This window comes from Chenopodium album, chromosome 22 (assembly GCF_948465745.1).
Source record: "Chenopodium album chromosome 22, dcCheAlbu1.1, whole genome shotgun sequence".
NCBI lineage: Eukaryota > Viridiplantae > Streptophyta > Magnoliopsida > Caryophyllales > Amaranthaceae > Chenopodium > Chenopodium album.
Window position 1 is genome coordinate 37,310,875 of NC_137855.1, and position 142,604 is coordinate 37,453,478.

General features: G+C 37.2%; 13 protein-coding genes, 1 long non-coding RNA gene and 2 pseudogenes across 21 annotated transcripts; 8 read left to right on the forward strand and 8 right to left on the reverse strand.

Moving 5' to 3' along the window:
* Positions 1–6,759: 6,759 nt before the first annotated feature.
* On the forward strand, positions 6,760–10,518 carry LOC145604334 (F-box/LRR-repeat protein At3g26922-like). The gene is made up of 3 exons (XM_081660253.1): positions 6,760–7,824; positions 7,911–8,153; positions 10,315–10,518. The coding sequence occupies exons 1-3, from the start codon at positions 6,760–6,762 to the stop codon at positions 10,516–10,518; spliced, it is 1,512 nt and encodes a 503-aa protein (XP_081516379.1).
* Positions 10,519–10,544: 26 nt separating this feature from the next.
* On the forward strand, positions 10,545–12,817 carry LOC145604335 (putative F-box/LRR-repeat protein At4g15060). Its single transcript, XM_081660254.1, has 4 exons — positions 10,545–11,468; positions 11,773–11,904; positions 12,056–12,381; positions 12,676–12,817. Exons 1-4 carry the CDS (start codon positions 10,545–10,547, stop codon positions 12,815–12,817), a joined length of 1,524 nt encoding a protein of 507 aa, XP_081516380.1.
* A 13,426-nt stretch (positions 12,818–26,243) lies between these two features.
* On the forward strand, positions 26,244–27,970 carry LOC145604336 (F-box/LRR-repeat protein At4g14096-like). Its single transcript, XM_081660255.1, has 5 exons — positions 26,244–26,479; positions 26,658–27,132; positions 27,234–27,365; positions 27,483–27,793; positions 27,901–27,970. The coding sequence occupies exons 1-5, from the start codon at positions 26,244–26,246 to the stop codon at positions 27,968–27,970; spliced, it is 1,224 nt and encodes a 407-aa protein (XP_081516381.1).
* Positions 27,971–32,098: 4,128 nt separating this feature from the next.
* On the reverse strand, positions 32,099–33,563 carry LOC145604338 (F-box/LRR-repeat protein At3g59210-like). The gene is made up of 3 exons (XM_081660256.1): positions 32,730–33,563; positions 32,568–32,640; positions 32,099–32,397 (listed from the first exon to the last, which is right to left on the reverse strand). Exons 1-3 carry the CDS (start codon positions 33,561–33,563, stop codon positions 32,099–32,101), a joined length of 1,206 nt encoding a protein of 401 aa, XP_081516382.1.
* A 1,979-nt stretch (positions 33,564–35,542) lies between these two features.
* LOC145605588 (GPI-anchored protein LLG2-like) lies at positions 35,543–36,935 on the forward strand. The gene is made up of 3 exons (XM_081661658.1): positions 35,543–35,690; positions 35,857–35,913; positions 36,307–36,935. The coding sequence occupies exons 1-3, from the start codon at positions 35,543–35,545 to the stop codon at positions 36,636–36,638; spliced, it is 537 nt and encodes a 178-aa protein (XP_081517784.1). The 3' UTR covers positions 36,639–36,935.
* Positions 35,684–44,531, reverse strand: LOC145605587 (uncharacterized). Of its 2 annotated transcripts, none has more exons than XM_081661656.1 (10): positions 44,422–44,531; positions 42,134–42,354; positions 41,914–42,043; positions 41,770–41,813; positions 41,532–41,648; positions 41,250–41,342; positions 41,013–41,116; positions 40,762–40,928; positions 39,727–39,848; positions 35,684–35,904 (listed from the first exon to the last, which is right to left on the reverse strand). In XM_081661656.1, exons 2-8 carry the CDS (start codon positions 42,253–42,255, stop codon positions 40,786–40,788), a joined length of 753 nt encoding a protein of 250 aa, XP_081517782.1. In that variant the 5' UTR covers positions 42,256–42,354; positions 44,422–44,531; the 3' UTR covers positions 35,684–35,904; positions 39,727–39,848; positions 40,762–40,785. The 2 variants fall into 2 exon arrangements, with proteins under 2 accessions (XP_081517782.1, XP_081517783.1); XM_081661657.1 differs by lacking the exon at positions 35,684–35,904 and adding an exon at positions 36,469–36,585.
* A 2,449-nt stretch (positions 44,532–46,980) lies between these two features.
* On the reverse strand, positions 46,981–49,769 carry LOC145606235 (uncharacterized). Its single transcript, XR_014105228.1, has 3 exons — positions 49,534–49,769; positions 48,148–48,286; positions 46,981–47,733 (listed from the first exon to the last, which is right to left on the reverse strand). It is a non-coding gene; the product is annotated as an uncharacterized LOC145606235 (long non-coding RNA).
* A 1,707-nt stretch (positions 49,770–51,476) lies between these two features.
* On the reverse strand, positions 51,477–63,008 carry LOC145604339 (B3 domain-containing protein At5g18000-like). The gene is made up of 4 exons (XM_081660257.1): positions 62,898–63,008; positions 62,371–62,744; positions 51,912–52,026; positions 51,477–51,812 (listed from the first exon to the last, which is right to left on the reverse strand). Exons 1-4 carry the CDS (start codon positions 63,006–63,008, stop codon positions 51,477–51,479), a joined length of 936 nt encoding a protein of 311 aa, XP_081516383.1.
* A 1,203-nt stretch (positions 63,009–64,211) lies between these two features.
* Positions 64,212–65,369, reverse strand: LOC145604340 (F-box only protein 8-like). Its single transcript, XM_081660258.1, has one exon. It carries the CDS (start codon positions 65,367–65,369, stop codon positions 64,212–64,214), a length of 1,158 nt encoding a protein of 385 aa, XP_081516384.1.
* Positions 65,370–70,536: 5,167 nt separating this feature from the next.
* Positions 70,537–79,946, reverse strand: LOC145604704 (glutamyl-tRNA(Gln) amidotransferase subunit B, chloroplastic/mitochondrial-like). Of its 4 annotated transcripts, none has more exons than XM_081660626.1 (10): positions 79,718–79,946; positions 76,626–77,305; positions 75,670–75,879; positions 74,284–74,424; positions 73,975–74,178; positions 73,075–73,272; positions 72,199–72,267; positions 71,229–71,345; positions 70,997–71,092; positions 70,537–70,862 (listed from the first exon to the last, which is right to left on the reverse strand). In XM_081660626.1, the coding sequence occupies exons 2-9, from the start codon at positions 77,253–77,255 to the stop codon at positions 71,012–71,014; spliced, it is 1,650 nt and encodes a 549-aa protein (XP_081516752.1). In that variant the 5' UTR covers positions 77,256–77,305; positions 79,718–79,946; the 3' UTR covers positions 70,537–70,862; positions 70,997–71,011. The 4 variants fall into 4 exon arrangements, with proteins under 4 accessions (XP_081516752.1, XP_081516753.1, XP_081516750.1 ...); XM_081660627.1 differs by having other exon boundaries at positions 70,537–70,906; XM_081660624.1 differs by having other exon boundaries at positions 70,537–70,868; positions 79,718–79,945.
* A 1,181-nt stretch (positions 79,947–81,127) lies between these two features.
* On the reverse strand, positions 81,128–85,079 carry LOC145605027 (uncharacterized; annotated as a pseudogene). 2 transcript variants are annotated; one of them, XR_014104997.1, is made up of 2 exons: positions 84,921–85,079; positions 81,128–82,420 (listed from the first exon to the last, which is right to left on the reverse strand). The product of XR_014104997.1 is annotated as an uncharacterized LOC145605027, transcript variant X2 (transcript). The 2 variants fall into 2 exon arrangements; XR_014104996.1 differs by having other exon boundaries at positions 81,128–82,425.
* Positions 85,080–87,756: 2,677 nt separating this feature from the next.
* Positions 87,757–91,113, forward strand: LOC145604341 (uncharacterized). Its single transcript, XM_081660259.1, has 3 exons — positions 87,757–89,717; positions 89,835–90,173; positions 90,318–91,113. Exons 1-3 carry the CDS (start codon positions 87,757–87,759, stop codon positions 91,111–91,113), a joined length of 3,096 nt encoding a protein of 1,031 aa, XP_081516385.1.
* An 11,721-nt stretch (positions 91,114–102,834) lies between these two features.
* Positions 102,835–104,498, forward strand: LOC145604343 (F-box/LRR-repeat protein At4g14103-like). The gene is made up of 3 exons (XM_081660260.1): positions 102,835–103,860; positions 103,947–104,094; positions 104,227–104,498. The coding sequence occupies exons 1-3, from the start codon at positions 102,835–102,837 to the stop codon at positions 104,496–104,498; spliced, it is 1,446 nt and encodes a 481-aa protein (XP_081516386.1).
* A 14,576-nt stretch (positions 104,499–119,074) lies between these two features.
* Positions 119,075–120,682, forward strand: LOC145604344 (F-box/LRR-repeat protein At4g14103-like). Its single transcript, XM_081660261.1, has 3 exons — positions 119,075–120,082; positions 120,159–120,306; positions 120,411–120,682. Exons 1-3 carry the CDS (start codon positions 119,075–119,077, stop codon positions 120,680–120,682), a joined length of 1,428 nt encoding a protein of 475 aa, XP_081516387.1.
* A 2,868-nt stretch (positions 120,683–123,550) lies between these two features.
* Positions 123,551–126,994, reverse strand: LOC145606123 (uncharacterized). The gene is made up of 3 exons (XM_081662177.1): positions 126,059–126,994; positions 123,986–124,326; positions 123,551–123,842 (listed from the first exon to the last, which is right to left on the reverse strand). Exons 1-3 carry the CDS (start codon positions 126,891–126,893, stop codon positions 123,795–123,797), a joined length of 1,224 nt encoding a protein of 407 aa, XP_081518303.1. The 5' UTR covers positions 126,894–126,994; the 3' UTR covers positions 123,551–123,794.
* A 3,012-nt stretch (positions 126,995–130,006) lies between these two features.
* Positions 130,007–131,608, forward strand: LOC145604345 (uncharacterized protein At4g26485 pseudogene; annotated as a pseudogene). The gene is made up of 3 exons (XR_014104932.1): positions 130,007–130,581; positions 130,704–130,896; positions 131,335–131,608. The product of XR_014104932.1 is annotated as an uncharacterized protein At4g26485 pseudogene (transcript).
* The last annotated feature ends 10,996 nt before the right edge of the window (positions 131,609–142,604 follow it).

Genomic DNA, 142,604 nt, shown 5'->3' on the forward strand with positions numbered 1-142,604 from the left:
TAGCAAAGTCCTTTAATTCCTTCCATAAATCCTTGCGCCGAGTCGGGTCTGGGCTAACATAAACTGCCGTAAAGAACCAAGGTTGGCCACCAACTCTCCTAATGTCCATTGTAATATATTGATTATGTTTGTAAATTGGTTCTACAGAGACCAATTCCGGTTTCCAATATATCCAAATACCACCACTAAATCCTTGGGCATCGACACGAGTATGACCCCTGTAATTCAGAATATTTGCAATTTTCTGAGCTTGAGTTCCTCCCATATGGGTCTCAACTAAGGCTAAAACATTCGGCTGGTTGATACGAATAATTTCTTTCAGCCCTGCAGTAAAGGAACGACTACCCGCTCCTTGGACGTTCCACACCGTACAGGAAATAGGAGAACTAATTGGATCTAAATTCATAATATTGTCAAACAAAGGGGCTTTAGCATGAGGATACATAGTTATGAAGATTGGTTGATTAATTGCAAGAGGCGGAAAACTTCATTGGGCAGTTTCATCGTTATCACCAGTTCTGGCGGCTCCGGAGTTGGCTCGAAGTGAGTCACCATATTGACCTCCAATACATGGGTCAGGGGGATCGCTTTCACCAAGTATGGTGTCTCCATAGGTTGTCCTACACATAGGATCTTGTCCGTTGGAACAATCAAAGGGTTCACATTCAAAGGTTGGTGAAACATGGTCGACTGAAGGAGTAAGTCCATCCTCTGATTGCTTCTGGAGAACTTGGTTCAAAGGCTGCAGGATTGGAGTAGCATCAACGCTTAAAGTGATGGAATTGAAATTCTCTTTACCCTGAAAAGGGACGGCTTGCACTGGCTTGACAATGGGCTTAACAATTGGGCTGTTTTTCTCCTTAAGTACTTGCTTCGGTCCAATACCAGTACCTTTCTTATTGCTAAGCTGCTTTGGGTTAGAGATTTTTTGCGTGTATAGCCTAAGTGGTTGCTTGCCTAAATTAAATTCATTAGGGTGGTCCAAAATCTCGGCTCTTACTTGAGAATCTTCATTCAAATTGATAGTATCAAAATTACCGGATTCAGTTTCCATATTATCCTCAATTGGCGAGATTTGATCCCTTGAGAAGTGCTGATTGTTATCTTGGGGAACAGGATTTGCCAATATTTCGGGAGCAATATCTTCTAGAACCGAAAATCTGGAATTAATTCCGATATTCTCGTTGTTAGTTTGGTTGACCTTTGACTTATGAAGATTGACCCCTTGATCCTTGGATGAGACTTGACCACCAGCAGCAGTGGTGCTAGCTGGCTGAGGTGGTTTATCTGATCTAGGAGGTCTTCTCCTAGAAGGTTTTTTAACTAACATCCATGAACCAAAGGCTTCATGTTCCTCAGGTTTTGCAGGAGCAGCAACAATCCTTGGAATTTGAGGATTTGGAACATCCTCTGCCATTTCTTCCTGATCAGCAATAGTAGAGACACAAGAATCTTCCGAGTGACCCATCTTTCCACACCGATAGCAGATCATCCTAATTCCTTCATACTGAATTCTCCAAATCCTACCCTTAAGCCAAAACTTAGACAACAGGGGTTTGGAAAGATCAATTTCCACACTTAGTCTAGTAAATTGACCTCTCTCTGCCATAGCAGTGGTCTTATCAACTCTTAAGACCTTCCCAATTTTTGAGCCTACTTTTTGCAGAAAAGAGGAGTCGAAGTACTCAACTAATAGATTAGGAATCCTAATCCATGCTGTAAGGACTTTGATAGGGGCTTCATCTGGGATGAAATTAGGTATCCACTTCCTAATTGTGAGGTAATTGTCATCAATCATCCAGGGACCTTGTGTGAGGACAAAATTATAATCTGCAGCATTACTGAAACGGGCAATGAAGAACTTGCAACCAATGTCAGTCAAGGTTAGTTCTCCTTTTAGATTCCACTTTTTCTTCAGTTTCCGCATAAGACCCATGTACCCAATACTCCCACTGAACATCTTGATGATAAGGGCATATTTCCAAGGTTTTCTCATCCTTCTCTTTTCTTCTTTAGTCAACAAGATAGCAGGGCAGCGGGGATCATTCAGAATCTCTTCCGGAGCAGTGTCATCATCTGAGACATCATCGTCTTCATCATCACTAAGGAGGACATTTTCTACCGCAGCTTTGGAAGATTGTCCTTGCATGATGTCTCGAAAAGACCATTGGAGGGGAGGTTGGTGTCCATTTGGAAGCCCCTGGGGTAAAGGATTAGCCTTTGGAGCAGGAACACCAACAGCAGCCATTTCAGAATCATGAATGTCATTAGCATTTGAACCAAAAATTATGTTATTGATTTTGCGTTTGTGCTTTTTATTTGATCTAGTCAAGAGATCCTGCTCTTCATTCGAAGCAGGGGGGGGATGGACGCAGGTTTTTCATTGAGAGAGAGCATTGTAATTTTTACTACTAATCACACTAATGCGTTTTTTATATGATTTGTTGGATTTCTATAATTAATTTCACTCTAATATTTGGTTATAATAATACGCAAAAATTTAATTACTTGATTGCAATTTTTTAAATTTCATAGGAATTGTTGCATGTCTTGTTATATACAAAATACAAGTATATTTTTCCATTAACTAGCTAAGTCATTAATTAATTTTCTTTGTTACTTACAGTAGCATTAATCATTTAATTGTTGGTAAATAGATACAAAGTACAAGATTTGTTTCTATCTGTCACTTTGAATTTGCAATTTAGATCATACAACTTTAAAACCGACTCGTGAGTATGTTGTTATGATTGTATAATTTAACAATTCTTATTTTTGTTTTTAGGGTAGATCATAGAGAAGTGACAGTAAAGGCGTAGATCGATGAACGTTTAGATAGGATATGATTAGTAATTTACCGGATACACTTCTATCCTTGATCTTTTACTTAATTCTATCTTTTATGCATTCCCAATAGACGAGGTTTGTAATTAGATAAATTTTAGATATTTGTAGAAAGTTATTGATAAAACAATACTCCGTATTTTGTTTGAAGTGAGGAAATCTTTCTGATAGTTTTTTTTTTTTTTTTTTTGAGGGAATTCTGATAGTATATATATACTTGTAAAGTTGTAATTCTGCTTTCTGATTTCCATAGTAATTCTTTTCTCTACACGCATAGAATCGACAATGGCCGAGGTTGAACAGGTAGACAGGATTAGCAGTTTGCCGGATGCCCTCCTCTGTGAAATCTTATCATTTTTGTCGACCAAAGAAGCTGTGGCTACTAGCATATTGTCTAAAAGATGGAAATTTGTTTGGACCGAAGTCCCTGTGATAAACTTTTGGGTGTATGGTTGTCATAATCCTGATTCCGTCAACAGTTTCAACGCGTTTATGGATAGATACTTGGTCCTTAATGATACACAATCATTAAGGCTGTTTCAGCTTAAATGCACAAACACCTCATGGAGAACTGTCAATACCCTCCAATATCATTCATGGATTAGTAATATAATGCGACGGGATGTTGTTGAGATAGATCTTAAGTTAGATTGGGGAAAACTACCATCAGGGACTTTTTCTAATGAGAAACTTATGGTACTAAAGTTGACAGATATCGATTCCCCTCTTCGGAATCCAATTCATCTACCAATTTTGTTAACCCTACACTTCACAAGAATCAATTTTTCATTTGATTTTTCTTTCACTGATTTCTTGATGAGGTTGCCTCGACTCGAAGAATTAATTATTCAGGATTGCATTGGATTAATCCTATGTATTCGTTCTTCTTCTCTAAAGAGATTGAATCTCGTTGACCAAGTATTTCAAGAAGATGGAATAAATACAATACAACCATTAGTAGCTGCTCCAAGTCTTGAATATCTTTGTATCAACGATTTTTTATTATCAGACTTCAAGTTTGACAACATGCCCTCTTTAGCTGAAGCTAGACTTCACATCCAAGTCCGTGATTATTTTTGTGAACAAGTGTTTAGATTCCTTCAACAAGTTTCTAACTTGATGACTTTGGAATTACAAGTTAGTACAAAAGAGGTATGAGCTAATATCACTACTTCTTATGGGGATGCCCTAGTTTCTCATACATTTTCAATTCATAAATAAACCGGAGCCCATAATAATGAAAAAAATTGTTAATTTATTAACGAAAATATCTCATGAGAAACAAATTTCGTTTCTCAATATAAGCTACATGGAATTTCCTTATTTTTTTATTTTTTATTTTTATATTTTTTTTTTTTTTTTTTTTTTTTTGTTGTTGTTGTTGTTGATATCTAATGACATTTCTATCTTTAACTTTAGGCATCTCTTGGAGGTGATGAGCATGATCAAATGCCGTTGTTTCCACACTTGAAACATTTGGTTGTAAGTGGTAAAAACTGTTTAATCAAATGCTCAAACTTTTCATGGCGGTATCTTGTGTTACGGATTATGCAGCGTGCCCCTAATCTCATCTCCCTTGATTGCTCGGTACGACGTGGTTATTATTTTAATGTATGCAGTTGTCCACTGCCTCGAGTACTTCCAACTTGTTTGCCCAAATGTCCAATGCCAACACTTGAAGTTGTCAACATCAGCTTGTTTGAATTGGGAAAGGCTGATAAGAGACTGCTAGAATATCTGTTAAACAATGCCGTAAAATTGAAGGTGTTGACAATCAATTTGAAGGGTAGGGCTAGAGGAAAAACAATTGCTGCTATTACAAGGCTATTCAATGTTCCAAGGGCCTCATCTGTATGTAAACTAGTAATTTCTCATCAGAGATAATGTCTTACTTTAGGAGTGGAAATGGTTTGGAGTTAAAACAGGGAAATATAGGTTTTTTTTTTTATTTTTTTTCAAAGTTATTCTAAACTTAGGCAAATTGTTACCTCATTTAATACTTGGTGTCCAAATTTTGGACTACCCAAAATACCTACATAAAATGTTACGAGGCATACATAATTTCTTAAAATTTCCTTTATTAATTTATTATTATTATAATTACGTATTGGCTCTTTTGTAATCCCAATTATAGCCATTGTATGTGATATACGATCTAATGTATTTGCTCTCACCAATTCAGCATCACTACCTGTAAAAGTTATTCAATATAAATGAAAGTTATCTTTGTTTTATTGGTAAAGATAGGGCATGTTCACTTCAAGATATAATAGAAGTTAAAATAATTAAAGTTTATTCAAAATGATTTTAGTTTATTTAAAATTATTGTCTTTCAACAAAAAAATGGGTGAAATGAACGTAGCGTTACCTAAGTTAAAATCAACCATAACAATATTATATATATATATATATATATATATATATATATATATATATATATATATATTTGATATTTCTTATAAGACACTTGCATAATCTTTTACTCATAGCCATTGATTCATTAAAATTGGAATTGATCTTAGTTTAAGATTTTAAGTTGCAATCAACTGGAGTATCATTCAATCTAATAACAGTTTATATCAAATACCATTAATATGAATGTAATGCTTGTTTTCCGTACCAAAAAATTATAAATGTTTATATCAATATTGTTATTCTACGTCAAAAGGGATATACACTTCTTACATAACACCGTTTGTATATATTTTAAAATTTATCATATTTAATAATACAAAAAAATTTATCTTAAAATTCAATAAACAAAGGAACATTATCAAGGCATCAAAACTAGTTAAAGGAAAGTAAAACAACAAAGATTTTTTTTCAACAAAAAAAAAATAATAAAACAACGGCAATTGTTTTTTTGATTAAATTTATGTGTTTTGTTAGGAATATTCAAAATTAGTAAGTTATTTTTTAGGCAAGTTTAAAAAAAAAAAAAAAAGGTACTCTGTATTGTACTGTACATGTTAAATTCTGTATAAAATTTCCTCTCCCTTAACACCGCACTACGAGCACTAATAGTCTATATATTTTTTTTGAGCTTTCTGTTCAGTGTCCACCATTGAAAAGGCTTCTGAGGTAACATATTGCAATTTTATCATCGAATATCAATTTCACATAATTGTTAATTTTATTGACAATTTAGGGTTTTTAAAATTGGTTATGATTAGATACGGTTGTTAAAATATTGTAATTCAGATTTTTGATGATTTGGTCATATAGCTTTTTAATTTTATTGACAGTATTAATTAAGTGCTCATGTTGCTATTTATATTTTTGATAGTTTGGTTTACATAACCCTTTAATTTGATAATCTGGCCAATTGAGAGGTTTTATAATTTGTTTTAATCTATTGAATATAGATTTCACAATCTAGTGTTGATCGATTAATTTAGTCAAATTTCACAATGTAGTGATAATCTGGCCAATTGAGAGGTTTTATAATTTGTTTTTTTTTTTTTTTTTTTTTTTTTGTTCAAAGACAGGTTTTTTATCTGCAATTTTATCATCTTCGTACTACTCGTAATTCGGTAATTGCTGATTCCTCTATCTAATGCTGGAGCTTTGATAATAATTTGCAGGTACGTATTTTATGTAATATACCCTATTATTTTGATTCTTTGATTACGTTTTTTTCCGTTGAATTTCTGTAATTTCACTCTAACATTCGGTTTATAAAAAAATATTGCTAACTTGTTACTTAGCGTTAATCGTTGGTAAATAGATAAAAAGTATATGCTTCAATCCAGCATTTGAACTCACAATTTAGATCATACACCTTAAAATCGAACAAACTCGTTGTCTCATCATGAAATTACATATTACACAACATACTCATCATGTTGTTATGATTGTATAATTTAACAATTTTTTTTTTTTTTTGTTTTTAGGGTAAATCATAGAGAAGTAACAATGGCGAAGATTGATGAACATTTAGATAGGATTAGTAATTTACCGGATCCACTTCTATCCTTAATCTTATCGTTTTTGCCAACCAAACAAGCTGTTACTACTATCGCGTTGTCTAAAAGATGGCAAGGTATATGGATTGAAGTCCCAGCACTAAACTTGGATGTCATTAATCAGAGCAACAAATCCAATTCGATGTTTGTTGATAGAGTCTTGATTCTTAATGTTGCACCTTTTTTACACCGGTTTAAACTTGGTTGCTGCGTAACCAAGAAGATCAAAGAGTTCCATATTTATTCATGGATTGTGAATGCAATGAGACGGGATATATTTGAGATGGATCTATCGTTTGATATAGCTCATAGTGGGAGGAGTATGCTACTACCGGCAGTCATTTTGGTGTGTGAAAAGCTTAAGGTTTTAAAGCTGAAATCTTGGACCCTTCCTTTTAGACCTTCAGTTCACCTACCAAATCTTGTAACACTCCACTTTGACCATATAAGCTTTATAGATGAGTCATCGTTGGAGTATCTCTTGTCACGGTTACCTTGTCTTGAAGAATTTGTGATTAAGTATAGTACAATAATGCCAACTTTACGTGTATGTTCTTCTTCTCTAAAGAGTTTGAGTATTATCAAAGTCGTACACTACCAATTTATAGATGGCATCAAAAGGAAGATCATCTTAGCTACTCCAAGTCTTAAATATCTTTGTATAAATGATGCTATTTCGGACTTTGAATTTGACTCCATGCGGCCCTCTTTAGTTGAAGCAAGAATTGACCTCGAACACTCTTTTATTCTATACAACGTGAGTGTGTCTAAAGTGATTAGCTTTCTTTCGCAAATTTCCATCGTAAAGAGACTGAATATAGCTACTACAACGACAAAGGAGTACTCAACAAGATCTTTCAACTTTTTTGACTTTGATCCGCCCCTGTTTTTTCCAAACTTGACTCATTTAATCGTGAGCCGGGGTTTTAAGTTCACGAACCACTCAAACTTTTGGTGGTATCTAGTGTTATGGATTCTGCAGCATGCTCCAAATGTCACCTCTTTTGATTATTGGGTAAGTACTAAGTACCCTGTCTTATGAAAGGTTATGTTGCTGATAGTATAATTTATGACTTACATGTTATTTTTCTTGAATTTCAGTGTAGAGATTGTATCGACGAGGAGAATGACAAACACCTACCTGTAATTCCAACTTCTGTGAACAAGAATGATCTGATACCAACCCTGAAAGTTGTTACCATTCACTTGTTTGATGGAGCGAAATCTGATACTTTACTGATTGAATATCTGTTAAAAAACGCAACTCTCTTGCAGGCGCCCAGAATCACTTTGAGAAGTCCTGTTAGTGCACGAGCAACTGATGCTATTAATAGGCTAGCCAAAGTTTCCAGGGCCTAAACTTGCTTACTGTGTCAAATGTAGACAACCAAATTTTTTGCTATCCCAAATTGTTACTGCAGATTGTACGTTCCAAGATCATAATTAAAAAACTGAAAGATAAGTTTACTGTCAAATGTTGGCAACAAGCTTTTGTACTAGCTACTGAAATGCTTAATATTTTATGCTACACTGGTAAATGATCCAAAAAGAGGTTTCAGGATTTTCTTTAGCTGTTATTCTTCATTTCTTTTCCCCCTCGAACTCGTGTCTATAACTAATACGGAGTAGTTTGTGCTACAAATCTTTCATCATTGAACGAATGAACTCTGACCATGTATTCATGTAAAACTACGATGTTTTTGCTCGACGACTCTTCAGTTTGCTTGCACTAAGTTGGAATCTTTGTACTGTTGTGTATGTAAGCTGTGTAAGCTTCTGGTTTTGATTGAATGATCAAGCCTAAGCATATTAAATGAAAGAATAAATTGCTACTGGTAATAAGTTTTTACATGTTTGTTTCATTTTAAAATAATTGCAATGAACAGAGGAAGTAACTTTTGACTAAGCAATTTAAGGAGTAGATTAAAGAAAGTAATCAGAGCTAGATTCCTATTTAATCAAACAAACTTAAGCGTTTGTGTAATCATACAAACGTAAACACTGGAATCTTGCTACAAGCGGTTCAATTATTTGGTTTTTACATGTTTGGTTATCATGGTTTGAGAAATTTTCAGTCTATAGTATCTTGAGTTTTTATATGCACTCTAATCCTCTAAGGCTCTATTCCATTCATCTTATTATGTTTGGATTTATTATAATAGAACATATTTTATATTATTTAAACATGTTTTATTCGAACGGAAATATGCGTTCTTTTTTATCTTCCCATTTACTCCTACTAGGATACACTTATAAAATTTTGACCGTATTTCGTGATAAACATTATTTGTTTTTTGAATTTATTTTTGAAACAAGATTAGCTAGATATTGTTAGATGTATTACAATTTAATTTGTATTGCTGATTAAAGTTATACATTAAAGATCACACAAGACACAAATATGAATAAACAATTGGTTTTTAGAAAGGAAGGATTTTTTTTTTTTTTTGAAAGAAGTCTAGCACCGCTTTTTATTAACAATTGGACTAATTGTCTACGAGAAAATTACAAAAGAATAAAAATTCTCCAACACTCGTTCAACACGAGAGATTGTTATATACACCCGGGTGTACCATACGCCCATGAGTATTTGTTCTTATTTTGATGATTGTTTTTCATTTAATCAACAAATGAAAAGTAAAAACTAACTTTGACTTAGTTGGGTGTACGGTGTTACCGAATGTATATATCAAATTCTAATTCAACAATTATTTACACCATACGTTCGGCAATGTTCAAGGAAGGAGTATTTTATCTATTGTTTTTTAATTTACCGGTGGACATGCTATATTCTCATTTTTGAATATTCAGCTTGTACATAATATTGCTATGGCCCAAAAGCTAAGAAATTGGACCTTCTCTTTTCCATGTGAAGGATTATAAATAAGTTAAAACAAATTTTTTGGTGGGAAATCATTAATTAATTTTTAAATTTCAAATGAAATTATAATACTAGTATCAAACTCTCCATCCTTATCTCTCGGTTTCTTAAAGCGCCATTATCATTTGTCAGTCTCAAAGTTCTTCCAATTCGTCAGTTCGTCGTCTACTACTGCACAATTTAAGGTACTGCAATTCAAATTTTTATTAACAGTTCTGCTTTTTAATTTCGATTTCAATTGCAATTAACTTTCTCATTTATTGATTTGGAATGCGAAAAACCTAGGTTACTTCTGATTCAATAATTCATACTGCTGCGAATTACATGCTTTAGAATCTCGTAATTTATGCATTGCACTATAAATCGGCAGTTGATCGATGATCAATGTTTATCTAAGGGATCATCTATGCCCAAATTTACAATTTTCATTGAATTTGCTGCATATTACATAGTTAATCTCATACTTAAATTGTTACTTAGGTTTTCATGTATGTTATTTATCTTAAGTGTTTAATTTAGTTTCAATTTATCTACCACTTCAGACCAGAAAGTTGTGAACAACGGATTGTGAATTGTACTTTTTATTTTTTATTTTTTTTATTTTATGTTTACTGGCTTATGTAGTTATGTAGTGATCGAGTTAATTTTGGAGTGTTCGTCATACTCCATAACTTTTCGTGTATTGATGGAAGTAAAAATGAATCAGTAAGGATGAATGATACTCGAATTGTGCCTGTTGATGCACGAAAAGAAAACGAGCAATTACGTGTTGCAAACTTGCAGTTTTGCGTTACTGTTCTGTTTTGGACATCGAATAGCTCGTTGTAGTCACAATTTCATGTTTATGCAGAGACATGATTCAGTCTAAGCATCAGTCACCTACGAAGCTAGATGCAGTTGTCGACTCTGAATCTTTAGATCGGATCAGTGGATTACCTGACAAACTCCTGTGTCATATCTTGGCATTTCTGCCAACAAGAAGTGCTGTAGCTACTACTGTATTATCCAAGAGATGGAATCTTGTTTGGATAAATATTCCAGTCCTCGATTTCACTGAGCTGCCATCTTCAATGATAAACTCAGACAAGACAGACATTGTCTTCAACAAAGAGCAGTATGTTAGTTTTAAAAATTATGTGAACAGGATTTTACTCCTTAATGGTGCACCGTGTATAAAACGTGTCCACTTTGAGATCTTTAAAGGGTCTGCAGGTTCACATTTCAAGGAATGGATGTTAGTTTTAGCTAGGCGCTGTGTTCAGGAGCTTTGTCTTACTTCTAAGCATTATTTCATGGTCAAGTTACCTTCATCCTTTTTACTTGCTAAAGAGAAGCTTGTTGTCTTAAATCTAGAAGGCTACTTTGAGCTCTCCTTGCCGTCTTCATTCCATCTTCCCTGCCTTCAGTACCTTTCTCTTATGCACGTCATGTTTCTAGATGAGCATGATCCTTTGACTAGCCTCTTATCTGGTTGTCCTGTCCTTGAAAAGCTGAATATTGATTTCTGTACAGGACTTGAAAAGTTTTCAGTGTCATCTTCTTCGGTCAAAATACTAAGAATTTTATCAGTGAATAACAAGAAAGAAGCAATTCTCATCAAAACACCAAACGTGGAAGTCCTTTACCTATCAATTGGGATCAAGCAATCTGTGGTTGATGATCTATCCTCACTGGTTGAAACAAGACTTGACATATGGACTTCAAGTGTCAGATGGATTAAGCTTCTACGGAGAATCTGTTACACAAAGACTTTGGTTCTACATCGGATCATTCTAGATGTAAGTGCTTTTGATCAAGTGTATTGTTTTGTATGACCATTCGTGTGCAGTGTAATTCCAGGAGTCCTAGCTCCTAGGTAATTTCTGCCTGCATGCTATGTTCAGGATTAGTGTCCGACTCTTTTGATTATTGAATAAAGATTGTTAGTTGCTAGTCTTGCTACAGAAATAAGGCCAATAACATAATATTCTCTACTTTTATGTATTTGCAGTTTTTGCCTCTAATTCTCATTTCATAACATGCCCTGAAACTTTTTTTTTTTTTTTTGGAGAAACTTCTAATGTTATAGGCTTGTGTTTGCAGGGATCTAGTGCTCTTATCAAGATGCCGACTTTCCAAAATATGACACGCTTGGAAGTAGGACTTACTGCTTGGTCGGTTGTGCTTCAAATTCTTAGACATGCTCCTAATCTTGCATCTTTCATTATACACAAGGTATATTAGCTGACCTGATACAAATCCTCTGCATTGCATGCTTATGATTTCTTTGCTGAACTAGTAATTTCTGATGATATATCTTCATTTTCTAAATTGATTATTCTTGATAGTTGAATCTTCGACTTGGCTGTTGTGTTGTTGTTCACAGTTGATGTTCGATTGGCCTGATATCAAGCCAGAAAAAAAGGGGCTACGCCTTGAATTAATTGAATACCATGGCTTTGGTGTGGATGAAGGTTTTAAAGTGGTAACATATTTCTTACGCAGCAGCATGCTACTCAAGGAGTTCAAAATCTATACAAGGAAATCACTAGATTCAGTGACAGAGAATGACATTCTGAAAATGCTTTTGAAGGTCCCTAGGGCCTCAAATCAATGTGAAATCACTGTTCTCAATGAAGATTATAACTGTCAGTCTGAGGACAGTGACATTGAATTTGAGTCAGACAGCGAATCAGAGTATGCAGACTCAAGGTAAAGGATTTACAGATTTAATTGACTCCTTTCTTTCCCTCTACTTTGATCTTCATAAATTTATCGTTCTGTACTACCATATGACAATGCCATTTAATGTCTTGAAATTACAGTTCTGATGATTAAGTTGGCCAATGAGGATTCATACATTTGACAATTTATGCATTGTCACAACTCACAAGGCTATAAAACTTTAGCCGACCGATGAAAGCTGCTGAATTTGCAAATTTTAATCAGTATTTGAAGACATTCCTTTCTAGAAGTTCATTCGTTGTTCATCTAATTATCAATCAGCAAGGGTTTCCTTTCTGCAAATTCGGGATTCTGCCTTCCTGTTGCATTGGAGCTGAAGATCACTGGTAGTGTCCGTCAAAACATTAGTAATAATGTAACATGGTTTTACTCTTGTCTGGTGTTTTCTTCTTCTCTGTCCTAGAAGGCTAGAACTTATAATACTCCGTACTACTACATGTCAGATCAGAGTTTATTGATAATTGGTAATAAATATCTCAAATGGCGTCACAACATGATTAAGATACTTTTTTGACACCTTATAAGACACTTGCATAACTTTTTACTCGTAGCCATTGATTTATTAAAAATTTAAAATTGATCTTAATTTAACTTGCAATCAACCAGAGTATCATTCAATCTGATAACAGTTTAAATATCAAATACCATTAAAATGAATATAATGTTTATTTTCCGTACCTTTAAAAATCGAATTCATTACACCGTATTGTTAATCATTCACCGGAATAGCAAAGGGTGTCACTCAATAATATCCCCTCAGCCTATACATTAATTATTACTTCGTAATACATATACACCACAACACTAGTGAAAGTCAGAATGCACCAATATTAAGCTTTTGATATGTCTGCAAGTTCAATGAACTTAACCTCAGAAGTCCTATAAAATAATCTCTTCAAATGGTTCAAAGTACTACGATTTCCAATGCTCTCATTTACCAAGAACGATGAATCCAGTTACATAATTGCACTACAAATTGTCGTCATTGACAAGTCTGGGTTAGTTTATATGGAAACAGTGACAAATAACTCGAATGATAATTTGAAATAGTCTGCCTATTCTCCATGTAATAGTGGAGCTAAAATATCAACCACCATACTAATAGAGGTGTTTCTGTCTGATCCTGATTTCCCCAAGAATTCGGACCTGAGATCCTGATACTCCTATCGGCAAGCTGAGAACCTACACAATGAGAAGAAGTTAGCTAACCCCGGGGTGGTCCGGGGATAACCACTCCGATGATAAAGTCAGAAGGTGTTTAAGAGAGAAGAAGATAAGTAAGAGAGAGAAAGTAGAGAGAGAGAAAGTGTAATTAATGTCCTCATTAATGAGGTCTTATCTACTATTTATAATAGTTTACCTTGACAGGTGGCTCTCATTCATGCAAAGCCTTTTGTGCCAAGTGTCGAGCTTCTGTTGCCACGTGTTGAATTCCGGCAAGCCGACATGTCTTCTTTCTGGAACATATTAGCATCCTCTTATAATTATTGGAACCTGGTCACGTGCTTTCACAAGATATCGGTCATACTCAGATATCATCCCATACAATTAGCCCCCCAAGTGAGGACGCATGATCATTCGTCATCGTTCTCAGTTAACATGGGCAACAAGCTGAACCTAACTAAACAAACTTTGGGTTCCACATCTCACTCTTCAGATTTTTCCTTGTGTTGGAAATTTTATTGTGACAACGTTTCTTGTACTCTGTCAAGCATTGTTTATTAACAAAACCTTATTACTGACCTTGCCGTTGTAGCAATTCGTTTCACTTGCTTGGCTTGTATTCAGACAGATTTGCTTCGATACGTCTATATATTTTTAAGCTCTATATTCTTTTGCTGAGAAGTTAGCAAGAGGACAGTTTTTATACCATAATCGCGTACTGTATCCATTTGCTTTTAGGTTTCAACCGTTCTCCTCCCCAAGTGACCTTGTAAGCCGATAGCTTACAAGGTCAACTTGTTATAAAATACCTGGGAGCGAAAAACTCCGTTTTCCTCCCCAAGTGACCTTGTAAGCCGATAGCTTACAAGGTCAACTTGTTATAAAATACCTGGGAGCGAAAAACTCCGTTTTCCTCCCCATGTGACCTTGTATGCCGATAGCGTACAAGGTCAACTTGTTATAAAATACCTGGGAGCGAAAAACTCCGTTCTCCTCCCCAAGTGACCTTGTATGCCGATAGCTTACAAGGTCAACTTGTTATAAAATACCTGGGAGCGAAAAACTCCGTTCTCCTCCCCAAGTGACCTTGTATGCCGATAGCTTACAAGGTCAACTTGTTATAAAATACCTGGGAGCGAAAAACTCCGTTCTCCTCCCCAAGTGACCTTGTATGCCGATAGCTTACAAGGTCAACTTGTTATAAAATACCTGGGAGCGAAAAACTCCGTTTTCCTCTCCAAGTGACCTTGTAAGTCGATAGCTTACAAGGTCAACTTGTTATAAAATACCTGGGAGCGAAAAACTCCGTTTTCCTCCCCAAGTGACCTTGTATGCCGATAGCGTACAAGGTCAACTTGTTATAAAATACCTGGGAGCGAAAAACTCCGTTTTCCTCCCCAAGTGACCTTGTATGCCGATAGCTTACAAGGTCAACTTGTTATAAAATACCTGGGAGCGAAAAACTCCGTTCTCCTCCCCGAGTGACCTTGTATGCCGATAGCTTACAAGGTCAACTTGTTATAAAATACCTGGGAGCGAAAAACTCCGTTCTCCTCCCCAAGTGACCTTATATGCCGATAACTTACAAGGTCAACCTGTTATAAAATACCTGGGAGCGAAAAACTCCGTTCTCCTCCCCAAGTGACTTTGTATGCCGATAGCTTACAAGGTCAACTTGTTATAAAATACCTGGGAGCGAAAAACTCCGTTTTCCTCCCCAAGTGACCTTGTAAGCCGATAGCTTACAAGGTCAACTTGTTTCAATGAGCACGTTATGGTAGTGTAACCGTTTTTTTTTTTTTTTTTTTTTTTTTTTTTTTTTTTTTTTTTTTAAAAAAAGCGGGAAAATTAATACACGTGTTGTAAATCCTACCGTCGTTTTTTGAAATTGATTGTCGATTCAGGGCCGTTGGATTTCTGAACCGCCTTTCACCTCAACTGACTTTTCAGTTTTTCCTTTTAGATCAAAAATTCCACCATTTTTCATTTCACTTTTCATCTTTCCAAAGCTTTTTCTCCGTCTCAATTGTTTTTTCAACAAAGAGTCTACTTTTCTGTCTCTTCCCGATTTCGGTCTACGTTTCTTAGTTTACTCGGAGTGCTTTTCTTCTTCATCACTTGTCAGTTTAAGTTCATCATATCAGCGACTTTTGTCGAAGGTATTGCTGTTCCTTAATCCCTTAATTTTGCATGTCTGTTTTATTTTCTCATTTTTGAACTAAATGTCTGAAGATAGTGTCGAAGAGAATTTCCCTAACCTTAGTACTGCTAGGCGTCGTTTAATTAGGCAATCCACAGGCAAAGAAACCGGTAGTAGCCAGGGTAATTCTTCTTCCCTTTCTGATAATATTGATTATCCATTTGAGACGTTATCTTCTAAAGAAGAGAAACGCGCTTTTATGATACATAGGACCATTGCTCACCGTGAAAGTGCTTTCCACCCTACTAATCCTGATATCCCTGCCGATACCGAAATTCTTAACGTTGAGCCTGTTAGTGTTCGTTATCACTTACGCAGCTTTGCTGGGAAACGCTATTTTAATCAATACGGCACTAACGTTGGCAATATAGGTATAAACACCATGCCAAGGGTAAAGAGAACCAGTTATCAGCCTCGTGCTGCTGCCCGTGAAGCTGCTGAGGCCGCCAAAGCAGCTAAGGCAGCTGAGGCCGCTAAGGCAGCAGAATCCAGCAAAAGACCTGGGCAAGGTCAGGTTGTAAGTTCTTCTGAAGAAGAACCAGTGGCTGATATCCCTGCGAACCCTCAGGAGGGTCCGTCATCCCCAGTTCATGATTCAGCCGTCAACTCAGTTTTAGGAGATGACGAGACTCAAGAAGACAGTATCAACAATGAGAGTAGGGATGACATTGTCGACTTGACGGCAGAGGTTATCCAGGAAGAGAATCTAGACGAGGGCTATAACTCCGAGACTGACGGAGCTGAATTCCGACAACCTATTACCCTTGCCAGAGATGGAAAAGTGGCCCAGGCGAAAATAAGTGATGATTTTAGGAAAACGGCAATTGAAAAAGATTACTGTCGTCGTGCTAAGAGATTCTTCAACTTACCTGACGGGTATGAGCTGTCAGTTCCCCCTTCTGGAGCCTCAGTATTAGATTGCCCAGCAGGTTCCGTGGCCGTTTATATGAAGCATTTAGACTTCGGCCTTCGCTTTCCCCTACACCCCTTTGTGGCAAATATCCTAAAAGCCTGGAATGTCTGTTTAGTTCAGGTTACTCCTCCTACCATACGGGCCGTTATTGCCACCATCTGGGTCATGCTATATCGAAACTATCCCCTAACCCTTAACGTTTTTAGACGACTGATTACTTTGAAGAGAGATGGTCAGTCAGATGGGTGGTGGTCCTTGTATACCCAACCTCGCAAATATACCGTCCACCCCAAATTGACAAGCTGTAAGGGCTGGCAAGTGAGGTTCTTTTTCATGTCGGTTCCTGAGGAATTTCCTCTAAGAAGAACCTTTTACCAGCCTCATCCTCGTTTTGATTCAATCCCCGAGAGGGATCTTGGTAAGCACGAAGAGAGAGCCGTCAATCATTTTGTCGTCTCAGAATTTGGTGAAGGTGACGGCAAGGTTCGTATAGTTCCTAATGTGTGGGTGCCGAATGTAAGTTACATTCTGGGCAACGCGCCGTTATCTCGTGTCGGTCTCTGTTGGACTGACAGTTATGGTACTGTTTATTTTATTGAATTTCTCTTCCTTCTTTTTCTTTCTTTCTCTTTTTTTTTTTAAAAAAAAATTATATGTACCTAATTGATTGTACTTACATTCCTTATTCTCAGGTATTGACAAGTTGGACAATAAGCAACTCGGCTTATCTTCCGACGGGAAAAGAGTTGTCAGACGTTGCCCTAAAGCTTCAAGCCCCTACGACACTCTTGCTACTGTTTGCGGCCGCGCTCCAACTATCAGTGCCAAGAGAAGAGCTGAGATCATGGCTGATGACAATACCAAAAAGAGAAAGACGACATCCTTGGCCAATCGGCGAGGTGGAATTGTGACCTCCAGCCCTAGACAACCTGAAGGGCGTGGTGGGAAGAAGAAGGACCAATCGGAGTCTGAGAAGACTCCACCCATCAACAAAGCTAAGAGCCCTGAGGCTATTGTGAAGAAGGTTATTCAGGGTGTTGAGATCGAAGATCTCACTTCTGCCGAATCCCCTCGTCAACCTCAGGCGACCACCACAATTGCTCCTACTACGGTTGGGTCAGATTCCAGCATTCCGGCTTTAACATACCGGTCCAACCAGTGGATAGAAAGAGTTTCCGACCGGTTTCCAGATGAAGTCCTGAAAGGCTTTGCTGTTCCTGCCGGCCATTCTGGGGACCGTTGGAAGCCTGACATGGATGTTGGCCGGAATGAATCAATGATTACCGACGATCCAACGCAGGGTGGGACCCTTGGTTACCGGCTTCTTAGTAACCTTACTCTTCCGATGGACAGACCTGCTGGTCCAATCGGTCCCCTCGCTGCTGCTCATATGCACAACATGATGAAGGTGTGTTTACTTTACTTCTTTGCCTTAACCTATTTCTTATATTACGTTATGGCTTACGCACTCTTATTGCTTGTTTCATGGTTTTTGTTAATTCTTATTCGGAAGTACTTTCCTGTTCACAGGCTGTTATGTCTGGTACGGAGCTGGTGGAGATGTACCGCTATTATCAAGAGAAGCACCATCAAGCCTCCTCCAGTCAAAGTGCCATGCAAGAAATCATTAACAACGCTGAGAAGGCCCTGGATGACCTGAGGAAGATAAAAGAAAAAGACGACAAGGAGATGTCGGAGTTGAAGGTTAAGGCTGGAAAGGTTGCTGGCTTGGAGTTGGAATTGCAGAGTCTGAAGACTCAGATTGCTGAAAAAGATAAAGCCATTGAGCGTCTTTCTTCAGTTGAGAAAGATCTCGGCGATGCCAGGGCTAAAGTAAAAAACCTCGAAGAGAAGGTTATGCGGATGGAAGCCGATAAGCCTGGGATTCGCCAGAGAGCCGTGGGCCGTTACTTGACTTCAAATGAGTTCTGCTCCAAGCTCCAGGACCGTTTCGATGGAGGTTGGACTGCTGCTCAGAGATGTGTTGCCCACGCCGCAGGTTGGAAAAAGGATGATTGGGTCAAGGTTGAGAAGGCTTTCGACGAGGAAGCCTACAAGATCCCTTCCGGCTTCGAGGCGCAGCAGTTCTCTGAAGAGGACTTGTACAATCTGGCGCCAAGTGCTGATGACGGCCCCAAAGACCCCAGCATCTTGGACTCCCCAGTGCCTGAGAATGCACAATCTTGAAGGGGCGGGCAGTCATCACCGACATCTTCTTGTGGGTCTTGTATTATTGGACCTTACCAGCTGTAACTCTCTTTTATTGTCCTTTGTATGCGTGAACATCTATTTTGGCAATGCTGTTTTATCGGCATATACCCCTTTTTTGTGGTGATGCCTGTCGATTGTCAATTTTATCTGTTATGCAAACTTATTTTTGTTTTCGTTGTCTGCTAACTGTCTGTTAATTTTTACACTTTATCGTAACTGTGTTGTTCTCTGCTTATCATTTCCTAATCTGCTTGTTTTTTACAACGTTATGATAACTATATTGCCCTGCCAATTTCAGCATATATAAAAGACAATTTGCAAAAAATAAGTTTACCTGATAGTTTATCTGAAATCCGACAACTTCCAATTGGAAACCTCTTAAAAAACGCCAGCTTTGAAGATATCAGACTTCAAAACCTCGGCTTTGGAAGATATCAGATTTTTACCTCACTTGAAAAATTGTAATTAATCTTGAAAAATTGCATTAAAAATTACCAGCGTACTATGGGTATCACAAATACCATGCATTAAAAATTACCAGCGTACTATGGATATCACAAATACCATATCACTCCTTACTCCCCCCAGTGTACATAGTTCGTGTTAGAGCTATGTATACTGAGCCGTAACTGGTCGTTGGTGGTTCAGATTATAACATTGGTCACCTACTGCTTTGTTGTTTCAGCCAGTTAGGTACCCTCTCGGCGATCACATTCTGAGCTATGCCTCATATCGGCGTATACTCGAATTGATTTGGCCGGTATTATATTTTGAACCAGCAACCTCGTGAGTTAACGTATACAACTGATCAGGTTGTATATCTATTAACTTCACGGAAGCGGTTTTGAGCTGTCCGTCCCATTTAACGATGTTCTGTTAAATGGAGGATGCCTATTCCAACACATGTTGTCTGAATGCTTCTTCATTCATCACTGATGTCTTTCTTAATATCAGCTTCACATAAAAATTGTTCATTACACATAGTATTTCTTCAATACAGCTGAGTTCCATACATTTTTTAGAGGTGTCCCATCCAAAGTTTCTAGGTAAAACGATCCTTGGATGACGACATCCCTAATCCGATAAGGCCCCTCCCAATTTGCAGTCAGCTTCCCATCTTCATTTCCCTTACCGGTCGCTTCTGTTCTTCGTAGTACAAGATCTCCTACACTTAACGGCCTATGGGATACTCTTTTGTTGTAGGTTCTTGACATTCTTTCTTTAAAGGCAGCTGACTTAACTGCTGCTTTTTCTCTCAGTTCTGGCAAAAAATCTAACTGTTGTCGTAGGAGTAAATCATTTTGGTCTTCACAGTAATGCTGAATCCGGAATGTCGGCAACCCGACTTCTGCTGGTATGACTGCCTCTGTTCCAAAAACTAGAGTATAAGGTGATTCATCCGTGGCTTCTCTTACTGTTGTCCTGTTTGCCCATAATATCTCTGGTATCAAATCTGCCCACAAACCCTTTGCATCTTCGATCTTCTTCTTAATTGCTGTTATGATCTGCTTATTTGCTGCTTCTGCCTGGCCGTTAGACTGTGGATGGCATACTGCTGCGTAAGCAAATTTCACCTTATACATCATTAAGAGATCTTTGACTGGCTTACAGTCAAATTGGGTTCCATGATCAAAAACCATCGCCATCGGCAACCCAAACCTTGTAAAGATGTTTTTCCATATAAACTTTTTCACTTCCGATGCCGTTATCTTCGTTATTGGCTCTGCTTCTATCCATTTTGTGAAGTAATCAATTCCCACTATGAGAAATTTTCTTCCACCCGTGGCCGATGGGAACGGGCCTACTATATCCATTCCCCACTGGGCAAAAGGGATTGGACTCAATATCAGAGTTAGATCATTTGGGGGTAAGTTGATAACTGGGGCAAACTTTTGACACTTCTCGCATTTTTTAATGTAAGCCACTACGTCTGCATTCATTGTCGGCCAGTAGTAACCTCTTCTCATTGCTTCTCTTGACAAGGCTCTTGCTCCGAGATGGTTACCACAGCTTCCCTCATGCAATTCTTCTATCAATCTTGCTGACTCAAAATCCGTTATGCACCTTTGCAATGGTAGTGAAAACCCCCTTTTGTATAACTGGCCTTGGTACATAACGAACCATACACTATCCTTCCGCAATCTTTTCAGCTGTCCTTTATCTGTTGGCCCTACACCATGAACGATGTATGCCAGTATTTTATCGTACCATTGATCCCCCACATCAACACATAATACCTCTGCCGACATCTCATCTATGCTTCTCTGCTTTAAAACCTCTACCATAACTGTCCTTTCTAAGTCATTCAAACTTGAACTTGCCAATCTTGCCAGCGCATCTGCTTGAGCATTTTTCAATCTCGGAACTAATTTGATCTCAAAGTACTGCAGCTGAGCTGCTAACTGCTTCATCTTCTCCAAATATTTCACCATTGCCGGCTCTCGAGTTTCATACTCCCCACTAAATTGACTTGATACCAGCTGAGAATCAGTTGTCAAAACTAGCCGTTTTGCTTCTGCTGCTATTGACAATTGCATTCCGGCCACCGCGGCTTCGTATTCGGCTTCATTATTTGTTGCCTTGAACTTAAACTTCATGGCATATTCAAACATTCTCCCATCTGGAGCCGTTATCACAATTCCTGCCCCTGCCCCCGTTGCCGTAGCCGATCCATCAACTGATACCTGCCATGTTCCCAATTCTTCCTCTTCATCGGTGTATGTGGTTTCAACAATAAAATCAGACAACGCTTGAGCCTTAATTGATGTTCTTGGCTTGTAGCCTATCTCATATTCCGACAACTCGACTGCCCATGCCAGTAATCTGCCAGATGTATCCATTTTACGCAACGATTTCTCTAAGGGATGATTAGTGAGCACCTTTATTGGATGTGCATCAAAGTAAGGCCTCAACTTCCTGGCTGCCACTATTACTACTAACGCCATTTTTTCTATCACTGGATATCTACGCTCTGCCGCATTCAAAACATGACTGACAAAGTATATCGGCTGTTGTTGTTTCTTCCTTTCTACTAACAAAACGGCTGCTACCGTTTTTTACGACGCCGAAATGTATAATTGCAACACTTCTCCCCTCTCGGGCCTGGCAATCGTGGGAAGAGACCTAAGATGATTCCTTACTACTTCTAGGGCATCACTTTGTTCTTTTCCCCACTCGAATGCCTTGTTCTTTCTTAGTACCATAAAGAACGGAAGTGCCTTATCAGCTGACTTGCTGATAAACCCGGTTAACCCTGCCATCCTGCCAGTCAACCTCTGTATATCACGAATGGTTTTTGGTTGTTTCATTTGAAGTACCGCATTCACCTTATCTGGATTCGCATCTATCCCCCGTTCACTGACCATGAAGCCTAGAAACTTCCCTGATCTAACTCCAAAAACACACTTCTCCGGATTTAACTTCATCTGATATTTCCTTAAAGTCTCAAATGTTTCTCTCAAATCTGCTATATGGTTTCCTTTTTCCTTGCTCTTCACTATCGTATCATCCACATACACCTCAACATTCCGTCCCTTCTGCTTCTCAAAAATCTTGTCTACCAATTTCTGGTAGGTTGCCCCTGCATTTTTCAACCCAAACGACATTGCCTTATAACAATATACACCAACATCTGTTATAAAAGCCGTTTTATTCCTGTCAGCCTTATGCATGCTGACTTGATGATATCCTGAAAATGCATCCAGAAAACTAAGCATGGCATGACCAGAGGTTGAGTCTACTAATCTGTCTATCCGGGGTAGTGGGTAGCAATCCTTAGGGCAAGCCTTATTCAGATCTGTGAAATCCACACACATTCGCCACTTCCCTGTTGGCTTTCTCACCATTACTACATTCGCCAGCCACTCTGGATATGTGCAAGGCTCAATGAACCCTGCTGCTAAGAGTTTATTTACTTCAGCCTGTATTGCTTCTATCTTCTCAGTTGAGAAATTGCGCTTCTTTTGCCTTACCGGCCTGAACTTTCTGTCAACGTTCAACTTATGCTCCATTACTTCTGGATGTATTCCCGGCATCTCACTGGCCGAGAACGCAAAGACGTCGGCATTTTCACGCAGCAAGCTTATCAGGTTACACCTAGTGTCCACATCCATATCAGCCCCAACCTTCACTGTCCTACTCGGGTCACCTAGTTGCAGTTCAACTTGGACGGTTTCTCCCCCCGGTAACGGCCTTGGTGTTTCCTCAGGTCTTGCATCAAAGTTTTTCATGGTTAAATCCTGAACTGTCGGCTCACCTTCCCTTATTGGGTTACATGGTATCGTAACACTACCAACTGGGTTCTTCAAAGCTGTAACATAACAGGATTTTGACATAACCTGACCCCCATACACCTTCTCCACAGCACCTAAATTCGACACATAGGCTATTGCTAGATGGTAAGTTGACACAACGGCCTGCATGTCGTGAATTATCGGTCTGCCGATAATTGCGTTGTAAGCCGACTTGACATCCACCACCAGAAACTCTGCCATCACATCTCTTGCCTGTGGTCCATCACCCATCCTTACGGGCAACACAATGCTCCCTTCTGGCCTTACAGTCGACCCATTAAACCCAATCACTGGATACGATACCGGCTTCAAATATTGCCTTCCTATATTCATCTCATTAAAAGCTTGCACAAACAACACATTTGCTGAACTACCCCCATCTACCAGTACTCTTTTGATGTCAGCCCCATTTATCTTGGTTATCAGGACTAACGGATCGTCATGCGGGAATACTACACCTCGTGCATCTTCCTCTGTAAACACAACTTGTGGTATTGACGCCGGCCGAGGACGGTTGTCTACGTCCAAAGCACAAACTAGATGTCGGTGTTCCGCCAAATGCTTCTTTGCCCCACTAATTGTCCCTCCATGAATCGGTCCTCCCGTTATTACATCTACTCTTCCAGTAGATAACGGTGGTACTCCTGCGTCCCCTTGTCGGACTATTCTTCCTTGAGTTTTTTCAGGTCTTACTTCCATCTGTTGCCTCTCAACAGCTTGTGCCGGTTGCTGATTTCTGCCGGCATTCAACCGGTATTGTGTTAAGTGCCCTTTCCTGATCAATTCCTCAATGTTGTCCTTCAATTGTGTACACTCCTCCGTATAATTCCCCACATCCCTATGGAACATACAATACTTCTTTACATCCCTTGGCCTTGCCTTCATGGGAATCGGCCTCGACCAATCTTCTCTGTTCTGGTTTACTGAGTAGATTGCCGCCCTTGGTGTATTCAAGGGAGTGTAGGTGCTATATCTCATTGGCAGCCTTGTCGGTCTGGAATCTTGCCGACTTCCTCCTCCCCTTCCTAGGGCAGGAGCTCTCGGCCTGCTTCCTCCAGACGAGGTCCCTTCATACTGACTTTGCCCCTTTCCGGCAGTGACATGTCTGCTACTTGTCTTCATTAATTCCTCACTCTTTATATAATCATGAGCTTTGCTGAATGCCGCTGCTAATGTTGGCAGGTTCTTCCTTGTAAGATACCTCTTAAAATCCGAATCAATCAATCCATTCATTAAAGCCATCACAGCTATTTCCTGTTGCAATTTCGGAATGGTGTTTGCCTCATTGTTAAATCGCCTGATATAATCCCTCAAAGATTCATCTGGTTTCTGCTCCACAGCCATCAATTCTCCAGAGGTTCTCTGCCTCACACTGTTACTGACATACTGACCTACAAACATCTCAGTCAATCTTTCAAAGCTATCTACTGACCCGACTTCAAGGTTGTTAAACCAATCGGCTGCAGCCCCAATCAAAGTTGTCGGAAAGACTTTACACCAGACTGCATCCGAGTTAGTGTATAGCATCATGTGTCCCTCATAGGACGTTATGAATCTTGCCGGATCCCCTCTTCCATCATACCGACAAGTCGGCATTTTCACCTTTTCCATTGGCTGATCCAAGATGTGCTGGGCAAATGGAGATGCCCTTAACTGCACTACTGTGCGCACTGCTTGACCCTCTACTTGTGAACTTCTCTGCTGCTGAGTTCCAGTACTCACAACGTGACTTGAGGATTGTTCAACCCGCCGTGATGTTGTATGCGATCTTATCGGCGACTCATGTCGGGGTCTCCTCGACGAGTTCTCCAACTGATTGTGTTGTTCCTCCTGGTGACGGTGCGATGTTCCTCTATCGGCCTGGGCGGCTTCTCTTTCAGCCCGTGCCGCCTCAGCCTCCTTTCTCTTCCTACTCATTGCACTCATCACCCTTGCGGCTGTTTCCAACTCATCTGGAGTGAATGCCGCCATAGGATCCTCTGCCTCCCCTCCTCCTGCAGGGGGAGTTATCGGCACATGGAATTGATTACCCTCTAGGGTATGGGTTTCATCTACTATTTCCACCTGGGGTTGTTCTACTGGTATTCCATTGTTTTCGGCCATGGTTATCGTTGTTATATGAATGTTTTTGTGTGAGGTTCTTAGGCGATAGAAGTGATCAACTGTCCCCTCCTTCTAGCGCCAAATTGTTTCTGTCTAATCCTGATTTCCCCAAGAATTCGGACCTGAGATCCTGATACTCCTATCGGCAAGCTGAGAACCTACACAATGAGAAGAAGTTAGCTAACCCCGGGGTGGTCCGGGGATAACCACTCCGATGATAAAGTCAGAAGGTGTTTAAGAGAGAAGAAGATAAGTAAGAGAGAGAAAGTAGAGAGAGAGAAAGTGTAATTAATGTCCTCATTAATGAGGTCTTACCTACTATTTATAATAGTTTACCTTGACAGGTGGCTCTCATCCATGCAGAGCCTTTTGTGCCAAGTGTCGAGCTTCTGTTGCCACGTGTTGAATTCCGGCAAGCCGACATGTCTTCTTTCTGGAACATATCAGCATCCTCTTATAATTATTGGAACCTGGTCACGTGCTTTCACAAGATATCGGTCATACTCAGATATCATCCCATACAAGAGGTACTTCATTTCTGTACAGTAGCCCCCCCCCCCCCCAATTTGTATGAATATGTTTTTCTTATATTAGTTAATCTGAATATTTCATTATCCGGGAATTTGGCTACTTATCATACCTCTTTATAGAAGTATATTCTTTGGTGTAATCTGTTCTTTTTTTTCTTATTACCCTGCTGTCTCATTATTATTTCGAAGATCTAGTGCATTATTGTAGATGTCATATGTATAATTTTTCATCATTTACAAAAATGATACTATCTCCGTTCTTTGTTATTTGCACTGTTTCTGAAATTTTCCTTTATTTCGTGAATTGTAGATGGGTTTTATCAGTGTTATATTAACGATTGTGATATAACTATATTGCTATTAATGTAAATACTTCACTGACCGTGAGTTCTTGCATCAAAGTGTTTAGTGCAGATATGGTGCTTGAGCCAAAGTGCAATAAACCATTGAACCCAGCAGCAGTAGATCGGATCAGTAATTTACCTAGAAAACTTCTCTGCCGAATTTTGGCATTTCTCCCAACAAGATGTGCTGTAGCTACTAGCATACTATCAAAGAAATGGAAATATGTTTGGACAAAGATTCCTGTCCTTGATTTCACTGATCTACCATCTTCTATGATTAGTACAAAGACTGTCTTCAACCAAGAGCAGTATGTTAGCTTCAGAAACTTTATAAACAAGACCCTTCTCCTTAATCGTATCCCATGTTTAGAACGCGTCCATTTAGAGTCCTATAAGGGGTTTTCCAGAGTTCATTTTGTTGAATGGATTTCAGTTATAACTAGGCTCTTTGTTCAAGAGCTTAGTCTTACTAATAAGCATTTCCAGATCACTATGTCCTTATCCTCTTACCTTGCCGACTTCACTCAATCTTGCCTGCCTTCAGCGCCTTTCTCTTACCAAAGTCACATTTCCAAAAGAGGATGACCCTTTAACTAGCCTCTTATCTAGTTGTCCTGTGCTCGATGAGCTGATTATTGAAAAATTTTCTTTGTGTTCCTCTTCAATCAAGATTCTGAGTATTTCTGCAGTGAATTATGAAAAGAAAGCAATCACTCTCAAAACACCGAATCTAGAAGTCCTTCACCTATCAATTGGGATCAAGCATTCTTTCGTGACTGATCTATCATCTCTAGTTGAAGTTATGCTAGATATTTGGACTTCAAGTGTTAGATGGATTAACCTTCTTCAGAAATTCTGTTACACACAGACCCTTGTCCTCTACCAGATTATATTAGATGTAAGTGTTGTCAGATGGATCAACATTTATTTAGACAATCTCTTTGGAGTATTCATTATGGTTGTAAGTTCTATAAACAAAGCAAAGAAGTTTGATAGTTCATTCTATGCTACATTTTATTTTCGCCTTTGTAATATGTATCTAACATTGCCTTTTATTTTCAGGGTTCAATTGCTCTGTATAAGATTCCAATTTTTGAGAATTTAACACACTTGGAAGTTGGATTTACTGCTTGGTCAACTGTACTGCAAATCCTAAGACGTGCTCCAAATCTTGCATCTTTTATCATACACAAGGTAATGAGGTATAATATGTAGCTTCTTGTTCTACACTTGTCATAGACAATTGCTTTTTTTTTTTCCATATTGATTCTTTAATGATTGTACTCTGACCTTGTTATATACGGTCTGCAGCTGATGTTTGATTGGCCTGATATTAAACTAGAAACAGAAGGATTGCCCCTTAAGGAAATCGAATATTATGGATTTGATGTAGATGAAGGTTTTGAAGTTATCAAATATTTCTTACTTAAGGAGCTTAAAATTTATACGCGCAGATCACAAGATTCAGTGACAGAGGTTGGCATTCTGAAAACGCTGTTAATGATCCCTAGGGCCTCAAATCAATGTGAAATAACTGTTATCACTGAAGATTATAACTGTAAGTCTGAGGATAGTGATACTGAAATGGTAGAGTTGGACAGTGTATCAGACGACGTGACAAGGTACAGGATGTACAGATTTATCTGACACTTGCTTTTTAAAATTTATCTTATTGATTTCACTTATCAAATTTATATGATAATAACACCCAATGTTGAAATTGCTGCAGTCTTGAAGATGAAAATTATGACTATTTGACTAGTCAGAATTCCAGAATTTATTGTTCTGTGAAGTGGTGATGATTTGAAGACTGAAGAAGATTATATTGCTGCAAGACTTTTATGTGGATTCAGTAATCTCTCAAATGGTTTTCCTCTTACTCGGGTTTTTTTGAACAATTAATGAAAGCATGAATAAATTAGGTGATTTATGTATGTTATTTCCATTTTGTAGTAGAGTACTCTGTAGTTGGGATCCTTTTAACAGATCCAAGAAAATACAACCGAAATTTGTAGTAGATTTGGTGATGACCTCAATTATCAGAAAATATCTCTATTTTCAGATGCTATTATACTCCATATATATGTAAGGATGAAATTTCTTCAATAAGAAATGCAGAGTATCAAATTATGTTTTGAATGCATTAGCAAGGCCCTTATTATGTAATCTGCATCTTGCATAGCTGAATGGATCTTCATCACCCTAAAGCTGCAGCAGTTCTCAAGATGTATTCCGCTATTTCACTTGCTCTTTACACCCACAAAACTCATAAGAGTTTGATAGCCTCCTTTGGTGTAGAACTTGGGAATGGATTCCTGGAACTCATGCTGCAATTAAGCAGATTAAAAATTTAAAAGAGGGCTAATACATAGCACTCAAAATATTCATCCTTGGTAGTTATTACATTCAAACACAAGAAAACATTATCGAGGCCAAAGACTAATTGGGTAGTTGTGTTTGTGCACCACCAAGCACCAACCATGCCAAGTTTGGAGTATGATACAGCATATGCAGAACAAGTTATTGAGTTCCTGACCAATTATGGAATACTAATTTCTAAGCCTTTGCGGTCCAATTACAGAAGCACAGAGCAAAGTTACACTTAATTGTAGAGAGGCCTATAATTCTTTCTGAAATAGTATTGGCTGATCATTTTTTCTGTTTCTCTAAATTAATTCGTGAGGGATGACCGGATGGCATCACTCTGATCTTAAGTTATCATGGTGTTGTTTGATTGAATTAACGATATTAAGCTCGAAGAAAAGAGCTGTCTCATGAGGGATGATCATTGTCAATAAGATAACTATGATTTTGATAATAGTGACAGCGAAATCAGAGGTTGCAAACAGATTTGACAGACTTAAGTACCCTGGCTAACGATTATTGTTCATTAGTATTCTAAAAAATGCATCATACTGAACATGATATTACAGAATTTGATTTCAGCTGTTTTCCTTATTTGTTGGCTGCCCTAGTATAGATTGGATAAGACATCAAATATTATACATACTGCCATACTCGTGAGTGCTTGATCCCGTGCTAAAGCAATATATGCTTTGTTTAAGGAGGGTTCAGAAATGTGAAAGCACCAAAATACAATAACTGTTAGATTATGTAAATAATCTTGTATATATTTAGTTTGTATTTTACTAATATAGCCTTAGCCCTAACCCTAGTATACTTTGTATATATAATCTTCTTTAATCAATGTTCGGTTGTCTATGCTACCCTCTTTTCCCTTCCTCTAAAATACACAAATTGAGCTCTCGGTCTACTCCTTGTGTGTTTCTTGGGTATCCATCCAACCATAGAGGGTATAAATGCTATGATATGTCTAGTCGGAAAATAATTATTTCTAAGCATGTGTGGTTTGATGAGTCGGTTTTCCCTTTCTCTAAGGTCCATACACCAAGTCCTCACGCATACGATTTTCTCGGTGATCTCTCTACCCCTCTTGATCATCCCATAGTGAGGCAACAACTTCTAGGCTCTCCAACTCTTCCTATAGCTACGGACCAGCCTAGTCCGCAACATGGTTGCGGTGAACATTCACCTGCCGCAGGCATGCTGCGGAGTGTCCTGCTCCCTCCTATTTCTCCCTCGAGTCAGCAGCACACTCTCCCCTTATCTCCCTCCTCACAGCCACAGCAGCAGGTAGCTAGCAGCCCTGCTTTGCAGCAGCAGGCAGCTAGCAGCCCTGTTGTGCAGCATGCTGCTGGCAGCCAAGCTACCTCTCACACTTCTCCTGCTGCCACACCCTTGCGGGGTGGTCTGCTCCAGCCCCTAAAGTACTACTACTCTCGCAGACAACATGCTCCTAGCAGCCCACCTCTGCCCCCTCCTCTTTCTCCTTCGAGTCAGCAGCACTCACCTAGCACCGATACCTCTGTTGGGCAGAATAGGTCCCCTGTGGACCGTGGGTCTGTTCAATCAGCCACGGCCCACTCGGGACCTACCCACACAGCAGACCGAGGTGTTCCTCTTGCCCCTACTACACATCCTCCTCCCTCTACTTCAGTCGGACCACCTCCTCGTCCCATGGCTACTCGTAGTAGTCATGGGATCATCAAGCCAAATCCAAAGTACCATGACGTGTCTCTTCATACTACTACCTCCATCTCACCTATTCCAAAAAACCCGGTCCATGCTCTTCGTGACCATAATTGGAAAATTACTATGTAGGAAGAATATGGTGCTCTTATTGATAATGGCACTTGGGAATTAGTTCCCCGACCGAATAATGTGAATATTATTCGCTCTCTGTGGATTTTTCGGCATAAAACGAAATCTGATGGCTCCTTTGAGAGACATAAAGCTCGTTTGGTTGGTGATGGTAAAACTCAGAGGGAGGACATTGATTGTGATGAAACTTTTAGTCCAGTGGTTAAACCGGCGACTATTCGGGTGGTTCTCAGCATTGCATTGTCTAAGTCATGGCCTATTCATCAACTAGATGTGAAGAATGCTTTCTTACATGGCAATCTCAATGAAACTGTGTACATGTATCAACCTTTGGGGTTTAAGGATCCTTCTCGACCTGATCATGTATGTCTTCTGCATAAGTTACTATATGGTTTGAAACAGGCTCCACGGGCTTGGTATCAGCGATTTGCAGATTTTCTGGCTACTATTGGTTTTGCTAACATACAGCAAATCCGACAACTCACTGTTCATATATCGCCATGGTAATGAATCTGCTTACATTCTCCTTTATGTTGATGATGTTGTCCTTACTGCTTCTTCGGAATCTCTTCGTTGTCATGTGATATCTCAACTTAGCTCTGAATTTGCAATGAAAGATCTGGGTAAATTGAGTTATTTTTTGGGAATTGCTGTCTCCCAAGGCAAAAGTTACTTATTTTTGTCTCAAAAGAAATATGCTAAAGAAATTATTCAGAAAGCAGGCATGGCTAACTGCAAACCATCCTCTACTCCGGTCGATTCCAAAGGCAAACTAAGTGCTGATTCTGGTGATCCTTATGATGATCCGACGACTTATCGTCGTCTATGTGGTGCTTTGCAGTACTTGACCTTTACTCGCCCAGATATATCCTATGCGGTGCAACAAGTTTGTTTGTTTATGCACGATCCTCGTGTAGAACACATGAATGCGTTAAAACGCATCCTTCGTTACATCCAAGGTACGACTGATTTTGGGTTGCATCTTTATAAGTCATCGGTTGCTTCTCTTCTCTCATTCACAGATGCCGATTGGGGTGGGTGTCCGGACACCCGTCGTTCTACATCAGGGTACTGTGTGTTTCTTGGTGATAATCTGATCTGTTGGTCTTCCAAACGCCAGCCTACTTTGTCTAAGTCTAGCGCTGAAGCAGAGTACAGAGGCGTTGCAAATGTTGTTTCTGAATCCTGTTGGGTTCGTAATCTCTTGCTTGAGCTCCGACTACCTATTTCTAAAGCAACATTAGTTTATTGCGGTAATGTCAATGCCATTTACCTCTCTAGTAATCCGGTACAGCATCAGCGCACTAAACATATTGAGATGGACATACACTTCGTTCGTGAAAAGGTACAACGGGGCGAAGTTCGTGTTCTCCATGTGCCTTCCCGTTACCAGATTGCAGACATTTTTACGAAAGGTCTGCCTAAGGTTTTATTTGATGATTTTCGGGACAGTCTCAGCGTCCGCGGTCCTCCCGTTTCGACTGCGGGAGTGTGTTAGATTATGTAAATAATCTTGTATATATTTAGTTTGTATTTTACTAATATAGCCTTAGCCCTAACCCTAGTATACTTTGTATATATAATCTTCTTTAATCAATGAGAAAGGCACGGGCATTCTCTCAATAACCATGCATAAATTGACCATTGTGTTATGTCTGGTTGAAAGTTTGAATCAAATCTGAAGCAATTAACCAGCTATTTAAAAGACTGCTGCCTAGTACAAACTTGAAATGCATAATAAAGACTTAAAACTGATTTTTCCCTGGGATGCATATAGTGAATTCACACATGCTCGAGACCCTGGGAACCTTGAATAGCCTTAGCAAGGCTCTCATTTCATCCTCTGCATCTCGATGAACTGTATGAATCTTCATCTCCCTCAACCTTCCCGCTGTTCTCAAGAAATATTCACCCATAGTCACTTGTCCTTGAGTCCCACAAAAGTCGTAAAGTTTGATAACCTTCAGAGTGCTCAATAGACACTTAGGTGTTGAATATGGGTATGGGTTCCAGTACACCGTCCAATCATCCTGCAAAATCCATACTACATTCAAGCAAATGGAAAATAGACAAATATCCTGACAGATGTGTTATAATTCAAATACATGGAAACTTTATGAGACGCGAAACTCACAGAGTAATTGTGCCTGTGCACGATCAAAGATGTTAGATTTGGAGTATGATTGAGTATATGTAGTACAAAGGACAATGTACCGTCTGCTAGCTCTAAACAGGTCAAGTTATGGAACACTGGCAACTGGTGAGGGTATACGTTTGCAAGGGCCTGCTGCAAAGTCGATAATAGATCATATCAGATATCTATCAATTCTAACAAAACATAACAAGTACACACAAGAATTGAACTCGACGACTTACATAAATTGTTGTTATAGACAATAGCAATGTCTTCAAGCCTGCAATATCCCAGAAAAGCTCAAGCATTCCACAATTTTGTTTGCAAACATTAATCTTAGCTTCAACCAATGAGGAAACATCCTTGATATCATAGAATGAAACGTTATCAGAAAGAGATGGGTATTCGAGATTAGGTGCTTCAATGACTATATCCTGTATACCTGTTGTTAGCTTGAAATACATGATTTTTAACACCCTCAAAGAAGCTGAATGAATGTTTAGGATCTTCATTCCTGACCAATTACGAAGTACAAGTTCTCTAAGACGAGGAAATACTGAATATATATCCAATAGACTATCCTCAAGTATGACCCCTGAAAGGTTGAGGATCTCAAGGTTTGGAAGCTTAAAATACAGAACACTAACATGAAGACTAAATTTTCCAGTCAACTTCAAAACCCTGAGTTTCTCACTCACAAACAGCCCTTCAGTGAGCTTAGTCTCTCTATCGATAGGACAAAGATCGACCTCCAACACATTGCGTCTCAACATAGACCAAATCCATAAATCAACATAAAATTCTTCGACTACACCAACATTACTCAAGCGAAAGAGTTTGAACTCAGGTGCATCATTGAGGACCAAAGCCTTGTACACAAAAGTTATGAAAGATGACTTGTTTGATGAATCAACAAGAGAGAAATCGAGGACAGGGACTTCAGTCCAAACATATCTCCATCTCTTGGACAACACACTGGTTCTAACAGATGCATCAGTCTGTAGAAAAGAGAGAATAATACAAAGAAGTGTATCTGAGAGTGCACTAATCCTATCTTTCACTTTAATCTGCACCATATTTTCTTAGATTTAGCCTCAATAGTGTTTCTTGAGACAATTATATATAGCCTAGTAACTGATGAATTGATCATTTAGAATACTCTTCATTTCCAATAATCCGATTGTTTGACTTCATGATGCAGTGCATCTATAGAGTATGCCTAGGAAATTATGTTATCTACTGAATTCTTGAAACCCCACCTCATTTATGGTTCTAAATCTGCTGCTATACCCAAAAAAGCGCTTAGTATTCCAAAAAAATAATATAGCCCTTACCAGTGGAGATTAGATGTGGCTACATAAGCCCGAGTCAATGATGAATGGTTTGATTATCTTTTGTGACTCCCGGGTTCACGGCCTGCTAGATACAAGTAGTAGTGATCTTTAGAACGACAGCTATTTGTTGCAAGTAAAGCACTAAAAGTTCATCTGGATGTGACTGTAATGTAACTGAGAATTGTCAAGATGTGGAGATGAACCATTTTGAGTGATGAACAATTATCTTTCGTTGGTATTTGTCGAGTAATGGTTTCGGTTTTATGGCTTAGCAAGGAAATGAACTTGGTTCAACATCAGATTAAGGGAGCAAATCAAGGAATCAAATTGAATGTCGGGAGAAAAGTAAGGTGTCAAATTGTCAACCAAGACGGTATTAATTTTTAATGATTAGGTACTCTCGCTAATATCAGCAAGTTCAATATTACAGTATGTATTTAATGAGAGAACAAAAGGAAGATCCTAAAAAAAGAACACAAACTCACCAAACAAGGCCTTAATCTATCTCTTCGAACTCACCACCCTCTTCTGCGACAACCCACCATGATCACCACTCTTACCCTTCCACACCCACCACCTAACTGACCCACCACCTACTGCCCCACTACCCGCGGCCCAAACCCCTCAACCTCATTTCCACCCCACAACTCCACCCCGAAACCCCACTTCGAATGATCTTTGTAACACAAAAGTTACAATTATCCACAACTTTTGTGAGTATACAACTAATGGGTAACAAATCTGGCAACTGTTGACACTTGACATCAGCAAATTACCAACTATCAGAATGAAAAAAAACACCACATAACAAGTAAATGAGTCTAATTTCCCAAAAAAAAAAAAAAAAAAAAAAAAAAGTCAATGAGTCAGTTTCAAAATATACTTCGGTACTACAGAGGATATCATAGGCATTCGAGTAGGAGCGTGCAGCTGAGATGTAGGAAACAAAGGATGTAACGGAGGGTAAGAACAAGATAACAACCACTTCGTCAATTAGTTAATATGATAGCCTGCTTAATGCCTCTAGCACTTGAATTCAATAAAGTGCACCGAACTAACCCATAATATACGGCATCAAGTTAACACTAAACCCATTTGTTATTGTATAAAAGATACGAATCCTTCATAAATATGAAATTTAATTACCTATTTGTCAAAAAAAAAATAAAAAAAAAAATAAAAAAAAAAATAATACCTAACTTGAATCCAACATAAAGCTATAGAAAGAAAGACAAGAACCTAACCAAACATGAATTCAAACAACCTAAAATCAACACAATTCTTTGCGTAAGTTTACACAGTAACATAAGAATTTAAAATAATATCCTATTCGTTTAAATAATTTTAAATGTCGTCATAAAAGTATACTGAAATTTGTAATATAAAAAATGAAACATTTAAGCGTGTTTAGCTCATGTACGTTTGAAATGTCTATATATGTACTTTGTACATGTGAAGTTTTCTAACCAGTTTTTCTAGTATCTGAAGTACGTTATACCGAACACACAGTTCGGTGGATAAACTACAAAATGGCAGGCTGGCAATGATACTAATTCCACGAACAACACTTTCAAAGTCTCAATCAATTGACTTAGTCAATATTGCCTCACTTCATCCAATTGTGTAGCTCATGATCATTATATAAACACTTCTTCTCTCTAACTTACTGAAAATCTGCGAACGACAAAGCTCAACTAAATTTCTGTGAAGTTTTTAAACTCATGTCGATGGCAAACGAGGAGAGTATAAGGAGCTCGCGGGACATGATCAAGTTCTTTCATTCTTCTACTACTGGAATTACAACGGCAACATCAGTCACATTCATGATTCTCTTGCTTTTACTACCTATAGCTGCAGCAAATCCCTCAGGTTAGAATCATCACAATCTTCTTCTATTCTAACAAACGAGTTTTGCACGGCAGGAACACCTATATGGCCATGCTGGTTTACATCCCTATCTAAGAATGTCTTGAGTGCATCCTATGCTAACATATACTCCGTACTGAATACTGCTGTCTCTATTACTTCTGAACAGATGAATTACAGCAGCCTCGATTTTCTGTAGGCCGACATCTTCTTCAAGCTACAAAAGGTAAACCTCATCAGCACACAAATGAACCTGTCTTTTTTGCTTGTTACTAGTACTGCATATTTGAAAGTAAAATACAGAGTAATTCAATCAAGACAAAGAAAACAGAACGGATTGAGTATTGATTAGGACTGGCTTCCAAATTCAGCAAAACCATCTTACTAGAAAAAGTCATAAGCGTACAAGAAGCATTACAAAATATTGACTTCATCTTTTGCGGCTATTGCCAGCTCTTGTCCAGTAAACCACTTGACTAAGAATCCTTCACTCTTCATCATAAACAGCTGGTTGACTTTAATTCATTTGTAAAAACTGTTGATAATTAATAAAGAAATACCTACAAACAATGCCAAAACTCAAAATGACGCTAAAAATTAACCTTGATATTTGTTGCAGATTGCCCACTAGATGTTCAGCACTGGAACTACACGGTCATAACAAGCAGATGCAAAGGACCCAAATATCCAGCCAACATATGTTGTGGGGCTTTCAAGGAATTGGCATGCCCTTACGCTCCGACCCTAAACGACGTTACCAACAATTGTGCAACCACCTTATTCAGTTACATCAATCTCTATGGCAAATACCCACCTGGGCTTTTTGCCAATGTTTGCCGTGGCAGTAAGCGTGGCCTCGAGTGCACTGATGCCCAGATGTCCAAGTCCTCTCGCAACACTGCCACAATAAGTATCTTCTTTCTTACAATTTTCTACTGGATGCTCCTATGATTTCTTGGTTCGTTTTTCTTTGACTTTGTAGTTAATTTTCTTCAAATCTATAACCTTGACATGTAATATTATGTATACTAAACAGTAACCAACTGGCAAAGACCAAAGTATCAATAGTACAAGTTATACCATGTGCCCTGTATGGTACAACCAAGCATATTCTTGCTTATTTACTCATTTGGAATTCTCCAAATTGAGCAATTGAGCCAAGAAATAGCAATTAATACTGTAGTACTTAACATTTATTGTACATGAACTACATGCACGCTAATAAAGCTACAAAATTCAATGTCTTGATCCTGACTGTTGCTCAAGTTGCTTAAACTAAAATTCAGGCGATTTTTGGAGCTTGGGTGGATTGTTAAGCAATACATGTGAGTATTAGCTACCACAAGCTCAACTCACAGAATTTCGGTGCATACAAAGTCTTGAATGAACGAAAATATAAGCCAGTCCAACATTTCAAGTTTTGAGCAAACACAAGTTCGCAGCAAATAAACTCATCATTAAAATCAACATATCTGAAGCTTTAGAAACTTCACACCTAAAAGAGTCCAAATAAGCACAAATGCAACAAACAATGAAAGCCTAATGATCTTTCAGTAGGGCTTTACATATATTTTATGAAATCTGAAGTGAAAGAATGCGCCAGCTTTGAGAAGGTGATCAGAAACAGCTTTGGTGCAGCCTTGACTCCTCAAAATCTCAAATGACTCCCATCAATATCTAATTTGACCTAGATAATCCCAAGCTGCTTAAGAAGTTAAATAGAATTTGCTTGCTGGGAAACATAGACGCAAAACAGCTATTACTTTTGACACACAAACTCCTGCGCAACTCACTTTAATTGCGCCATGCAGCCACACAAATCCATAGTTCAAAGATCACATCACCAGGTCCACCACTACCTCATTCCATTAAACACCTCAACTCTACTACTACCTAATATATTCGCTACTTTCGAAGTATGCCCTCAAGGAAGATTACTGTCCAAATTTTCGCTTAAAAGTCAAAACATTGCAAACCTAAACTGAATGTTCACTCCACATTGAAAAAACTATAAATCGCAAATTCACAAATGTTTTTGGAGGAAAATCTCCTAATGCGTGCCAGCAACAAAGTGTAGTAAGGTACCCCTCAAACCCGGAATTAGTACAACATTAATATTGAAATAGAAATAGTACTGAGCAATCAACCTAGATCCACAGAGCAACAAACTAGAATATCTAATGGGAGTTGGTAGTGTCATCTCCAACAATGAGATTGAAAGTTTGATTTCTACCAAAACTATAAGTTCAATGTGTTTAATTGTTTTGGGTTAGAGCTTCCTTGTAAGTCTATATCCACTTAAATTCCCTTTGACTCCTTACAAGCATTACAATCTCCATTCTAGATATGAGTATAGGAATATTCTATGGAGTACTCACATTCTGGAAGAGGAAACCACAATCTCTTCTTGCATATTATTCGACCACTTAACTAACTTTTTCATCTCACATAATTTTTCTTGTTATATGATCGATATATTATTATTTGTTCATTCAAAATATCAATGCACTATTACTTGTCAGTTTCGCCTTTCGAGTACCAATGCAATAACTAACTTTTTCCTAAAGTGCATTCATAACATTTAAAGACCTATGTAATACTTTCACATCAATTAAATCATAAAATATAATAATAAAAATTTCAAAAAAAAAATTAAAAAATTTTATATTTCAAATTGAAAATAGAGTTTGATGTAATAGCTATTTTGAAAATTTACTAAAGTAGACTTTGAAACTTTTTTGCGAAAGATAGGTGCAACTGTGCAAGACAACAAAAGTTAGGTCAAAGACAAATTTTCAGAACCTGTTAGTCGATGTATAAGTAATTAAAACTAACAAGTAAAAATACATTGATATTTTAAACAAATAAATGGTAATGTATCAATATTTTATATCACAAATGATTTGAAATGAGAAAAGTTAGTTAAGTGATCAAATAATATAAATAGAGCAAACAGGTGTACTTTTAGTTTCAAATTCTATGCTAATAGGAAGTTTAGCAAGACGTGTTTATTAGGTATTTGTTTGATTTGACTTAGGGGTGCTAATTGAATTGAGCAGCTCGCGAGCAACTCGACTCGAGATGTTAACGAGCACAAGTTGAATAGCCTCTAACTCAACTCGATAAACTTGTGAGCAACTCGATAATATATTTTATTAATATAGAATTTACAAACAAAGTTACCATGCTTATACAAATTTGACACTTAATAAGTTTATTTATATTATCAATAAAGAAAGAGTATATCTTTAATAATCAATATATTAAAAAGAAAATAATACATAAAGTGAATCAAAAAAATAAAAGCATTAATTATAGAAGGGATAAAACTTTAACAAGCCGATCATGAGCTACTCGACTCGACCCGAAACTTTAACGAGCACAAGTCGAGCATATTTTATTGGCTCGAAACTTTAGCGAGCACGAGTTTAGCACATGTAAAAAGTTTTGGAGTCGAGTTGAGCACCCCCCAGCTCATGATCGACTCCCTCATTAAGCACCCCTAATTTGACTAAAATAAAAGATTAGGAAAAAAAACAATTAGTAAAATTTCATTGGAAATGAGAGAATGCAAAGTTGTTTGGTTGGAGAAACATAGGAGATTCTACTTTCCATAAAAGAAAGTTATTGCTTAACTAGGTCTCCCTAGGTAAGTAAAACTTTCCATAGAAAATCTTTCTTCCAGTTATCAAACAAACAACAGATCATGCTTCCTATAAAATTAAAGTACATGGGAGATACAACTTCCAAAGCATCTTAGGAATTATATATTTTATATTAACCAAAGAGCTACTTAAACCCACCCTAGCAAGTGGGTATCACACTTACAATAGATGGCACAGCAACAAGAGGGATTGCATTTTGATTCAATTTGTAGTATTTGAGGTCAAGACCACACCCAATGGATTCAACAAGTTCATCATGTTATGATAATAGAATGAATAAAGAAATTGAATGGAGTATATTAACTAAGAAAAGAGTGGTAGAAAACAGGGTGCTAGAACAATAAACAAAAAAACTTAAATTAATAGAAGTTTACCATTGCGATCAACGTCAGCTAGTTTTGAAAATCACAGGCTAAAGGTAACCGCATGAACACGCACCAAAACCTTCATATCACATTATAATTGTTGGAGGAGTGATGGATTGATTCTCCAGAAGCTGACACAATAACCCAAGGACTGTTCAGTTAAATTGCCCATCATAAACAGAACTAAAAGCAAAACTTTCAAGTGCCACAATAATCGCAAAGTTGTCATCGTTAGTGTCACAATGCGTAAAAAACAGAAGTGGAGATGCAAAAAAGATAAGTAACAGCAATTGTAAGGGAAAATAGTGGAATCACTGAATCAGGGTTTTCAATTGGGTGAAAATATATAACTTCATCTCAAAATCATGTTAGCTATTCTAATTGGACAAAGATTTTAATATTTCTTAAAAACCAAATAATAATAGCACAGATGCCCAGTCGATGTTCAGAAATACTCAGATACTACACAATTATAAAAACAAATACAAACGACCCCATAACCTCTCAACCAATACGGCTATACAGAAATTGTGCAAACATCATGTTCAGCTACATCAACTTCTGCAGTAACTACTTCGCTGTCCTGTATGCCAACACTTGATGCGACATTTAGTGAGTTCTCTACACTTGGCATGCCAATGTAATCAAATTTTACTCTTAAATTTAACTATTATGACATGTAAAACCTAAGATGGGCACTCTTCTTTTTTTTTTTTTTTTTTCCTTCACAAAATCGACTCCGTTCATGTTGACAAAAGGTTCAACTTACTTGGTGATAAGAACAGTAAACATTCTTTTTTAAAGTAATATTTCTAGGAGTAACAGTTTGAAAGACCTGCTTTTATCATATATGAGCTGTACAAAGATCAACCAGTTGATATCCCACATGAAACACAGACGTAGCTATCTCTTAGGGGAAAAAAAAAAAAGCACATGCTAATCTCATATACTGGGGTAGAAATATTGCAAGTTCCCAACACCTAGAATTAGTTTGCATACACAAGTTTTCAAAAATGAGAAGCATTTAGATTAGATAAAACTAACCAAGTCACGTATTACATCACATATTCAAATCTGTGTGTCTTCCCTGACTCCCTCCAAAACCAGGTACTGAAGTGCTGTAGAGTATCTAGCACTCCTTTTTCCTATGCTCCTTCCTTGCACATGCACACTATGTTTAAGAAGAAATGAGCCAGATCCATCACCTTCACCTTTGACCAAAAACAAGAATTATTATATCAAACTCATTCGCTGCATCTCTCTCTCTCGGCCTAAAATTCAATGAACCCACATACCTTGGATTGTGAAAATAGACGAAATCCATCTTTTGTAGATGAATTGTCTAGGAAAGTCTCCATGATACGTATCAGAGAGCAAAAGCTGGCAAGCTGTTGTTTTACTGGAGACAGATTTTCAATAACAGAGGGAGTAATGTCACATAGGTGGTATATCAGTACTTGCAAAGGCAAGCAAAAGAAGCAAAGGAATTTGCAATTAAACTTATTTAGTTGTAAAAGGACTCTAAAACTCACCTGGCATGGATGATTGCACTATGACAAAGGGCTAAAACTCGAACCATGGCTAAGTCCCTTCCACGAGGATTATTATACTTCATTTGACACTTGCTTTATCCAGAATAAAGAAAAATTAGTAATTTAGTATTATGCAATTCATGATTAACATGTAATTCATCAGGCAGCCAAAGTTAAAGCGTCTTAAGGCCATTCTTTCCAAAATGTTTTATTAAATGAAAGATGCAAGCTCTGACTTTCAACAAGAGTAAACTAAGTTAGAGAAAGAGAGAGGGATTATACCTTTCACTAAAGAAGTCACCAAAATCATCAATAATGACAGCAAGGGGCAAAGGATGAAGAAGATGGAAGGCAGCAAAAAATTTCTTGATGCCTTCATCATCATAATCATCTACATACCTGGGAATAGGGAACCGCAAAAGCCACAGACATTAAAAATTAAAAAAGAAAATCATGGAAAAAGAAATGCAAGTCAACCAAAGCAAAACTATCATTAGTAATTGAAGCAGTAGTAACTAACTTGATATGAATTCGCTGAAAGATGTGTGAAGAAGCATCAACTCCCTGGAATTGGATAGACACTTTTACTACTCCGTAATCAATTATATAACTCAGCAAGACAGCATGTGTAGGAGAACAGGGGTTTGAGGGGAGGAGAAGAAACCTGAGAGAGGAAAGGAGGTTTGGTTTCAAAACGGCGACGATTGCAGATAAAGACAATGTATCCCTGTGACGTGGACTGACAGTGAGCTGCCATGTTCAAAGCGAACTGAAATAGAAGTGATGTCTTCCCACTGAAGAAAAAAAAAAAAAAAACATTGTACAGAAATTTCAAAGATACATACTTAGGAACTTGCATTACTTAAGACTGAGAGAATGAGTACCAGGATGGAGGGCCAGTGAGCAGCGTAATTGGATCAGATGTAAAGCAACAGCCTCCTTGAGGCTGTACAGCAACAGAGCTAACAGAGTTGGTGCTACCGCCATCAAAGAATCGCTCTACCATATTTCTTTCACAAAATCAACTTGCAGTAGCACACTCCACTTACTGGGGAATCTTCAAACTCTTTTTCTTGTCTATTGTCTTTAAGACTAAGACTGCATTCTACATTCGACCAAAAATCAGATTAATAGTAAGTTCAAGTCAGCCTATAAGCCAAATTATGAGAAAATGCACTATAGCCAAATTGATGCTAAACTTGATCATCACCTATATGTCCAAAAACATGACATAATACATTACAATCCATATATATTGCTAATCTTGGTCATCAACCAATGAGCCAACCAATAGTAAACATGCAGCACTGTTTAATTCATGCCATACACTAAAACACAAAAGTGATCAGAAATTTCAACGTCTGCCAAGAAAAGATAAAAGATCGTTCAAGTAATCATTAACTTCTATATATCTCTTTTATACTAATCAAATTTGATTCATGTTAGCCGACCCCACTTATGGGATTAAGGCTTTGGTTGATTTGTTGATTATTAATCAACAACAAAATAAGTAAATCCTATGCCAAAAGGCCTTGCTTCTAGTTTAAAGATACTAATCCCTCCGTCCCTTTATTACATGCCAGTATTCCTTTTTGGGGTGACCAAAATAAAGTGCCTATTTCCATTTATAGGTTGTACTTTTTGCCAATATTATTCTTGTTTTGATGATTTGTCATCAATTTTCTTTTTCTTTTTTGTACTTTACATCAATCCCAATACTTTCTCTCTCCTAAACTCAACCACTTTTTCTTTCTCTCTATCTCTCTCTAACCCCACATGCATATTTGTACTCCCAATTTTTAATTTTAAGGAATCTTTAACTTTCTTAATTCCCGTGGAAAATAAGAAATAGGCATGTAATAAAGGGACGATGGAGTATTAACAAATCACTTAAGATAACTCACTATTTTACCAATAAGTTCAAAGGAAATCAATAATCTATTGCATTCTCACTCCAAACTGACTCATTCTTGTAATTTCCTTAAAATTGAAAACATACACAAGTACATATTCACATCCAAAATGTAATTAAACTTTCAAATTAGTCTCAAGTCAAGGATTGTCCAAGATTTACTCCTAAATCCAATATATAAAACTTGAGGGGTATCAAGAGTTCTAGACCATTGATCATATACAATCATATAGAATATTTTTAAAAACAACATATGCATTCTTTTAGAAAAAGAATCAACTTTAGCAATCACACTATACAATTGAAAAAGAAGAGAAAAACAAAGCTCAAAACATATACAGCACTTCACCAAAATATATACAAAAGGGATATCTACAAGGGACTGGTAATAATGGATTTACAAAGTGACTAAGTAGACTTACACTAACCATTGATGATCTTATTAATAGACTAACCCACAGAACATTTAAAATAAGTTCAAATTTAACCAAACAAGTAAGCATATCACCAAGGATAACTTTACACACTGTCCACCAGTTCAAATTACTTCAATCTATTACTTCTCACCTCATTACTGTAGTAGGCTACTAGCTTAATTGGTTCCAAAAGCAACAGCTTCCCCTTTTTTCGTTATAAAAAATGCATACAAATACAATCCCATTTCCTAGCTTAACCACAAGTCCATAACTTTTAATGAGTATGGACGAAAACAGAACATATATTCTCAGTAAAGCATAGGTAATTACTTGTTGCTAAAATTAGTAGCACCATACATTAATGCTATAGAAGCGAATAATATCATTCTTGCTACTACCACTGTGATCTTCTTCTTCATGGTTTCACCAATGTCGATTATCGAAAACTCGTTCTTCTTTCTCTTCATTCTTCACTCACTATACTAGCACTTGCAACAGTGAAACTCCTATATTTGCTAAAATTTAAAAATTTGACAAGTAATTCAAAATCTATTCATCTCAATCTCCAAAACCCCTATTTTCCCATAATCCTCCCTTGCTCACAGCATTCAAATTAGGCTCAATCATCAAAATTAGGCTCCAAAAATCACATACGATTCTTCTCGCTTAAGAATATCAAGAAAATTGCTCGTTATAATCTTTCATTACATCAGTAATTACAATCAAAGTTCAAAAATCCACCTTAGATGAACCCTAAATTGACTATACTAACAATTAGATTAAGGATAAACCCTAAACTATGAAATTAATTGAAATTCGACGAAATAAAATAAAAACAACTTACCTCAGAAGCTGCTTCAATGGAGGAGAGAGAAAGCTCAGAAGACGCTTCAATGGAGCTTCAGAGTAAGCTTCAATGGAGGTGAGAGAGGGGAAGAGATACAGTCCCGTGCAGTGCAAAGTGAAAAAAAAAAGAGAAAAGGAAAAATTAAGGAGGAAAATAAATTACACGTGTATGTACAGGTGTCAAACATTGACGCGATCCGATAATTTTAGAATTGGTTTGACCGTAGATCCAAACCCTTCATTTAACCCACCATTTTAGAGTAATTGCAAGTTTGCAACACATACAGATTAGTTTAAGAAATATTTCGTACTTTGTAATTATGGTCATTTAAAAAATACTCCCTCCGTCACTTTTTGATAGTCCCTTATGGATATTTTTCACGGGAATTAATAAACACAAATAAGAATAGTTAAAGTACATTGAAAAATTAAATTGAAATTGGGTATGCAAAAAAGTAGAGAGAGAAAGTAATAAAAGTACATGGGAAAACAAAATTTATATGGAAAATATAACTTTGCACAAGTATTGTTGCAAATTAGATGGAATTATGGTAAAAAATTAATACTACCTCCGTTTCACATTATCTGCAACAATTTCCATTTAGGGAAGCTTCACATTATGTGCAACAAAAAAAAAGTTTCCTCTTTAGTAAATTTTTCTGTGTAAAATTACCACCATACCCTTACTAAATTGCACTTAACTTTAATAAACAACATATTAACTCTTTAACCTAAATTAATTTACCCATAATTAAAACCCTAACCCACATTCTCTCTCCTCCCTCACAACCATATCCACCACCACCATCACCATTTTTTCTCTCTCCTCCCTGTAAACCACCACCAGCACCAACCTTTATCTCTCTTCACTCTCTTTTCGCACAACCAACGCACCACCACCACCACCACCCAGATCCACCACACCACCGACCATTCCACCGCACCACCACCACACCATCTCTTCTCTCTGTTCTCTCTCTTCTATCTTCTCTCTTATCCACTGCACCACCGAATATTTCACCTTGCAAGTTCGCCGCCGCCGCCTCTTTTACCCTTATCAAAGCCGTCGCCGCCGCCTCTTTTCCCCTATTCAAAATTCGCCCCTTTTCAAAATCGAAATTGGATGGTGGTAAGTTGTGGTTTTAGATCTAAATTAGTAGTGGTCGGGTTGGTTGGTTTGGTGGGTTCATTGGCTGGTTGGGTTGGTTGGGTGGGTTTGTTGGGTTGTGGTGCGAGTTGATTGGTGGTTCGTCAGGTTGGTTGGGTGGTTTTGTTGGGTTGTGGTGCGACCGTGCGAGTTGATTGGTGGCTGGTTGGGTTGGTTGGGTGGATTTTGGGTGGTGGTGCGAGTTGATAGGTGGTGGTGCGATTGGTTGGGTGGGTTTTGGGTGGTGGTGTGAGCTAATTGGTGGTGGTGCGATTTGGTCAGGTGGGTTTTGGGTGGTGGTGTGGTGGGGTTTCAGATCTTAGTGGTGGTGAGAGGGTGGGTGCTGGTGGTGTTTACTTTCTCTCTCATCCAATTAATCACATGTTTTTATTTTACTAATCTTTGCTTAAGAAATTTTGTCTTGGGGAATGTGAAAGGGAGTTTGTTGCAGATTATGTGAAACGGAGGTAGTATTAATGGTTGTTTGAAAAGCAAATGGGGTGAACATTTTGGGACTAAAATTTGCCCATAAAGGACTATCAAAAGGGGACGGAGGTAGTATTAAATATGCAAATCGAGAAAATTCTTAGTACGCAAAAAGAGGCATTTACGTGTTTTTCCAAAATAGCCCCAAAATCTTTAATGGGACAATTTTTAACACGTAAATTGTTAAAAAAAAAAATTATTAAGTGGAGAGTAGAGAATGGGCCCCACAAACGAAATTTGTTAATAGCGGGATAACTGCAATGTTACCGCATAGAAACTAAATGTACTTTGGGGTTATAGTGTGGATTCTCAAAAAGGGGCACATCGTAGAAGACAGAAAGTTGGAGGGTTACAATATAGAAAAGCCCTTAAATCTTTACATAGTTTATTATACAGTTTAATTTATATTTCCTTTTTCTCTTTTAAATGCAACAATTTGACTATTATATACTCTGACTAGCTTTGTTGATTTATGATTAAGAAAAAATAATCATGTGTAACTTTTTTTTTTTTTTTTTTTTTTTTGAAAACATCATGTGCAACCTTGTTAAATCCACCTTACTTTATAGTTTATTAATTTCAAAATTTAAACTTTTTTTCATATTAGTAATAGAAGATACTCCGTACTATATTTATTATTGAAATAATAAACTAGTAAGCGTGAAATGAGAAATGTTTTATTTAAAAGATATCAAAAGATACTTTTGAATATTGCTTTGTTTAAACTTGTTTTAACCGATGACAAATTGATAAGAATGACCATTCTTAGCTTGTCTACTTAGCTATGAAAATTTGTACATAACTTATCTTATTTTATACTTCAACTGAAATGACTCATACATATACTACGTATATAATTAGCCTATGAGGGTTAATTGGTCAAATTGCTAAATATACAATAAAATATTTATCAGCAAATTACCTTGAGTAGTGCCCATTGCCACTAATTTGTTCAACACTTACCTAGAGAGCAGCTAACATCACTAGTATGCTTAAGTATATTTTACAACAGATACGGAGTAAAACAATGAGCTCCAAGCCTCCAACACAATAATCAACTAATTTTAATAATAACACTGCCTTGATTTGAAAAACCATAATCTCTACATAATCAAATATACATAACAGTACACCAACTCCATATTACAAATTTGCAATACTACACTACTACTATGTCACTTCGTGCCAAGCTAAGGTCATTGACTCGTAGCAAGCTCTATGTTACAGACCGGTGGTGCCAACGTGCTTTACCTCAATGAATTGGATGTTCCAATTCAGCCTATAATACAGTACATGAATACTTTCTTAAACAAAAGCCAAATCTTTCTAAGCTAAGAAATTTAAGACCCTAAAGAAGCTTGATCATAATCTTCACTCAACAACTATGGGGTTATCACTTGTACCGTCATTTTCTAGTAAAATAGAAGGAAAGTCACCTCGAAGAACTTGAACCTTGAGCTTCAAAGTCTCATCACTACATCTCATGAGTTCAAAAATACAAACATCCCCAATCTTGAGCTTGTTGTCAACAACAAATTCTTTCCACGAGTTTAAATCAAATCTTTTATGGGTTGGATGTCTGCCGTCATAAATTGTTTCCCAACTCTTTTTGCCACGAGTGAGGGTAACTCGGACTTTTTTATGGGGCAATATATGAGCACTTTCTGCAGGAATTGTCTGAAGTCATCAATCAATCAGAAATTATAGTCAGTGTGTCAACCTGGTAAGGCTTGCACACAATGTATGCAAGCTAACTTTGCCTACGTTGTTTAACAACAAGAGATTTCATTTGGACTCGAGAGAAAAAGCCCGCAAAGAAGAACTAATGAAGTAATTATAAGAGCTTTAACAATGTAAGTGTGACAAAAAGTGAGAGGTCAATAAGCATGTGTTGTAGCTACCTCACAAAGCCACAATGATAACAAAAAACATAAAAAGTTGATTTATGCACCAAATTTCTATGAGCAATCTGGTGGATGAATAAAACCACCATCATGAAGATAAGAATGAAACTATAAATCGCTATATTGTTCTTTAGAACCACAATTCCATACATTAATGAAACATAAGAGAGTAAGAAGAAAATCCTACCAATTGATATGGACTACTGACGTGTGATTTGTAAAGAGTTATATGAAACATGGAACCGCCCGAAAGTGGCTCAATTTCTTCATCCTCGTCGGTATCTATAGATACAGGATCAAGCTGCAGCTCCTCCTCGCTCATATTTCTTCATAATACAAAAATTTACATACATATCAAAAATCAAAACATTCAAATAAGAGATACCTACTACTCGTATATCAGAGCAATACTAAACATTAGCAGAGTAGCTGCTGGAATACTGAAGTAATAGGGATCAATTCTTACTCAAGGAAAGATTAACATAATAACATGAGTAAAGTTGCTTAAAGTCACTAGTTTGCACTTTGAACGAAGTATTGAAATTAAGCAAACTAATCACAAACCCCTCTTTCTTCCTACATGAAGTTTAAGACGCTCTAAAATCTAGACCTCTCTAGAGTCACGCTCCCTGTAATAAACAATCAATTGACCCATTCTGACAATCACAAATTAAATTGGGAAAATGATCATCAATTTAGTCAATTTGAGGTAATAGATTAACTAGAATAGAAATCAAGCAATCCTCCAAGGCTGGTTGTGACCAATTCAAGATTTAGAGCAAAGGGGTGCAAATAAGATAAAACGCGTACTCAAATCAGCAATTCAAACTACAACCCATTCTAGGGGGGCAGATTACTAATAATCTAGTATTCGTATAAGATTAAAACTATGCTTAACGTGAGTCCATAATTTAAAAGCATTTTAAATCATTATCATAACTAACTTGCAAGAAAAGATCATTCTCAAATCTCAATTGGAGCAACCAATTTATCATCCAATCGAGCATACTATATTACAACTTGCTCTTCACATAAACCATCACAAAATATGTCATTAACTTGCAAGAAAAGATCATTTTCAATTGGAGTAACCAGTTTATCATTCAATATTATTTGATTGCCCACTACTATTGCAACTTGTTCTTTCCACACTTGTAATAGCCAAAGAGAGGATCAAAGATCAATACTTAGTCTTTGAAATATTAATTTATCACAATTAGCAAAACCAAATTACGAATTACAACAAATTGATCTAACATCACTTTCAAAAAGGGAAATATTCTACATTATTAGTTTATTACCACTCTCAAACCCCTTTGAAGATTTCTTAAAAAAAAAAAAAAAAAAACCCTTTTAAGAATGATGGTTTTTTACTAGTGGTATAAAGAATTCTCATTTGTTTGTGCAATCAATCAAAAATCTCTTAAATTGAATTTTAAACAACAAGATTAATTAAAGAAGGTTGTACTTGTTAAAATCAAATTAAACAAAAACTGCATAAATGTAACAAAGATACAATTCAAATTTGATTGAGAATAAATTAATTAAAAAAGTAAAAGAAAATTGAACTAACCCTTGAAAAGGAGGAAGAAGAATCAAGTAGTGGGGTTGTATGCTAACGCCGACGGAAGACGGCCGGCGGTCGGAGGTTCAGTGGTTGAGTCCGGTGAGAAGAAGGGAGTGTTTTGAACTCCGTATGTGCTGAATTTTTTCGTGTCTAATAATGTGATATTATTGACGTCTAACGTTCGCACTACAGGTCTGCAACAAGTCAACAATTCAATGACTTTTATGTATTGTCAATTTTACTTCGTAATCCGCATTTTCTCCATTTTCTACGTGAATAACATTTCTCCCTTTAAAATCTCTCGCATTTGATAAGGTTTTTCCACACCTACACTTACGAAGAGAGAGGGACTTCAAAGTTAGGATCGAGATCCTACCTTAGATCGATGAGGGGGTGAGATCAAATTGATAGAATCCGATCTTAACGAATAACATTATATTATGGTATAAATTGACTTAAAAACATTTCTTCTAAGGGGTTTTAATGCTTAAAGAGATTGATTTGCTAATGAAGAAAGATCAATCTTCATATAGCTTTGGGCCTGTTCACATTTGCTGAACTGAACTGAACTGATTGGAGCTGAATTGAACTGATTGAGCTTAACTGAACTGAATTGAAATGAATATTTTATGAATGAGGGAAATTAAGTGCTGAATTAAACTGAACTGATTGGAGCTGAACTGAACTGAATTGAACTGAAATTAAGTAAATGTAAACATGCCCTTTGTCTGTATGATAGTTAGAAGATTAATAACACAAGTTTAAATTGATAAATTATGTGCAAATTTAATTTGTCAAGAATGAGACCTTAACTATTGACAATTGCAAGTTGTCAATTGATAAAATCATATTAATGTCTCGGATTCGCTAATTTATTAGCGATAATTATTGAATACATTAACTTTAGGTATATATTACCTAATGAGTAATAAAAAAAATGTCTAAATAAATTGAAGTCTCATACTATAGTGAAATGTTAGATCAGATTGTAGAATCGTAATAAAATCGTAGGATTATGTTAAGATCCTACCACTCATAATTAATATCGGAGGATCGTCTGAGATCCTACCACTCATGACCTTTGACCTCTCACGTTTTGTCAAACTTACATTGTTAGCATATATAAAGTACAGTATGAGCATGGGCAGACCATAGATATGAATCACATGATACAATCATACAACACATTACTTCGTGAGTTGGGACGTTAGCCACAATTTTTTTCAAAAAAAACACGAGAAGGCACAACATAACACTATCTAACGCCATAACGTGACTGAACAAGGTAAAAAGTAAATGAAGTTTGACTTAGCATACAAGTTGTAAACTTAGGATGTGTGCATGGGCTGCCCTTTTAGGGCCTGTTCACATTTACTTAATTTCAGTTCAGTTCAGCTCCAATCAGTTCAGTTCAGTTCAGCTTAGCTCTTAATTTCCCTCTCTCATAAAATATTCATTTCAGCTCAATTCAGTTCAGTTCAGTTCAGTTCTCAGCTCCAATTAGTTCAATTCAGTTCAGTACATGTGAACAGGGCCTTAGTCTTTTACATAACAACTTATTGAGCCTAGTTAGACACAACGGCCCAAGGCACATCCATATCAAACCCAAGTTCATCATTTATGCAGAAAAACAAAATACAGAAAAATAGACACGTGGCATATCAATAGAGATCTAATTGCTAATGCTTCCTGATATTAATATCAGCACATAGCTAATATAATTACTTAAGCTAATAATAATGTTACTACTATTAGTAATAATCAACTAGCTCTAATAAGAACATTGCCTTGTTTTCAAATTCAATAATCTCATCTTAAATAGAAATAAATACTTCAGTGGTTCCTAAAAACATCAAATCATTCTACAAACTTAATCTAAAACTAAACCTTATATTATAAATTAAGAAATAAACAAGGTTGAACCTATAATAATAGTTATCTTTCATTTCTTACTCAACAACTATAGGGTCACAGCTTGTACCTTCTTCTTCTTCTTCTTCTTCTTCTTCTTCTTCTTCTTCGCCGCTTTTGAGTAGAGCATCCGGAAAGTCACCTCGAAGAACTTGAACCTTTAACCTCATAGGATCTTTCGAAATGAGCTCGAAAGTACAAACATCTCCTACCTTAAGTTTGTTGTCAACAGCAAATTGTTTCCATCTACCATCCAACCTTTTATGTACTGTATTATTACCGATGTAGTTCATCTCCCAACTCTCAGTGCCACGAGTGAGGGTCACTGGGACTTCGATGTTAGGAAGGATTCGAGCACCTTCAGCCGGTATTGTCTAGTATAGATGTAATCAAAGAAACATATCAATGACATAATAAAATGTATCATTTTTTTTATCTACCTATATTCTTGTAAAATGAATGAAAAAACATACCAATTGATAGCGAGGAGAAATATGCGTCTTAGTAAGCTTGACATGGAAGAATGGTGCTCCTGTCTTCGGTTCAATTTCAATATCCTCACATGTATTCGCTCTTGATTTCATTTCTCTAAAACACAATAACAATCCATACAATATTATGATAAACATAAACTATAAGACTAATAAGTTAATTTAAAACTCCGTATTTAAATTATATATGGTGTAAATTAAAGTTGTAAACTTAAGACATATAGATAGATGGAAATATACGACATAGCTAGGTTCTCCAAGATCAAGGTGGAATTAGTCACGTCTCAAAAATGTGCTGCCTTGGCCGCCTTAGATACCTCACTTGGCCGAGGACCCAATCTCTGGAACCCGGCCCCTAATATGCCTCGCCGCTCAAGACAGCCTATATGTTTGAGATAAAATGCACTAATTTTATGTACTCGTATTTTTTTTGCCTACTAGTAACCTCTTTTATAGAGGAGAGTGAGAGAGATTGCAAGTTGCAACCCCAAGTGCAAGCTAATTAAGCTTCTAGTAGAGCTACAAAGTACTTTTTTGCATAGGTTTCGAGTTATGATTGGTCGCACTGAGGAGTGTACAAGATGCATCAAGTAAGGAATGGAGTATTTATTATCATGTAACGTAAGAGCTGAGATGGATTGATGCAATTCACAATAATGAATTTGGGTACAGCCTGTAATGATATCTAGAATTGGAAAATTTTCAGGTCAATCTCTTGATTTGCAGAAATATGGTTATATGGATTGATGAAATTGACAATAATGAATTTGAGGAATTGAAAGATATAAGAAGGGTTTGATGTATACAAGTATACAACTGCACTGATGTAAGTCCAATGCAACTTTCAGTTACATTTCACAGTAGGTTGATTCTGACGATAAATACTCGCTACTCCATTTTATTGATGTGATTAAATTTATTATTTTATTCGTTGTACATGGTAATATCATTAAAAAAATTATTTTAAAATAAATTGTGAATTTCCTCTCATTTGTTATATATTAGATAATTTAATCTCAAAAGATAAATGCATAATAAGATTACTAACAAGGAATAAACCAGGATATAGAAATAAGACTTATTACTGTGCCTTGATATTAATATCAGCAATAATTCAGCATAATATAATTTCTTTAGCTAATAATTATGTGTAGACACCAAATTGTGTCTCCCCAAAACCAAACCCAGTGATGAATACCTTTCGCGTCGAACCATAATCGAATAAGGTGAAAGTGTGAAAAGTCAAGTGATGCGGTTAGTTTTTATTAAAATCCTTCTTTCTGTTTTCGAAAACCAATTCTATTTTATAAAAACGTCCATTTCAGTTTATTTTGGTCCATGATAAGGGTCCAATAATGGTGTAGTTGGATGGGGCTTGAAAAGATCTTTCCAACGATATATTATAAGCCCAATTCCGATGAATAATGAGGAAGTTATGGCCAAAATACTAAACTGGGCCCAAACCGGATTTTACCTACGACCCGATGATCATGTGGAGGGTCCAAAGGTTTAATCCTATTTCTAAACTAATTAGGATTGATTAGAATCTTCTATAAGTTTCTAAAATATCTTAATTATCCTTTTTTGAAAAGATAAGATCATGAAATTTGATTTGAATATAAACTTTCCTTCTTTAAAACTTTCCTAACTCTATTCGGATTTAAACATGTTCAAAGATAGTCATATATTATTTTCGTGCCTCATATTTTTTATCCAAATTTTATATGTTTGGATAGATCTTGAAATTATCTTTCCAATGATATATTATAATATTAATTCCGAGCTATAACGAAAAAGATATTAAAGATATACGAAACTCTATCCAAAACTGACACCGTCCTACTATTTCGGCCATATCTTTTTATCTAAAAAATATTTTAATCTGATTCTAATTGCATTGAAAAGTAGACTTCAAGAGCTTTCCAACGACATATTATATGACTTATTTGGACTTCTAGATCAAAAGATATGATAAAAACAAAATCCGCAAAAACTGTCTCTGCCGCCAAACGACAGGCTTGTCGCCTCGCGACAGACTCTGTCGCCTGGCGACAAGATAAATCTTTGGAGACAAGGTCGGTTTGATTAGCGACAGAGTGGAGTTTTATTCCTTATCAAATTCTATGATTTTACGGACTGTTTTCTTATAAATAGGGTCCGAACCTCTGTTTTTATTCGTCAATCAACAATCAACTTCCAGGATCTCTCATCATCTCTCATCCTCAATTCTCTCTATTCTCCCTTTAAGCAATATAGCTTATTCTTTCTCTCTTTCTAAACTACCTTTTTTCAAAATACACAATTCCGCATTCACAAGACTTAGAGTCTCTTAGCCAAGTTCGAAGTTGCCTTCGCCCTAGACGTGCAAGGTTGATAATTTCTGAGGGTTTGGTCCAAATCTAGTCTAAACTTTATTTAACTTGATTTCAATTTAATTCTTTGATTCTTTAATTTTTCCTTATTTATTTTCATTGAAGTTTACTAACTTGTGTATTTTGTTATTAGAAAGAGGTACGAGGCTTCAAAGTAAGTAGATTAGCTTACTTCCTATTTCTTTCACAATGTAGATTGCATGCTTATTATTGTTTATGATTCCTAGTATCATGTTAGGATGCTTTTAATGCTTTCTAATATCATGTTAGTACCATGTTAGGTTTAAAGCTTTGATCTTTATTGTTTAGTGACATGCTAGGATTTGTTATTAATCTTGTTAGTATCATGCCTAGGATCTTGCTATCATTGAGCTTTATTATGCCTTATCATGCTATTATCGTTGTTATTATTATTGCTTTATTTATTATGTTGCTTGATATGATTTATGATTTATTGTTATTGTTTGATCACACCTTTTATGATTGTTAAAGGGAATTTGTACTTGAAATCACGCTTAATAAGATAATTATTAATTTGGTTTAGGCTAATGTGATTTTAATTCAAGTGATCGCCAATAATAGTTTTATTTGTGCATTAATATTCAACCAACATAGATAAACAGGGTAGGTTTAATATAATGTTTGTATGTTATTCGAAAAGCGCGCATGAATACGAGCAGAACAAAGTAGAGGCCTATTTTATAGGGCGGGTCCTTTCTTTTGTAGATTGGATTCGTACCCTCATCCCCGGACCCTGTTTGGTTCAAGACCTTATGGAGTAGTTGATGGTCCTTTTGGATTGTCTTTTGGGTTTACAAGTTCCTAAAACTTGTTGGCGACTCTTTTTGCTCTTTGTCTTTCCCTTTGGAACGCCACCGTACTTTAGTGTATGATCACAGTGGGGTTCAAGTTTGGGGTTATCATAATGCTTGAAATATTCCCTACAGTTTTTGGCGACTCCACTGGGGAGGATTTCTATTTATATTCCTGAAATTTATTATTAATTTTGGCAATTATTTAGAATGAGCGGATGAGACTCGAAAAATTCTAAGTATTTCATGTGCGTGATTTGATTAACATTATTGTCATATGCATTAAAAGGTCCTCATGGGAGCACCCCATGAGTCAATCCATAGGAATTTTACATGTAGGAAATTTGAGAAATATCTTTCATGACTAGAATCGAAAAGATGATGCGAAATCTGGAAAATTCGTAGAACACAGAAACTTGCCAAGGCATGTAGGAACTAGCGTCTAGAAAACAGGGCTTGTTGCCCGTAAAAAGTTTCTGTCGCCTGGCGACAGGAGCTTTTTTGCGGCGACAGTCCCTGTAGTCTGGCGCCAAGTTCTTCCAATACCGAGCCAGGGGTTTGTCTTCTTGCTTTGACCATTTCTAGTGTTGTTGGCTTGATTTTGCTTATTGATTGAGTCATTTTCTCACTTTTCTAAACTCATATGTGTTCTACATATGGATATAACCCTCTGGGGGTTCCTGCTTCACCTGCCCAATGGAATATTCCACTATCATGTGCAAAGTTTAGATTTGGGTACGTGTAATGTTTGTGAATCCACCAAACCGTGGCGTCGAGTTCGATTTCATCACGAACTCGCGGAATCCTGTCCATTCGCTCCAACCCTCCCGGTAGGCTTGTGTGCAATGCATATGGATTCATAACCATGGACCTTTTTGACTTAACCCATATCCTTGAACTTTAGAGAACTAGAGCCATGGTTAGGTTGCAAAATCATCATATTGTGACTATGTGAACTACTTGTGTATCCTTGTTTGTGCATAGCTTATATGTGACTAAACTAACCGTTTGGTTTGACTTGTGTTTGTAAATAAGACTAAATAAACTAACCAATGACTAAAGGACTTTGTTTAATTAATTAATTAATTAATTTGAACTAATAAACAAGCCTAAAATCGAGTCATAGTTCCTTTTAGTCAACCCGGATTTTTATTCCCGTATACTGCATGCGTCAACTTGTTTTGGTCATAGCCGGAGTTCTAGGAAGAACCACGAGTCGTATAACCTATGGATCTGTAGCCCCGAGTTTTATCTTTAATTTGGCGTTGGTTTCGTCCCAATCAGAATCACAGATTAAAAGTTATGACTAAAATACCACAGCCTGTCCAGTTTAATGCACATACGTGAAGTCTTAACTTAGTCTTTACTTGAGTCTAATCACATAGTCTAGCCACATGGTCATGAAACAAGTCTTAACATGTCACCTACAATCATTAGTCTTAGCACACACATAACATGTTTTTCACACCATGACCATGTCTTAGGTTCATGCATGAGTCGTTTTTCCGTCATTTGAGTTGGGGGTCCATCCTATTCCTAATTCTTCCATATTTCTCCATCTACATCATCTTCCCACTCTCTACATACTTTCTCCATACATATCATTCCCTTCATTCTTTCATGATCTCTTCCCATCTATGCATGTTGAATCGAGTTTGAGTCATGTGATGGACAATAATAATAATAAAAAAAAAGGAGTAATGATGAGACAAAATACAAGGCAAGATTCTCACTAAGATTTCATGCTTTCTTCTTCTTTTTTCAAACCTTTCCCCAATAAGTCTAGCATAGGCACCCTTTGTCTACCTTAGATTTATTACATAGGTTTTTTTTTTTATTTTGTTCCCCTTTAATAAAATGAACGTTTCTTCCCTCACATATGATCATTGCATTGCATTGCAACAAAAAAAAAAAAAAATCGCCGAATTAAGCACAAGGTATACCAATGATTTGAGGCACCCTTGTAGTCATATCATATCTTCACCCTTTAAATATATAATCCTTTTTTTGATAAACCACTTTGAGCCTCGTCTAACGATAGACCTTTCATTTTTTCAACCCACATCTACTAACCTTGGGATGGGATGGTGTGTAACTTATGCAAGTTCCAAATATGAAAGCTTGAGTGATCTCAAAAAAATAAAATAAAAATAAGCAAAAATGAATAAAAGTGTACAAAAGGGCAAGTGTTCCAATGTCTTGGATATAAAAATATCTTTGATAAGAACATGTCTCAGATTGCGTTTCTTATCGAGTGCTCGGTACCGTGCCTGAGAAACATGAATGCCAAGTGAGTGATAGACCGCATGATCGAGATTGCCCACACTTATAAAAAAAAATGCGAACATAAAAAAATGCAAAAGCAAAATAAAAAGAAGAGCAAACAAAAAAAAGAAAGAAAGCTCAAAAATGAGAAAACTCAAGCATAAAAAATACAAAGATTCAAAAGCAAGGTTTCACACCTTGGGGGCTTATCTAGGGTCTTGAGCCTTTATCCCCTTCTTCTCTAACCTTTAGCCTAACCACGTTACAACCCTTAAAAAGACCTTTTTGAGGTATACATACACTTGTGCGAGGTTCGGCTAGAGCTACGTTTGGCCTGATTCCTAACGGATACGTAGGCAACCTCATATTGAGGTGCGGCCATAATAAAAATGCATTCATTTTCACATTCACACACTTACACCATGATCATATCAAGGGATCTTCGATGCTCATCCCTATTTACTTAGAGCTAGACTTGGGGGCTTGATCCTTACATCATTAGCCTACCTAGCCTAAGAGTCATCATTATTTGACTCCTATCAAATAATACTTTTCCATACACTTAGCCTTTGCAGCCTAACCTTAGTGTCACTTTCACACACTGCACGGATACATGACCAAATAGACTTCCAATTAGGAACCCTTTGTCATGAATTCTTAACATAACGTTGAAGCATGCTTTGTCATATCACACATCACTTATAATCATCATTGTATCAAAGTATGAAGTACTTAGCCTCCGTGCCTAAGTTACCTAAATACTTTCATAATCAAGTCAACTAAGATAGTTTAGGAGGAATTAATCCTTGCACCTTGAGGGATAGTATCAAATGCATATACTTGATTAAGCTCATTCAACATGCACCATCAAATACTTCGATTCTTTTTCACTTATTTCTTTTTCGGGAAAGTCGATACCCTCCACAAAAATGACGGAAAATTTTTGTTTTTGAGTCATGTACACATCGAGTGGAGCGCACACACGAGTCACACGCAGTTGAGTCATCATTAAGTCAAATTTCACACCTTGAGTCATGCCAAGCCACATGTGTCAAACGCTTTGAGTTAAGTCATGTCAAATCAATGAGTCAAGCAACACTAAGCCTTAGGTCAACCCTAAGATAATAAAAGATGAGCAAAGTCCTATAGTCTAAAATATAGATACAGGTACATTCCGGCGAGCAAGAATATTTCCGGATTTTTTCGAAAAACCGCGAATATAGATGTATGAAACTTTTCCAAGATGAGAGAAGTTTGAGCAAAATTATATGGATCAGTAAATCATAGGTGAAGAGCCTTAATTTGCAAAAGATTTGAGCAGATTTGATTGTAAGGAAACAACCAAATTGAAAGTTCAGAGTGATATCGCAGCGACAAGAGTTTCTGGCATGAGCCAGTGCAGCGACAGAATGTGTGGCCCCATATTGGATTATGCGGACCTTTTACAGAAATTTCGGGTTCCTTGGTACGCCAGTTAGCCCCTCTAAGCAATTTGACATGATTTAATCAACTCGATTACAATCACAATAAGTGATCGACCTGACAAAAGATCGTCTCACTTAGCTTAAAGCGCCTAAGTATTGGCTCATCGCAAGCACCAAAGTAACGGTTCACAATGATTTCCTAGGATGGAAGAAGATTTGAAGATTCGAGATGACGAAGCCTTCAACAGGGGGCTTTAAGATTAAAAAGAGTCTATTGCTTGGATTTGAGAAGGGCGGTTTGAGATGAAGCGACCTTCAATAGCTTTCACTATGATTGGGGAGGTTATTATTAGATTTGAGAAGAACGATTCAAGATGAAGCGGTCTTTGATAGCTTTCGCTAAGATTGTGAAGGTTATCACTTGATTTGAGAAGATAGCACGAGATGAGCAATCTTCGACAATGTCCGCTAAGATTGTGGAAGTTGTCACTTATATTTGAGAAGAGCGGTTCGTGATGAGGCGGTCTTCGACAACATTCGCTAAGATTGTGGAGGTTGTCACCTAGATTTGAGAAGAGCGGTTCGTGATGAGGCGGTCTTCGACAATGCCCGCTAAGATTGTGGAAGTTGTCACCTATATTTGAGAAGAGCGGTTCGTGATGAGGCGGTCTTCGACGACATTCGCTATGATTGTGAAGGTTGTCACCATGATTCAAGGAAAAGCTCGAGATGTAGCAGCAATGATAGACAGCGTTCCGTAGGATGTGGAGAGTTGTCACAAAATTTGAAGATGGCGAAGCAAGGTCACCTTCGACGGTCCCTCAAGGTAAAGAAGAGATTGTCTATAGCGGCGATACACTGCCGTGGCGACGTACGGCCACAACCTGGAAGATGACGACATACAGTTATTTTCGACGATATTCCCGAAATACTGTGGAGGATTGTCACCAAGAATATTGAAGGCGACGACATACGGTTATCTTCAATGATGGCGTTCACGAGGCACTATGGAGGTTGTCACAAACAACAAAAGCAACAAAGATGGTTACCTCCAGAGACGTGTGCTCGACGGTGCAAGATACGCGTTTCTTAACTCTTTTATCTGTTTAACTAATGATTGTTTTACAGGTATCGGCGTTATAAGAATGATTTGGAATCGCAGAACGTTTTGAATCATTCTCCGTCCCTATCGATACTTTGACTTTCGTTTTCGAAACTTAAGTTTCTCCAAACTCAGTCAAAGTGGGGGCTTCTGTAGACACCAAATTGTGTCTCCCCAAAACCAAACCCAGTGATGAATACCTTTCGCGTCGAACCATAATCGAATAAGGTGAAAGTGTGAAAAGTCAAGTGATGCGGTTAGTTTTTATTAAAATCCTTCTTTCTGTTTTCGAAAACCAATTCTATTTTATAAAAACGTCCATTTCAGTTTATTTTGGTCCATGATAAGGGTCCAATAATGGTGTAGTTGGATGGGGCTTGAAAAGATCTTTCCAACGATATATTATAAGCCCAATTCCGATGAATAATGAGGAAGTTATGGCCAAAATACTAAACTGGGCCCAAACCGGATTTTACCTACGACCCGATGATCATGTGGAGGGTCCAAAGGTTTAATCCTATTTCTAAACTAATTAGGATTGATTAGAATCTTCTATAAGTTTCTAAAATATCTTAATTATCCTTTTTTGAAAAGATAAGATCATGAAATTTGATTTGAATATAAACTTTCCTTCTTTAAAACTTTCCTAACTCTATTCGGATTTAAACATGTTCAAAGATAGTCATATATTATTTTCGTGCCTCATATTTTTTATCCAAATTTTATATGTTTGGATAGATCTTGAAATTATCTTTCCAATGATATATTATAATATTAATTCCGAGCTATAACGAAAAAGATATTAAAGATATACGAAACTCTATCCAAAACTGACACCGTCCTACTATTTCGGCCATATCTTTTTATCTAAAAAATATTTTAATCTGATTCTAATTGCATTGAAAAGTAGACTTCAAGAGCTTTCCAACGACATATTATATGACTTATTTGGACTTCTAGATCAAAAGATATGATAAAAACAAAATCCGCAAAAACTGTCTCTGCCGCCAAACGACAGGCTTGTCGCCTCGCGACAGACTCTGTCGCCTGGCGACAAGATAAATCTTTGGAGACAAGGTCGGTTTGATTAGCGACAGAGTGGAGTTTTATTCCTTATCAAATTCTATGATTTTACGGACTGTTTTCTTATAAATAGGGTCCGAACCTCTGTTTTTATTCGTCAATCAACAATCAACTTCCAGGATCTCTCATCATCTCTCATCCTCAATTCTCTCTATTCTCCCTTTAAGCAATATAGCTTATTCTTTCTCTCTTTCTAAACTACCTTTTTTCAAAATACACAATTCCGCATTCACAAGACTTAGAGTCTCTTAGCCAAGTTCGAAGTTGCCTTCGCCCTAGACGTGCAAGGTTGATAATTTCTGAGGGTTTGGTCCAAATCTAGTCTAAACTTTATTTAACTTGATTTCAATTTAATTCTTTGATTCTTTAATTTTTCCTTATTTATTTTCATTGAAGTTTACTAACTTGTGTATTTTGTTATTAGAAAGAGGTACGAGGCTTCAAAGTAAGTAGATTAGCTTACTTCCTATTTCTTTCACAATGTAGATTGCATGCTTATTATTGTTTATGATTCCTAGTATCATGTTAGGATGCTTTTAATGCTTTCTAATATCATGTTAGTACCATGTTAGGTTTAAAGCTTTGATCTTTATTGTTTAGTGACATGCTAGGATTTGTTATTAATCTTGTTAGTATCATGCCTAGGATCTTGCTATCATTGAGCTTTATTATGCCTTATCATGCTATTATCGTTGTTATTATTATTGCTTTATTTATTATGTTGCTTGATATGATTTATGATTTATTGTTATTGTTTGATCACACCTTTTATGATTGTTAAAGGGAATTTGTACTTGAAATCACGCTTAATAAGATAATTATTAATTTGGTTTAGGCTAATGTGATTTTAATTCAAGTGATCGTCAATAATAGTTTTATTTGTGCATTAATATTCAACCAACATAGATAAACAGGGTAGGTTTAATATAATGTTTGTATGTTATTCGAAAAGCGCGCATGAATACGAGCAGAACAAAGTAGAGGCCTATTTTATAGGGCGGGTCCTTTCTTTTGTAGATTGGATTCGTACCCTCATCCCCGGACCCTGTTTGGTTCAAGACCTTATGGAGTAGTTGATAGTCCTTTTGGATTGTCTTTTGGGTTTACAAGTTCCTAAAACTTGTTGGTGACTCTTTTTGCTCTTTGTCTTTCCCTTTGGAACGCCACCGTACTTTAGTGTATGATCACAGTGGGGTTCAAGTTTGGGGTTATCATAATGCTTGAAATATTCCCTACATTATGTTACTACTAATAATAATCAACTAGATTAATAAGAACATTGCCTTACTTTCAAGTACATAAAAACATCGAAATCAATCTACTAACTAAATCTAATAATAACCTAAGAAATTAACCAGATTGAACGTGTAATAGTTTTTTTACTCAACAACAATAGGATTATAGCTTGTATCTCCTTCTTCTTCTTCTACTACTACTTCTACTTCGACTTCTTTTTCTTTGACTTCTTTTACTTCTTTCTCTTCTTCTTCTTCATCGCTATTGAGTAAAGCAGCTGGAAAGTCACCTCGAAGGACTTGAACCTTCAACCTCATAGGATCTTTCGACATGAGCTCGAAAGTACAAACATCTCCTACCTTAAGTTTGTTATCAATAACAAACTCTTTCCATTTCTTATCCAACCTTTTATGTACTACATTGTTACCAATGTAATTCATCGTCCAACTCTTAGTGCCACGAGTGAGGATCACCGGGGATTCGATGTTAGGAAGGATTCGAGCACCTTCAGCCGGTATTGTCTAAAATAAATGTAATCAAAAGAAACTTTGAAATCACATAATAAAATGCATCATTTTAATTTTTATCTACCTATATTCTTATAAATTGAAAGAGATGAAATTAAAAAAAAAAAAAAAAAAAAAAAAAAAAAAAAAAAAAAAAAAAAAACATACCAATTGATAGAGAGGAGAAACATGCGTCTTAGTAAGATTGACATGGAAGAATGGTGCTCCTGTCTTCGGTTCGATTTCAATATCCTCACAAGTATCCACTCTACCTTTCATTTCTCTAAAACACAACAAACCATATAATATTATAAATATCATCATTATATTTTATATCATTCACATAAACCAGAGTACTAATTACTTAAATGAAGTATTTAATTAAGCACTCCCTATTAAAAAAAATACATATTTATATATGGTGCAAACTTAAGACTTATATATATATATAGATAGAAAGGGACATACGACATAGCTCGGTTCGACATTAGTCACGGCTCACGAATGTGCTGCCTTGGCCGCCTTAGTTACCTCACTTGGCCGAGGAGCCAATCTCTAGAACCCGACCCCTAATATGTCTCACCGCTCGCTCAAGAGCTTTATGTAGTCGTATTTGTTTGAGATAAAATGCACTATATATTGTAATGTACTCGTGTTTGTTTTGCCTACTAGAAACCTCTTTTATATAGGAGAGTGAGAGAGATTGCAAGTTGCAACCCCAAGTGCAAGCTAATTAAGATTCTAGTAGAGCTACAAAAAGTAATATTTGCCAGATATTTGGGAGCATAGGTTTCGAATTATGATTGGTCACACTGAGGAGTGTACAATGGCGTAAAATAAGGAATGGAGTATTTATTGTCATGTAATGTAAGAAAATGCATTAATACTTGACACACTAATGAAAAAGTAATGGATCATGTAACGTAAGTCTATAACATAATATCTAGAATTGGAAAATGTTCAGGTGTCAGGTCATACTTTTGATTTGAAGAAATATAGATGCTATTGAGTATTGACTAATGGATTTGGGGAATTGAAAGATTTAAGAAAGGTTTGAGGGATCATAGAATGAGCCGAGAAAATATGACAAGAAGATCGTAATTAATTAAGCTGGTAAATTTGTTTTTTTTCGTCTCTAAGGCCCAGGGCCTAAATTATGTTCATAAATCATAGTACGTAGCAACATTATTTAGAGATGGAGAGAGTAATAATGAAACATAGTACAATACAGAAATCCTAGTATAAGCAAGTAAAGTCAATCTACTTCGTGCATCTACATTTGAGATGGCGAAAGTAGTAATCGATTATAATATTGGAATTGATAAAACAGCAAATGGATGAATCAACCAAACTACTCGTAATAAAAAGAATGCTACATTCTTATTCAAGTGGAAACAAATTTAAATGGAAACAAAGAACCTATAATATTTAGGCATACATCAAAATAATTAATCAAAGACTCCTTAAAAGTGAAGGGCTAACTTAAATCGGAGTTGGACATGGGAGTTGGGAATAAGGATATAAGTTTATGATCAAAGGAATTGGACGACTTAAGTTCGCGATAGTATGTGCCGTTAAAGCTTTCATGTCGATTGCAAGAAATTGGCCCGATGTTAATGCTTGTGCATAGACAACACCTCCGTCGAAAGGATCAAAACCTTTAACTTCCATACTATATTTCCTATAATAAGAGGAAACGGCCATACTACCAAGATCAACACTACTAAGATTGACCTTTTTTTCATTCCAAGCATGATTATTATAGTCCCAATAAGAAAGTATTGCAATTGGATCTCTATCATAAACGCGTCTATTGTATAGTCGTATGCACCCTTGTACATTGGTTAGGCGAAAACTGTCATAGAAGTGTATGAAATCATCCTCGTCATCCAAAAATTCCTCTGGAAATTTGATGAAGTTGCATTGGTCAGGCTTGTCGAAAGGATCATATACAACTACACTAAGCGTGCTGTAAGTCCAATGCAACTTTCCGTTACATATCACAGCAGGTTGATTATGTCGATAATAACACGTTACTCGATTATAGTTCGAGGGGACCGGAACCACAAAGGTACTCCAACAGCCACTATCAGATGAGAAGATATCGAATTTGATACTATAAGGAACGTTTTGAACATCAACTAATCGACCAATAACCACTTTGTATATCGCCGGATTATCCTCGCTACAAAGGATGCCAATAAAAGGCGCTAGCGCTATTTTATAGAAGTTCCATTGACGAGGAAGTTCGAATGACTGCTTTGTCGAGGGGTTACATACCAAAAGATTAAGTCTCTTGTCATGGATCAAATACAAGTCTTTCGACACACTTAACAAATTAATAAATACCCCAACTTTCTTGTGTAAAAAATCGAATGATATTGGAATCAAGTCTTTAAGAGTAGATTTCGAACTAGGAAAAACTTTTTGTATTTCAAGGGTTAAATCTTCCCCAAACGTTCCTCTCCTAGTTCCAGTAACAAGTACGAACAAATTGTTGTTAATCTTACCATTATTATTATGATGGCGAAACCGGTGCATAAAGTATGGATTCAATATCAATGACATCCAACGCTTGGAGACGCACATAAATCGACGGGTTGATTGCCATGGTAGTCGAATAAGGATTTCAATTAACATCTCATCGGTTAGATTTTCTAATTGTAATTCTATACAACTCATCTCTCTTGCCACGCCAAATTTTCTAAGTATAAATAAAGATGCGTGCAAAATTTTATGTAAATATTGTGAATGTCCTCTATAAAGCTAAAGGAATAAACTATAAAGATTAGAATTTTGTGAGATTCCAAAATTCGTTGTATAATTATTGAATTATGCGGTTAGGGTTTTGTACTTTTTTTTTTTTTTTTTTTTGAAAAAAGGGTTTTGTACTTTTGTTTATGCGTTAGAATATAGTTAATAATGATTTTTATTATTATTATTAATGATATTCCTAATTTTTTTTTTTTTAAAAAAAAGGAGTTGCCTCTCCTCTTCTAGGTTTCTCTAATATCTTGGCCATATCTACACTAGTAGTGTATATATATTATATTTGTCCGTCTCCCTATGGTGGAATCATTAGTTTTTGTTAGTTTAATTGTTTGTTTATGTTTAGGGTATGTTTCTGTGTTATAATTTATCAAAAAGGTAATCATCTTTTACCCTATTGTCAGTTTATTGGTAAAGATTTGTTCGGGATCGTAACGATTGTCAAGTTTTCAAATACGTTCAAACGAATCAGATGAAAATCATCCTTACAGCTACAATAAATTGTTAGACCGTCTCTCCGAAAGGGCTGTATATTCCAGCGATGTGTGCGAGAGATGTACCATAATGCAAGATCTTTTCAACGATCGTAGCTTTGACGAAGAAAACCCTAGTTTGATTCAATTTTATGTATTTGTTAATGTAGATTTTATTTGTAGTTTTTCACAAAAATGAATTGAGTTGTTTCACAAAAAAAAAAAAAAAAAAAAAAAAAAAAGAAGAAGAAGTTGTAGTAGGAGTTTAAGTTCATTAAATCATTAGAATTGGTTGTTACGATTATATTAAGTTATTTTTGCAATTTCCCTTCTTATTGGTCTCTTTCACTCTCTTGTAGCTTAGTCTTTTTTATTCTTTATTTAATTTATTGGCTTTAAATTAGGTTTTACTCCGTATTCTTTTTTTTTTAAGCGTACATAACAAAATCTTGAAAAATGTATGTAGGTCTAATACACCATTAGGAAATTATAAAATCATCATTATCTCGATTTTACATTTTTTTTACCAATATATATTTTGATATTTTCCTAATATTTCTCAAATTATTTTAGTCAACTTTCTAGTATAGAGATTTAGAGAGAGGAAATGATAATAATCACTAAATATAGCCCAACTGTAGGCCCCGTTCACTTCACCTTATATTTGTTGAACTGAAATTACTTCTACTAATTTTCAATTATAATTTTTCTTTAAGAAAACTGAATTTTACTAAACTAAACTTATTTTTACTGAACTGAAATTAATTTTATTGAACTGAAATTAATTTTACTTAATATTATTTTTCTAAGGTGAAGTGAATAGGGCCTTATTCTAGACTTCTAGTCATAGACTCATGGAGAATTAAATTAGTTGCTTCATTAAAATCTTGAGGTATGAAACTCAAGACTTGGACACTGTTTACATTATTTTTGCCCTTTGTGAGTTAGTAGATTAGGAGAAAAATATATCTTGATGTGAGATCTGTTCTTTGTAGTCTTTACTTGAAATCTGTAAGTGTCGTTTGACTTGTTTAATTAATGCTATTTCCATGGTTTTCTTTCAAAAAAAAGTTTCACTATTTCAGGCTTAATGAAGCAAATGACATCCATTGACCCTTATTCAAAACAATAACCAGCTTGTTTATGTGGACCTCCATTCTACTTGTATACAAATACATAGCAGCTATTACAATTTTGCCAATGAGGTCATACGCTTATACCAAGTTATATGTCAAATAGCACAACTATTGCATAAATAAGTTAACAAAAGACCAGTTACTAATAAACAACCTAGCTAATTAATCATACTAGAGAAAGAAGCATGACTGATATTATTCAACAATAATGGGATTGTTGATGGTACCATCTTCCTTGTTTAGTAACATAGATGGAAAGTCACCTCGAAGGACCTGAACCTTGAACTTGAGCAAAGTATCACTTTGTTCCATGAGCTCGAAAACACAAACATCTCCAACCTTTAGATTGTTGTCCTCAGCAAATGCTCTCCACCTAGAGTCGAACCTTTTGTAAGACGGTGCATTTTTACCGAAATAAGTTGTCTCCCAACTGTTTCCACCACGAGTTAAGATGACCGGGATTGTTTTGTTGGGAAGGGCTTGAGAAAATTGTATAGGTAAAATCTGGTATCATCAATGCATTGATAGTCATTAGTCATGCATGTTATTTCGACACAAAGTTTCATGACATAATGTGAGAGTAAAGCTTTATGTAGAGTACTAGTGTACTAGTGTTGCATATACTGTACAGCCACCAATTCATCTATTAGAGCACGAGTTCATGAAAATTTGCATATCCAATATTACTACCTCCCCCAATTTGTAACAATCAGCATATATATATGTATCATGTTATTTCGACACAAAGTTTCATGACATAATATGAGTGTAAAGCTTTTTGTTCCTAAAATTTTAACAGATGATCCATGAAAGTTAATAAGAAAGCATACCACTTGATATTTATGAGCAATAAGGCCGATATGTGATTTCACAATAACTATAGGAAAGTAAGGCTTTCCTGAAAGTGGCTCGATATCAATATCTTGGCAGGAATCTGTAGCCACAGGTTCAACTTCAGGTTCTGGTACAGGATCAACTTCGGGTTCACGTTCAGGTTCAAGTTCAGCTCTAGGTTCTGGTACAGAATCAACTTCGGGTTCAAGTTCAACTCCAGGATCAGACTCTGGTTCAGCTACTTGCTCATTGTTTTGTAGTGGTTCTAATTCGTCACTCATTTCTGTAATAGGAAATTTAAAGGCTCATAATATCAAAAAACCATTTTTCGGAAATATCAATTTGAAGATCAGATGATACAGATTATAAATGAATAGAAAGTATTGAACTAGCTAGCTTCAAATTTGTTCAGCAATTATATAGTTAATGGCAAGCTAAACATAGAAAAAACATTAATCAAGCAGGTCAATTATTCTTTACTTAGGCTAGAATAACTAGAAGGTTTAAGAATTTTCTCCACTATACACACCATATGTGTAATTTAGGAATGAAAACATGTCACATTTCCTAAGGTCTATTATAGCCAATCCACCCCAATTAGGAATCAACTTCTTTTGCTCAGATAATAATCATACTGTTATCAAATTTTATTTATAGAGGTAGAATTTGATGTGATTTGTTTCTTCAAACAAACTCAAGTCTCATGGTTATGTAACATTAATTTGGAATGCGTAGATTAATCTTTATTTCGGGCAAAATTAACTTTATACCTCTACTTTTTACGTTTCCTCACACTAAAATCTCCTAAATACCCTCCATAGTTGGTCTCTACAATTAATGATTGCACAACCAATAAAGTGCATTTTTATTCTTGCTCTACTAGAAAACAAAATTGTGGTACTTTTTGTAATTATTCCCAATTAGGGTCTGTTCTCATTGACTGAACTCATCTGAGCTGAACTGAACTGAACTAAGCTGAACTGAACTGAATATTTTATAAGAGAAGGAAATTAGGAGCTAAACTGAACTGAGCTGAACTGAATTGAATTTTAACGTAAGAGAACAAGTCCTTACTCCGTACTCCAAACGCAATTTAACACTTTTTTTTATTTTCTTAATTTCAGTGAAAAATGAGAAATGAGCTTAACAATCTGGGACTAATGGAATAAAATAGAGGGATTACAAAGCTCATTGCACAAGACATCCATAAAAATATACTCGTAAAATAGAGGGATTACAAAGCTCACAAGACCATTACAAATTTACAATCAAAACAAGATGTAAAAAAAAAAAAAAAAAAAAAAAAAAAAAAAAAAAGAGAATAGTTAAGAACATACAGTACCAAAAGGCCTATTATCAAACATGCAACACATTTTTTTTTTTTTTTTTTTTTTTTTTTGAGGGAACATGCAACACATAATAAATACAGTAAGTTAATCAATCTGAAAAATGTCAGATCAAAAACAGAAATACAAGTATGAAGATACCCCATCAAAGAAAAGCTGAAATTAAACAACCCAGGAAAAAGAAGTTAAAAGTTGCTTGGAAGTAAGCTATAAAGATATCATCTTGCAAAAAAATGGTAAAGATATAATAAAATTGAACCAAAAAAGTACCTGGAAGTAAGCTATAGTATGCAAAAATGGTAAGATTTTGGTGACTTTCTCTTTCACCTCAATTGCTCAAAGTCGGAGCAAAAGATTGCCTCAGCTGGGCTGCTTCTATCTTTTACGGAGTAATTTAGTTTCTGACTTGCTTCAACTATTTTTCAGAGAGGTATTTATTTCTTGCATTTTTATTTATTTTTTTGGTGTAAAAAGAAATTAATTTTTCTTGGGGAGAGGATGGAGGGTTTCATTTATTGTAAGAAATTACTGTGGTAAATTACCTGCCTTGCTCTTGGTGATTGAAGTTGATCACTGTTTTGGACCTAAAGTTTTAATGGGGATTATAGATCATACCTTGTTAATGGTTGTAAGAAAAATCCATAATCTGAGAATTATAGTACAAGTAAAAAAGATAAGGTAAATACAAAATAGTCTTCCAAAAAAAAAAAAAAAAAAAAAAAAAGAGTATATGATTAAAAATAAAAATAAAAAAAAAACCTCATTTAGTATGAATTACTATGATAATATAATACAGAGCAATTGGGTGATTGGGTGAGATATGGTAGGGAAAGTGATCGTTCTATTTTATTGCATTACTTGATTTATTTCAATTTAAGACTAGCATCAAATGTACAAGCATGATTGTACAGAGTATCTGTCACGAACATCTTAGAATGAAAAAGTTTTTTGTAAGTTAAGAAGCTAAATTAATCCTTCTTTTTCTTAACAATTTGCAAGCCGGTTAATAACCAAAGTAAATTTTATAGCAGCTATGAAATGATCTCAAAACTTCTTGTGTAAAAAGTTGCGTATTAGTATCTAAGTTTGTGAATGCCTGTCAAATGTAGCATTAAATCAAGCTATTATGGAGTATCATATAATTAGCCACTAATGATAACTGATTTTGAGCTTATAGAACCTGAAAACAATCCATAATTCTCCTAATATAACAGTGACTAAAACACTCAAATGAAGATCTAGCCTGTCATCAACCGAATCCAGTGTAGTTAGAAACTATGATACCTCAAGTTTGCCGGAGCAAAAGTGAAATTTCTTCAATATATGTAGTATATTGTTTTAATATAACATTATTGAATGACTTATCGTCAATTTTACAAGAACCAAAATCTAAAAAGGTAACAACAAACTTCCAAGGTTAAAGACACTTGAGAGTTTCGCACTAGAAGAGGCTGCGGTAGTGCCTTGGACCTACGATAGTTCTTTGCTGAGCCATAATTAACCAAGTCTGTCACCCATTGATTGTCATTACTGTGTGTGTTCATCTTCAGAATTGGTTTTAGCGAGAGAATACTCCTAGCACTAACAGAGTTAGAATCATAGTAAATCTCAAATGGGAACTGCGATTCAAAAGCAATTACAAGGAGCAAAAAGGTGGTGAGTATTATGTAATTTTGGAAACAAAAGTAATAAAATGGCCTGACTTATACCTGTGTATACAAACATCAGCTCTTGGCATTAAGTTTCTCTAGGAGTATCTTGTTCAAAACACCTGGGTTTGCCTTGCCTTTCGATTCTTTCATCACCTACACATCCAGAATATCTAGTTTTTACAAAACCCAAATGAAAGTTTATAATGTACGTAATACCATCCAATGATTAAAAAAACATCCAAGGAAAAAAGCAGGATAAAGATTTCATCAAATTCACAAGATGATATACCTGGCCAGCAAAGAAACCTTGCAGCTTTGTTTTGCCTCCACGATATTGTTCAACTTGCTTTGGATTTTCTGCAAGCACTTTATCAATCATTTGCTCTATCTCAGCTGGATTTGTAATCTGCAAGTTCATCAAGGCAAGAAGTAAACATGGTGGCAAGCATAACAAGTTACTTTGTTAAGTTTATGACATGCAGAATTGTAGAGACTAGCAATCTAGTCAGTATTCTTGGACCTAACTCTCAATATAACAGAGCACTGAATTAGTGAATCTAACGGCAGTACCAGAGACTCGTCTCTTGGAATTTCCCCCTTTTCTGAGAGTGTTGGACAGATCATAAAAGCAATATGATACAATTGGAGTATACACTGGTCGACATATGATACTTAGGGACCTAATTATCAGAGTATAATAGATGGGGTGGCTTTTACTCAAGTCACAGGATAATATTCACTTGGCTAGTTGGCTATGATACTTTCGATTCATCTTAATACAATACATCAGTCTTATCCTAGAACTTGACAACTTGTGAAACTTTTCATACAAATTGATCAACTCAAGGACATAACATGTAAAGGCAAATTAAGCCAAAATCTCAAAAGATCAACTTTCCGGCAGCTTGACTAACCACATCAATCATATATAGGTCATATTCATAACCTACAATTTCAGAATTCCAATTTTCTAGTGGCACAGTATATGCAAAGGGTAATAAGATCAGATAATGCACTTATGTATGCAATCAAAATGGCAAGCGAAGTTCTCAATTTCTCATGCCAATAGGATAAGATTTGAATAAAAATTCTTGGAAACATAAGTTATACCAAGAAACCAGATTAATGTGTCATATCACAGAAATGAACAATCTGACAATGCAATTTATAATCTCCAATATCTTCTCCCCACCATCACAAGAGTCAAGAGAAAAAATATATTTCAAAATAAAATTATACAAATAAGCAAAACTGTTTACCTGGACCAAGTTCTTTTCCTTGATGAGACCCTTGACAGTTCCTCCCTTGGCTATAAGCTCAAATAATATCTACAGTACAATAATTGGCCAAAGTGTAACGGCATACAAAGCAAATGAGAGTAACATGAAAGATAACCAGAAAAGCAACACTAAATGAGGCTAATATTCAGTCTTTTCCTTATCAAAAAGGAACAGTTAATCTCTCCTTGCCACAGAAAGGGCACAATAACAGGAAAAATATACACGGAGTATTACTTTCCAATATCATACCTTAAGAGACAAAATTAAGAACTTTGAGAATCAATATGCTTAAAATAAGAGTAAAGCCTTAACAAAGGCAACTAATACAACTCCTGGTAAGATTCGATTAGAATTCAACATGCTTTCCCACTCTCTAATCAACTTTCTAAGAGATTAGCAAAAAACTTGTCAACATTCAACATGATTTTCCGCTCTTAAATCTTCTCTGTTTATAAATTTCTTCCGTAACTAACTCCCCAAGCTACCCATAGCTAACTTGTAAGGGTAAAGCCTAAACCTTGGTGCCCCCATACATCAATTCATTGCATTTTAGTAGGACATTGTTCTATTAAGGTGGGTTCACTTCCTCTTCTACAACAATATCACTGAAATTTACATTTTTTTTTGGATATTAGAGGACAAGTGACAAGTTAATACAGAAGATAAGAAAGTGGGGATGTTTTTCTTGGCATAATCACTGAGAAAAGTATGACAATAACAACCAAGTTAGCAGAATTGATAGCATTTTGTTGAGAAAGCTGCAACTCTGCAAGAAATGCTATACAAAGTCTTTCACAGTGAAGAATAAAGCCTGTCAAACCCCAACAGGTACACTAACAACATAACAAAACGCACCTCTTTGCCAATTTTGCCACTGATAGTCCCAGTTTTGATAGAATCAATCAATTCAGCCAACTCATCAGGAGTAAGCTTAATCTCATTTATGGACACCTTTTCATTCTTCATGTATGCTGCAACATCACCCATTATCCAGTTAGCAGCTAGCTTCATGTCGGCACCTTTAGATAGGGTTGCATCAAAAAATTCTGCAATCTGAGAACCCATTTAGATATAAGAATTACAGCCGTTAGAGCGATGGGCAAGATACTGAAAAATAAATACATTTTAGGCAGCAGAAAATTAATCAAAGGAAAGTTAATGCTTTAGACATACTGTACACAATATTTACATGCTTCAAACTTTTGGGTAAATTACAGAGAAAAGCGTAATAAGAAGAAAAAAAAAATGGAGCCTTTTAGTACACCAGATGAATTAGGAATGTAGATTAATAAACATTGCAAAACTGAACATGTCATGTCCTTGTGATTCCAGTGAAGATATATACTCCAGTAAATCAAAACAGTCTTGAAGATAGTGTGATTTTAATGAAGATATATTCCGTGATTTTCTTATTAGAGAGTTTGCACACTCCTATTATACCTTCAATGTTTTACAGAAATGGATGAGTAGCCTACATCTTTCAGGAATTTGAGTTATAGCCATTGCACTTCTTTTTTATTATTAAACTTCGATTGTAACCCCACTTCTAGAAAGGAAAATTGAAAATTGATCCAAAAATTACATGCTTCAGTGGTTGTGGTGCGCTTATCTATGTTGATAATCTTGATACATAAGCAATTTGAGTGATCAAGAACCAGAAGATGTAGCTAGATTTGGTGTAAACCATTGATTACGACTCACAAAAGTAATAACAAACAGCTCAATAGTGGAAAATTAATGGATCATCATACTTACATTTACATCATTGGCGAGAAAAAGCACATCTTGCATGCTTAATCCCATTTGTTCATACCGCCGTCTCTTCAACTCTGGAATTTCTGGCAAAGAACCACGAATATCCTCGATATATTCCTTTGTCAAAGTTACTTCTGGAAGGTCTGGCTCAGGGAAATACCGATAATCAGCAAGCCCTTCCTTCTTTCTCATAGTTACTGTTTTCTAGCAGGGAGACATGATGTAGGAATTGATTAGAAAAAGAGCACAGGTCAATAACATTCTTACTTCTATTCAATAACTAAAAGGGGAGCAACATCTGGCAATAACCTGAGCACCATCCTCCCAAAGACGAGTCTCTTGTACAATTTGGTCACCTAGTCCTTGGTTATGAAGTTGCACTTGTCTTGTGATCTCATAATCAATTGCCCTACTTATAGCTGAAAATGAGTTCAAATTTTTTATTTCAACCTGCCAGTAAAAATTGGAAAATAATCAGTCTATGATTAAAAGAATATGCTCATCACTAAAGCCCCAGCTATGTCATGAAGACTAATTTTGTTAGCAATGGAATGGAATAACATAATCAGAATACAGTTTATACAAAGTAGCATATTTTGACCAAAGAAATGAACTTTTATAAAAGACAGCTAGGATAAAAATTCAAAGGCAACCAGCAAAGTTTCTGGCAGCAAAGAAGAAAATCCGTTCTTATAGCACAAGTGTAGTCCCTTAACATTTACAAAGAATCCAGATTTCCACCACATTTCATAATTTTCCAGGCAAAATCATGTTAAAAATTCCCAACTATGTTCAGAAACATCAAGATCTCTCTCTCCTCCTCAAGCTATTTGTAATCATGTTAAATGGTCCTCTTTAGAACTGTCTAGTACTGGATATGCAGTACAAAAATAATAGGAAAGAAAGGAAACACACACAAAAATTTAAGTAGTATTTGCAGATTAGCACCAATGCCAATCTAACATATGAATATCTACGTATCAGAAGTTTGACCGCCACTTAAAGTGTCAAATTAGGTGTTTTACACCAGTATCATGTATTGTCAGGCCATATGCTGTACATTTTTAATGTCTTCATTTAAGCTATGATGAATTCCAAGGAAATGACAGTTCAACAGTCTACCACCACAACACCCCACCCCACCCCACCCCCAAAAAAAAGAAAATATTGAATATCTTACCCTCCATTTCAGTTGACAGTTATAATGCACAAAGTTATCACAGTATTCATAATACAGGACAATCTATCTTCCATGTAAGGAGAACAAATATGTGAATGAGGATCACATATCCTAGTGGAATGTAAATCAATTGGTCTAATTATAAGCTACTAACAGCAATAAAATAATAAAATTGATTAGGAATACCATGTTTTTATCCAGACCTACAAGTAAAGATGTTTTAAAAAAAAAAAATCTCTCTTTTTCTTGTGAAATTATTAATTGCTCTCTATCCCTTCCAAGATCTATTGTGATTCGCATATTTGGTCAACAAATTTGATTGGCCATTTGTATGTTAATGAACAAATTCTGAAACCTTGGGCCAAGCAGCTTGATGATATGAAATATGAATATCACCTACTAATTGCAATATTGTGCTTCCAATGCTTAAATTCAATAGCACATACACAGAATATCAGGCACCTAAGATTCTAAGAATCTCACGTAGAGTGAGGAAAAGAGTCCAATCTACTTACCTTTGTACCAAACTCCACTTGCCCTCTTGGACGGACTGATATATTAACATCACAGCGCAGTGAACCTTCTTGCATGTTACCATTGCTCACACCCAAGTACCTAACTAATCTCTGCAATTCTGCACCATATTCTGCAGCTTCTATACCACTTCTCATATCAGGTTCAGAGACAATCTCGAGTAAAGGTACTCCAGCCCTATTTAAATCAACCTGCAGAAGGCAAATAGCATTAAATCCCAGCAATCTATAGATAAAAAAGAGCTTCATAACTCACGCACTGAATTCAGTTTCAATCTGGACATGGCTTGATATCAAATGGTTTAGTACCAAAAACCTCATAAAAACTATATGTACATAACCCACCAAATTGCTCATCAATAATTTTCACATTCCATGATGCTGGTAAAATTTTGGAATAGTCTACAATGACATCAACAGTTCCAATGAGACAATGAAAATTTCTTTGGAAACAGCCAGAAACAGGAGTCTTCAAAAACAGAATTCCTAAATATTATAATATATTCTCTTAACTCATTCTAGGATGGAACAGGACCTTTAATCTATTGGTAAAAAGTGAATTTAAGGCTGAGCAGCTATAGAGACAATGAAAAACCAGTGAAGAGTGAGCATCTGTATGTTCCGACTTAATTGCAATGAATTCTGCACCCCCCCTCCCCCCCCCCCCCCCCGGTAGAGGGAGAAGATGAAAACCAATTATACATACTTAAATCATAATAAGAAAACCACTGGATCTATCAAGTCCTCATTCCAAGCGTTGAATGCTTGAAACTAATTCGTAATTGATTGAAAAGTTTAAGAGCAGAAATACCTTAAGTTATTACCTATACCAAGGAACTTCTCATACTAACTTCAAACATGGAATTGTCTTAATAAGAGATCTTGACTTGTAATAAGCTAAGAAATATGCGATTGCCAAAAAATGATGAAGCGAGTACCTGAGAATGACTTCCACCATCTGTATGGAGTAGTTTCCCTGCATCCTCTTCCATATGGACTCGAGTTATTCCAAATTTCCTATGTCCACCACCATACTCAAGTGGGAGATCCAAGTCAATATACCCACTAGTCGCTATGGGAATATCGAACTGAGAGATCTGGTACCCCTTTGGCAAATCAGGATAAAAATATTGCTTCCTGTCAAACTTTGAATTTAAGGACAGCTGACAATTGAGCGCAAGGCCAAGTTTCACTGCACACTCAATCACTTTGGAGTTCAAAACCGGTAAGGCACCAGGCAAGCCCATGCAAACAGGGCAAATATTGGTGTTTGGTTCTGAACCATAATTGTAATCACATCCGCAAAAGGCCTTGGTAACAGTGGAGAGCTGCACATGGGTTTCTATACCAATGATTGCTTCATAGTCTTTTAAAAATTTGTCAAGTGTTTTGTCGTGGTTTCGAGCTACAACTTTTGACGATGACTTAGGTTTATCTTGTGTTGTTACACTTTGGGTATGTAAGTTATTAGATGTGCAGTAAAAAACACCTGCTTTTTTAGTCAACAGAGAAAATGGATAAATGCAAAGAGGACGAATTTGCAACCCTCTAAACAATACTGATGCCATCTTACTGATTGATTACATCAACTTCAACATCAATCGAACAAAATTTGAGTCTGCAATAGAAGCTAAAAATACTTACATTAGTAACAGTACTAGTAGATAATTGGGTATAAAATTGCAACAAAACTAAGTATGTTATCATTGATTTTCTTCAAAAAAGTTATGTTATCATCGACAGCAGAAGGAGACCTGCATCAATTATGAAATACCCTGAAAGAACAATTTGAACATGAACAATAAAAACTGAAGGCCCTAAATCATACATCATTCCAATGATTCTCCTCTTCATACAGCAACAGAGCAATCTTATTCAGGACTGGAGTTTAAATTTACACATCTGCAAGAAAATATGAGGACTGCTCTGATATGGAAAATTTTCCCATTCCTGTAAATCAGATATGATAAACTGTAGCAGAGATGACTGCAGCACACTGTACAAGTGTACAGATCTTCTAAACCTAATTCCACATCTATTTATTACTAAGATACACTAAAGGTGCTTCTCAAGTTCTCAAGTCAACAACTAAGAATTTAAGCTTAACTGTGTAAGCCATCCTTTGATTTTACATGATTGTGACCAGTTAAACAGACAGAATAGGTCAGTAATGTGCCTAAACTTTTCATCACATTCACAGCAGACAGCACTACAGCAGCTGCTATCTATAATACTATAATATACCTAAACACACACCTAAATCTGCTTCCAGTCAGAAACTGTAATTTAAACACATACGACATCATAAGCCTACATTTAAAAAGGAAAGAATCCCAAATAAGCCTAAAGGACTTCCAACTTACATGTCGACTCTAAAATAGCTTGTAGCTGAGTGAATGGTGCAAAAACCTCCCTTGGATAAAAAATAAAAAATCCTTTACAGTATTAGTCTTAAGGTTAACATGTGCTTCAAAATTGCGATAATATAAGGCAAGGTGCAAATTTTCAATTTTTAAACCCGTAATTCTCTTAGTACAGATTTTTTCATTCTAACCAACAATATGTGTTACTTTCTTGTTGGCAAAAGACACCCATGAGAAGTTCCTATGCATGCTCTCAACCTTCGCAACTATTACAAAATTATACTTCCCCTGCTATATTAATTTCTACATGGGGGAAAGGCACTCAAATTAAGGAGTCCATGTGAAAAGAGATTAAAAAAAAAAGACGGAACCATGTGATGAAGAAAGAGATAAAGAGAGACAATTAGTGGAAAAGATTATGAGCAACTAATATGAAACTTTCAGATTAGGGAAATGCATCCAAAATGGAAAAAGTAACTTTTTGGGAAGCTTCTAACCGTTTTGACAATTCTATCCAAAGATACAAGGTACATCTTGTTCCACTCCTAGCAAAGAAAGAACAGAAATATACAATATACTAATATGAAAAGCGCTTGATCAAATACTAATAAACAATCCTTCATCACAAAGGGCAGAGTCGTAGAGACTGGTTCACCCAATCTAAAGAATCTCCTCCCGTAAGATAACTATACACTGTAATTAAAATCAAAATAATGTCTTCTTTCAAAAAAAAAATTCAAAAAAATTTCTTTCAAAATATCCCATCATAGGGCATCAAATAACTTTCTTAGCCTATATATCATTATTAAACACTGAATGGAAACATTTTACCTTCTATACTTCCTCAAAGTCTTAATCTATGCTAATAAAAAAAGGGTATGAATGTCGGGTACATAAAAATGATACAATTCACATCAAAGCTTAAAACTTCAGAGATGTGTGAGCAATTTCTAAACTTTTACATGTTCTTTGCAAGTTACAAATACACTTACAAACATTTTAGGTTGATGATTTCTTTCAATTTTATAATCTCAAACCCATGTTAAGACTCTAACATAACTTTCTGATCTCCTTCCATCTCCATTTCATCATATTTTAGTAAAGATAGGTGGTTTAAAATGATGGAACCCATTTCATCATACCCTTGACCGAGTGTCGGGTATCTGAAAATTGGTACATTGAACAAAATGAAGAGTTGAAGTTACTTAAGTTTTATCTTGAACATCAATTGAGAGTATTTCTTACTTAAACTCACTAAATGTGAAAGAGCCAATCAAGGAACTATACACTTACACATTCGAATTTTGCTACGACATCAACAAAATTATAATCAGCATTCCTCCTATTCTGCTTTCCCTATGCAATCAAATCCTAATTCAATATGACAAACTGTCAAATAATGTCATCCTAATTGATTAAATTTTCTCACCCACTACCTTCTCACTTAAGAATTTGAACATAATTTGCAAATAACAAAATACTGGCAACAAAATCGCAGGTTAAAAGCTCAAATAACTTCAGCAATTACAACCAATAGATCAAAATTCCACCTTAAAAGAACCCTAAATTGACAAGACTGGCAATCAAATTAACAATAACATGAAATTAAAACCCACATTGTAAAATTGATTTTCGCTGATTAAATAAACATGAAAAAAACATCTTACTTCAGAAGCAGCTTCAATGAGAATGAAAAAGCTCAGGAGGCACTTCAATGGAGAACTCAGAGTAGCTACAATGGAGGAGAGAGAGATGGGTGCAGCGTGAAAGTGAAAAGCTCCAAAGTGAGGGGAAGAAAGTTCGGAAGCAGCTTTAATGGAGAAGTTAGAGCACGCTTCAATGGAGGAGATAGAGAGGTGCAGGTTCACTGGAGAATGAAGGTGTTTAAAGACCCGCACATATTGTCAACCGTCAAATCTAGATAACATCAATGGTCAATTGGTCATAGGCTTGGTGCTCATAGGCTTGCTAAGAGATAGAAATGGGTCGGGTCGGTTAAGCACAGTACAAAAACGGGCTGCCCTGGCACGAGCTCGCCATAAGCTTGGCACGGCACACACGAGTCACGGCTATGAATGACCTTCATTTATAAATTTGGTACGAGCACGACATTTCAACTCATATTTCAGCCCGCTTATTTTAACCAAATACCCAAAAAAATATACTTCATATAATTTAAGGTAGCCCACTGCACAACACGCAGGTCAGGTTGTGCATGGGCTTCATTTATAAAAGATTAGCATGAGTCTGACTCAACACGGCTATTTTTGGTTCATTACAAGCATAGTTCGCTTGACCATGAGGCACACTAACACGACACGTGAGCCTACACAGATAGCTCTGCTCATGCCCATCTTTAGTCTTAAGGCTTCTTTTAGATAACTCACTCATAGACAAAAATATGCCCGTGAGAAGATTTGGTGGGGAGCAAAATATGAATTTACACAACTACACTCTACTCTGTATTATAATTACAATTCTCATCAACAACTAAAATATGGTATCGGTCATACTTTTATTAATTCCCAACAACTAATTTTCAATCCTTACCTTTGAATCCTCAAAGTGTTATTCAAACATTTCAAAAGCCCTCCTATCCTAGCAACCATGTTCTAAAAAATGGTATACAAGAGTCGAGAGAACCTAAACTAACCTAAACTTGATTCTTTTTGAAGAAAGAAACTAAACTTGTTTAAATGCTTGATTTGGCTTGAAAAATTAAATGAATTTGTATGCCATGTTTACAAACTGTAGTTACTCTTGTGTGTATCTCAAATGTCATAACTTTAAAATAGGCAATTTTACGCACGACTTTATTTTTAAGATAAAAAATAATGTCAATTTGCTTATTACATTTTTAAGTTTGCTTATCGATGAGTCAATGGTTTTTGAATACACAATCTCAACCTATCCATTACATCTAGTGTTCCCCTCATCTATCCATTTTGGAAATTACTTTCTTTCAAAAATTGACTAAATTTTCATCAGGTAACACCATCTGAACTCTGAAGTGATAACAACTTATCCTAACTTGTTGAAAATCCACAACAGTCATTGCATACATATTCCAATTTAAGAGGACAGGAAAAAAGCAGGATTCCCAATTCAACTTAATCTGAAGCATCACAGAATTTTCTCTACAAAAGCATCAAGTTCCCTGCTTATGTAAAACTAGCTAGACTAGACCTGTCTCCTGTGAATACATGAATTAACCTAAAAGATGAAATCAGTTACACCGTTCTGTGACATCAATGTTGAATGTGTTGCCATAAGAAAGAAACACCAGTTTACAGTTCCCCAAGGTAGATCTGTTTGTCACTACTGCATGATCCAACAATAGGCTCTCTTGGGTGGAAAACAGATTCATTCACAGAGCCAGTATGGCCAGGGAGCTTGTACAAGATACGCCGAGTAGTTGTATCCCAAATATAAACCATCCGGTCTGCACTTCCAGCAGTGACTTTGCTACCATCAGGAGACCAAGCACATTTCAACAAATTCTTCTCAAAATTATGTTGATGACCCTCCAAAACTTTAACACAACGGTTTTGAGGAGCATAGGGACGCATATCCCAAATGCAAAGCTTACAGTCCATACCATTGGTGAGAAGATAAGATCCATCAGCACTCAAAGACATCCCAGTGATCATATCCTGGTGGCCTTGGAGGGTCATAGTAACTTCATTTTTGCGAACATCCCACACTTTGACATCATTGTCAATCCCACCAGTGTAGATTTTATCAGATGCATCAGAGAAACAAACAGCGGTTATTTGGTATTTGTCTGGGAATGTCTGAATAGCACCCCTGTGACGCATATCCCAAAGCTTTGCAGTTCCATCATCTGACCCACTGACAACAAGAGGTGGTCCCCTCCGAGCAGGACAGCATGAGTTAACAAATGAGGAATGCTCGGCCATCTTTTTTATCTGTTTCCCAGTTTCGGCATCCCATGCTCTTACTGTCTTATCAGGACTAGCTGAAACTAGCTGGGTTCCATCAGTGGTCCAATGAAGATCAAGGACAGCATTCTTGTGACCCTTCAAAACCATAAAATTTTTGCAGTCACCATGCACGTTCCACAAGAAAATTTCTCTATCGTGTGAGCCTGATGCAATGACTGTTCCTTCGGGATTGAACTTCATGGTATATACTGCACTTTGGTGACCAGTCAACAGCATGATTGGTGATTCCAAACTTGATGTGCGCTGTCTCCCATTTGGCCCAGGGGCCTGAGGAGCATTGTATGGCACAGTGGACCACTCCATTGGCCTAGGGCCAGCCACAGATAAGGCACTTTCATTGTTATTTGTAGTGGCCAGCATCTTGCTTTTAGCTTCACTGAGTGACACTGAAGAAACTGTCTGCACCTGCCCTGGAAATGAGAAAATATGACTTTCACTACCAGAATGTCGATACAAAGAAACAACAAAAAAAATGCAGGAAAATTCATCAAAAACCCATAAAAATAACAATCTATAAATTAGTGGAGTAATGTAACTAAGGGACAGCATGATTCATCTCTGTTTGGTTAATTTCCTTTTATATAGTTTGGTTTCTCAAACAAAATAAACCGTAGTGGAAAACTTCGGTCCACTATTTTATTTTCCTCCTGTAAACCTGCTTCCCTCAATATCAACTGCTCCTGCTCATATCACTTGATCCAGCACTCTCAACTCACCAACCTCAGCAGCTATTTCCCTAATCAGCCTGGACCCAGCTGCTGCTATTGATTGTTGCATCACAGTGTTGTGTTTCTAATATTACCTCGCCATATAACCAACTGGAACTAGACTTTTGGTATTTGACTTATACCAACTGGAACCCCCAAAAGTCAAGATTCAGGCCATATTTACTTATTTAAAATTCACTTTAAAAATTTGTCTTGATTGAGATAGGTTACCATCTTACCGGTAAGGTTTTTTTGCTTTTAGATCAACTTTTTACCCCCCCCCCATCTCCTTTACGGGTGGTCTTTTGGTAGTTCAGTCCACAAAGCTCTGTACAGTCATTTTTCAAATGAGTTTGACTCGGTAAGATAGTGTCCTAGACACCTAGGTTAGGGGAAGGTTGGATAATGGTGGCAACAGGGGCTGATGTTTGCCGATAGTGACAGAAGTGACTCCAGCAACAGCTGTGAGGGTAGATAGATTCCCAGTACTGATGAGACAGGTATAAATGGTGTCAACACTGGCAGAACCCACGGGAGTGAGTCTAGCAGTACATGGTGGTGTTAGTTCTCGGTCTCTGGCACTGGCCTGGTTTAAGGGAAATTTGGTGAAGGTAGGTACCCTTCTAATTTTTAATTATGTTTATTGAAAACGCAACAAGAACTAACTCAATTCCTTGGATAGAGGTGGGGGATCATAACATTGTACAACCAAGCAGCAAGAATGTAGGTGCTGATTCCTAATTGAATCCCTTTGAAACCAAACAACCACTAATATTTAGAGACGGCCAAAGCAATCATCTTTAATTCTTTAACTTGGAAGATGATATATAAAGTAATAGAAGTATGGAGCCAAATTGTACTTGCCTAAAAACCACTATAGAATCTAACAATGACACCTTAGCTAACTAAAAAAATAATGGACAAGTGGTGGCTTCAACGAAAGATACCTCCATTGTGCAATCCAACCAAATAATCACATTTCACATACTAAGAACCTATTAATATACTATCAGAACCTCTTAATCGAACAAGAGGTCACAGCCTCACAGGTAAAATACCTCAACCATTATTGAACTTCATGCAAAATCCACAAATAAAAGGAAGCAAAAGAGTGACACTAATAATCTACATTGTTATTAAAGGCCTACAATAATTCACCCCTGATCACTATGATAATTCCATAAGTTAACTTTCTGACTTGCCGAGTAAGGAACCAAGGATAATTCAAAATTTTCACAAGAAAAGAATAAAGAAGTCCTACAGATCTTTCCCACAATCATATTGGGGTAAGATAATACTTCAGCAATCTCTATCTTTCTCCCTCCTCCCCCCCACCCCCCCCCCCCCCTTTTTCTCTCTCTCTCCACACATTCTTTGCAAACCAGGTGACTCTGCTCTGAGGAGCCTGTCTAAATTCCAGAACCACAAAGTTATCCCCCTTTATCTCCAGGTCCAAAGGTCAAGAAAGTTTCGAAATTGAGATCACTATTCAGCAAGCAAGTACTATTCCCAATTATACAAATGTAATACCCTGACTTCACATGAAAATTTCACGGTCTCACCTCTGCTAACTCTTCAAGCATGTCTCACTCGCAATTGTCCGAGCAATCTAACCTAGATCAGATATTACCAGCTGAAAGTTAATCCCAATCCCTTACTTAGGATTTTACTTCACCGACTTCGACCCTAAGCTTCAATCATTCTCACTAGCTAGCCAAACCAAACAACCCATTGTTTGTAAGAAGGAAATATCAAATCGCCTACAAATAGCAATAATCTCATTATAACAATGTTCATCACTAAAACCTTGATTCTTTTTCGGGTTACGCCGGTCCCAAGCAAGGGCAAGAGGGGTGGCCGGAGAAAAGGTTCATTTTTCATGGTTTTGTTCTGACACCAAAGTATTATGCAAACAAAGCTCCGCAACACATTAGCAGTAATTAGGTTCCAATAATCGCATCAATTTCTACTCAATTATCAAAATTAGGTTCCAATAATCGCATCAATTTCTACTCGCTTGAGATATCAACAAAATGGCTCACTATAATCTGTCATAACTTCAATGAATATACCAATAGTTCAATAATCCACCCTAGAAAAACCCCAAATTGACTATACTGACAATTAAATCACGATAAACCCTAGAATATGAAAGTAATTGAAATTCAACGAATTAAAATAAAAAATAAACACCTTACCTCAGAAGCTGCTTCAATGGAGGATTTAGAGTACGCTTCAATGGAGAAGAGAGAGATGGGTCGAAACCAGGCAGCGTAAACTTGAAAAGGCTAGGTTTGGTTTAATTGAGCGTGGCCTTAGTTTGAATAGAGCTTTTTCGAGAAAGCTTTTAGCTTATGAGTCCTACTTCGTATTAGAGCCTTAGAGGTTTGAACATCCTTTAAAAAAAAAAAAAAAAAAAATGGAGTTTAATAAAGGAAATTTTGTATTTACCATCCTCAAAACATCACATTTTAATCCAATCATTTATTTTAATTTGTATATGAAATTATCACAAACAAAAAAGAAAAAGAAACAAATTAGGCTCTTATTTCTTCACCTTAAGAAAAATAATATTAAGTAAAATAATTTCAGTTCAGTAAAAATAAGTACAGTTCAGCAAAAAAATAATTTAAGTTCAGTAAAAATCAGTAACTTCAAAAAGAAATATAACATGGAATCAGTAAAATTAATTTCAGTTTAGTAAAATTAATTTTAGTTCAGTAAAAATAATTTAAGTTCGGCAAAAATAATTTCAGTTCAATAAAAATAATTCCAGTTCAACAAAAATAAGGTGAAAAGAACGGGGCCTTAGTTTTCACCGCCAATTTACACTTTCCGTCATAAAAATCGTTGAGTTATTGTTTTTTAATCGTAATTTGCATTAGTAAAATTGGGGGGGGGGGGGAGCATTTTGGTCTAATAAAGTTTGATTTGAGATCAAAATTGATAAAGATATAAAAAATATCTCGTTTTTCGTGCATAATTATATGCAAAATGAAGTATTTTTAAGCATTTTTTGTCAATTTTGACCTCAAATCGGATCCCTTAAAATCTCTAACGAACATGTAATTGGCTTGCAATTGATCGACAAATTTTCTAATAACATTATCTTTCACGATTTTCTATACAAAAAATGCTAAGTGGAGGTGAAATCTAATTTTGGTTTTTTTTAAGGAAAATTTGGATTTTGGTACCTCGAAAATGGGGGTAATTGAATTTTAGTACCCATCTAAAATTTTATTTTAAATTATAGATATCAGTACCTGCGTTAGCATTCTGTCAACTTTGCCGTTAGTGGGTCCCATTATCTAATTATTTAATAATTTAATTTATTAAAAAAAAAAAGAAAAAACATTTAATAAAAAAAAACTTAAAAAATAATAAATAAAAAATCAGAAAAAACCCAAACAAAAATTAAACACCAAGTTCCCTTTAAAAAAAAAAAAAAATTAAACACCAAGCACCACGAACGGAGCCCAGCACCACCCAGCGCACCACCAACGAGCCCAGCACCACTACCACCTGCGAACCCAGACCCACAACCCCGAAACCCACGTATCACCACCCACCCCGAAACCCACCACCAAAAACCCAGACCCTCAACCCACCAACCCCCACCCCGAAACCCACAACCCATGAACGCCAGACCCACTACAACCCACCACCACCCACCCCAAAACCCATAACCTAAGAACCCAGCCAACAACCCCAAAACCCGCCACCACGAACCCAGACCCACAACCGTCGAACCCACCACAACCCACCACCACCCACCTCGAAACCCATTTCCCACGAACCCAGACCCACAACCACGAAACCCACCACCCACAACCCCGAAACGCACAACCCACGAACTTAGATCCACCGCCCACAACCCCGAAACTCACAAACCACCAACCAGCACCACCAATGAATTGCCACTTTGTCTTCACTACTGTATGGGATAATATCCGGGTATGACCGATATCTTGTGACAGCGCGTGACCAAACTCTGAACAATTGTGAGAGGATGCCGGTATGTTCCAGAAAGAAGACATGTCGGCTTGTCAGAATTCAGCACGTGGCAACAGAAGCTCGACACTTGGCACAGGAGGCTCTGCATGAATGAGAGCCACCTGTCAAGGTAGATCATTATAAATAGTAGGTAAGACCTCATTAATGAGGGCATGAAATATATTCTCTTTCTCTCTCTCTCTACTTTCTCTCTCCTACTTATCCATCTCTCTTAAACACTTTCTGACTTTGTCATCGGAGTGGTTATCCCCGGACTACCCCGGGGTTAGCTAACTTCTTCTCATTGTGTAGGTTCTCAGCTTGCCGATAGGAGTATCAGAATCTCAGGTCCGAATTCTTGGGGAAGTCAGGTTCAGACGGAAACAATTTGGCGCTAGAAGGAGGGGGGCTTGATCACTCCTGTCGCCTAAGAACCTCACATAAAACATACATACAACAACGATAATCATGGCCGGAAACAATGGAATACCAGTAGAACAACCGCAGGTGGAAATAGTGGATGAAACCCATACCCTAGAGGGCAATCAGTTTCATATGCCGATAACTCCCCTTGCAGGAAGAGGGGAAGCAGAGGATCCTATGGCAGCATTCACTCCAGATGAATTGGAAACGGCCGCAAGGGTGATGAGTGCAATGAGTAGGAAGAGGAAGGAAGCTGAGGCGGCACAGGCGGAAAGGGGGGCCGCTCAGGCCGATAGAGGAACACCGCACCGCAACCAGGAGGAGCAACACAATCAATTGATGAACTCGCCGAGGAGACCCCGACATTAGTCGCCGATAAGATCGCATACAACATCACGGCGGGATGAACAATCCTCAAGTCGCACTGTGAGTACCAGAACTCAGCAACAGAGAAGTTCGCAAGTAGAGGAGCAGGCAGTGCGAACAGTGGTGCATTTAAGAGCGTCCCCATTTGCCCAGCATATCTTGGATCAGCCAATGGAAAAGGTGAAAATGCCGACTTGTAGGTATGATGGAAGAGGGGATCCCGCAAGATTCATAACGTCCTATGAGGGACACATGATGCTGTACACCAACTCGGATGCAGTCTGGTGTAAAGTCTTCCCGACTGCTTTGATTGGGGCTGCAGCCGATTGGTTTAACAACCTTGAAGTTGGGTCAGTAGATAGTTTTGAAAGATTGACCGAGATGTTTGTGGGTCAGTATGTTAGTAACAGTGTGAGGCAGAGAACCTCTGGAGAATTGATGGTCGTGGAGCAGAAATCGGATGAATCTTTGAGGGATTATATCAGGCGATTTAACAATGAGGCAAACACCATTCCAAAACTGCAACAGGAAATAGCTGTGATGGCTTTAATGAATGGATTGGTTGATTCTAACTTTAAACGGTACCTTACAAGGAAAAACCTGCCGACATTAGCAGCGGCGTTTAGCAAAGCTCATGATTACATAAAGAGTGAAGAATTAATGAAGACAAGTAGCAGACATGTCATTGCCGGAAAGGGGCAAAGTCAATGTGAAGGGACATCGTCTGGAGGAAGTATGTCGAGAGCTCCTGCCCCGGGAAGGGGAGGAGGAAGCCGGCAAGATACCAAGCCGACAAGGCTGCCAATGAGATATAGCACCTACACTCCCCTGAATACGCCAAGGGCAGCAATTTACTCAGTAAACCAAAACAGAGAAGATTGGTCAAGGCCGACTCCCATGAATGCAAGGCCAAGGGATGTGAAGAAGTATTGTATGTTCCATAGGGATGTGGGACATTATACGGAGGAGTGTACACAATTGAAGGACAACATTGAGGAATTGATCAGGAAAGGGCACTTAACACAATATCGGTTGAATGCAGGTAGGGATCAGCAGCCGGCACAAGCAGTTGAGAGGCAACGGATAGAAACAAGACCTGAAAGAACACAAGGAAGAATAATCCGACAAGGGGATGCAGGAATACCACCGTTATCTACTGGAAAGGTAGATGTGATAACGGGAGGACCAATTCACGGAGGGACGATTAGTGGGGCAAAGAAACATTTGGCGGAGCACCGTCATCTAGTTTGTGCTTTGGACGTAGACAACCGTCCTCGGCCGGCGTCAATTCCCCAGGTAGTGTTTACGGAAGAAGATGCACGGGGTGTAGTGTTCCCGCACGATGATCCGTTAGTCCTGATAACCAAGGTAAACGGGGATGACATCAAAAGATTGCTGGTGGATGGAGGAAGTTCAGCAAATGTATTGTTTATGCAAGCTTTCAATGAGATGAATATAGGAAGGCAATACCTGAAGCCGGTATCATATCCTGTAATCGGGTTTAATGGGTCGACTGTAAGGCCAGAAGGGAGTATTGTGTTACCAGTAAGGATGGGTGATGGGTCACAGGCAAGAGATGTGATGGCAGAGTTTCTGGTGGTGGATGTTAAGTCGGCTTACAACGCAATTATCGGCAGACCGATAATACATGATATGCAGGATGTTGTATCAACTTACCATCTGACAATAGCCTATGTGTCGAATTTGGGAGCTGTAGAGAAGGTATATGGTGGTCAGGTTATGTCAAAAGCCTGCTATGTGACAGCTTTGAAGAATCCGGTTGGTAACGTTACGGTACCAAGTAATCCGATAAGGGAAGGTGAGCCGACAGCTCAGGATTTAACCATGACAAACTTTGATGCAAGGCCTGAGGAAACGTCAAGGCCGTTACCAGGGGGAGAAACTGTCCAAATTGAATTGCAACCGGGTGACCCGAGTAGAACAGTGAAGGTTGGGGCTGATATGGATGTGGATACGAGGTGTAATCTGATAAGCTTGTTGCGTGAGAACGCAGACGTCTTTGCGTTCTCAGCGAGTGAGATGCCGGGAATACATCCAGAGGTGATGGAGCATAAGTTGAATGTTGACAGAAAATTCAGACCGATAAGGCAAAAGAAACGCAATTTCTCAACTGAGAAAATAGAAGCAATTCAGGCTGAGGTAAATAAGATTTTAGCGGCAGGGTTCATTGAGCCTTGCACATATCCAGAGTGGTTGGCGAATGTAGTAATGGTGAGAAAGCCGACAGGAAAGTGGCGAATGTGTGTGGATTTTACAGATCTCAATAAGGCTTGCCCTAAGGATTGTTACCCATTTCCCCGGATAGACAGGCTGGTAGACTCAACCTCTGGTCATGCCATGCTTAGTTTTCTGGATGCATTTTCAGGATATCACCAAGTCAGCATGCATAAGGCTGATAGGAATAAAACGACTTTTATAACAGATGTTGGTGTATATTGTTATAAGGCAATGCCGTTTGGGCTGAAAAATGCCGGGGCAACCTATCAGAAGTTAGTGGACAAGATTTTTGAGAAGCAGAAAGGACGGAATGTTGAGGTGTATGTGGATGATACGATAGTGAAGAGTAAGGAAAAAAGAGACCATATAGCAGATCTGAGAGAAACATTTGAGACTTTAAGGAAATATCAAATGAAGTTAAATCCAGAGAAGTGTGTGTTTGGAGTTAGATCAGGGAAGTTTTTAGGCTTCATGGTCAGTGAACGGGGAATAGATGCGAATCCAGATAAGGTGAATGCGGTACTTCAAATGAAACAACCAAAAACCATTCGTGATATACAAAGACTGACTGGCAGGATGGCAGGGTTAACCAGATTTATCAGCAAGTCAGCTGATAAGGCACTTCCGTTTTTTATGGTATTAAGAAAGAATAAGGCATTTGAGTGGGGAAAGGAGCAAAGTGATGCCCTGGAAGTAGTAAGGAATCACCTAAGATCTCTTCCCACAATTGCCAGGCCCGAGAGGGGAGAAGTGTTGCAATTATATATCTCGGCATCGCCTAAAACGGTGGCAGCCGTTTTGTTAGTACAAAGGAAGAGGCAACAACAGCCGATATATTTTGTCAGTCATGTACTGAATGCGGCAGAGCGCAGATACCCGGTAATAGAGAAAATGGCGTTAGCAGTAGTAGTGGCAGCTAGGAAATTAAGGCCTTACTTCGATGCACATCCAATAGAGGTGCTGACCAACTACCCCTTACAGAAGTCACTGCATAAAATGGATACATCTGGTAGATTACTGGCATGGGCAGTTGAGTTATCGGAGTATGAAATAAGCTACAAACCTAGAACATCAATAAAGGCACAAGCATTATCGGATTTCATTGTTAAAACCGCGTACACCGATGAAGAGGAAGAATTGGGAACATGGCAGGTATCAGTTGATGGATCAGCTACAACAACGGGGGCAGGGGCTGGAATTGTGATAACGGCTCCGGATGGGAAAATGTTTGAATATGCCATGAAGTTTAAGTTCAAGGCAACAAATAATGAAGCCGAATACGAAGCAGCAGTAGCCAGGATGCAGTTGTCAATAGCAGCAGAGGCAAAACGGCTAGTTTTAACAACTGACTCTCAGCTGGTATCAAGTTAATTCAGTGGGGAGTATGAAACCCGAGAGCCGGCGATGGTGAAATATTTGGAGAAGATGAAGCAGTTAGCAGCTCAGCTGCAATACCTTGAGATCAAATTAGTTCCGAGATTGAAAAATGCTCAAGCAGATGCGCTGGCAAGATTGGCAAGTTCAAGTTTCAACGACTTGGAAAGGACAGTCATGGTGGAGGTTTTAAAGCAGAGAAGTATAGATGAAATGTCGGCAGAGGTATTGTGCGTTGATATTGGGAATCAGTGGTATGATAAAATACTGGCATACATCGTTCATGGTGTAGGGCCGACAGATAAGGGGGAGTTGAAAAGGTTGCGGAAGGATAGTGTATGGTTCGTCATGTACCAAGGCCAGTTATACAAAAGGGGGTTTTCACTACCGTTGCAAAGATGTATAACGGATTTTGAGTCAGCAAGATTGATAGAAGAATTGCATGAGGGAAGCTGTGGCAACCATCTCGGAGCAAGAGCCCTGTCCAGAGAAGCAATGAGAAGGGGGTATTACTGGCCGACGATGAATGCAGATGCAATGGCTTACGTTAAAAAATGTGAGAAGTGTCAAAAGTTTGCCCCAGTTATCAACTTGCCCCCTAATGACCTGACTCCGATATTAAATCCAATCCCTTTCGCCCAATGGGGAATGGATATAGTAGGCCCGTTCCCATCGGCCACGGGTGGAAGAAAATTTCTGATAGTGGGGATAGACTACTTCACAAAGTGGATTGAGGCAGAACCGGTAGCGAAGATAACAGCATCGGAAGTGAAGAAGTTTATATGGAAAAGCATCTTCACAAGGTTTAGGCTGCCAATGGCGATGGTTTTTTACCATGGAACCCAATTTGATTGTAAGCCAGTCAAAGATCTCTTAACGATGTACAAGGTGAAATTTGCATATGCAGCAGTATGCCATCCACAGTCTAACGGCCAGGCAGAGGCAGCAAATAAGCAAATAGTAACGGCAATTAAAAAGAAGATTGAAGATGCAAAGGGTTTGTGGGCAGATTTGATACCAGAGATATTGTGGGCAAACAGGACAACAGTAAGAGAAGCCACATGTGAATCACCATATACTCTAGTTTTTGGAACAGAGGCAGTGATACCAGCAGAAGTCGGGTTGCCGACATTTAGGGTTCAGCATTACTGTGAAGACCAAAATGATTTACTCCTACGACAACAGTTAGATTTTTTGCCAGAGCTAAGAGAAAAAGCAGCAGTTAAGTCAGCTGCATTTAAGGAAAGAATGTCAAGAGCCTACAACAGAAGAGTATCTCATCGGCCGATAAGTATGGGTGATCTGGTACTACGAAGAACAGCAGCAACCGGTAAGGGAAATGAAGATGGAAAGCTGACTGCAAGTTGGGAAGGGCCTTATCGGGTTAGAGATGTCGTCATCCAAGGGTCGTTTTATCTGGAAACTTTGGATGGGACACCCCTAAAAAATGTATGGAACTCAGCTGTATTGAAGAAATACTATGTGTAATGTACAATTTTTATGTGAAGCTGATATCAAGAAGGGTATCAGTGATGAATGAAGAAGAATTCAGACAACGTGTGTTGGAATAAGCATCCTCCATTTAACAGAACATCGTTAAATGGGACGGACAGCTCAAAACCGCTTCCGTGAAGTTAATAGATATACAACCTGATCAGTTGTATACGTTAACTCGCGAGGTTGCTAGTTCAAAATATAATACCGGCCAAATCATTTCGAGTATACGCCGATATGAGGCGTAGCTCAGACAGTGATCGCCAAGAGGGTACCTAACTGACTGAAACAGCAAAGTAGTAGGTGACCGATGTTGTAATCTGAACCAACAACGAATGATTACTACTCAGTGTACATAGCTTTAACACGAACTATGTACACTGGGGGGAGTAAGGAATGATATGATATTTGTGATATCCATAGTACATTGGTAATTTTTAAAATATAATTTTTAAGTCATCAGGTAATGACCTGATATCTTCAAAAGATCTTCAAAAGTTGACGATTGTTGAAAGTTGTCGGATATCAGACAAATCATCAGGTAAACCTTTGTTTTTTGCAAATTATCTTTTATATGTTAAAATTTGCAAGGCAATATAGTTATCAAATTCGTTGTTAAAACAAGCAAATTAGAAAATGATAAGCAAAGATAACACAGTTACGATAAGGGGTGCAAAAATATGCAGACAGTTAGCAAACAACGAAAATAAAAATAAGTTTATACAACAGGTAAAGTTGACAATCGACAGGCATCACCACAAAAAAGGGGTATATGCCGATAAAACAGCATTGTCAAAATAAGTGTTTAACACATACAAAAGACAAATAAAAGAGAGTCACAGCTGATAAGGCCCAATAATACAAGACCCACAGGAAGATGTCGGTGATGACTGGCCGCCCCTTCAGGTTTGTGCATTCTCAGGCACCGGGGAGTTTAAAATGTTGGGATCTCGAGGGCCGTCATCAGCACTGGGCGCCAAATTATACAAGTCCTCTTCAGAGAATTGCTGTGTCTCGAAGCCGGAAGGGGTCTTGTAAGCCTCCTCATTGAAAGCTTTTTCAACTTTTTCCCAGTCTTCCTTCTTCCAACCGGCGGCTTGAGCCACACATCTCTGAGCAGCAGTCCAACCTCCATCGAAACGATCTTGGAGCTTGGAACAAAACTCATCTGAAGTTAAATAACGGCCCACGGCTCTCTAACGAATCCCAGGCTTATCGGCTTCCATTTGCACAACCTTCTCCTCAAGGTTTTTTATTTTAGCTCTGGCATCGCTGAGATCCTTCTCAACTGAAGAAAGGCGCTCAATGGCTTTATCTTTTTCAACGATCTGAGTCTTCAGACTCTGCAATTCTAACTCCAAGCCAGCAACCTTCTCAGCCTTAATCCTCAACTCCGACATCTCCATGTCATCTTTTTCTTTTATCTTCTTTAAGTCGTCCAAGGCTCTCTCAGCATTGCTGATGATTTCTTGCATAGCGTTCTGACTGGAGGAGGCTTGATGGTGCTTCTCTTGATAATAGCGGTACATCTCCACAAGCTCCGTACCAGACATGACAGCCTGTAAACAGGAAAAATATTCTCGAATAAGGTTAAACAAAAACCAAGAAATAAATAATAAAAGTGCATAAAGCGCATAACGGTATACAAAGAATAAAACAGATCAGTTAAGGAAAAATAGCAGAGTAAACATACCTTCATCATGTTGTGCATATGAACAGCGGCGAGGGGACCGATTGGACCAGCAGGTCTGTCCATTGGAAGAGTAAGGTTACTCAGAAGCCGGTAACCAAGGGTCCCACCCTGCATTGGATCGTCGGTAATCATTGACTCATTCCGACCGACATCCATGTTGGGCTGCCAACGGTCCCCAGAATGGCCGGCAGGAACAACGAAGTCTTTTAGGACTTCATCCGGAAACCGGCCGGAAACCCTTTCTATCCACTGGTTGGACCGGTAGGTTAAAGCCGGAATGCTTGAATCAGACCCAGCAGTGGTAGGGGCGATTGTGGTGGTTGGTTGAGGCTGACGAGGAGACTCAACGGCAGTGAGGTCCTCGATTTCGATCCCCTGAATAACCTTCTTAACAATGGCTTCAGGGCTTTTTGTTGTTTTGGTGAGAGGATACTTCTCGGTCTCCGGTTTGTCCTTCTTCTTCTCACCACGCCCTTCAACTTGCCTAGGGCTCGAAATCACCACACCACCACCGCGCCGATTGGCGAGAGATGTCAGCTTTCTCTTCTTGGTGTTGTCGTCAGCCATTAATTCAACTCTCCTCTTAGCGCTAACAGCCGGTGCACGACCACAAATTGAAGCTAAGGTGTCGTAAGAGGCTGTAGCTTTGGGACAACGCCTGAGAACTCTCTTTCCGTCAGCTGATAGGCCCAACAACTTGTTGTCCAACTTGTCAGTACCTAAAAAACGAAAGGTAGGAAAAACAATAGTAAGTTACGAGTAAACAACATCAGAAGTAAGATGAAAAACGAAAAAAAAAAAAAAATTAGTAAGATAAGTAATACCGTGTTGGTCAGTCCAACAGAGACCGACACGAGATAACGGTGTGTTGCCTAGAATCTAACTCACATTCGGCACCCACACCGCGGGAACTAGACGGACCTTGCCGTCGCCTTCATCAAATTCAGAGATGTCAAAGTGCTTGACAGCCCTTTCTTCATGTTTACCGAGATCTCTCTCGGGAATTGAGTCGAAATGGGGATGAGGCCTGAAAAAAGTTCTCCTCAAAGGAAAGTCCTCTGGGACCGACATAAAGAAAAACCTATCTTTCCAACCCCTGCAGCTGGATAGTTTAGGATGAACGGTGTACTTGTGGGGTTGAGTGTATAACGACCACCACCCATCTGACTGACCATCCCTCTTCAGGGTAATTAACCGTCTAAATACGTTAAGAGTTAGAGGGAAATTCCGATATAACATGACCCAGACCGTAGCAATAACGGCGCGGATTGTTTGGGGAGTTAACTGAACCAGGCAAACATTCCAAGCCTTCATAATTTTAGCAACGAAAGGATGTAGAGGGAAACGGAGGCCAAAATCAAAATGCTTCATATAAACGGCCGCAGAACCAGCCGGGCAATCCAACACTGAAGCCCTAGACGGAGGAAGAGACAACTCATACCCATCAGGTAGGTTAAAGAACCTTTTTGCGCGACGGCAGTAATCTTTTTCAATTGCCGTTTTCCTAAAGGCCTCACTTATTTTTGCCTTCGCGACTTTCCCATCGTTAGCAAGGACAATGGGTTGTCGGAACTCAGCTCTATCAGTCTCGGAATTATAACCCTCATCCAGATTTTCTTCCTGGATAACTTCTGCCGTCATATCAACAACATTTTCCCTACTCTCATTATTGATACTATCTTCTTGAGTATCTTCATCTCCTAAAACCGAGTTAACTGCTGATTCATGAACAGGAGATGACGGGCCTTCCTGGGGATTTGCAGGGATCTCAGCTCCTTGTTCTTCTTCGGAAGAACTCACAACTTGTCCTTGGCCGGGCCTTTTACTGGACTCAGCCGCCTTTGCGGCTTCGGCAGCCCTAGCAGCTTTTGCAACCTCAGCGGCTTCACGAGCAGCGGCTCGAGGCTGATAACTGGTACTCTTTACCCTTGGCATGGTGTTTATACCTATATTGCCAACGTTAGTGCCGTATTGATTAAAATACCGTCTCCCAGCAAAGCTGCGTAAGTGATAACGGACACTAACAGGCTCAACGTCAAGAATTTCGGTATCAGTAAGGATATCAGGGTTAGTAGGGTGATAAGCACTTTCACGATGAGCAATGGTCCTATGTATCATAAAAGCGCGTTTTTCTTCTTCAGAAGATAACGTCTCAAACGGATAATCTATGTTATCAGACAGGGAGGATGAATTACCCTGATTACTACCGGTTTCTTTACCTAAGGACTGCCTAATTAAACGACGCCTAGCAGTACTAAGGTTAGGAAAGTTGTCTTCAACACTATCTTCAGACATTTAATTAAAAATAAGAAAACAAAAACAGCATGCAAAATCAGGGGTTAGGGTACGACAATACCTTCGACGAAAATCGCTGATTTAGTGTCTTTAAATGATAAGAAACGGTGAAGAAGAAGAGCACGCCTGAAGTACTGAAGTGCGCAGATCGAAAATAAAGAAGAGAAGAAAGGCAGGAACTCTGGCCGAAAAATTTATACCTAGGAGAAAACTTAGAAAAAATGCGAAGTAAGAGAAAATGGCGTTATTTTGATCTAAAAAGGGGAAACTGAATGGCCAGTTGAAGTGAAAGGCGGTTCAGAGATTCGACGGTTCTCGATCGATAAGTAATTTCAAAAAGCAGCGCTGGGATTTATGACACGTGTAAAATTTTCCTGCTCAAAAAAAAAAAAAAAAAACGGTTACGCTACCATAACGTGCACATCATAACAACTAGACCTTGTTTGCTATCGGCATACAAGGTCACTTGAGGGGGGAAAACGGAGTTTTTCACTCCCAGGTATTTTGTAACAAGTAGACCTTGTTTGCTATCGGCATACAATGTCACTTGAGGGGGGAAAACGAAGTTTTTCACTCCCAGGTATTTTGTAACAAGTAGACCTTGTTTGCTATCGGCATACAAGGTCACTTGAGGGGGGAAAACGGAGTTTTTCACTCCCAGGTATTTTGTAACAAGTAGACCTTGTTTGCTATCGGCATACAAGGTCACTTGAGGGGGGAAAACGGAGTTTTTCGCTCCCAGGTATTTTGTACCAAGTAGACCTTGTCTGCTATCGGCATACACGGTCACTTGGGGGGGTAGAACGGTTAAAAGCCAGGTTAAAAGCCAATAATGATGCAAATGGATACAGTACGAGATTATGGTACAAAAATTGTCCTCTTACAAAAATAATAATAATAAAATAGTAATAAAAGTAATAAATAAGACTAAGTCTTCTCAGCAAAAGAATATAGAGCTTAAAAGAATATAGAAGCAAATCTTCTCAGCAAAAGATGTGAGTTTCTGAGGTATTCTCAAGCTTCGTCCGATAATGTGTCTGAGTATAAGCCAAGCGAGTGTAATGAACTGCGACAACGGCAAGGTCAGTAATAAAGTTTTGTTAACACACAGTGCTTGACAGAGTACAAGAAATGTTGTCACATGAAATTTCCAACATAAGATAAAATTTGAAGAATGAGAAGTGGAACCCAAAGTTTGTCTACCCAGGTTAAGTTTGTTGCCAACATTAACTAAGAACGATGATGTATGATCATGCGTCCTCACTTGGGGGGCTAATTGTATGGGATAATATCCGGGTATGACCGATATCTTGTGACAGCACGTGACCAAACTCTGAACAATTGTGAGAGGATGCCAGTATGTTCCAGAAAAAAGACATGTCGGCTTGTCAGAATTCAGCACGTGGCAACAGAAGCTCGACACTTGGCACAGGAGGCTCTACATGAATGAGAGCCACCTGTCAAGGTAGATCATTATAAATAGTAGGTAAGACCTCATTAATGAGGGCATGAAATATATTCTCTTTCTCTCTCTCTACTTTCTCTCTCCTACTTATCCATCTCTCTTAAACACTTTCTGACTTTGTCATCGGTGTGGTTATCCCCGGACTACCCCGGGGTTAGCTAACTTCTTCTCATTGTGTAGGTTCTCAGCTTGCCGATAGGAGTATCAGAATCTCAGGTCCGAATTCTTGGGGAAGTCAGGTTCAGACGGAAACAACTACTCTAAGTGAAGGATGAGAGCGAAGCGGGTGGAGAAGAAAGAAGGATGAGAGACAGTAGACTTCCATAGATGAGAAACCAATCTAAGTGAAGGATGAGAAGTAATGGGTCCTCATAAAAGACACTCCATTGCTAAATCATCTGGTAAACCTGGGATTAATTGCTCAAATTGGAAAAACCCCATTGATTTTGTAGCACAATTATCTCCCATTTATCAACAAAATTAAAGGGTTAATTGATTTTTGTTGTTCAAATTAGGAATTTGTGAGGAATTTCAGAAAGTTAGGCAATTCTTTTTGGGTTTTTTCTGATTTTTTTTTATTATTATTTTTTAAGTTTTTTTTTATTAAATGTTTTTTCTTTTTTTTTAATAAATTAAATTATTAAATAATTAGATAATGGGACCCACTAATGGCAAAGTTGACAGAATGCTAACGGAGGTACCGATATCTATAGTTTAGTCATTTTAAGGTACCAATTTAAAATAAAATTTTAAATGGGTACTAAAAATTCAATTACCCCCATTTTCGAGGTACCAAAATCCAAATTTTCCTTTTTTTAATGATATTTTAAAATAAAATGGATAGTTAGATCAGAATATGCACTATTTTAGGTGGTAAAATCAATATAATATTTTAATTACAGAGCTATTACGCTTATAACAAACTCGTTTTGACCTTGATATTACCATGACAATCCAAGTCGTGTGTTTTATTGTGGATATACGGATAATGTTGACAACTTCTCTGGCTCTCTGCTCTACTTTGCTTTGTTATACTAAAAAAAAAAAAAAAAACCGAATTTAATTTGAACCACTGTAATTTAGTGAGTTAAGTATAAATATAGGGTATAACCTTTTCATGTTTTCACCTTTTAGGACCTCTAACTTTTTTTTTTCACCTTTTGGGACCTCTAGTTAAGTTTCCGGTCATTTAATCCGTCAGAGGAAAAAGTGAGTTCCTTAATTGACTATTTGACCCAAAAAAGTTAGTCCCCTCATTAACTTTTTTACAAAATAATGTCAGTCCCTCCATAAATAATCATCATCCATTAAAAATAGTATATTCCAAATATGCTAAAGAAAATAAAAGCCAAAAAAAGCTGTTGTAATTATCCAACTAGCCGTCACTACAACAAATCATCACTTGTGCCACGGGATTCCAAAATTCGTGGCATAATTTCATCTAGTCATGGGAAAAATGAATTATGACACTTAATTACCTAAATAAGATGAAAAATTTATGTCATGAGAATTTATTTTCTCGTAGCAAACTTATTTCGGTTACTTTATTTCTCTCATCATCCAAATTTAATTTTTTAATCTAGGGGTTTTGTCCTAATTGGTTACTCATAAAAAACAAATATAAAAACTTTCAAACGGATTAGATTATAATTTAGAAAATATGTAGTAGTATGTTGTACTCCGTATATTATACAGTGTACAATTCAGTTTACTCAATTCTTCAAATTCCCAACTTCAAAATTCTCCGGATGCATATTCTCGTAAACTGCAAAATCTCAAAAATCAAGTGACACTTTCGGCTACAATTTTGTCGATCGATCAGCTAAAAATTCTCACTCCATCATTGGTAAGTTAGTGATTTGTTTGGTAGTTTTTGTGTCTTTCCCCATTTCTTTTTATTATTTTGATTGTTATTTGAAATTTTAATTTGGAATTAAGATTGTTTAATTCGTGAAAGCAAAATCCAGTGACTGCTCTTGTTTAAAAATTAGAATTTAAATTTGTGAAATTGCGATTGCCTGATTTTAATAGTATGCTTTCACGAATTTTGTTAATCTTTTGAAGTTGTAATCTGAAATTCTGATGCGAAATTAACCTGCACAAGCATTTATGAGGGGACTAACATTTTAAAGGGGATTTGTTTTCTTTCTGACCGTTTTTAGGGGACTAACTTATTTAACCCAAGGGACTAACTTTTTGGCCGGATTCTACCCATGAGGTCTCAAACGGTGAAAAAAAAGGGAGGTCCAAAAGAGTGAAAAAATAAAAAGGTTAGACTCCAACTTTATACTTAACTCTAATTTAGTCAAACTAAGGGTCTGTTCACATTTACTGAACTGAGCTGAACTGAATTAAACTGAACTGAACTGAACTGAATTGAGCTGAAATGAATATTTTATGAGAGAGGGAAATTAGGAGCTGAACTGAACTGAATTGATTGGAGCTGAACTGAACTGAATTGATTGGAGCTGAACTGAACTGAACTGAACTGAAAATAAGTAAATTTGAACAGGCCCTAAGTAAGAATGACTTGGAAAATGAAACTCTTTCAAATTAAAGTGATTAACATAGATATACAAGTATACAACTTGAGTAGCTCATGATTTCCTCATACCTCTTTTCTACTAATATTATACGAAGTATAATGAATTTCACAATTTACTTAACTCCCAAAAAAATAAAAATTTAAAAAATCAAACACAAAATGGTTATGATCGAATTAATGAACTCAAGACATTCAGTACCTGAAGGAAAAGTTGAGGTAAAAGAGCTTGTAGATACAGGAATCAAAAGTATTCCTAACATGTTTGTTAGCTGGCTTAGCCCACTTGAGGTTCATTTAAAAGATTATGGTAAGTGACTACTTGTTTTGAAAATATAAGTGTATCGTACTAGATATATTTTTTCTTTATAGTATTGTCAAATAAGATCCCACTAGATATATTATCTTTTTATAGATTATTGTACACTTAAGGTTAAAGTTTGGTTAAATCAGACAATCAGATCAGACCAGATCAGATAAGTTTAGATAAGCAAATATAAGGCGAACTAAATAGGGCCTGATAGAGTTATGAGAAAGGTTATGAAAAAGAGAATGTTGGAAAGCTTAATTATATTGATGTAATTTCATGAGTATATATAGTACATGAGTAAGCAATACAATACGACTAGATACATTAGAGTACTTGTCTAGGTACATTAACTAATAATAAGGGATATCTTTGACCATCAACCTAAAGAGTAAATTAAGGAATAAATCAAGGGATCATTATCCTTTACAGGGCCTTTGTTGGCATTATTAAGTAAAATTGAAGGAAATCACAATTTATGAGATTTTCATTTCCCACAAAACACGAGAATTTATTTACCCACCCCACCTTTGGTCATTTACAATTCCCATGATTTATAAATTCTTATATGACAACCAAACATAATCATCTAATTCTTAGGAATTTCATAAGTTCTCATGTATTAGAATTTCCCATGGTAATTTATTTTCTATGCAAATCAAATGAGGCCTAAGGCCAACTATACTTGTTTGGTAATTATATGGGTATTTATAAATTTTGAGAATTTTGAGTTATCTAGCCATCTAGTGGAGCTTGGTAATTAAATTTCCATGTTTTATGCAAATTGAAAATTCTCATTCCATGATTTTACACTTACTACATTATTATTTTTTTTTGGTCCACCAAACAAGCCTCTTATTTTCAAATTTATACTCGTAAGGATTTTCAATTCCTCTATTTTTTTATGTGCAATTGTGTTTGACCATAAATGGATAAATAAATTCTCATATTTTGTGGAAAATTGTAATTTCTATAACATTTAATTTTTTCTATTTTTGCTTTTAAATATCAATCAAATAATATGATCAAAAGAAAATTAACGAAAATTTAGAATGCCTATGGAAATTAAGGGCAACCAAACAATACAATTCTTATCAAATGAGTCTACAAAAAAACAAGCATTTGAAAGAAGTACTCGTATAAGATACGGGATAAATGGGTTAATGCCACGGAGGCCAAGGCCGTAATTTTCATCATTTGGCCTACTGTCCAACCTTTTATAGGGTGGCATTTCACTGTGCAAATTTCTTCTTTTTAACTTTTTTAAACTACCAATAAAAAAACAGAGAAAAATTACTCAAAAATGTCTTGAAAAAAAAAATGTCTTAAAACATCACTTCACAGTCTTCACTACTTGTACTTCGCTGAGGCTAAGCTATGTGCATAAATATTGACAAATTTGTTGTCTTTCCATCTTCAACATTTTAAAATCCAAACAATTGTCAAAAGAAAAAAAAAGTCACCAAGAAAAATTATTTCTTTCCAAAAACATTAGCTTAATTTTCGTCATATGATATGGAAATTATAATGATATGAAGAATCATAGTAATCATAGTGATTATTTGGTAAGTGTTTTTATGTGATTGTCTCTTTCTTCTTTGTTTATTTTGGTTTAATGCTTCTTTGATGCTCTTTAATCTTTTCAATCTTAGCAATTATCATCCATTCTTAGCATGTGGTCCAAGTTTTTTTTAGTATAGAAAGTTTAATTTGATAATTTTAGCTAAAACCCTTTAATCTAATGTACTAATTTGCCAATTATGTAGCGAAATTGCATTATTGGTTTTGCGTTACTTTAATGGTGTACATCTTTACAACATTCACTTATACATTGCGGAGTACTTTATGATGTAACATGTACATTAATGCATTAATCCATCTATTTCAGGATTTAGCATTGATGAATATTGTCTAAAGAAGTCATGGGTGTTAATCAAAGAAATCGTAAAACACTTCAAAAATCAACTGAATTATCCGAAAGAGAAGACAGGATTAGTAGTTTACCAGACGAAGTATTAGGCCGAATTCTATCTTTACTTCCTACAAAACATGCTGTTGCTACTACTATCCTTTCGTCTAGGTGGAAGAACCTTTACAAACTTGTTAGTACTCTTGATTTTGATGATTCGATTACTTTTACTTCTCGAGATGATTCGGGAAGCAAGAGAAAGAAGGCTAGTTTCAAAAGATTTGTGAATGAGATGTTGTCGCGGTGTAAGATGTCGTGTGTTACTAAGTTTCGACTTAAATGTGGGTGCTACCAATACAATAACACTTTGTTATGTGATTGGATTAATGCTGCTTTGTTACATCATAAGGTTGCTGAACTTGAAGTATTGATCGATATGGCATTTACTTGTAGAGTACCTTGTGTGCTAAAACTTAGTCAATTGAACTGTGAGAATTTGGTTGTTCTAAAGTTGGATTGTGGGTTTGTATTGTGTGTTTCGAAATCATGTACTTTTCCGATGCTCAAAGTCCTTTTTCTTGAAGGAATTATGTTCCGAGGAAATGGCTTAAGTCGGTTTACTAACTATTGTGAGCCTTGTTTGGATGATGATCATGGTCTTAACGGGATTCTGTTTGGTTGTCCATTGCTCGAAGAATTAGTGATAAACGGGTGTGATTGGAATGGCGGCAATCTTTACTTGGCTAATCCTTTGCTTCGAAGGTTGACACTTGATTCTGGAATGACTGGACCTCTAGACCAACTCAATAGCTCTATGATCTATTTTAACTTGCCGAGTTTGGTTTACTTGAACTACTCTGATGGACTAGCAGAGAGATATGAATTTAGAAATCTGAGTAGTATAATTGAGGCTCGTATTGAGATTTGTTTTAATGATGATGAATTTGATGATCAACAAGATCTTTGCGACACAATACTTGATCTTATAACCGGGGTTAATAGATGCCGGTCCTTGAACTTGTCCCGTCAATGCTTGGAGGTACATTTACAATTGCTGAACTTGGTTTTGTAGCGTTTGCATTTTCTGAAATTTTACTTTGTTTTGAATCTTTTGATTGTTTGTAGGCTCTTACTAGTGGTGAATTCGAACTGCCTATCTTTTGTAATTTGAATTGTTTGGACCTCGCTCTTGGACTCGAGGTTAGCTGGAATGATGTGTTGCTAGACTTTCTCAATAGCTCTCCTTGTTTGCAGTCTCTTACCTTGGAGCAGGTTGTTCTATACATGTTTCGATTATTTAATACTCCATATACTACTTGAAATAGATTGTAATATACAGCCTTTTTCGGTACCCAGGGAATCCTGAGATGCACCTACATTCTACAAGATGGAGGAGACTTTTTGCTAGATGGTGAAGTAGATGATGACTTCTTGCTAATGGATGAAGTCGTGCCGCCTTGTGTTCATTCTTGGTTGAAGTTTATTAACATCAAGGAATTCAGAGGATTCAAAGGGGAGATGCAAATGATCATGTATTTCCTTGCGAATGCTCATCTTTTGGAGGAGATGGCCATACACTGGGATCAAAGAATAAGAAAAAAGGACTCAGTTGCCAGAGAAAAGGAAATATTGGAGTTGCCAAAGTCCTCCTCATCCTGTTCAATCGCTTTTAAGTGATGCAATGCACTTGTCCGTCTGGAATTATTTGTCACATTTATTGTGTATTTTGAACAAGTAATGTGACAACTAAATCCCGATAGAGCTACAATGTCTTTTGGTACTTACTTTTTAAGACACGTCTGTCATTTTCTTCCTGTATTTTGTACACTACGGTCTATTTTGCTTGGTGAAGTGGTTATCGTGTCTTGTCACATGATCCGTGCATAAACATTGTAACGACTTTCCATGATACTATGATCTAAGAGCTTCCCCTTGGAGATTCAAAGGTGACTAATTTCGAGCATATGTTAGTGATTTCAGGGCCTGCTTCCCCTTGGAGGTTCATTCATGACTAATTTTATGTATGTTTGTGTTTTCAGGGCCTAATATTTAACTTCTGCTGTGATATTTTGATTTATGCACCATTTGAATGCTCTGTAAAAATGTGTCACATCTTTGAAATTATGCTGACATTAATTTTGTCTAGGAAAGCTACCTACTGAATTATACGTAGTAGTTCACAGTGGCTGATTTTTTCCATCTTTTCTCTAGTAAAGTGGCTATTTCTGGAATCCTCAGGTAGGCAGACAGAGCCGTAGAAAGTTTATTATTAAGGTGTTAACTGCACTTTTATAAATGTGATTAGTCTTGATTCTTGAATGCCATTAGTCCATTACAACACAACCTACTGCGAGTAAGATAGGATAGTTTAAGTTTTAAGGATATTTTTTGTTCACTTATTTGAAATATCTAATCTTATTAAAACTTATTACAATGTCGAATTTACCATCTAATCTTTCATCTATAATGATAGTTGTATGGGATGATATCCGGGCATGACCGATATCTTGCGAAAGCACGTGACCAGATCACCAGAAGACGCCGATATGTTACAGAAAGAGGACATGTCGGCCTGCCGCAATTTAACACGTGGCAACAGAAACTCGACACTTGGCACGAAAGGTTGTGCATGGGTGAAAGCCACCTGTCAAGGTAGATTACTATAAATAAGTAGGTAAGACCTCATTAATAGGGACAATTAATGACTCTCTCTCTCTCTACTTTCTTTCTCTTACTTATCTTCTCTTCTCAAATATTTTCTGACTTTATCATCGGAGTGGTTATCCCCGGATCACCCCGGGGTTAGCTAACTTCTTCTCATTGTGTAGGTTCTCAGCTTGCCGATAGGGGTATCAGAATCTTAGGTCCGAGTTCCTGGAGGAGTTGGGATCAGACAGAAACAATTTGGCGCTAGAAGGAGGGGCAGTTGATCACTTCTATCGCCTAAGAACCTCACACAAAATATATATACAACAACAATAATCATGGCCGGAAACAATTTAAACAATGGAATACCAGAAGGACAACCCCAGGTGGAGATAGTAGATGAAACCCATACCCTAGAGGGTAATCAGTTCCATATGCCGATAACCCCCCCTGCATGAGGAAGGGAGGCAGAGGATCCTATGGTAGCATTTACTCCAGATGAATTGGAAACAGCCGCAAGGGTGATGAGTGCAATGAGCAAGAAGAGAAAGGAGGCTGAGGCAGCACGGGCTGAAGGAGAAGCTGCCCAGGCCGATAGAGGAACACCGCACCATCATCAGGAGGAACAACACAATCAGCTGGAGAACTCGTCAAGGAGACCCCGACATGAGTCGTCAGTAAGGACGCATACAACATCACGGCAAGATGAGCAATCCTCGAGCCGTGTTGCGAGTACCAGAACTCAGCAGCAAAGAAGCTCACAAGTGGCAGGTCAAGCAGTACGCACGGTAGTGCAGTTAAGGGCATCCCCATTTGCCCAGCACATCTTAGAACAACCAATGGAGAAAGTGAAAATGCCGACTTGTAGATATGATGGAAGAGGGGATCCAGCAAGATTTATAACGTCTTATGAGGGACACATGATGCTGTACACAAACTCAGATGCAGTTTGGTGTAAGGTCTTTCCGACAACTTTGATTGGGGCTGCAGCCGATTGGTTTAACAACCTTGAAGTTGGATCAGTAGATAGCTTTGAAAAACTGACGGAGATGTTTGTAGGGCAATATGTCAGTAACAGCGTGAGGCAGAAAACTTCTGGAGAATTGATGGCTGTGGAGCAGAAATCAGATGAATCTTTGAGGGATTACATCAGGAGATTTAATAATGAAGCAAACACTATTCCGAAGTTACAACAGGAGATAGCTGTGATGGCTTTGATGAATGGATTAGTTGATTCGGATTTCAAAAGGTATCTTACAAGGAAGAGTCTGCCGACATTGGCGGCAGCGTTCAGCAAAGCTCACGATTACATAAAGAGTGAGGAGCTGTTGAAGACGAGTAGCAGGCATATGGTGGTAGGAAAGGGGCAAAGTCAAAATGAGGGGACCTCGTCTGGAGGGAGCAGGCCGAGAACTCCTGCCCCGGGAAGGGGGGGAGGAAGTCGGCAAGATACCAGACCGACAAGGCTGCCAATGAGATACAGCACTTACACCCCCCTGAATACACCAAGGGCTGCAATCTACTCAGTGAATCAGAACAGAGAAGATTGGTCAAGGCCGATTCCCATGAAAGCAAGGTCGAGGGACATGAAGAAGTACTGTATGTTCCATAGGGATGTGGGGCATTATACAGAAGAGTGTACCCAATTGAAGGACAACATCGAGGAATTGATCAGGAGAGGGCACCTAACACAATACCGGTTGAATACCGGTAGAAATCAACAACCGGCACAGGCCGTCGAGAGGCAACAGATAGAGGCAAGGCCTGAAAGAGCTCAAGGAAGAATAGTCCGACAAGGGGACGCAGGAATACCACCGTTATCTACTGGAAGAGTAGATGTGATAACGGGAGGACCCATTCACGGAGGAACGATTAGTGGGGCAAAGAAGCATTTAGCGGAGCACCGGCATCTGGTTTGTGCTTTGGATGTAGATAATCGTCCTCGGCCGGCATCAATACCACAAGTTGTGTTTACGGAAGAAGATGCACGAGGTGTAGTGTTCCCACATGACGATCCGTTAGTCTTGATAATCAAGATAAATGGTGCCGACATCAAAAGGGTGCTGGTAGATGGGGGTAGTTCAGCAAATGTTTTGTTTGTTCAAGCTTTTAATGAGATGAATATCGGGAGGCAATACCTGAAACCGGTGTCGTATCCAGTAATCGGGTTTAATGGATCAACTGTGAGGCCGGAGGGGAGCATTGTGTTGCCTGTAAGGATGGGTGATGGACCACAAGCAAGAGATGTGATGGCAGAGTTTCTGGTGGTGGATGTCAAGTCGGCGTATAACGCAATTATCGGCAGACCGATAATTCATGACATGCAGGCTGTTGTATCAACCTACCACTTGGCAATAGCCTATGTGTCAAACTTGGGAGCTGTGGAGAAGGTGTATGGAGGCCAGGTTATGTCAAAAGCCTGTTATGTCACAGCTTTAAAGAACCCCGTTGGTAGTGCCACAGTTCCATGCAACCCAACAAGGGAAGGTGAACCGACAGTGCAAGATTTGACAATGAAAAACTTTGATGCAAGACCTGAAGAAACACCAAGGCCGTTGCCGGGCGGAGAAACCGTCCAAGTTGAATTGCAGCCAGGCGACCCCAGTAGAACAGTGAAAGTTGGGGCGGATATGGATGTGGAGACCAGATGTAACCTGATAAGTTTATTGCGCGAGAACGCCGACGTCTTTGCGTTCTCGGCCAGTGAGATACCAGGCATACATCCTGAGGTAATGGAACATAAGCTGAATGTTGATAGAAAGTTTAGGCCGATAAGGCAGAAGAAGCGTAATTTCTCGACTGAGAAGATAGAAGCAATCCAGGCCGAGGTGAATAAGCTCTTAGCAGCAGGGTTTATAGAACCCTGTACATATCCCGAATGGTTGGCAAATGTAGTAATGGTGAGGAAGCCGACAGGGAAATGGCGAATGTGTGTGGATTTTACAGATTTGAATAAAGCTTGCCCTAAGGATTGCTACCCACTACCTCGAATAGATAGGCTGGTAGATTCGACCTCTGGTCATGCCATGCTTAGTTTTCTGGATGCATTCTCAGGATATCACCAGGTCAGCATGCATAAGGCCGACAGAAATAAAACGGCCTTTATAACGGATGTAGGTGTGTACTGTTATAAGGCAATGCCCTTTGGGCTGAAAAATGCAGGGGCAACCTATCAGAAGTTGGTGGATAAGATTTTTGAGAAACAGAAAGGGCGGAATGTTGAGGTGTATGTGGATGATACGATAGTAAAGAGTAAGAACAAAGAAGACCATATAGCCGATCTGAGGGAGACATTCGAAACCTTGAGAAAATATCAAATGAAGTTGAATCCAGAGAAGTGTGTTTTTAGGGTGAGATTAGGGAAGTTTTTAGGTTTTATGGTTAGTGAACGGGGGATAGATGCAAATCCCGATAAGGTGAATGCGGTGCTTCAAATGAAACAACCAAGAACCATCCGTGATATACAGAGGTTAACGGGCAGAATGGCAGGGCTAACAAGATTTATCAGCAAATCAGCTGATAAAGCACTCCCGTTTTTTATGGTGCTGAGAAAGAATAAGGCATTCGAGTGGGGAAAAGAACAAAGTGATGCCTTAGAAGTAGTGAGGAATCATCTTAAATCTCTTCCCACAATTGCCAGGCCTGAGAAGGGAGAAGTGTTACAATTATACATCTCAGCATCACCAAAAACAATAGCGGCCGTTCTGTTGGTAGAAAGGAAGAGACAACAACAGCCGATTTACTTTGTCAGCCATGTCTTGAATGCGGCAGAACGCAGATATCCAGTTATAGAGAAAATGGCTTTAGCTGTACTGGTAGCGGCCAGGAAGTTAAGACCTTACTTTGATGCACATCCGATAGAAGTACTCACCAATCATCCCCTAGAGAAGTCACTGCGAAAAATGGATACGTCTGGTAGACTACTGACATGGGCAGTAGAGTTATCGGAGTATGAAATAAGTTACAAGCCTAGGACGTCAATTAAGGCTCAAGCGTTATCAGATTTTATTGTTGAAACCACATACACGGATGAAGAAGAGGAGTTGGGAACATGGCAGGTATCAGTTGATGGATCAGCCACAGCAACGGGGGCAGGGGCCGGAGTTGTGATAACGGCTCCAGATGAAAAAATATTTGAATACGCCATGAAATTTAAATTCAAGGCAACAAACAATGAGGCCGAGTATGAAGCTGCGGTAGCTGGAATGCAGCTGTCGATTGCGGCAGAGGCAAAACGGTTAGTTTTGACAACTGATTCCCAGCTGGTATCAAGCCAGTTCAGTGGGGAGTACGAAACTCGAGAGCCAGCAATGGTAAAGTATTTAGAGAAGATGAAGCAATTGGCAGCTCAGTTGCAATACCTTGAGATCAAACTGGTTCCGAGATTAAAAAATGCTCAAGCAGATGCATTGGCAAGATTGGCAAGTTCAAGCTTCAATGACTTGGAAAGAACGGTTATGGTTGAGATTTTAAAGCAGAGAAGCATAGACGAGATGCCGGCAGATGTCAATTGTATTGAAGTGAAGGATCAGTGGTATGATAAAATACTGGCATACATCGTTCATGGTGTAGGGCCAACCGATAAAAGGGAGCTGAGAAGGTTACAGAAGGATAGTGTGTGGTTCGTTATGTACCAAGGCCAGTTATACAAAAGGGGATTTTCATTGCCGTTGCAAAGGTGCATAACGGATTTTGAATCCGCAAGATTAGTAGAAGAATTGCACGAGGGAAGTTGTGGTAATCACCTCGGGGCAAGAGCTTTGTCCAGAGAGGCAATGAGAAGGGGATACTACTGGCCGACAATGATTGCAGATGCGACGGCTTATGTTAAAAAATGCGAAAAGTGTCAAAAGTATGCTCCAATTATCAACTTGCCCCCAAATGATCTGACTCCGATGTTGAATCCAGTCCCCTTTGCCCAATGGGGAATGGATATAGTAGGCCCGTTCCCATCAGCCACAGGTGGAAGAAAATATCTGATAGTGGGAATTGATTACTTCACCAAGTGGATGGAGACAGAACCAGTAGCGAAGATAACGGCATCGGAAGTGAAAAAGTTTATATGGAAAAGCATTTTCACGAGGTTCGGGCTGCCGATGGCGATGGTTTTTGATCATGGAACTCAATTTGACTGTAAGCCAGTCAAAGATCTCTTAATGATGTATAAGGTAAAATTTGCTTATGCAGCAGTATGCCACCCACAATCTAACGGCCAAGCGGAAGCAGCAAATAAGCAGATAATAACGGCAATTAAGAAAAAGATCGAAGACGCAAAAGGTTTATGGGCAGATTTGATACCAGAAATATTATGGGCCAACAGGACAACAATGAGAGAAGCCACAGGTGAATCCCCTTATACTCTAGTTTTTGGAACGGAGGCAGTCATACCAGCAGAAGTCGGGTTGCCGACATTCCGAATTCAGCATTACTGTGCAGATCAAAATGATTTACTCCTACGGCAACAGTTAGATTTCTTGCCAGAGCTAAGAGAAAAAGCAGCAGTTAAGTCAGCTGTCTTTAAAGAAAGAATGTCCCGGGCCTACAACAGAAAAGTATCATATAGGCCGTTAAGCAAAGGAGATCTAGTCTTACGAAGAACCGCAGCAACCGGTAGGGGAAATGAAGACGGGAAGCTGACTGCAAACTGGGAAGGGCCTTATCGAATAAGAGATGTCGTCATCCAAGGGTCATTTTATCTGGAAACCCCGGATGGGACACCTCTAAAAAATGTATGGAACTCCGCTGTATTGAAAAAATACTATGTGTAATGAACGAATCCTTATTTTTTGAAACTGATATCAAAAAAGATATCGGTAATGAATGAAGAAGTATTCAGACAATACGCATTGAAATAGGCATCCTCCATTTAACAGAACATCGTTAAGTGGGATGGACAGCTAAAAACCGCTTCCATGAAGATAACAGTTATGCAACCTGATCAGTTGTATATGTTAACTCATGAGGTTGCTGGTTCAAAATATAAATACCGGCCAAATCAATTCGAGTATACGCCGACATGAGGCGTAGCTCAGAAAATGATCGCCGAGAGGGTACCTAACTGGCTAAAACAACACAGCAGTAGGTGACCAGTGTTATAATCTGAACCAGCAACAACCGTTCGCCTTCATGTTCGCAGCTCAGTGTGCATAGCTCCAGCGTGAACTATGTACACTGGGGGGCACAAGGAATGATATGGCGCTCAAATGCGTTGTGATATCCATAGTATGCTGATAAGTTTTCAAAATATGCTGGTAATTTTTATATGCAATTTCTCGAGCCAGGTTTTAGATCTGGTATCTTCGGAAGCTGGCGTCTTTAAAAAGGTTTCTAACTGGAAGTTTTCGGATTTCAGACAAAGCATTAGATAAGTAACTATTTTCTATGTACACTGGGGGGCACAAGGAATGATATGGCGCTCAAATGCGTTGTGATATCCATAGTATGCTGATAAGTTTTCAAAATATGCTGGTAATTTTTATATGCAATTTCTCGAGCCAGGTTTTAGATCTGGTATCTTCGGAAGCTGGCCTCTTTAAAAAGGTTTCTAACTGGAAGTTTTCGGATTTCAGACAAAGCATTAGATAAGTAACTATTTTTTGCAATTTTTTATGCGTTGAAAACTAGCAAGGCGAGGCAACATGATTATCATAACCTTGTTTAAAAACAGGCAAACTAGAAAATGATAACTAAAGAGTAACACAGTTATGATAAAAGTATAGAATTTTGAAGGCAAATGGCAGACGGTAAAAATAAAAATAAGTTTGCACAGCAGATAAAATTAACAGCCGACAGGCATCACCACAAAAGAGGGGTATATGCCGATAAAACAGCAGTGCCAAAACATGTTCATACATACAAAAACAATAAAAGAGTTACGGCTGGTAAGGCCCAATGATACAAGACCCACAAGAGGATGTCGGTGATGACTGCCCGCCCCTTTAAGATTGAGCATTCTCAGGCACTGGGGAATCCAAAATGCCGGGATTGCTGGGGCCGTCATCAACAGTTGGCGCCAGGTTATACAAGTCCTCATCAGAAAACTGCTGCGCCTCAAAGCCAGAAGGGATCTTGTAGGCTTCCTCGCCGAAAGCCTTTTCAATTTTTGCCCAATCATCCTTCTTCCAACCGGCGGCGTGAGCAATACATCTCTGAGCAGCGGTCCAACCTCCATCAAAACGATCTTGGAGCTTGGAGCAGAACTCATCAGAGGCTAGATAACGGCCGACCGCTCTCCGACGGATACCAGGTTTGTCGGCTTCCATTTTTTGAACCTTTTCTTCAAGGCTCCTAATTTTAATCCTGGCATCCCGGAGATCATTTTCAACTGAGGGAAGCCGCTCAACAACCTTGTTTTTCTCAGTGATCTGAGTCTTCAAACTTTGCACCTCTAGCTCGAGGTTGGCAACCCTCTCAGCCTTGATCTTCAGCTCCGACATCTCTCTGTCATCTTTCTCTTTTATTTTCCTTAAGTCATCCAAAGCTTTTTCAGCATTTTTGATGACTTCCTACATAGCACTTTCGCTGGCGGAGGCTTGATGATGCTTCTCCTGATAGTAACGATACATCTCAACCAGCTCTGTGCCAGACATGACGGCCTACAAGAATGTATATATAAGTAAAAATAGGGAAGCCGAGAACACTACATAAAAATATATATATAAAGAAATAAAGTAATAACATATATACGTACCTTCATCATGTTGTGCATGTGAATAGCAGCAAGGGGGCCGATTGGACCAGCAGGTCTGTCCATTGGCAGTGTCAAATTGCTCAACAACCGATAACCGAGATTCCCACCTTGCATTGGGTCATCGGTTATCATAGATTCATTCCGGCCGACATCCATAGCAGGTTGCCAACGGTCGCCGGAATGGCCGGGAGGGACAGCAAACCCCTTCAGAACTTCATCTGGAAACCTTCCAGAAACACGTTCAATCCATTGATTGGACCGATAAGTCAAACCTGGGATGCTAGAATCCGACCCAACCGTTGTAGGAGCAACTGCGGTGGTTGCCTGAGGTAGACGGGGAGATTCAGCAGAAGTGAGATCTTCGACCTCAATACCCTGAATAACCTTCTTCACAACGGCCTCAGGGCTTTTAGCTTTGTTAGCAGTCGGGGTCTTTTCAGACACCGACTGGTCTTTCTTCTTCTCGGGCGCCGATTGCTCCCTTTTCTTTTCGGCTCGCCCTTCAGGTTGCCTGGGGCTGGAGATCGCAATGCCGCCTCGCCGGTTGGCTAGAGGTGTTAATTTTCTTTTCTTGGTATTTTCATCGGCCATGATCTCAGCTCTTCTCTTGGCACTAATGCTGGAGCACGCCCGCAAACGGAAGCAAGAGTATCGTAGGGGTCGGAAGCTTTGGGGCAGCGCCTGATAACCCTTGTCCCGTCAGAAGATAGGCCGAGTTGTCTGTTATCCAACTTATCAATACCTGGTGAAAAGGAATGTAAATTCAATCAGTTAAATGCGAATATATATATAAAAAAATAAATAATAATAATAAAAGGGAAAGGAAGGTAGCACCAAACAAGTAAGCTACGCCGTTTTCATTATGAAAAAAGAAAATGAATAATTAGTGAATAAGAATAATAAAGCCAAGAAGGATAAGCTATACCATGCTGGTCAGTCCAACAAAGACCGACACGAGAAAGCGGCGCGTTGCCCAGAATGTAACTCACATTCGGCACCCACACCGCAGGAATTAGACGAACCTTGCCGTCACCTTCATCATGTTCAGAGATGTCAAAGTAATTGACAGCCCTCTCTTCATGTTTCCCGAGATCTCTCTCGGGGATTGAATCAAAGTGGGGATGAGGCTTGAAGAACGTTCTCCTCAAAGGAAAATCCTCTGGGACTGACATGAAGAAAAACTTGTCCTTCCAACCTTTGCAGCTAGATAATTTAGGATGGACGGTATATTTATGAGGTAGGGTATATAAAGACCACCACCCATCTGATTGACCATCTCTCTTTAGGGTAATAAGCCGCCTGAATACATTAAGGGTTAGAGGGAAGTTCCGATATAGCATAACCCAAACTGTAGCGATAACGGCACGAATGGTTTGAGGGGTTAACTGGACCAGGCAAACGTTCCAAGCCTTCAAGATTTTAGCAACAAAGGGATGTAGAGGAAAGCGGAGGCCGAAATCCAAGTGCTTCATGTAAACAGCAACGGAGCCAGCTGGACAATCCAACACTGAAGCTCCAGATGGAGGGAGAGACAACTCATACCCATCAGGTAAGTTAAAGAACTTTTTCGCACGACGACAATAGTCCTTTGTAATTGCCGTTTTCCTAAAAGCTTCATTTATCTTTTCCTTTGCTACTTTTCCGTCGCTGGCAAGAACCATTGGTTGTCGGAACTCAGCCCTATCAGTCTCAGAACTATACCCCTCGTCCAGATTCTCTTCCTGGATAACCTCAGCCGTCAAATCAACAATGTTATCCCTACTCTCATTATTTACACTGTCTTCCTGAGCGTCGTCATCTCTTAAAACTGAGTTGACGGCAGAATCATGAACAGGAGATGACGGACCTTCTTCAGGTGTCAAAGGGATATCATCCTCAAGTTCTTCTTCAGAAGAACTTACAACCTGACCTTGTCCAGGTCTTTTGCTAGATTCCGCTGCCTTGGCGGCCTCAGCTGCTTTGGCTGCTTTGGCGGCCTCAGCGGCTTCACGGGCGGCGGCTCGGGGTTGATAACTTGTACTCTTTACCCTTGGCATAGTGTTTATACCTATATTGCCAACGTTAGTGCCGTATTGATTAAAATATCGTCTCCCAGTAAAGCTGCGTAAGTGATAACGGACATTAACAGGCTCAACGTCAAGAATTTCAGTATCGGCAGGGATATCAGGGTTAGTAGGGTGAAGGGCACTTTCACGGTGGGCAATGGTCCTATGTATCATAAAAGCGCGTTTTTCTTCCTCAGAAGATAACGTCTCAAAAGGATAGTCAATATTATCAGAAAGGGAAGACGAATTACCCTGGTTACTACCGGTTTCTTTGCCTAAAGATTGCCTAATTAAACGACGCCTAGCAGTACTAAGGTTAGGAAAATTCTCTTCAACGCTATCTTCAGACATTTAATTGAATATAAGAAAATAAAAAAAAAGCATGAAAAATCAGGGGTTAGGGTACAAAAATACCTTCGATGAAAATCGTGGATTTAACGCCTTTAACTGATAAAGAAACGACGAAGAAAGAGAAGATACGCCCGAGGAGACTGAATGCACAAACCGAACGCGAAGAAGATAAGAAAGGAAAGAACTTTGGTCGGCAAATTAAACTTTTTCGAAAAAAAAAACTAGGGAAAAATGCGAAGTGATGAGGAAATGGCGGAATTTTGATCTAAAGAGAAGAAACTGAAAGGCTAATTGAAGTGAAAGGCGGTTCAGAGATCTGACGGCTGTTAATTGACAAGCTTTTTCAAAAAGCAGCGGCAGGATTTGTGACACGTGTAAAAATTTTCCCGCCCAAACAAACAAAAAAAAGAGAGGAGAAGAAAAACGGTTACACTACCATAACGTCCACTTTGCACTGAGTTGGCCTTGTATGTTATCAGCATACAAGGTCACTTGGGGAGGAAAACGGAGTTTTTCGCTCCCAGGTTTTTTATAATGAGTTGACCTTGTATGTTATCAGCATACAAGGTCACTTGGGGAGGAAAACGGAGTTTTTCGCTCCCAGGTTTTTTATAATGAGTTGGCCTTGTATGTTATCAGCATACAAGGTCACTTGGGGAGGAAAACGGAGTTTTTCGCTCCCAGGTTTTTTATAATGAGTTGGCCTTGTATGTTATCAGCATACAAGGTCACTTGGGGAGGAAAACGGAGTTTTTCGCTCCCAGGTTTTTTATAATGAGTTGGCCTTGTATGTTATCAGCATACAAGGTCACTTGGGGAGGAAAACGGAGTTTTTCGCTCCCAGGTTCTTTATAATGAGTTGACCTTGTATGTTATCAGCATACAAGGTCACTTGGGGAGGAAAACGGAGTTTTTCGCTCCCAGGTTTTTTATAATGAGTTGACCTTGTATGTTATCAGCATACAAGGTCACTTGGGGAGGAAAACGGAGAAACGTTGTTACAATAAAATTTCCAATTTAGGGAAGAGTCTGAAGAATGAGATGCGGAACCCAAAGTTTGTTTTGTTAGGTTCAGCATGTCTCCCATGATTAACTGAGCACGATGATGAATGATCATACGTCCTCACTTGGGGGGCTAATTGTATGGGATGATATCCGGGCATGACCGATATCTTGCGAAAGCACGTGACCAGATCACCAGAAGACGCCGATATGTTACAGAAAGAGGACATGTCGGCCTGCCGCAATTTAACACGTGGCAACAGAAACTCGACACTTGGCACGAAAGGTTGTGCATGGGTGAAAGCCACCTGTCAAGGTAGATTACTATAAATAAGTAGGTAAGACCTCATTAATAGGGACAATTAATGACTCTCTCTCTCTCTAATCTCTCTCTCTACTTTCTTTCTCTTACTTATCTTCTCTTCTCAAATATTTTCTGACTTTATCATCGGAGTGGTTATCCCCGGATCACCCCGGGGTTAGCTAACTTCTTCTCATTGTGTAGGTTCTCAGCTTGCCGATAGGGGTATCAGAATCTTAGGTCCGAGTTCCTGGAGGAGTTGGGATCAGACAGAAACAATAGTGGATCTGTTTGCATAATCATTATAGCCAAAAATGAAGTTATATTAAACTTAAAATAAAATATTAAACTTAAAATATCTTATTTTCTTAGAGTTCACGTATTTAATCTTATTTTACTTTGAGTTTGATGACCACAAGCATACTCATAAAGAAGTTCCTTCTGTTCTCATTCAATTGTAGTAGTATATTATAGGCCTTGTTCAAATGCAAGGAGAATTTACTTCCTAGTTCACATGAAAGACAAATTAATTCCACTTTAAAGAAGGGGTGGATGAGATTCGAATCCGTGAGAGGACCAATTCAACTAAAAGCTTAAGCTGATGGTTGAGGCCTAAGAATATGTTTTATACTCTATCATTGAAAATTACTTTAATTTGTTTCATTTAGTATTAATATATATATATATATATATATATAATTCTACTTCATCGGTTTCTAAAAGTTTTTCTCATTTATACTCTAGACACTATTCATACGATAGTATACTTCTAAATTACTCTTGTTCTGTAAATATTCATGTCGAGTCTTATTTAATTCGTATTGTATATCTTCTAAATTACTCTTGTTCTATAAATATTCATATTGAGTCTTATATGCAACTAATTAGAAATGGACATGTGAATTATATAGACGGAGATGGATAAATTAAATACTCCGTACAAGTATCAATAAATTTCTCATCAATATTACACTTTTTTTTTACCCGAACATTCAAACAACATAACTCTAGTTTAAAAGGCACTCCCTTTAATTTTTTATAAAATCATGGAAAAACAATCGTAGAATAAAACTCATTAGTCAACGAAATCAACCCTTGGCAGAGTTGGCACTGTAGCAAGGCTAAAAGAAGGAAAAGATACGGGAAAAATGGGTAAACAACACGTGTACCAATACCTTTCTGTTTCATCATTTAGCTACTTCCGAGAGTGAGGGATAGCTCAAGTGGTTAGAGTTTCCCTCCCGGCTTCAAGAGATCTTGGAATCGATTCTCATCACCTGCCTTGGGCTCTCTAAACACCAAAAAAAAAAAAAAAAAAAAAAAAATCATTTAGCCTACTTCCTCCTCTACACTGTCTAAAAGTAAGGCGGCATTATTTTTCAGTTTCTACATTTTTTTGTACTTTTTTTAATTTAAACCGCCATTTCTTAAATAAATTAAATAAAAATATTAAAATCTGTTCACATTCATTCAACAGTCAAGACTACTGCACTGCATAAGTCTTGACATTTGACAAGATAAATCCCTTTTCTTTATCTTTTCAACTTCTATTTTTTCTTTTCTTTTTTACTCGTATCAAACTTAAAAGTAATCTTTTCAACTTCCTTCCAATTTCAACATTTTCTACACTACTTTCAAAGAAAATAAATAAAACAGTCAAATTCTTCTACTTTACATTTTTACGGGAAAGATTTAGTTGAAGAATTGTTCAATATTGTAAGTTTCTTTTGATTAATTCTATATCCTTTGTTTTTTAATGTTAATTTTGCAATGATAAATTTGATCGAATATGTTAATTTGCTCTTGATTTTTATTCCAACCCTTTATTTTTTTTTCCATTTTTTTTGGGTAAACAGAGAAGATGATTTGATGGTATGATTTGTAGTTTTTACCCCATTTGGTTGATTGAGTTGTGTAAGTTGTGTTAGCTTTTTGCCTATTTTAGTTTAAATTACAGTAATTGATTTACGATTCCATAAATATGCCAAGAAATTGTCTTTCTTCACACTTCAATTTGCATACTCCGTATTTGTCAACATTGATAGTGTCGTAGTGTCCATCATACACTCGGGTGTTTTTTTTACATCGTTACACATTCTCAATGTACCATGGAAACATATAAGAATTTTGAAGTAACATGTTTATGAAAGTGAATATGTTGTGATAGTCTTTTCTGTGTTTTTAATTCAGGGTTTGATGAATACTGTCTAAAGAAAACATGGGTGAAAGTACAAGAAAGTGTAAAAATCGTAGAATTTCGAGGGATTCATCCGAAAGCAAAGACATAATCAGCAGTTTACCTGATGAAATATTAGGTCGAATTCTATCTTTTCTTCCTACAAAACATGCTGTTGCTACAACTGTTCTTTCATCTAGGTGGAAGAACATTTACAAACTGATTAGTGTTCTCGATTTTGATGATTCGATTTCTTTAAATCTTCGAGATGATTTGGGAAATGAAAGAAGTGATAATGCTAAGTTTAAGGAGTTTGTGAAACAGACTTTGTCACAATTTGAGAGGTCACATATTAGTAAGTTTCGGCTTAAATGTGGGAAGAATATCGAGTATTATCTGTTATATGAATGGATAATTGCTGCCTTTTGTCATGAGGTTGATGAATTCGAGTTATCAATTGATATGCCAATACCTTGTGTGCTACAACTACCTCAGTTGTTCTGTGAGAATTTGGTGGTGTTGAAATTGGATGGTAAATTTATACTGCGCGTCTCAACATCAGTAACATTCCCTAGACTCAGAGTACTCTTCTTTAAGGAAGTTACATTCCATGGATATAGCTCGATTCGTTTCAGTGCATACTATGAGTCTAGTCTGAATTACCATGACTTAAATGGGCTGTTGTCGCGTTGTCCATTGCTTGAAGAATTGGTGATAGATGGGTGTGATTGGAATGGTTTAGATCTCTACTTCACTAATCCCTTGCTTAAAAGATTGACACTAATTGATGGTTTGAGTGGACCTATTGATCAGCTTAATGGCTCTATTGTTCACATTGACTTGCCGAATTTGATCTACTTTAAGTACTCCCAATGCCTAGCTGATCGGTATAGTATCAGGAATCTGAATTCTGTAATGGAGGCTCATCTAGTCGTGTGTTTTAACGATGATGACTACGATGATGAACAAGATCTTTGCAATGCTATTCTTGATCTTATCACCGGGATTTGTAGTTGTCAATCCTTGTACTTGTCTTCGCAATGCTTAGAGGTATTATTTTGAATGTCACTTGTTTTTATGTAGCATTTGCATTACTAAATTTAACTTTTCCTTTACTTGTTTGAAGGCTCTTACAAGTGGTGATTTCGAACTGCCTATCTTTCGCAATATGACTCTGTTAGACCTCACCCTTGGCCAAGAAGTCAGTTGGAGTGATGTGCTATTAGACTTTCTATATAGCTCGCCATGTCTAGAATCTCTTACTTTGGCACAGGTTGTACAATTTTCTGATGTTTTCGTAATAAAGTTCATATTTTTTTCCTTGATTATTTACTAGAGATTCTGATTTATACTCGCATACAGGGAGTTGCTAGATGGAACCCTAGTCTAGTTGATGGAAAATTCTTGCTTAAAGCTAGAGCAGTGCCTTCTTGTGTTAAATCCCGACTGAAGTTCATTAACATCAATGATTTTAGAGGGTATAAAGAAGAGATACGAATGGTTAAGTATTTTCTTGATAATGCTCATGGTTTGAAGGGAATGGTGATATGCTGGGATCGGCGATCAAGGAAAGGAGACTTGATTTATAAAGCAAAGGAAATATTAGAGCTGCCGAAGTCCTCAAAATCCTGCTCAATTGCATTTGAATGATGCATACTTGATGTTGAAATCGAGACAACTCTAGATGAGGTAGTAATTCTTTTGGTACTTGAATTATGAGTCTGTATGTCATTATTTTGCTACTTTTTGTTTGCTCTAATTTGATTTGTGTAAGTGGTTGCAATGTTTTGTCATGAAATCTGTGAATTAACATTGTAACAACTTACCATAATATTGTGGCTTAGAACTATCTGCTATTCCTCCCTTTTGGCTAGTTGTTCATCCAATGTGTATGCTGTAGTAATCTTGGGGGTTGATAGTAAGTTTTGGTACCATAATATGATGTATACTGCACTAGAGTTGGATTTCCTTGAATTTTGTAAGTATTGGTACCATATTTTGATGTATACAACATTTGAATGTCCTAGGGAATTTGTTGGTTCGTTACATCTTTGAGAATACTTTGGAATCAGTTGGTGTCTATACATGTATCTATCTTGGTCTTATTACAGACTTGAGTGGTGGCTTTACGAGTGCTGACTTCATGCAGACTCTGCTGCATAGCAGATCACATAATTTTCATCAAAGTTTTGGATGGAATTTGTTGTTGTTGTGAAGTCCAAGAGAAGTAAGCATCTACTGTATGTTCACGTAGTTTGTTATCCCAAAACCGAATAAAAGTTATTTGTGAAACTGCTCTATATATCAATCTAACATCAAAAGAAAGTTTACACATTTTGATGGCAAGCAATACTTATTGATGGCTAGGTCATGTAATATCTATGTGATTCCGAGTTGTAAAGCTCAAACAGCACCATTTTGATGGCGAGCACCATCAGAGGCGGGCTCTCTAGCTTGTACTGCAAATCACATTTAATCAAGGCAGCCTTGCCTTCCCCAAGTTTCTGCTACTGTCCTTATGCTTAAGCTTCATCAGCTGATTGAATGTCTCTTGTTGGGTGAAAAGTTGAAAACTAGGGGAAGCAGTAGCCGTATTTTCTTAATTTGTTCCCTACCCCTTTCCGTTTCTCTGTAACTTCAAAGATTATATTTTACTTACAAAAATGTTTTCGTCGTATAATCATCATTAAAGGACCTGCTTTTTAAGTTAAATTTGCAATTTTTTGTTAAGACTGATAAGCTTGAGTAATTCAATAACGAGGAGATCTTGGACAGCCTATAGTAGTGGCTCCATTTATAATGGCTATTCCAGAAAGAAAAACATCACGTTTGAGCAGATCAGTCATTGTTTGGTGTCTCGAGATGAAGATGAGGTAGTGTTAAGGGGAGTAGGACTGTTAACTCATTCATTTTTATGCCGCGCACTTAATAATTTGTTAGTTTGCTTAATTATATTAATAACACAATTTATATCAGATGGATATACAGTGAGTTTTAAAGGTTACATTAATGACTAGCACCACCAGCGGCACACTCCTATAGATAGATGACCTCGTGTTTGGCACTGCTGGCCTTGTGTTTGGCACTGTTTGGTCTCTGCTACTAGATCTGCATTCTTGTATTGGACTAGGCAACATATGCAGATGACAAATTGCTCGTATAGGATAACTTGAATGTGAATCGCGAGCCCCTTCAAAGATACACCATTAACGTTACAAAGAAGGATATTAGTCCAATGTTTACCCCCAAGATGTGGAAGTAGCTGCTTTGGCAAATACATTTACCCAATTATTGTGAGAAGCATAACACATTGTTTTAACGAACATGGTAAAAGGTTAAAGGTGAGAACTATTTCACCCAGCCATTATAGTCTGTCAATCCTCACAATCTTAACCTGTGATTTCTTTCACAAATAACCTCCAAAAAATAAACATGCCCTCACTAATATCAACACTCCGCCAAACCACCCAGTCTTCAGATTGAGCTGGCAGCACAATGAATCGACGATAATACATTTCTCTGGCTACCAAACAGATCAACCCGTGTGATGACCCCCGGCCCTTGGATCAACAAATAACAAATGACAATCACATTCATAAGCAACCGTACTATTCCATATATGCTCATCCATGTGATCCGTATGAATCCATTCCCATTTTCAAGCTTCAGACTGGAAACACCGCAAAGTCCCATGAGTAAACACAACCAGAGGTTGATAATCCACAAGTAAAAACCTCTCCAAAACACCAGTAGGTACAATCTGTGTCACAAACCTAACAGTATTTTTTCATGTTTATCGGAACTGGGGCTATTGGTATTGAAACCCAGTCACGTGTAACCGGATGAACAACGTACCACATTAGTCTCTTAACTGGCTTATTCCAACGGGCTCGATTAAAATAGGGTAAGAGTTAACCCTCATATTTTCAAGTTTACAACACTGATCTATGTCAACTCAATTGACAGTATGGAAATATGGCTAAAAGAAGCCCCTCCACCCTAATGTTTATGCTGCTGTATAAAACATTTGCCAGTTGTGAAGGGACTTGAGTATCCAATCCAAAGAATATATAATTGAACCAGATTTGATCGACATGTATAGATAATAGATTGACATATGAAATGACTGAAACATAACATCAACTATACAAGAGTTATTCTGAACCAACATCAACCATCCTGGAACCCAAGTAGTTGACAATAGACAATGGCTTACCAGTTACCACCTTATTTAACAACAAACATCAATCATCCCAGAACCGGAGACCCTGGTTTAGAAGTTAGACGTAGTCATTTTGCCATCTGAAAGGTAGTTTCATTCATATCAATTCAACTACAATTCTCTGTCTACAAAAGAATATAGAAAGAAGCATGATACTAAGAAGGTGGTTGAATTGATATATACTAAGGAATATAGTGCTCAATTTAATTCTAAGAGCGGAAGAGAACACCTGCATTGTGAATTTGTGAGTGATATAAACAGTACCAGTACAGACGGTATACTCTTCTTTCTGTGTAAATCACTGCATTCTCTTACAGCATTGGTAAACCTTTTAGGATGGAACTCTAAACACAAACTAATTTGGTTTAGTTTCGTGGAATTTGTCTTAACATGAGAAAACTGAAACATCAAGCTACTATAAGTCTATAATACCAAATGTCAACATCTTCCACAGCAAATCAATCTACAGCATTAACTCATGTGCTATCCGGCACCTACATAAGCAAAATCACCTTCTGAGCCTGTATGATAATGGGATGATCATCCTGAACTGGTGGAGCAGTTGTCACGGGGTAAGGACAATTTGAGCTGCATTTTAATCCAGAACAAAGAGATAACATCAGCCAAATTACTCTCCATACATAGATCTAATAACAATCTTTTAAAAGCAGTAAGAAATCTTTTAAAAGGCAACATGAGATGAGAGAAATGCTCTGAAAAGCAGTTAGTACCTTCTCAACTTCAGCATATAGCTTCTTGATTTCTTCATCATCAGGCTTCAACTTCAACACACATTCTGCATCTTCAACATAGCCTTTAAGATCACCAAGTTCCTTCCTGGCTGATGCTCGGCGCATATATGCTTTTAAGTATTTGCCATCTAGTTTCAAGGCCTCAGTACAATCAACCTCTGCTTCACGGTATCTACCAACCTTGAGATGCGTCATAGCCCTATTTGCATAGGCTAGTGCATTTGGTGACAGAGCAATGCTTTTTGAATAATAATCCAAAGCTTTATTGAAGATCTCGGCCATGAAATGACCATTGCCCTGTTCTTTCAGCAAAGTAGCCTCTGTGGATAGAGCGAGATAGACAGAGTTTATACTGTGGGGTAAACATGAACAAGTAAAATGAAATAAAAGAAAATCCTAAAAGTTCATCGCTTTAGATGCAACATAAAGAATGGCCTTAGGTCTTAAAATAAGAAAATGAAAGTTAGACATAGTACCGAAGAGGCTAATCACACAAAATGGGTTTAGAAAAGACATACACAAGAGTGAAAAGAGCTTATTATCCATGCTATAACATCAGCGATTATGGCAACACATACTAACACGATGAAAAAGATATATTTTTCCCTAACGAAAATCTTCTAAGAAATATAGATCAAATGCAAACACTTGGTCAAGAGAGCAAACCGATGAATTACAAACCTTATGTCATTTGGGGGGAGGGGAAGGGGAGATGTGTTGGTATAAGCCTATCAATCAATCAATCAATCAATCAAAGCCTTAATCCCAAAAGTGGGGTCGGCTAACATGAACCAAATTTGATTATTCCGTGTAGTCATCAACATAAATCTTTCTCCTCCATCCCTTACGATCCAAAACTTCATCCTCACGTAAATCCATGCACTTCATATCCTTCCTCACTCCTTCCAACCAAGTCATCTTTGGTCTCCCTCTTCCTCGTTTAATCCCTCCATGGTCCCACTCTTCCACTCTTCGCACCGGTGCACCCTCGGGTCTCCGTCTTACATGTCCAAACCAACGCAGACGATTTTCCCTTAATTTATCTACAATGCCCGCCACACCTACTTTCTTGCGAATAACCTCATTTCTGATTCTATCTCTTAAAGTGTTTCCACACATCCACCTTAACATGCGCATTTCCGTAACCTCCATCTTTTTAATATGCTCTTTCTTAGAAGCCCAACATTCTGTACCATAGAGCAACACTGGTCTTATGGCAGTCCTGTAGAATTTTCCCTTCAACTTATTACTAATTACAAAATCAAGGGGTCATGAGTTTATGACTCATAAGTGATAAGGACTGATAACAATAGCCATAAGAAATGTGAGAAAGACCTTCCGTAAATACATCAACAGCAAGACAACGAGGAATTGATTAAGTTTTAACCAGGACAACAAATTCTTCTTGGTAGTCCAATAGAAGATTCTACACAAGCTAATAAGAAAAGGTAATTGTGTTCATTTTTTAAAATAATGGAGTAAACGCCATTTTCATAAAGAGATAAGTTGCAATGGATAGAGTGGCACAGAAATATGTATGACTACAATACAATTTTTTAGAGCAAATATGATTTTAAACACATAATCAATTGAGTTGAAAGTAACTATATGTCTATAACCCTTCCAAAAAATCACAAGATTCTGAAAGACAAACCATTAACACAATCACAGAGCACCAAACATACTAGATTTTAGCATTTTAAATCTAATTTTATCATCAATGCTTAGGCAAACAGAAGAGTAGCTACAAACTCCCAAACTTGATCTCAACAACTCTCTTGTGCTAAATAACCATAAACTGCACGAAATCCCAAATAATTCTAAAAGAGTTGCCTCCAGTTAGAGTACTTCATGACCAATTAAATCATATTTCTCAAATGGAACAAATAATAATCAAGTAAACCACACACATGTTATAGGAGTATAGATATGATGAACACTAACATCAGAGAGATCACGATATAATGTGATATTACAAAAGTGCTAGCTATCACACATTACTTAATTTAACAAAAACTTGTATGGAAATAGAACTATTGGTTGAAAACTTACTCAAGATTGGAGAAAAAGAAGTTGGCCAACTTGGGAGAGTAACTTTGGCAAGAATCATGAATGAATCCAACGCTTTAGTGATACTAGAGAAACTACTACAGCAACTCTTCACCTTTCCACTCCGAACATCCAAAGAAAAGATACAGGTTCCCACAATAAAAAAGGCGATATGAGCTTCAAAAGGGTGCATCAGATGAGGCATTGGCATCACTTTTTTCAACCTTAAAGCCAAGTAGCTGCTATCAGACCACAAATCATTGAAACACAACTGATGCACCAAATTCCATTCACCAGCTTGATAATCTCTCAACCTCCACAAATTCAACTTATGACCTCCTTCATAACACACCTCCAAATATTGAATATACCCTTCACTAACATCAACGCACCGGTAATTCACCCAATCTCGACACTGTCTTGGAAGCCCTATAAACCGTAAACAAACCATTTTCTTCCTAGCAAACGGGTCATCCCAAGTAATAATCCCGACCCTCGGGTCTACCAAGAGCAAATGCCCATCAACCACATGAGCCCCCTGACCCTTCCATATATGCTCACCAAGCATATAATTCGCCTGAATCCGTTCCCATTTCCCGGTTTCGGACCGAAAACACATCAAAGAACCATAATCAGTCACAATAAAAGGCTGATAATCCACTATCATAAACCTCTCCAAAACCCCAGTATCTCCAACCTGTGTCACAAACCCAAGTCTACCCTGTCTCATTATCGGAACCGGGGCAATCGGTATCGAAACCCAGTCATTTGTAATCGGGTGAACTACAAACAAACTATCATCTGTATCAATCACATCTACATTAGTTGGACTATTCATTTCACAGAAAGGTTCTCGTTTAATCTTGATCGAAATTAACAACAACCCATTACTCGAATCCAATAATAATGCAGAAGCAAGACCATCGAGACAAAATTCTTTAGTATCATCACCAATTTCATTAGGGTTTACAGTAAGAATACTCACATTTGGGGGTTTCTGCCATTGAAGCTTGAACTCGGGTACTGAATCTTGATTAAATCGGATGAATCGGTCGAAGATTGACCATGATGAAGAAGATGAAGAGATGTAGGAAGAGATGAAATTGGGGTTGCAGATCATTGAATTCCATCGTTTCGAAACGGATTTGAAACGGCAAATTGATTTTGCGGGTAATCGGGTTAGGATCTTGGATATGATTTCATCTGGAAAAATGCCCGAATTATCACCTTGATCAAACGACATTTTGGGATGATTTTTTTATGGAAAGATTTGAGTTTGGGAGGTTTTGCTTACAAGTGGGATAGAAGAGAGAAAATGAGAAGAGGGTTAACCTAGATGCTCAAAAATGGATATATGGTTGTAGGAGTACAACATGTAAGGTGTAAATTAGGAATTGTGTTCAATTTTTTTTTTTTTGACAAAATTGTGTTCAATTATTACAAGTTTAATTTGTTAAATTTATTGTTTCAAAAAAAAAAAAAAAGTTAAATTCATCTATGTTTGAGATTTAGATTTGTCATGCAAGTAGAGTAGAATATAGTTGATTAAACCAAGACATTGATTAGGTCTAGTAATTGATCGGCAAATTGGCGAGGCTTATACATACCTTAGCTTAATAACACACATAAATTGTTAATAACTAATACATAACTAATGAACTAGTTTTTCGTCTAGATGATCTGATGTCCTTGGTCATCGTTTGTATGCTTAATACATATAGTTATTTTTTTAAAAAAAATTCAACATTAAATGTTCGTTTACTTTGTCAAATTTAATTTAGACATTTAAGGGAGGAAACTACAAAGTTTACGGTTGGAATATTTGATCTCATATATCAACAGTTATAAATTTTCAATAGTGAATTGAAGTTGTAATTAAAAAACATCCTAGTCTGCTCTAATCACCGCGAGTCATCCACCCACTCATCCTTGCTATGCAACTAGCTAGCCGCTAAAATAAGGGTCTGTTTTCTTTAGCTTTAGTTCAGTTTAGTTTTGTTCAGTTCAGTTCCTAATTTCCTCCTCTCATAAAATATTCAGTTCATTTTAATAAATCAAAACAGGACCTAACACGTCATTTAGGTATTTAGGCAATCGTGGCATAAAAAGCGCTAACGAAATATATTATTGACTTATTGTAACGTATTGTTTTTATAATCCTCAATTCATCGATTAACAGAACCTTTTGTGCCTTCAAAAACCCATTCATGCTTGCATATATTCTAATGTTTAATCTTTGATAGATATTGGCAACTTGGATAGTATTGAAAACCTTGTATCATGTTCACGATGCATGGCTGATAATATCGATCTCGGAAGTACCAATGATCAAAGTGAGCCAACGCTTCTAGCTAGACGACTTTACATTGATCAACTTTTCGTATCGAAATTCGAATCAATATCGCTAACAACATACTTTGCGAAACCTTCAATGAAAGGTACACCTAGAAATAAAATGTCTTGGAGGATTTTTTTTTTTTTTTTTTTTTTTTTTGTAAAAAAGGTTGTATTGGAACTGAAATTAGTTTTATAGGGTTACGAAGAAAATTTGTTATTTTAGAAAAATGTGACTAGTAGTATACAAAACATGCTAATGTATGTTTGATTCATCTTAGGCCCTGTTCTGATTTACTGAACTGAACTGAATTCAATATTTTATGAGAGGAGAAATTAGGAACTGAACCGAACTGAACTTAAGCTGAAGTGAAGAAACCTTTATTTAATTAATAATTTTATCTTTATTTTGAAAAAATATATTTAGATAATTTCAAACTATAAAATAAGTTTTTATTCCAATAAAAATATGACATAAAAATAATGGAGTAATATTAGTCGGACAATAATTTTCCATAAATAAAATAAGTTCACATAAAATAATCTATATAATAAGGAGTAATAAGTTCGTATAAAAATAAATTTAGACAAAATCAGATTAACTAAACACAATCTTAGTATTTAAGTTTTCAAATGATCTGATGCAAAATTTATAAAGCCAACCACTTTTTAATTTTGGTGTAGTTCGTACACAATATACTTCGTCCCTAAGCCACCAAGGAAGACTTTAACTTTCTTTTCTCAAAAGCTATTCTCATAAATTATTTCTTCACTTTGATTAGCTTTTTAAATTTATTTGCATTTTTTCGTACCTCTTGCCTCTTTTACTCTTTTTCCTTTTTATCAAGCTTAATACGACAGAGTTTTTTTTTTTTTAAATTTTTTTTATTATTATTCTTTTTTTTTTAAAAAAAATCTTAAACGGTTATTAATACGCATATAAGTTTCAATTATTTTCAGATTAAAATAATTATTATCGTTTATAATTTTATCACCATTCTTTGTAATTTAAAGTACAACTAGTTTTTGTCTTAGAAAGGGAAATTTATTAGAATATTATGAAGTTTACCAGTACGACGTATTTTATTTTATATTATATGAGATATAAATCATATAGAGTAATTTTTATAATGTTAATTTGAGATTAATACGTAGTATATTATATCATTACTTAAACTATATATAAAAAAATAATAAACAAGTACTTTAAATTTATTAATTTTCAAACATGCAACGAATAATATTATTGGAAACAAAGTAAACTAGCAAGTCTTTTCTTTTTTCTTTTTTTTTTTTTCACTTTCTTTTGATAACAAAACAAGCTAGTCTTTGATTCTTTATTGTTCACTTTCTGACTATTCAATTTCTGACTATTCAATTAAAAAAATTCTCTTAAGCAAATAAAATATGTACTCGTACTAATAAAGTATTGAGTGGGTAATTAGGTGCCAATCAAAATTCAGATGAAGTCAATGAACTCGTCAACTTACTATTAATGCAGATAATTACATTATAATCCAATTTACTATGTCCAATTGGTGGATTAAGCTCCTTTTACAATACATTCCATAATAGCGATACTCTTTTTCATAAAAAGCAAATCAATGGAACTATGAAAGTTCTTTGTAACAATTCTAGTCATACATTATTATAGCTAGTCCAAAAAATGGGTCAAATATTTTCCAACTTATGGAATTGTATTTGCCCAAAATCAAGAAATGAAACACAAAAAAAACATCTTCATTCTAATAATCACCAAACTTATTATGTTGATTATGTTGATCAGAATAATCAGCTAGAAAACCACTACTACATCAACATATCCGATCATTTTCAGCCGGTATCCGATTGGAACACCGGTATTCCATGGAATAATCACGATGACAACAACTTGGATACTACGTCAGCTCCTCACATTGTGCTCGATTTGATCCGTGAAAGTAACGAAGAATCGGTCATAGACTATCGTGATGATGATCGAGTTATAGCGGAAGTAGTGTTAGAAAAAAATGTTACAACCGCGGTAAATTATGTGTTATCTAATGATTCAAGTGTTGGTAAAATAGGGCCGTACACTAGTGATCAAAGGGTGTTGCTTGTTGGTGAAGGCGACTTCTCTTTCTCGGCGAGTTTGGCTGTTGCTTTTGGTAGATCGGCTTGTAATATTATTGCAACTTCTCTTAACCTTGGAGGTAACCCGTACTTAATTACCCTGTATTGTTTACGCGTTGTTCGTTGTTACAACTTATGAGATCAAATCAAGTTTGTAGCTAGATTATTGAAAAAAATGTGTATCTATGTAATGAATTGGCAGATTTTTTAATCAAAAACTACCGCAAGTTCCCCAACAATAAGGCGGAGTTGGAGACTAGAGGTAGTGTGGTCCTTCATGGTGTTGACGCCACGAAAATGGTGAATCATCCCTTCGTTGGTAGCATGATGTTCGATCGTGTGATATTCAATTTTCCTCATGCTGGGAAATTTGGTAAAGGTGATTTGGAACTACGGTAAGAACAAGTTTTTTTTCTCTATACTCTATCTGTACCATAAAGTTATTTGAAAATAGATAAAGCAATACGAGAAGTTGGTTATTGTGAATTGTGATTATTAATTTCAATCTTTTTGAGAGTGCAAAGATAAAAAGAAGCCTAGTACCCAAGTGGACCAACTCAGGGTATAAAACAAAATAATTTTGTTGTTTTGACAAGAATATATGTACTTGACTTCGTAGTAAACATTAGATTTTTTGAAGGACTTTTGTTTTTAATCCAAAGGTTGAAGGACCTTATGAAAGGACAAATTATTTTAAAGTAATGTAAAAAGAATTTTATGAAACAAAGTAAGCATAAAAGAAGAAGTGTTTATATTTTCCTGTGAAGTATTAAAGTATAATAGTAGAAGCGGCATCTCAATATGCATCTTAGAACTTTGTGAATGTTTTGCAGTATGCATCAGAAGCTGATAAGTGGTTTCTTACAAAATGCGAAGAAGATGATCGGAGAAGATGGTGAAATACACATCACATCAAAATGTAATGGATTTTTTCGTCGATGGGATATACCAAAATTAGGATGTGATCAAGGGTTATATCTAATTCAAGCAGTCAAGTTTAAACGTCTCGAGTATCCAGGTTATCAAACCAAGTTTGGGTTCGGAGGGGACAAATACTTCCACTGCAACCCTAGTAAAACCTACAAATTTGGATTGTCCTCTAATTGAAAGTTAAAAACACTTATAGATCTGATGTTGTTTGTTTAACTTAGTGCAAGTCTAATATTGATCTTAAATGAATTTCTGTATCTCAAATTATATGGCTTAAATTAAAAAAAGGTTATACTGGCTACAAAGTTGTAGCTAGCCACCACTGTACGTAACAATATATATGTTCATACTCTTAATAGTACTAAGACGGCTAATGCATGCATATGATGCGTGCATGCATTTTATAGCTAGTTATGTCAGATGAGCTCTTTTGGTTTGGTCATATGTTGTCACAACTTTATTTTTTTTGTTAATGAGGAAAGTATTAGTGGGGAACATGTTCACACGCGATTCATAAGAGTTTTAAAAAGAGATAATTAACGTTAATGAGGGCAAATAAGTAAATAAGCATTTTAGAAAATAATTGTTCAACCACTATTTTAAAGAGAATCGACTTAAATAGATAAATTTTAGTATGATACAAAATGGCCTAACTAAATCCTAAGATATAAGATTTTTTATTTTGTTTTATTTTATTTATTTATTTATTTTTATTTTTTTTGTATACCACCAAATTAAAGAATGTATGTCTAGGAGATTGCATTTTATTTTGAAAAATGAAAATTCATTTTTCATTGAAAATATTTTACATCAAACCAAATGGGGTCAAAGGGCAACAAAAGTGTGAAAAACATACTATAAGTTTCTACACACCAAACATATAGAAGAGAAAAGAACAAAGAGTTTCAATCTATTAATTGTTGCTAATGTTTGCTACAATGCGTAGTTATATTAAACACTTCTCATTGAAAGGTTTCATTGGTCTAATTTTGCTGAAATTTTTTCATCTGGTTGAGGGCACTTTGAGCTATTCGAACATGCAACCTCAAACTCTTATATTAAATGTTTCACCAATAAGCTATGATATATATTATGTATTTTTTGTCAAACAATATTTATATATCTAGTGTAGAAAAGGCTTTTCGTATCGATTTTTGGGATTTAGTGGCGATTGTAAATGATACGATTTCTCAAAATTATATAAATGTGTAAAAATAGTGTGGATATGTATTATTATGTTTTCCGTATCGATTTTATATGGGAAAACCATGGCGATTGTAAAATGATACGACTTCCTTAATTATTTCACAAACATACTTGCATATTGTAGCGTATGTAAAATTGCTACAAAATAATCGCTACGAAAAGACATTTTTCTTGTAGTGTATGTTTCGATGATATTCTTTACCTTTATTTCTCTCTTTCTTAGATCTCTTATTGTGAACCGAATTGGGTCCATTTTTACCCTCAATTTATCATAGTATCAGAGGTAAATGTTAGATTCCTAAAATGTCTTGCATGTTTTTTTATATTCGCATCTTTCTTCGTGAAATATCGCGTTTTGTTTGAGTTATTATTATTATTATTATTATTATTATTTTATTTTATTTTATTTTATGTTTTTTAAAGGAATTGTTATGTTTTTTATTTGGGTTGATCGTGAGTGTTTGATGTAACAAATATAGCAATGGATTATAATTAGGTAGGATTTGAGTTTAGTTTATTCATCCTACACTTATATTAGTTTAAATACCCTAAATGGTACTAGCACCTTATTTTCATATGATTAAAACGATAATTCTAATATCTATATATATATATACTTTATTAGTATTTAAAAAGCGAAACCACAATCACCTATATGACACATGTCATTATAATTCACCCATATTTCACATAACACAACAATTAATATTTCCTCTTTATACTTCCTTTTAAAGTAAAAGATAAAATAAAATGTTATTGAATGATAAAGTCTTTTATGCATTCCTAACTTGCAAATTTGAGTAAGGAAATGGAGTGTTCCATTAGTGTTCTATTTTCACTATAAAAAAAAGTTGTACTCCTCTTTATACCCCTTTTAATGTAAAAGTTAAAATAACAAATTATTTAATGTTAAAATCTTTATGTATTCCTAACTTGCAAATTATAAGTAAGAAAATTAACCAAATTATTACAAAAAATCACCGACACATACAACACAAATAAACAACACATTTCAAGAAAAATAAAATGAGCTACAGCCCGTTCGTTGAACGGGCCAAAAGGCTAGTTTTTATATCATGTATATAAAGTAATTAATTAAAATTGTGTAATGCATCGATATTATAATTGAAATAAAATTAGTTAACTGAATATAAAAATTAAAATTTGTAAGTATAAACAAATTACATGAAAGTTTTATAAATTAACAAATTACGTGTAACAACGTAAACATCATATTTTGCCTAGTTAACCAATCGCTTTTCATTAAGAATTATAATCGAATCCGACAATTCGGGTTTTATTTGACACGTAAATGTCGTATGCAAATGTCGTAAGCAAGTGTTTTAAGTTGTGTGGAAAGGTTTTGAGGTAAGTTATGCAATTAAATTTTCTTTTATCGTCAAATTTCAATCAACTAATGTTTGCTCAGTTTGTATTTTAATTGTTAAAAAATTGTCTGTATTTAGAAATTTAGTATCTGTAGACACCTAAAAATGTCTCCCCAAAACCAAACCCGATGATAAATAACCTTTCACCGCCACTATTGGTCGGGTTTAGTATTTAATCCCGAGAGTGCTTAAAAAATCGTATTTTATTAAATTCATATTTTTGAAAGGTCTATGGATTAGTCTTGATGTTTGGTAAAAGCATAGTTTTAATTTTAGCCCAAGCTTGTTAATTAATTTTAAGCCCAAACTTTTTTATTTTATTATTTGTTTTTGGCCCAAACATTTTATTTATTTTTATTTTATTATTTTCTTATTTTAGCCCGAATAATAAAAGTCAGAAAAAAGCCCGAAATTATCAATCGGCACTTAAAAAGCCGAAAGAAATTAGGGTTAAAAATGAATTTAGACGGAAAAATGGACTGGAAGTGACCGTGTCACGGTACAGTCTGACCGTGTCACGGGAACCCTTCCCGTCTGACGGTGGGACTTCCCGTGACACGGGAGGTCTGTTGTGACACGGGATGTTCCGTGTCCTTTCCGCGTAAACCCTTAACGCGTTTTTCATTCCGTTTTCTGAAAATTTCCCGCGCCACTCCAAAACTGTACCGCGTCACGGGAAAGTGTACCGTCTGACGGTACAGTCTGACCGTGTCACGGGATACTTTTTTAGGGTTTTTATCATTTTAGGGTTCCGTGTGCCCCCTCAGCACATTTTCCCTATAAATACCCCCTCATTTCTGATGTACGGGGCAACCAAAATTCGATTATTATTATTTTCTCTCTTCTATGCTATTAACCTAAACACTAGTCTACCCTTTTCACCTCAAAATTCCTTCTTCAAGCACTCAAAGGAGTCCATATTTTACTCGAGGTTCTGTCCTTAAGCCAAGGCGTGAAAGGTAGAATCGTTTGAGGGTTTGGCCCCAAAATCAACCTTATCGTATTTAATTTAATTTAGTTATTGCTTTATTATTTCCTTGAAGTTACTAACTCGTTTATTATTTTGTAGTTGCAAACAAACAGATTCAAAGTAAGGATCATGCTCTTTTTATTATTATTATTATTTTTCTAACGATTTTTATGTTGTTGGAATTATGATTAAATTGGTTTTTATATTAATATTGATTCTTATTTATAATGATCACCATATTGCATGTTTAAAGGGAATATGTAATTGAAAATCACGCCTAATAAGATAATTTGGACAACCGGTTTAAGTTCCTTTAATCTTGTTATTAAATCAAGTGATCACTAATAATTAGAATTATATGTTGCATTAATATTCAACCAATTTAGCTTAATAATAGTTTGGAGCGAATTGAATATTTTGTTTGTATGCCTTTGAGATCACAGGAATACTTTTCATAATAAGAATCGAGTAGAGGCCAATACGGGCGAATGTGACTCCATGACTCACTTCGTACCATCATCCCCGATCCTCCTTTCGTGGTTCCGAACCATATGGAGTTAGTAATCTCATGGATTATGAATGGGGTGTAACCTTCACGGGTCAATCGTTGTTGCCTATCGTTGTCCCTTAATCGTGGTTGCCTTAAATGATCCGTGAACGGTTTACAAGTTCCTTAAAAACTTGTTGGCGGCTCCCTACTTTGCTTTGTCCCTAATCGTTGTCCCTAATCGTAATGTCAATTCCCACTTCCTATGAGTGCCAAGCATATTCACAACATGCTTTAACGTAGGCGCACTTCAAACGACGCCTACAATTTGGCGACTCCACTGGGGAGGATTCTTGGTTATTTATCGATTTGAGTGATCGGTATTTAATTGAGATGAGTGGATGAGACTTGAAAGATTCTTGAATTGTATTCCTGCGATTTAATTGGCATTGTCACATATGCATATGCATATTAGGTTACCTATTTTTCCACAATAGTACGTGTTCTACGTACGTGGCTAGCCCGGGGGATTTAAGCTCTATCAACCCAAAAACGCTCATGGCAATAAGGGTTTATCCGAGTTTTTAAATCCACCCAAACCATGGAGTCGAGTTCGATTTCATCACGAACTCGCGGAGCCGCCCGTTGGCATACACCCTCAAGGGAGGCTGCCTTGCTAACGCGTCCAAACTCTTAACCATGGTACCCTTTGACACCCAAATAAGCTTGACCATAGTGGAACATAGATCTTGACTTTAGGTTGCGAACTTCATTGCATCATTCGTGACAATGTGCTTATGTGTGAATATTTTTATTTTATTTTTTCTTCTCTTTTTTTTTGTTTCTCTTATCAAACCTTCTTTTTTTATTAGAGTCGAGTCATAGATGTTTTTTATTTAAGTCAACCCGGATTTTTATACCCGTATCCTGCATAAGAGTCAACTTGTTTTGGTCATAGCCGGAGTTCTAAAAAGAGTTAAGTGTCATACCACCTATGGATCTGTAGCCCCGAGTTTTATCTTTTATTTGGCGTTGGTTTCGCCGCAATCAAAGTCACAGAACAAAAGTTATAACCGATATACTACAGCCTGTCCAGTTTAGGTGTCTTTTTAGTGTGCAGCCTTTTATTTTTATTTTTTCTTTTCGTGTCAAGCTAGTCTTAGCCAAGTCCTTTAATCCGTGTCAACTCGTATAACATAGGATTATAGATTTTTATTTATTTATTTATACCCACGAGTCTTAACTCTTCTAGAATTCTAGTCCTCTTCCAGGTTTCTTGTGATTTTTTGTGCTAACCTTAACATGTGTTCTTTGTCTTTGATTGTGGTTGACCTTATTTATGACTAACGATTGCCAATGGACCATTTTCACCTAGTAAATAGCATAAACATTAAAATTGGACAAAATTAATCAATTTAATTTGTCTTTTATTCTTTCGTGCTATTTGGTCCTTTGTTTTTCATAACGTCGTCATGTCTAGCCATGCGATCATACCACGAGTCTTATAAATTCACCTAATCATACATGTTGAGTCGTTGCACACACTTTGTCTTCGAGTAATGCACCATATTGTTTATGATCGTATACTAGGACCATGCATGCGTCATTTTCCGTCATAATAGGAATGAGTGGAATATTTCACATTGGTTTTGAAAATTCTTTCATACACTCTTCCTTTCCAATCCGAGTATTGAGTCAATGCATTAAGTGACCTCATTTTGTTCCATATATAGTACTTGAGTTCAAGAATCACTAGGCAAGAGTTGGAAGAATAAGGAGAACGTCATTCCTTCCTTCTTTTCTTCTAATCAAAGCATCAGCAATAACAAATTTCTTGTCCCTCTTGGCGGTAACAAGTAATTCATAAGCATCCATGAAGACGAAGCACAAGACAAATTTCCCATACAAGATTTCATACTTTTTTCTTCTTCTTTTGTTTCAACCCTTTCCCCTAATGAGTCTGGCATAGGTTCCTCTTATCCATGTGTACTGTCTATGTGTCATGTTTCTTACCTTTTCCATCAATGAGAATTCCTTTCCTTTGCTTGATCATGTCATTCAACGACAACGAAAAAAAAACAATTGTAGAACTAAACACAATGTACACCAATGATTTGAGGCACCTTTGCAACCCTGTCATTCCCCTTAAACCATTTCAATCACATATCCATTTCTTCATCAACCACTTTGAGCCTCGTCTAACGTTTGGCCTTTATTTCTTCAACCCACATTCACATAACCCTGGGATGGGAAGGTGTGAAATTTGTGTAACATTCAAAAAGCAAGTTCAAATAATAAAAAAAAAGTGCAGCAAAGTAATAGTAAAACAATGTCTAAGGGCAAGTGTTCCAATGTCTTTGATATGAACACGTCTCGAATTGCGTCTCTCATCGAGTGCTTGGTACCATGCCTGAGAAACATGAATGCTAAGTAGTGATGGACTGCATGATCCGAGATTGCCTACATTGATTCAAATGACCAAAAAAAAAAAAAAAAAGAAAGAAAAGAATTTTAAAGCAAAAAATATGTGAAAAATAAAACTTGCAAATTCAAAGTTTTCAAATACACAATTACACATCTCGGGGGGGTTTCTCTCGGGTCTTGAGCCTTTTATCCCTTTCTTCCTTAAACCATCAACTTAACCACATTACAACCCTTGAAAGACCTCTTTGAGGTGTACATACACTTGTGCAAAGTTCGGTTAGAGCTACGTTCGGCCTGATTCCTAACGGATACGTAGGCAACCTCACATTGAGGTGCGGCCACATTCATATTCGTATCTATGCATGATTGAGTCAAAGAATATCCAATGCTTATCCCTTACCATTTAGAGCTAGACTTGGGGGCTTGAACCCACATCACTTAGCTTACCCAGCCTAAAAGAGTCACCATCTCGACTCTTCTCTCATCTATTTCTATCACCATAACCTTTGCAGCCAGCCTTAGTATCACTTTCACACACTTCACTTACACATACATAGCCATGTCACCTTTCCTTCTAGGAAACCTCTATCATGAAATCTTGTTTCAACACTGTGCATGTCATCATCTTTCAAGACAACATTCTTTAGAATAAACATTGTTTACTTGCTTAGCTTCCTGACTTGAGCAATGTTCATTGTTTCACGCATCGCATAATGCGTTGAGTAACATTTATATGTCAATGATTTTTAATCATACAAAGCATATCGTGCTTAGCTCCTTGATCTAAGCAACGTTCATTATGCAATAATCACTTCATCTATATACGTGCTTAGCTTCCAAACCTAAGCGACGTTCGAGATCATTTCTTTACACCATATATGATGCTTAGCTCCATGACCTAAGTTAATTCATCTATCGTGTCACATGATATAATTGTCCTTAGCCTCCTAGCCTAAGAACATGTATCATGCATACATTATCTTCAAGACGAGCAGTTCAATCCGACAAGAAGAAAATCCACGCGATTCATTTCTCTTTGTTCAACGACGAAGTTTTAAACTTCTTTTCCTTTTTCGTATTTTTCTCTAGAAGAAGTTCAAAAACTTTTTCAAAATTTTCTCATTGAGGGAAGTTCGAAAATAAAATCTTTTTCATGTCTTTCTTTTTCGGGAGAAAGTCGGTACCCTCCACTCATGACAAAAATGACGGAAAATTTTTGCTTTTGCATTTATCGGTTGCTTGTGTCTGTGCACACACACTCAAACTATACACACACTCACAAGTCATACACATGTCATGTCATGTCAAGTCAAATTTGGTCAAGTCAATCATAGTCTATACGAGTCCCTTGGCAAATTTTATTTTGCAGGTCTTAATTACAGCCTACGTCCGGGGACAAGCGGACCATCTACAGCCCACGTCCGGGGACAAGCGGACCATCTACAGCCCACGTCCGGAGACAAGCGGACCATCCATAACCCACGTCCGGGGATAAGCGGACCATCTACAGCCCACGTCCGGAGACAAGCGGACCATCTACAGCCCACGTCCGGGGACAAGCGGACCATCTACAGCCCACGTCCGGGGACAAGCGGACCATCCATAACCCACGACCGGGGACAAGCGGACCATCTATAGCCCACGTCCGGGGACAAGCAAACCAATTACATCCCACGTTCGGGGACAAGCGAACCAATTACAGCCCACGTTCGGGGACAAGCGAACCAACTACAGCCCACGTTCGGGGACAATCGAACCATCATCATTTTAGTGATCATCTCCCAAGCGAAGACGATTCACGGCGCAAGGTTCTTGATACACAGAGACTTGCAATTTCATCATCAGACAATTTTTTCCTCAAGCATGGAAAATTGTCATCTATCGACTTTCCTCAAGCATGGAAAGTATCTCAACCGGTGGATTTCTTCAAGCATAGAAAACCGCCAAAATCATCTGTCAATTTTCCTCAAGCATGGAAAATGTTATCTGGTAGATTTCTTCAAGCATAGAAATCTACCAAATTCATCAGTCGGCTTTCCTCAGGCATGGAAAGCATTTCAGCAAAACATAATCCGGTGGATTCCTTCAAGCATAGGAAGCTACCAAAATCATTTGTCACCGATACACCGGTGTCAGATATGCATTCTATCCCTTTACTGTTTTATCTGTGGAACTAACATTTTTCTGCAGGTATCGGCGTATACAGAGTGATTTTAGATCGCAGAACGTCTTAAATCATTCTCCGTCCCTATCGACTACTTTGACTATCTTTTTCGAAACTAACATTTCTACAAACTCAGTCAAAGTGGGGGCTTCTGTAGACACCTAAAAATGTCTCCCCAAAACCAAACTCGATGATAAATAACCTTTCACCGCCACTATTGGTCGGGTTTAGTATTTAATCCCGAGAGTGCTTAAAAAATCGTATTTTATTAAATTCATATTTTTGAAAGGTCTATGGATTAGTCTTGATGTTTGGTAAAAGCATAGTTTTAATTTTAGCCCAAGCTTGTTAATTAATTTTAAGCCCAAACCTTTTTATTTTATTATTTTATTATTTGTTTTTGGCCCAAACATTTTATTTATTTTTATTTTATTATTTGTTTTTGGCCCAAACATTTTATTTATTTTTATTTTATTATTTTCTTATTTTAGCCCGAATAATAAAAGTCAGAAAAAAGCCCGAAATTATCAATCGGCACTTAAAAAGCCGAAAGAAATTAGGGTTAAAAATGAATTTAGACGGAAAAATGGACTGGAAGTGACCGTGTCACGGTACAGTCTGACCGTGTCACGGGAACCCTTCTATAACACCCCAATAATTCTATCTTAAAACCTATAAATACCCTGAACAATATCCAAGAGAATTACTGGTGTGCTATCGCCACGTGTTCAAACGTTAAGGCTATATCAGAAAACAGCAGCGGAAAACCTAAACCAATTTTAAATAAGTTTCAAAACCAATAACCAAAACCAAATTAAATCTTACAACTTGGAACCTTTTAGGACCTTATTCAAAACCCAAATTAGTTAAGATAGTATAAAATGAAATTGAGTTTAATGAATTCAAAAGTAAGTAGCAAAATAAGTAGTGAAAAGTAAACAACACTCCACTCAAAATCCCACAACCTTGATGCAAATGCTGAATATGTAAGAACCTGTAGTTAATCTGCTCCCCAATATTACAAGTGTAAAAATTGGATCGTCACAGGGTCATTGAAAGGCGAAGGCCATGACCAAAGAAAGAGACACACAAAAGCACGCAAACAGCAAAGCTGAGTACATACAAGCTGCGAAACAAATAAGAAATACCTAACATGCTACTAATAATCAATCATCATGCATCATTAAATTATAGACTCAACACACGACTCAACTATCAATTTACTAGGACTTCACTAATTAATAGTAGTTAACTCGTTTTATATCATTCATTGGATTAAGCAATAGACAAGGTTGTCCAACCCATGCTCCATTTGGAACATCAATAAAGAAAACCCCATGCCTCCTTTCGGAAACATCAATAAACATCCAACGACCACGGGCGCGACTCCGTGACCGTAATTAGTATAAGATCTCACCTAACTCCTAGTTTTAAGAAAAATATTTGAAATAAGAGACTCGTAGATCAGACGGCCTCGAGAAAAGTACACGGCTAATACCCCATGTACCCCAACCCCTGATTGTCATTACTCCAGATGTGCACCAATCCAGAGTTTTATTGCTCATCCATCTTGCACTTTACATGATTTACATGTTTAGACTTAGTGATGACTCATATGCAAACAATACAATCAATCCAGTATCAATTCAATCAAGTAAACAAGTTTCCAATTTCATTTCTTGATTTATAAGTGACAAGCCACATTTATTATTTATTCCATTAACTACCTCGGTGTATAAACACCTTGACTGCATAGGGCACCCCAAAACCTTAACCTCGTCTTATAAGACTTGAATTCTTCCTTTACTCATCCTATTTCAATAATCATGAATGAGTAATAAATAAATCATTCCACATACTTACATACCTTTGCCTCTAATCGCACCTTGCAAAATTAATGTATAAATAATATTTGCAAGGTAAAATAGTGCACGTCATTCGGAATTCACAATGTATAACCAAACAATTATTCCCAGTCTTCTCTATACATGCTACTAAGCTCTCGTTTCATTCTTAAACATGCTTCTAAAGGCAAGGTTTCGTAACTCGTACGTACCTTGAATAAACGAATTGGTATGCCACTTAACCAACTAGAAATCACCTTCTATAAAGTCCTCTCCTAAACCAAACAATAAGGTTTCAATCAATACCCAAACAAACAAATCTACAGCAATACTAACTTACTTTAAAACCTTCAAAATCCAATTAAACAACACTTTAAAACCTCCCCTTTAGTTAAAATCAAAAGCTAATATATAGTTCTTTAAGTTTCCTTCATAAAAACCTTAAAATACATCTTTTTATATGAAATTACAGCATATTTAAGCTACTAACCAAAGCTGAAAATTTAGTTTATACGCATCCTTTGCAAAATTAACAACCCATACTTGTAGTAATGGAATAATAGCTTAAGTATATATGTAGAAACATCGAAACTTATTATTTTTTTATACCAAAACAATAAAATTCAAATTACAAAAATCTAGAAATTAATTTAAACTCTAAACTTGATACTTTAATAAGCTATTAACATA

Excerpts from the sequence above, each read along its gene's own strand:
- LOC145604340 (XM_081660258.1), bottom strand. The coding sequence starts at position 65,369 with ATGTTAATTGAAATCCTTATTCGACTACCATGGCAATCAACCCGTCGA.
- LOC145605587 (XM_081661656.1), bottom strand. The coding sequence starts at position 42,255 with ATGGTAGAGCGATTCTTTGATGGCGGTAGCACCAACTCTGTTAGCTCT. Across the intron at positions 41,814-41,913 it reads AACCTCCTTTCCTCTCTCAG|GGAGTTGATGCTTCTTCACA; the intron begins GTTTCTTCTCCT and ends ATCCAATTCCAG. Across the intron at positions 41,117-41,249 it reads AGTGCAATCATCCATGCCAG|TAAAACAACAGCTTGCCAGC; the intron begins GTGAGTTTTAGA and ends ATCTGTCTCCAG.
- LOC145604339 (XM_081660257.1), bottom strand. The coding sequence starts at position 63,008 with ATGAAAGGTAGAGTGGATACTTGTGAGGATATTGAAATCGAACCGAAG. Across the intron at positions 62,745-62,897 it reads TTTCTCCTCTCTATCAATTG|ACAATACCGGCTGAAGGTGC; the intron begins GTATGTTTTTTT and ends CATTTATTTTAG. Across the intron at positions 52,027-62,370 it reads TATAATCCTATTGTTGTTGA|AGAAATGAAATCAAGAGCGA; the intron begins GTAAAAAAACTA and ends ATTGTGTTTTAG.
- LOC145604336 (XM_081660255.1), top strand. The coding sequence starts at position 26,244 with ATGGTGCTTGAGCCAAAGTGCAATAAACCATTGAACCCAGCAGCAGTA. Across the intron at positions 26,480-26,657 it reads ACTGTCTTCAACCAAGAGCA|ATCACTATGTCCTTATCCTC; the intron begins GTATGTTAGCTT and ends AAGCATTTCCAG. Across the intron at positions 27,366-27,482 it reads CATCTTTTATCATACACAAG|CTGATGTTTGATTGGCCTGA; the intron begins GTAATGAGGTAT and ends TACGGTCTGCAG.
- LOC145604334 (XM_081660253.1), top strand. The coding sequence starts at position 6,760 with ATGGCGAAGATTGATGAACATTTAGATAGGATTAGTAATTTACCGGAT. Across the intron at positions 7,825-7,910 it reads TCACCTCTTTTGATTATTGG|TGTAGAGATTGTATCGACGA; the intron begins GTAAGTACTAAG and ends CTTGAATTTCAG. Across the intron at positions 8,154-10,314 it reads CTATTAATAGGCTAGCCAAA|TTATGTAGTGATCGAGTTAA; the intron begins GTTTCCAGGGCC and ends TGGCTTATGTAG.
- LOC145604335 (XM_081660254.1), top strand. The coding sequence starts at position 10,545 with ATGATTCAGTCTAAGCATCAGTCACCTACGAAGCTAGATGCAGTTGTC. Across the intron at positions 11,469-11,772 it reads TACATCGGATCATTCTAGAT|GGATCTAGTGCTCTTATCAA; the intron begins GTAAGTGCTTTT and ends TTGTGTTTGCAG. Across the intron at positions 12,382-12,675 it reads TCAGAGTATGCAGACTCAAG|CAAGGGTTTCCTTTCTGCAA; the intron begins GTAAAGGATTTA and ends ATTATCAATCAG.
- LOC145605588 (XM_081661658.1), top strand. The coding sequence starts at position 35,543 with ATGTCGATGGCAAACGAGGAGAGTATAAGGAGCTCGCGGGACATGATC. Across the intron at positions 35,691-35,856 it reads AGCTGCAGCAAATCCCTCAG|ATGAATTACAGCAGCCTCGA; the intron begins GTTAGAATCATC and ends ACTTCTGAACAG. Across the intron at positions 35,914-36,306 it reads TCTTCTTCAAGCTACAAAAG|ATTGCCCACTAGATGTTCAG; the intron begins GTAAACCTCATC and ends TATTTGTTGCAG.
- LOC145604704 (XM_081660626.1), bottom strand. The coding sequence starts at position 77,255 with ATGGCATCAGTATTGTTTAGAGGGTTGCAAATTCGTCCTCTTTGCATT. Across the intron at positions 75,880-76,625 it reads ATGGTGGAAGTCATTCTCAG|GTTGATTTAAATAGGGCTGG; the intron begins GTACTCGCTTCA and ends TGCCTTCTGCAG. Across the intron at positions 74,425-75,669 it reads AAGTGGAGTTTGGTACAAAG|GTTGAAATAAAAAATTTGAA; the intron begins GTAAGTAGATTG and ends TTTTACTGGCAG.
- LOC145604344 (XM_081660261.1), top strand. The coding sequence starts at position 119,075 with ATGGGTGAAAGTACAAGAAAGTGTAAAAATCGTAGAATTTCGAGGGAT. Across the intron at positions 120,083-120,158 it reads TGTCTTCGCAATGCTTAGAG|GCTCTTACAAGTGGTGATTT; the intron begins GTATTATTTTGA and ends ACTTGTTTGAAG. Across the intron at positions 120,307-120,410 it reads ATCTCTTACTTTGGCACAGG|ACCCTAGTCTAGTTGATGGA; the intron begins TTGTACAATTTT and ends TTGCTAGATGGA.
- LOC145604343 (XM_081660260.1), top strand. The coding sequence starts at position 102,835 with ATGGGTGTTAATCAAAGAAATCGTAAAACACTTCAAAAATCAACTGAA. Across the intron at positions 103,861-103,946 it reads TGTCCCGTCAATGCTTGGAG|GCTCTTACTAGTGGTGAATT; the intron begins GTACATTTACAA and ends GATTGTTTGTAG. Across the intron at positions 104,095-104,226 it reads GTCTCTTACCTTGGAGCAGG|TAGATGGTGAAGTAGATGAT; the intron begins TTGTTCTATACA and ends GAGACTTTTTGC.
- LOC145606123 (XM_081662177.1), bottom strand. The coding sequence starts at position 126,893 with ATGAATAGTCCAACTAATGTAGATGTGATTGATACAGATGATAGTTTG. Across the intron at positions 124,327-126,058 it reads TTCTTTTTCTCCAATCTTGA|AGGCTACTTTGCTGAAAGAA; the intron begins GTAAGTTTTCAA and ends CTCTATCCACAG. Across the intron at positions 123,843-123,985 it reads TATATGCTGAAGTTGAGAAG|CTCAAATTGTCCTTACCCCG; the intron begins GTACTAACTGCT and ends ATTAAAATGCAG.
- LOC145604338 (XM_081660256.1), bottom strand. The coding sequence starts at position 33,563 with ATGGTGCAGATTAAAGTGAAAGATAGGATTAGTGCACTCTCAGATACA. Across the intron at positions 32,641-32,729 it reads TGTCTATAACAACAATTTAT|CAGGCCCTTGCAAACGTATA; the intron begins GTAAGTCGTCGA and ends TCGACTTTGCAG. Across the intron at positions 32,398-32,567 it reads CTGTTTAGAGCTAGCAGACG|TATGGATTTTGCAGGATGAT; the intron begins GTACATTGTCCT and ends GCTTGAATGTAG.
- LOC145604341 (XM_081660259.1), top strand. The coding sequence starts at position 87,757 with ATGATGCTGTACACCAACTCGGATGCAGTCTGGTGTAAAGTCTTCCCG. Across the intron at positions 89,718-89,834 it reads CCTTGCACATATCCAGAGTG|GCTGGTAGACTCAACCTCTG; the intron begins GTTGGCGAATGT and ends CCGGATAGACAG. Across the intron at positions 90,174-90,317 it reads ATGAAGTTAAATCCAGAGAA|GATGGCAGGGTTAACCAGAT; the intron begins GTGTGTGTTTGG and ends ACTGACTGGCAG.